Source organism: Rutilus rutilus (genome assembly GCF_951802725.1).
Source record: "Rutilus rutilus genome assembly, chromosome: 20".
NCBI classification, from domain to species: domain Eukaryota; kingdom Metazoa; phylum Chordata; class Actinopteri; order Cypriniformes; family Leuciscidae; genus Rutilus; species Rutilus rutilus.
Genome location: NC_140225.1, coordinates 24,323,515 through 24,467,693, shown reverse-complemented (window position 1 = coordinate 24,467,693; position 144,179 = coordinate 24,323,515). Strand labels below are relative to the sequence as shown.

The following is a 144,179-nucleotide window of genomic DNA, read 5'->3' as shown; positions in this document are numbered from 1 at the left end:
CTTTGAATGTCATGAGCGACCTTCGCATATATGTAACATTGAAGTGCCCAGGGAGTTTCCAGCTCCAACACATCCCTGCAGAACTATCGCTCGCAGTCTCAAATGTTCTCACGAACAGCATATGACGCAAATGCTGTAGGTGCCAGCTCTTAATGGAAGCCTTTTATGTTTTCACTTTTTGTCAAGCCTTTCATTTGTACCTTAACCTGTAATTAATGTTTTTTACACACTCATGTCAGCTGCTGAAAGTGTTAGTGCACACCTACGGTAATTGAAAAGGGACGTTTTTTTTAAAAGCTGTAAAAGTAAGGCAGGTATCGCATGCCTTGTTTTAAGAAAAATAAACAACTCTCACAGTGCTTTTACACAAAAGCCTTTAGGTGTCAGTTCTGCAAGCAGCAATCCCAATAAACGGTTAATTACCCTGCTTCACATGTACACAGCCCTGTGTGCTTTTTAGCACTTTATGAATGCATACCCATTACTGACTGCATTAGTGACCAACAAAAACTCCCTTTTTTTACGTTTATTACCAAATTTATGCTCGGCCTCCAAAAAGGGAATTCCTTCACCTTCTGTCACTTGAGAAGGAAAAATAAAAACAGAGGTTGAAAGCATAGTCAAAAGCAAAATCTTCTTGTTTTTAAGCATGTTGTTTCCTAAATGTATCTTTTAGGTTAAAGATACCTTAAAAGCATTTTTGAAACTTTTAGAAACCCACTTTGCCTCTGTATTGTGAATATAAGCAAGTTATTTTCTTTGACTTATAGAGTCACTTCAGTTTCAATTCAGCTCCAAAATACATTTAACGCAGTTACCATGTAAGTTACATCCTTGTTGTTAAGAATTGACATTCCTTTAAAACATAGCTAAAGGTATTCAGTCTCATAAGAAGCCAATGTCATCACAACAGGTGCATGATCACTGTCCTCTTTACTGTGTGCTACAGATATATAACCGCACTGACCGACTCTGAGGAAGAGGAAAGTGACGATGAACGAAAACCACTGCAGGAACCAGTGGATGAACTCATGGCTCTGTTGCAGAAAGCAGACCGACTGCACAGCTGTAACGGGGCAGAGAAAGCACAAGGCCTGAATGCTCTGCTGGAGAGGAAAGAAGAGGTATGTAAACTAACTTTTGAAAGTTGGTTGTCAGGGTTTATGTTTTTTGGAGAAAAAAAAAAAGAAGCTTTTATTCAGCAAAGGTGTATTGAATTGATCACAAGTATCAGTAAAGACATTTTTAACGTTACAAAAGATTTCCATTTAAAAAAAAAAAAAGTTTCTTGAAAAACCATAGGCCTATATCACGGTTTCCACCAAATATTAAGCAGCATAAGTGTTTTCAACATTGAACATAATAGGAAATGTTTCTTGAGCACCAGATCATCATATTAGAATGATTTCTGAAGGATCATGTGACACTGAAGACTGGAGTTAATGATGCTGAAAATTCAGCTTTGCATAAAATGTTGTCACAATAAGTCCAAGACATGGCTGATGTACAGCTGTGAAATGATTCTTGATATCTTGAATATTGATGTCATGGCAACACATCAGACTTTTAATATTATTTTTGGTTGTTTTTGAGACTCTTAGCATGGTTTAAATTGCATGAATCTCAACACACACACCAGAGTTGTCAGCCAGTAGACACGGGCAAAGCCTTAAGAAATAGGCATGTAGGAAGAGCTTGAGTGGGGGGTTAGTTTTACCTACATTCATCAAACTCGGTACATATATTGTTCTCATCAAGCCAGACAACTTTCTAATTTACAGTCAGTAGCTCCGACCATCAGAAAGTTAGTTATTTTAGTTTGAATGTGGATTTCTTGAATCCAGCCATGAATTTGTAACTACTGCTCCAAAGGGCTTCATATGATTCACACCAAACTTTCTCAACATGATGTCAACATTTCAATATAGTGAAGATGCTTAATTGCAAACGGGTATTAGATATCTTGAACGCTGTTGACATGGGGAGGGATTAAAGTAATGACAAAAAGGGAAACTGGAAGAGTCATATCTTCTAAATGATACATTTTACACCATTTATTTCTATATAATATAATATAAATAAAAAGTGAATTCATGCCATCTGGTTGAAAGAAAGAAAGAAAATCAAAGAAATGCATACTATAAGAAATGGATGGCAGCATAGGTCTATTTTTACACAGGGTTGAGAACAGTAGCTTCGTTTACATGGACACCTTCTGTTTCGATAGGAATGAATTCATTCCGATTTATGAATCCGAACATAGAATTCGGTTTACATGAACATGAACGAATAAAGTGATCGGATTGTTGTGGCCGTTTATATGTCACAAGCTTCAAATCGGAATTGATTTTTATGAAATGCGCACATTGCATGAACATACAGTTTCCCCACTGTTTGCACATACTATTCTCCTAAATTACTAATTTTCTTTGATTTCGGGACGGAGATGACGAATAGAAGGAGAATTTTAGAATGACACAACATTCATTTATAACACTTCATTCAACAACAACAGCTCGTTCCTTGCTTCATACATCATTACGCCATTTCTACGTCATTGCACATGCACACTACTTTCCCAGTTTCAGATCCAATCCTATCAAGTGTTTACATAATCTTGATCGGATTACTAAAGGTTTAAACCACCGCTTACAATCCGAATAAAATGTTAAAAGTATTTGGCCAATTCATTCTGATTGACGTGACTTTTTTTTTTATTCTGACTAGTCTGTCATTCTAGTAGTCTGATTACATTCGGATTATTAGGGTTCATGTAAACGCAGCTATTGTTTTCAGACATAATTAATTACTTTTATTTTAATAGGCTACTATACAGTATATACTATAATATATATATATATATATATATATATATATATATATATTATATATTGGTTGAGTCTATTTTACACTCTTGGTGGTTTATAGTTTAACCCTTTTATTGCTGTGTGGTTTTGCCTGCATTACAAGATAAGAAATCTCTCAGGACTTAGGATCTGTTTCTATGTTTTAATGGCAAAATGCCTTTATTTTATTTAAGAGATTTCTTAGAACCAGATATAACCAGTTTATTTGAAGTGCACTGACAACATAGTTTTATATAATTAGTTTAATAATAAAGTAAAAAAAAAAATATATATATATATATAAATACCTATGGACTTACGAAATTTTGAGCTGTAACTTCACATTCATTTGAAAGTGACCTTTAACATCCTATAACATAAAAATGCATCTACATTTAAAAGATCTCATGGATGTGGCTGTTATGGTTCATGGTAGTGGTACCAGCTGCTGCAGTAACACGCAAGTTCACACTTTAAATGCACATTGCCCACCATGCACAGTTGTCCTAAAGCCAAGAGGTGGCGCCGGGGCTTAGACCCGTCATCGCTGCTTGCGGTTATATTTTTTATTTGAAATAATATTTCCACAATATTACTGTTTTTACTGTATTTTTTAACAAATAAATACAGTCTTGGAAAGCATAAGAGACTTCTTTCAAAAACATTAAAAAGTCTTACTGACACAAAACTTTTTAATATAGTGGTCTGGTTTAGTAATAAAAGTTACACGTCATGTATGTGCTTACAGTTTGATCAGAAGTGGCAGTACCTTTGGCGGTTGTCCAGAGCCTATGCAGATGCACATGATTTTGCCATGGACCTTGCAGAGAAGAAGAGCTACGCTGAAAACGGTAATCACCGCTTGATTACGGGTTGATATGTATATGTACACTGTAGACATTTGAATTGAGAATTGAGAACTGAATCATATGACATAACGTTGACTTAAAATTAAAATTAAAATGAAACATTTGGTGGCTTTTCTCAGCAAATATTGATTCATTAAGTAAATTAATTATTTGGCATATCATTTGATTGAAGTAGATTCAAATAGTTAAATAATTAACTAATTAATTTATAACCCATCTTGACTTATTCATGAAAACGCTCTTGGGTGCACTCTCCATCTCTGCCTTCGCTTTCTGTTCCTGTTTGTCCTTCTCTCCTTGCTAATTAAATGTAACACAATATCAACTCAGTCCATGTGTGTATGGAGGGACAGGGTGAACTAGTTCAGTTTCTGATCCTTCTTTTCTATTATGTCTTTAATTGCTGTTCTCCAGTCACTTCTCTGTATGAAAGCTTCATTAGCTATGTTTCCATCCGAAGTTGCGAATTTAACTTGTGCACACATTTGGAATACCGCATAAAACATACTAAAATCTGAAAAATATCTGTACTAAAAATGGAAGTTGCTGCAATCGGAGAAAGCCACTGTGACTTATTTATCCTACATCATAAATTACTTGCATTGATGACGAAACGCAATAAACGCTGTCATGTTATCTTGCATTCGGATGCCTGTCCTCAGTTGCATAACGCAGTGGTTCTCCACTGGTTTGACCATTGTGACAAACACACAAGTACCTTCCCACTTTACTTAACATAAACATAAATTGTTAGTCTGGCTATCACCAGACCAAGCTCAATCTTTTAAGATTGAACATTGGTCTGGGGAGTCTGCTCTGTATTTTCTACTGCACAAGAGGCGTGATCAACGGGCATAGTTCAAATGACTCTGTACGCAATTGGATAGTCCTTCAACCAATCAGACCAACGATCCAGGTGACGTACTTTGCAGCGAAAACTCCAGGCAGGAAATGTGTAACCAAAAGTGTTGGTTTGGAGCATTGATCAGCGGTTTGCAGAAGCAGCAATGGCATCGAGCGATTTTTGTAGGTTGTGCAAAAAAACAAAAACATGAAAGTGAGTGGTATTTACACCCACTCGAGCGATTTGTTTGCTAAACTAAAGAAGCCATTGAGCATCGTCGAGAGGTTAAAAGAAATTGGATTGGATTAAACTTGCCAATAGGTGGATAAGCCAGTTTGTGATTGGTCTCCGCAGATTTGTAACGGAAGCAGGATAGAAGAATGTACAGGTTTCCAGCCAGAGCTGCAGGGCGAAATCAAATCGCCGGCAGACCGCTGGGTTTACACAGTCTAATAAATTGTTAGAATATCACTAAGAATGATGAAAAACAGTATAAGGTAAGGCTATTTTTAGCAGCCCCAAACAAGCTAATTCAAAAAAGTTAATAAGTTGGTATGATGACCACAGTCATCAAAAATATAGAAAATAACAAAATAAATGAAAACAAAGTGTTATTGTGGAAACTGCTAAAACTACATTTACCATGATGGTAAAAACACAACACTAACATGAACTGTAAATAAACATATGGACACTGATCCTGATGAATAGAATGAACATCATACCTACATATAAATCCTTCTCAGCACGACTTACCAGTTACGTAATTTATTGGTACTTTTTGGTAATTTCATAACTTACTAAACGTAACTACAATGTTACAATGCTTGTGAATTATTTTTTTTTTTTTATAGTGAAGTGATAAAGTTTGTTTTTCTAAGGTGAGACTATTTATTATGTTATAATGAAACTGACATATGCGTCTACGATAATATCTTGTTTGTTGTTTTAATGATGTGCAATCTGATAGTAGTATTGAGTATGTCCCTCACTTTACAAAGACACACCTGGAGAGTGCACACATACTAGTAGGTTAGACGGTGCGCTTGCACATTTAGTGCACGCTTTCACTGCATGATTTAGTCTACTAAAATGCTTTTAGCATTCTATTATATTATATTATTATTATATTCAAGATAAGGGGGCAAAAATAACTCTGGATGTCTTTTACAGTCATAATATAGTTTATCAATATCACACGAAGAGTGCCGTTTTTCTCCAAATATCAGCATGATTACAAATGTTATATTGATTTTATACAACAGTTCAATAAACAAGTTAATATTAAGTGACTTATGTTTAGACACAGTATTGCCAGTTTTTGCTCTATTTCGCTGACAAAAATAATTCATCATCATTCTGATGACAGACTTTGGCTCAGGTATTTCAGAATGATCAAACAAAAAAATGTTATGCTGTGCAGTGTGCAATGAAATTAGTCTGTTGGTTAGTCTAGTTATCCAATCACATCCATGTGAGTTTTTTGTTGCCCATAGAGGGATTTATTTGGTAGATGTGTTTCAATTGTAGTTTATGCGCATGTCTTCTTATCATCGGATAAAAAAATGTATCCGCCTCAACTGAGCTCATGTTTTTTTACACGCATTTTTTGAATTTATGAGCATCTTGGTGTTTCTCTCCAGCATTGTTTTTTATACGATATTCTAAACTGCTCATAAAAATAGGTGGATGTAAACATAGCTAATGTCAAAGAGTTTGGAAGCAGATTAATTATTACTGCTATTTAAACCTCTAGAGGAAGTACTGTATGTACGTCTTGTTAGTCCATCTATGAGCAGGTGTGTGATCATCTTCTGCAAAAGGAACCTTTGAATTTAGTTTTATTTAGGCTATAGGAGTGATAACAGATCGGATGCTGCTGGAGTGTTTATTTTGTTTGATTTTTCATTTCAGGAAAAAAAATTGGTGAAGAGGCAATATCCATCAATCCACTGTGTGCAGAAGGTCATCAGTGGTGAGTTCATGTATTGAATTAATTTGTTGTCCAATTAGGCAGTTTTTTTCATACTAATTTTACAACTGGGTGATTTGAAGAAGTTTTGTTGCAGTATGAGTCTTCAATTTGCGGTATGAGTTATCAATTTATGAATTCTCAAACGAACATTTTGAAAAAAAAAATGAGAGGGGTGAATAATATGTAGCTGTATGTATGAAAAACAATTAATGGTAATCTGTATTGTCATTAGGCATTTCATGCCAAGGTTGACATAATTGCTCAGTGGCACTGTTTTTTAAGTGGTGCTTACCACAAAGCCAAATGACGTCCATCTCCCCCTCTCTGGACATAATGGGCGTCTGCTGTGACTCTAGTGCCTGTGGTTTGATATGTTTTATTTTATTTTTGGCTTTCACCCACCTATTTAAAATAATTCATTCCCAGCACTTCCCGTACCCCTTACTGACAACTTTTTGCGTAGTGTAGACTTTACTGTGCCATTCTATGGCCCTTTTTTCCCCTCAACAATTTCAGTGTCCTCAAGTTGGATTCAAGAGGTTTGCAAATCTGTCCCTCATAAGTGAAACATATTTACATACTTGTTTGTAGCACCTGGGCTCCTGTGTGTGTTTGTGGGTATCTGAATATATATGTGGGTGTCCTGCACCGGAGGTGATTTTCAGGCCTGTCCCTCTGGATATACTCCTCTTACAAAACTCTCTCGATAGCATCACCACACCCCAGGAATGTAAACATGTGCAAAGACAGCCCCAAGCTGACATGACACACACACACCTACTTAATTGCAGTTGCTTGAAATTCCTGTGCTTTTATTCCATAATTAGTATGTATACACTACTGTTTAAAAGTATGGGGTTGTTTTTTAATATAAAAAATGTGTCTTGCGCACCAAATAAAAATAAAACAATGATTTGTGAAGGATTATGTGATCCTGAAGACTGCAGTAAAGGCCCCGATATACTTCAAGTGTAATCGAAGAACGAACTGGTGTGATGTCATTTCATACAAAATCAAGCCAAAACGAAGTTCGTTTGGAATTTGTTTAGGGAGTTCGAAACAGCTTCTGGACAAGTTTTCTCCGGTTGGCAAACGCCTTCATACCACCATTGGTCCGTGGCGATTATGTAATAGGTTTGTTTTAACCCTAAGGCTCCGCCTTCTTTGATGTGGAAATCTTCTCCGGTTCATTTCCTCTGATGAGTCTGTCAAGGTCAGACATCCACGAGTGAAAACAAACACTGGAGAGCTGCTTTATAGTAAAAATTAAAGTGTAATTCTAATTGAAAACAACACCGACACTGTGGTTTAAAGCAGGGGTGCCCGAGTCTTTTCACGTATTGTTTAAGCGTAGCGCGTCTGTGTTGCACGTCACCACGTATCACACACATGACCAGCTTCGCCCAATAGTGAGCCTACGTGGTGACGTGCAACACAGACGTGCTACGCTTAAACACTACGTGAAAAGACTCGAGGCCCAGAGAGAAGGAAATAAAGTGGAATAAAGTCGTTATTTTTGTTTGTTTTTGCGCACAAAAAGTATTCTCGTCGCTTTATAAACTTAAGATCGAGCCACTACTTGGACTATATTAACGATGTCTTTAATACATTTTCTGGGCCAGCAAGTTATAGTGTCTTAGAAGCCTATGGAGGAGTGATCCAGCTCTCAGATTTAATAAAAAAAATCTTAATTTGTGTTCCGAAGATGAACGAAGGTCTTACGGGGTTGGAACAACATGAGGGTGAGTAATTACTGACAGAATTTTCATTTTTGGGTGAACTAACCCTTTAAGCTTTGCCATCACAGGAATAAATTACACTTAATACATTAAACTATATATGTAAAGTTTAATATATATATATATATATATATATATATATATATATATATATACAGTGAGGAAAATAAGTATTTGAACACCCTGCTATTTTGCAAGTTCTCCCACTTAGAAATCATGGAGGGGTCTGAAATTGTCATCGTAGGTGCATGTCCACTGTGAGAGACATAATCTAAAAAAAAAATCCAGAAATCACAATGTATGATTTTTTAACTATTTATTTGTATGATACAGCTGCAAATAAGTATTTGAACACCTGAGAAAATCAATGTTAATATTTGGTACAGTAGCCTTTGTTTGCAATTACAGAGGTCAAACGTTTCCTGTAGTTTTTCACCAGGTTTGCACACACTGCAGGAGGGATTTTGGCCCACTCCTCCACACAGATCTTCTCTAGATCAGTCAGGTTTCTGGGCTGTCGCTGAGAAACACGGAGTTTGAGCTCCCTCCAAAGATTCTCTGTTGGGTTTAGGTCTGGAGACTGGCTAGGCCACGCCAGAACCTTGATATGCTTCTTACAGAGCCACTCCTTGGTTATCCTGGCTGTGTGCTTCGGGTCATTGTCATGTTGGAAGACCCAGCCTCGACCCATCTTCAATGCTCTAACTGAGGGAAGGAGGTTGTTCCCCAAAATCTCGCAATACATGGCCCCGGTCATCCTCTCATTAATACAGTGCAGTCACCCTGTCCCATGTGCAGAAACACCCCCGTAGGCAATTTCCCCGTAGCCCTCTCCAGCCTTGTGGAGGTGTACAATTTTGTCTCTAGTGTCTTTGGACAGCTCTTTGGTCTTGGCCATGTTAGTAGTTGGATTCTTACTGATTGTATGGGGTGGACAGGTGTCTTTATTCAGCTAACGACCTCAAACAGGTGCATCTAATTTAGGATAATAAATGGAGTGGAGGTGGACTTTTTAAAGCCAGACTAACAGGTCTTTGAGGGTCAGAATTCTAGCTGATAGACAGGTGTTCAAATACTTATTTGCAGCTGTATCATACAAATAAATAGTTAAAAAATCATCCGATTATGTCTCTCACAGTGGACATGCACCTACGATGACAATTTCAGACCCCTCCATGATTTCCAAGTGGGAGAATTTGCAAAATAGCAGGGTGTTCAAATACTTATTTTCCTCACTGTATATATATATGAATATTTCCTCACATTGAAAATCCAGTGATGACAATTTCATCTGATGACAAGCTGCCTGTTCATTTTCTCTCATTTGAAAGCAGTTGACTGCAAGACAGCTTTCTTTAGATCAGATAAGTTTTGCTCCCTTTATTTTAATTCTTTGTGAGCTTTAATGGTTTGACTGTTTATAGTGGCCAATCAATCAAATACTGTAATATTCAGTGTTGCTGTGGTCAGAATCTTTGTGATTCGTTGTGTGTTTGCATTTGTTTGGTTGCAGGGTGTCTTAATGAAGTATGTTTACTGTTCTCGGTATTTTGCCAGTGTAAATCCCTTCGCAATGCTTTCCGTTCCCTCACAGATGCCAGGATTATCAAATAGAGCCCAGTGGAGAGTCATTGCGGCATACGCACATGCATCTCCATTACAGCTGCTTTTATCTGTCCTTGGCATTACAGTTGCTTTTCATTGAGGATCTAGCCTTCAGCTCATTTGAATTCTGTCCTTAGCACACTGCCATGACTCTGCTTGTTGTTGTATTATACGATTTTTTTGTGTGGCCATATTCATGTATTCATGAGCAGAACCAATTTCAGTGTAAATCAGAAGTAAAACATTTTACATGTAGTTATTTAAATTCAAATAGATGTACACTACTCTTCAAAAGTTTGGAGTCGGTAAGATTTTTTTTCAGTGCTTTTGAAGATTCTTATTCTCACCAAGAAACATTTATTATTAGTATCAATGTTGAAAACTGCTTAATATTCTTGTTGAAATTGTGACAGGTGATTTTTTAGTATTCTTTGATAAATAGAAAGTTTATTATAAATGGCTTTACTGTCATTTTTTGACCAAGTTACTGTATTCTTGCTGAATAAAACCTTATCGACCCTAATCTTTTGAACAGAATGATTTATACTGGTAATCAATTGTATATTAGACATTTAAACAAACAACTAACCCCAAGTACTAAATCTTCATACATTGTCCAGCGAAAATAAATTCCTCAAAAGGTGAAACTTATTATTTTTCTTTTTTACATATTTATTTATTTTGATTTCAGCATGATAAAAAGGGGGAACATTTTAAATTAATAGTAGCTAGACATAGCTTAAGTCCCTTTTTCATAGTTTTTATTAAGTACTAGTCGAAAATCATAAATATGAGTCCTTAGAAAAGTAATAGCACACTATGTATGGCTTAATAAGACTTAGCAGCCGCATAGCAACACCCTGGCAACCACACACAACTTTCTAGCAAAATGGTGATGCACTAGCCAGAAAATGTAAAGCTGTAAAGCTTTTTTTTTTTAACCTGTGTCCGAAAGTCCTGATGCAATGCAGAGTTTTTGTCCGTCTTGCTCTTCTTTTTATGTGCAATTAGTTCAGTTTATGGGGTTTGACATTTATTTAGTCAGATTCCCTGAGCTGAAGGTTTCTGTCAGTATCTCATGGTTTAAAAGCGAAATGTATCCTCTGCAGTGATGTTTTCCTCGCACACAGAGCGGCAGTTTGACCTTGAATGGCAATGGCAGCTCTTGTCATTGAAACTTCACTGAATGCTCAGCCCAAGGTGACGAGAGAGAACATTCTGTTCTGAGCCAAGAGGTGAAAGGAATCAGTTTAACTTTTAGACCTCTTTGTTTGTGGCCAGTTGCTCAGGGGATTTCTCTGCCCTTTTGGAAAATGCTGGGTAAACTTACATAAGCTTCTGGCTGCCACAAGTCTTACTGTTCTGCGGAATTTTTTTTTCTTTTTCTTTCTGTGTGGTGCATTTTTGTGTATGCATGAGTGTGTATGAGTCTATATAACATTTCAACTCACCGAAAGTTCTCAAAGCAACTGTCAGAAACAGCCTATGGCCAAACCACACATTTATTTGTAGTGTCATTTTTGTTTTGATTAGTTTTTTTCTCTCTGTCCACCCCCCACCCCCTTTTTTTTTACGGGGGCCGAGAGAGCTCAACGCGCTGCAACTGAAGAAAACGCATGCAAATAGAAAAACACCCGCAAATGTAGAAAACATCTTCATCAGTTTCACGACATGTGTGCTCCAAATACTCACAACACAACCAAATACAGAAACACGAATAGCACAGACCACAACTGAAATGTTTCGAGGGGACCCCAATAAGAGACGAACCCGGCTGAGACATGCTTATTGCCCGTTAGCATCCCTATGCCCTACTCCCTTCGAAGGGCAGACGGCAGAGCCCTTGAGGTGGGACTTTGGAGTGAGCAGGGCACTTGTGTGCCATTATTTAGCCGTTTGGATCGCACTTGGCAAAGGGAGCAACAAAAGACAACATAATTCCCTCATTATTTTCATCTGGCATGTTCATATGACAACGCAGCACGGTGTCCATAAGCTGAATACCTGTTATTACTAGAAATATCTTATTATTGCTATTAACATAACTGTTGCAAATAAATTTACATTTTATTAAAAATATATATATATATATATATATATACATTATATATCTGTGTGTGAGTGTTTCAACTTTAAAACTTGCCATCTCATCTTTGGACCCTGCATTACCTAACATTTATTATATGAAACTTATTTAAACATAACATGACAAAATGTGTACAATGTAACTGATGTATAGATTAATATCTTTCCCTCATGTTCTTTTTCTCTATCTTTTTTATTTATTTACCTCATTTTTCTTTTCTCATTAGTATTCTGATGACATTGAACATATTGTTAATACATTTTGTATATTGTATACAAAGTTGTATGTCATAACCATGTCATATCTGTATGTTTTGCAAAAGATAAAATAAAACATAAAGTAGACTTTGAGCTATAAGCATGTCTCAGCCGGGTTCGTCACTTATTGGGGTCCCCTGGAAACATTTCAGTTGTGGTCTGTGCTGTTTGCAGCACATTTCTGTATTTGGTTGTGTTGTGAGTATTTGGAGCACACGTGTTGTGAAACTGATGAAGATACTTTCTAAATTTGCAGGTGTGTTTTCTTCAGTTGCAGCGTGCTGAGCTCTCTCGGCCACCGTACACATTTCAAGATAGAATAAACTTTACAGAAGTTTCACTAGAACACTGGAAACTGCCTGAAGCTCACAAAACCTCCCCGACCTGTTCTAAGCATGAAGAACTACATTAATAGAGTAACAAACATCTGCTTGTTTTCGGCTTTAAATTGTCTTTTTAATAATGAAACTAGATTTGCATTTCCTGAAGGAAATATCAGTGCTTGCGATACAGCATAATAATAAAGTTGTAGGTACCGGGATTTAGACTTTGGTTCACAGTGACACCATCTTTGAACTTTAAAGGAAGTTATCAAGGGTTAAATAGATGCATGAATGCACCACTCACATGTTAGTATGCAAATAAATGCTACAAATAATGCGTTCGAAAATGCAAATGCTAGGAGTGTAATGAGATCTTGCAATATTAAAACGTGGCAATATTTCTTTTCAAGGTTAAAAACTGGCTTGCGATATCAGCATGAGAGTGTGCAGAAGTCTTTTACTGCGCATGATCGTTCATTCTCAGAAAGTAAAACGTGGAATTCATTACAAGATGATTAGTGGTTAAAACGTTTAAAAATGCACCTGCATTGGTTTGCATTTTTGTGACTTTCTTTCGAATAAAATACATATACCGGTCATATATTTCGTAAATTAAGATTTCTTAAAAATAATGTAACAATATTTACTCGTTCTCGTGACCCCAATATCGTGTATCGTCTTGTCTCGTGAGCTAAATGTATTGTCGCACCCCCAGAATATGTATATCCAAAGCGACTTAAAAATGAGGAACATCACAATTTATGATGCATAATTAAATATACACTGCCATTCAAAAGTTTGAGGTTGGTAAGATTCATAAGTCTCTTATGCTCACCAAGGCTGCATTTATTAGATCAAATATAGAGTAAAAAAAAAAAAAGTAATCTTGCAAAATAACATTACAAGGATTCTTTAATGAATGGAAATTTTCTAAATAAACATTTGTTTGAAAATAGAGATTTTTCTGTAACTTTATAAATGTATTTACTGTCAAATTATACATTTATTGCATCATTGCTGAATAGAAGTATTGATTTCTTTTAAAAACAAAAATCTTACTGACCCATTAACCTTTAAACAGTATTGTATATTACTGCAGTAGTTTACAATGACTGCATTTACAGATATAAAGATAGAATCAAAATTTGTTTATATTTGTGTCTGTATTACCCAGCGGCATTCTGAGTATTATTAGATGCCGTGCAGACTGCTGTGAAAATGAATGCAAATGAATACGTTGATTTAATATTCCAATAGCTGTAGGGCATGTCATTTATTTTATATAGAGATTCCATTTATTAAAAAAGTATCAAGTTTATTAAACAAAAAAAAAAAAAATGTACTGAATTTGTTGCAGGGCAATTCTGGAGAAGATTAAATAATAAGAATTTCAATACATCGCTGCCTTGCAAGCACATCTGTTGCTGGTTTATTTCTACTGGTATTAATTTCATACAGTATTTTGTTTTATACTTTCTTGTTCACAAAGTATCATGGTAAATTATTGGGGATGTTTATTCTTAATGCCTCTGTGGAGGGAAATCCCAGATTCCTAGATTGGGGCAATGTGTCAGGTGTGTGACAGCAGACATTCTGCCACTGGCTTCTATTGCATAGCTGTGGTTAAATGTTCAGGCCTCTAGACATTGCCATAACATGACAGCAATTAATATAAACACTTCACAAACCAATCTGTGAAAGGAGGGGGAAGGAATTAGCCCCGGGAACATTGAGCAATCTTCTCCCCACCAGTACTCTCTCTGCCAGCAGTTGTTATTAGTAATCACTTCTGGTATGTCTTTATGTTGTTTCAGTTCAAATTTATTTGCAATTCAACATGCTTTAGACACATTAAAAGTTATTTGTGGTGATCTCTAACTTCATGTCCACGTTAGCTCTGTTCCACAACCTACTGTGTACTGTCTACATAGGAGACATCCTAACTACAAAGAGTTCGATGTTGGCATTTTGTTATGCAAATAGCATGATACTATTTGTAACACTTTTACAGTGCCCTGCTATATGTTACACGTAGTTACTATAGTAACCCCCCCCCCCCCCCCCTGTTTACTTAAACAGTCCTTCTTTGCACCATTGTGTCACAGTAGCCAATAGCCAGACAGAGAAATTGCTAAGACTTGCCCAAGTTTTAGTTTACTTTGGGAGGAAGTTTGTGAAATATGTTCTTTAACTGTCTGGCTTGCAGCGATGCCAAGTTCAGAGAACTAGCTCCTCAACAAGGTGATGCAATATTCATTCTTAGTCATCCTCTTTCCTAAACAGATAAACTGACGGTACATAGTCAGAATTTGAAAGAATTTGAAAAATTTGAACAAAACATTTCAGCTTTTTCAGTCCAAGAACTGCCCACTTTCACTGTTTGAGCAACGTATAGAGTGAGTTCGTTAAATTTTTTACATGCCGTTTAGCAGAAACTGTGTATAGACTTTCTATAATAATGTATACTTCTTACATTTGAATGACATACACATAACTTGGAGAACAAAGCAGAATTTGCCATTTTGTTTGTGCATATCTAGTTTACTTGCAGTTAAGTACACAAATAGCCTGAAAACTTTAAATTTCTCTTCTCATTGATTCAGCCTTAGTAAATCTGATTTGGTTTCTAGTTATACATAAAAAAAATAAACTGTATGGCCTTTCTCTTGAAAGTTGCACAAAGTCAGCCAATCAGATTAAATCTTGCTAGATTGAGATGTTCAGATGGTCAGTGAACAGACTGTGTGTGGTCCATGGCCTGTGGCTGAGACTATTCAGTACGGCACAATCTTGACTTCATCAGTGATTTAAAATGCTTGAGAGGGAATTTATATTGAAATGAATGCTCTTGCAGTCTTTTTGTTACTTGGATCCCTTCCTGCATGCATTTAATTTTCCTTTATTTTGTCATGGAATTGCAGTCTAAACAGCCAGTAAAACAGATTAGTTCCCACAGAGCGCGCACACACACACACACACACACACCAGTGTAACTGAGTACAGTAAGTCTATCTATCATGTTACATCTGTGCTAGTATTGAGTTTCTCTCTGGTGAGCTCAAGGTCAAAGCCTTTTGGATACAGGCTCTGTCCCCGATTCAAACCCTCTCACCTTCTGTGACAGTAATTCGACCTCTTCACCCCTTGATCGAGCACATAAAAGGTGTTTGTGCCTGGCTCCATTGTCTGACTGTGAGTACCAGCAGGATTTACATGGCTATGGTGGAAAAGCTTTGATCATCTCTCAACCGGCCCCTCAAAACACTTTAACTACAGCACACGTACACACGCACATCAGCCCTTTCACCTACTTTCTTTCTTTTTCTTTCTACGTGATAAAAGACACCAATCTTTATCAAATAGCCTTGTTAAAAATATTCACATTAATCAGAAAAATGATTCTGCAGTTTATTACATTAGTGTAACTGCATGTGGTTTACCAAGAAACTTGGCTTGGGTGTACAATTTGCATTTTACATTGGCTTTGAATGTAGTTCATTGGATGTCTTTGACAATTTTGTTGCTTTTTTGCCATTTCCGGGTTTAAAAACATAATAATGTTGTCTCTTTATCTCTCCCCAGAATTAAATGCTACTGTAAAGCGTAGTCAGCGTCGTAATCAATGCACATTATGTGTTAATATTTACCAGAAATCGGTGCATATATACAGAAACCATCCTGGCTCTGATTCAGTTAATCATTATCCTGTTAACCATTATCCTATATGCCCTCAATTTGTTCTGCTCTGTCTTCGGTTTTGTCTTTAGGTTCTTGTAAAGTTGTTGCGTTGTTTAATCTGTATTTTTGATTACAGTTTTTCATTATACTTTCTTGCGATTAACTGAAGACACAGGTGCACAAATCAATTGCTAACCATAGAAACAAACAAGAGAGTAATGAGTAACCAAGGGAACTAAACAGAGCGGGAAAACAGGATATAATACATGTTTTATAATAATTAATTAATTAATTAATGAAATTAAGCATAAATGATATTCATGTATTAGTAATTGTTCTCTTTTTTGTGTCTGGTTTTCTCTTTGTAGGTATGCTATTCTTTGTGGACTCCTGACTGAATATGAATCTATTCAGAATAAAATTAAAAATGGCTACCTTTTTAAGGTGAGTGTAAGAGTCTGTGGTTTGTGAATATGTGTTTTTAGGCAGTGTTCTAGATGTCTTTATGTTTTAATTGGATTGCAAACATGTAGACATGTAGAGAAGGCTTTAAAAGCAGTGAATGCATCTCAGCATAAGGTCATTTTGGCTGATTTCAGTGGTTGTATGTGTTGATAGGAGCATAACATTAGCTTCTGTGAGAGTTAGTGTTCATAATCTTATCTGAGACAAGAGGAAAGGGAATGAGGGTACCACACACACACACACACACACACACACATATTTCATAAGAGCAGATCAGTCTCTGATACACGTAGCATTTTATCTTAGCTGTCAGCTAGATTTCCAAACAGTACACACCTGCAGAGCACTGGCAGGTGAGCTAGCAGTGAGAGAGAGAGGAGCTGAATGACAGATGCGTGTGGTAGGTTTTTCTATGTTCGTGCGAGACAGTTCAGGAGAAAAATGTGTGGTATCTCAGCTGTAGAGATCAGCAAAAAAGACAAGTCGTGTCACAATGAAGAAACTCTCTCTCTCTCTCTCTCTCTCTCTCTCTCTCTCTCTCTCTCTCTCTCTCTCTCTCTCTCTCTCTCTCTCTCTCTCTCTCTCTCTCTCTCTCTCTCTCTCTCTCTCTCTCTCTCTCTCTCCCTTTCCCTCTCCCTCTCTGGCTCAAGGATCATCTGCATAAAGCGATAGAGTTGAAACCTGAAGATCCTCTGTCATATTACCTGCTGGGCCGCTGGTGTTATGCTGTGAGTGACAAAACATTTGGCATATTTGTGACATTGTCATAGTTAAAGTCTATATCAGGGTTCCCACAGTCCAAAAAATCCTGGAACATACATAACCAAATGTTCCTTTCATTTATATGTGTGTATATATATATATATATATATATATATATATATATATATATATATATATATATATACAGTGCTATGCATAAGTTTAGACACCCATGCTAAAGTTGACTAAAAAGAGGAATAAAAAATCATCTTTGGAAACTGAACTTAATGCCTTAATTTAAAAAATTAGGAAAAATCCAACCTTTAAGGACACCAATTTTCTTTGTGAATGAATAATGTATCATAAATAAATGAATGTTATTAAAATAGCCCCACATCATCACATAGCCTTCACCATACCTAGAGATTGGCATGGGGTACTTTCCATAAGATCATCTCTCAATGCAAATCAAACTAGCTATTAGGCTAACTGAAATAAAACCATGCCAATCTCTAGGTATGGTGAAGGCTATGTGATGATGTGCGGCTATTTTAATTCCAAAGGCCAAGGGAACTTTATCAGGATGCATAGTATCCCAAAAAAAAAAAAAAAAAATACTTAAAAATAAAAATCTGCCTGCCTCTATGGGAATTTAACATAGGGGTGTCCAAACTTATGCACCCTGTATTTTAAGGAAGAACATTTATTTATTTACGATACATTATTCATTCACAAAGAAAATTGGTGTCCTTAAAGGTTGGATTTTTCTTAATTTTTTAAATTAAGGCATTAAGTTCAGTTTCCAAAAGATGATTTTTTATTCCTCTTTTTAGTCAACTTTAGTATGGGTGTCTAAACTTATGCATAGCACTGTGTATATATATATATATATATATATATATATATATATATATATATATATATATATTTAATATTACTATTTAATTAAGGAACATTTCTGTAGTGAATACACACTACCGTTCAAAAGTTTGGGATTGGTAAGACATTTGTTTACATTTTGTTAAGAGTTCTCTATATTGTGAAATATTATTACAATTTAAAATAACTTTTTGTATATATTTTAAAATGTCATTTTCAGCATCATTACTCCAGTCGTCAGTGTCACATGATCCTTCAGAAATCATTCTAATATGATGATTTGGTGCTCAAGAAACATTTCTTATTATCATCAATGTTGAAAACAGTTGTGCTGCTTTGCATTTTTGTTAAATTATAAATGTGTTTGCTAATTTTTTGATCAATTCAATGCTTCCTTGCTGAATAAAAGTGTCATGCTGACCTCAAACTTTTGAGCGATTTTTATAGTGAGTATAATCTGTAAAAAAAATAAAAAAATAAATGAAAGTATGTAGAGAGAAAAATCTTGGAAGTTGATGATCAAAAATGTGTGAACCTGCTTTATTCTGACTAAATGAGTGCTGCAAAAAATATTTTTAATTCAGCATATATATATTTTTTTTGAAGCTTCCTTAAAATAAGATAATTAATTGCCTTATGCAATTAGCTTTTCAAATAAATCAAATTTCTTGAATTAGGTGTATCTTAATATATCTATTTTTTTTTTTTGCTGTTGTTGCAGTAAATAGGCCTTATTTTCCATCTGAATAAGTTGGTATTGATAAGCTGAATTCTTATTTATGATTCTCTTATTAACATGTTGTGTGTGCAGGTGTCCCAATGTACGTGGATTGAGAGGAAAATCGCTGCTACTCTGTTTGGAGAGCCACCCAGTGCCACCGTCCAGGACGCCCTGCAGAACTTCCTCAAGGTAAGACGTGCCTCTGATCACCTGCCCACACCGGTGATTGTGACTGTGTAACAAGCCTCTCTATTCAACACCCAAACATTCCATTAAAAGTATGAAGAGTATGTCATTAATATTTAGATGGCTGGTATGACTGTCCTCAAAAAAAAAAAAAAAAAAAACATATGTTTTTCTTAAATTGTCATCATTTTCTGGATGCCAGAAAAAAAATTAAGCAATTGTAGCCATTTTTTCTTGTACTTATTTCATTCATTTGTTACATTTTTACCAATTTGTCATTAAGTTTTTTAGGTAGACAGATTTTCACTTCTTGCTTCTGTAGCTCCAGCAACCTCTGCAATGAAATCAACCAGTCCAATTTCCAGATTTTCCCACCATAGACTTTCACACTGCAAGCCTTAGTGCTCAATTCTGATTTGTTGCTCAGATCTTATTTTTTGTTTTGTTTCGCTGTTCACATTATTTTTTTTTAAATGTGGTCAGTATCAGATTTGAGTGTGAACTGACAAGCATACACAAAATAACAATAACAAGATAAAAGGTAAACACAGAGGTATCTGAAGTCAGCATTTATGCTTTTATTTATGAGCTAGTGTGCTGTTGAAGTCCGCAACTTTATGCGCAAGCGATAAGGAAGACAAAGACGAGGATGATGAAAAAGAGAGTGGATTTTTTTCTAATTTTCATAGTTTTCCCTCAAGTTTTGTTTGTATAGAGCTGTCACTCACCGTGATACTTAAAGGTGCCATGTGTAAAAATTGAGGTAAAAATATCCAAAAAATGAGCTACACGCATCAAAAGAATGAGAAGAAATAAGGGCGATGATGTCATTAAAAAAATGACAAGTTATAGTGCTGCAGAGATATCAACCTGAATTAGCATGCTAAATTACTAGCCACAGCCTGACAGGTGTCGTAATACCAGTTTCGGCCATGTGAGGCGGTATGCGGGCAACATAACCACCAGCCCAACTGCAATACACGAATAACTCGCACGGCTTGTGGGCGTACTTGAACCTGATGTCAATCGTGTGGAAAATACAGCCCACTACTACATTTCAGTTCAGGGAAGAGAGCGGAAGAATGTCTGAAGCCCTTGGCAAGAGACCCTTACCACCACCACACCCACCCGCTGCAGGGATAAAACGCGCTCGGAATCGCAAATAAAATCTGATAAAAAAAGGAACAGAACCAGAGTAAACATTGGCACTGCTTTCCATCGCTGGAGACAACTAATGGACATGAAAGAAATGAGGTTCGACTCCGAACTTGCAACATTTCTATATACTGTTTATTATAACAACCTATATTATGTTTATTAAATGGCTTTCCTGAGGTAAATCTGACATAATTGTTCTCCAGCTATGTTATTGACCTTCACGCTGATAAAAAACACTGATTGGTCGATATTATGAATGAGGAATACATTTCGGTAAGTTGTAGCCTACTGTAGGCTATCTTTCAACAGTGTTCGTGTTTTTTACTATTAGCTAGTAGAGATGATCGGTTCACGTGTGCTAGGGATCTGTCGTGTAACATTTACAAGCGCCAAAACGGTATTTATTGTTTGAATTGCGTAATAAAATTGATAGAATCTGAGAGCTGAGATTTTTTTTATATCATAACTAACCTGCTCTGTCTAGTCTGTCGGTCTCCGTGTCCTCTTTGCTGTGCGATTTTTCTGTGCGCGTGAAAATTGATGTGTGGCGTGAGAGCATGTGAAAAGTGTCAATTGCGTGTGTCTCACGGTGAATGCGTGATAGTTGGCAGCTCTGGTTACGTTGGTGCTAGCTTGGTCAACATCAGCGAATGCTGTCTGTCAAATTAATGTAATTCAAACTAACGATAAAAATGTAATATGAACAAAACGAATATGAACATATTCACTGGTAAAGGTGAAGGGGAGTAGCTTGAAGATGTCATATATTCATACTCTAGAGTAGACACACTTTCTGGAGGTATACTGCCCCCATCTGGTATGGAATGTGGAGTATGAATTGATTTTTTTTTTACACAAGGCACCTTTAAAGTCCCACTGTAGTCAATAATTTTATCCCTTAAAGCTACACTGTGTGATATTTTCCCCCATCTAGCGGTGAAATTGTATATGACTACCCAGTGAATATTAGTTTCTGTTCCTTTCAATTTCGAGGGCGTTTTAACTCCTACGGTGGCCGTATTATTCCAAGATTAACATGGCTTCCAGTTCGACTTCTTCCAATTGCGCCTTTAAAACTATCACCTGTGATCCGTCGCAGCACAGATTTATGTTACAAGGTAAACAATACTTTTTCACCATTGACGTGAGGAAAAGTAACGCAAGTTATACTAGAGGTCATTGTGGCGTTATGCACAACCATGCTATGGTTAGACAAGCAACTATAAAACTTTGAATTTACACAAATAGGCTGAACCTGTCGAGAAGAAAGCAGGCAACTTCGGCGTCCATTTTAAAATCTTTGCTCCTCATGAGCTCTTTCCATCTGGGAAAAGTTACTCCAGTATTGACTTTGGTCTTGCTGATTTGCCTGTCGCGTTGACGTTTTAATTCTCTCTTTCGCTTCCTTGGCGACTCTGCTACATGTCCTCGAAAATAGGCGTGATCCTCCATCAGCAATCTTTCAAATCTGCCGGCAGTCGCGAGTAATCTCCCCCTCGCATTCGTCTCTGTGTCACTGAGTGTAAAGCGCGAAAGGCGAAGCTTGAATTTACAGGTATGTCCCTCTTTGGCTAATGTAGTTTCAAGATGGAGGGGCAACATGGCGACCGCCATTCGAACCCCTCACCCGTATGTACTTTCAATGGCAGATTATAAACTTACGAGAATACTTTATTACTTGAAAGAAGTAAATATACATTGAGCACTTATATTTGTGAAAGAACTAAGTGTTTTTTGCTAAGAATCAACTAAAAAAATTACACAGTGTAGCTTTAAAACTCATCTTTGATCACCAAAATGACATATTTAAACATTTGTTCCTTTCTGGAAAAAATGTTTCTCCATGCCTTAAAATAGCTTGAATGTAACTCTACACTCTTGCATCATTTAGTATACGCGGTTCTATGAATATGCAAATGAGCCCCGCCTCCACTCACTCAGAGATTCATATGGAAGTAAAATAATGACAAAGTTTTTGAAACAAAAAAGCTTGTTGAATTGCACTACTTGAAAAAATATGCATTGCAATAACCCTGCTTTTTAATGCGTTGTATTTTTAGGGCTTGCATTTTTATGGGCTGAAATTCAACATGGTTGTATGTTTAAGCTGTGAATATTTCAATTCAAAACATTTCACACACATTTTCATTATTAAAAATTCGATAATCCATATTCACCTTTCAGTGAATATTTCACATTTCACTTCCAAAATATTCATTATGTTTAAAAAAACAACCTATAATATTCGACAGGCAATTTTCGGTCCATTTTATTTCGCTTTACAAATTCGCTTCCACAAATTCAGTGGTTCAAATCCGACAGAAAATTCAACACATCTGAGAACGGCAGGAATATCATTAGATTGCTGATTTATAATCTCCATAGCAGTTAGTCGGCCTCACCACACACAGAAAGCGGCTGTTGGCGAAGAAAACTACAGAGCAACGGGTGAGAGAGTCATTCATTCATAAAAATGGATTTACAGAAATGGAGCAAGCGTAAGTATTTGTGATGATTATCACGGCCAGTATATATATGGAAAAGCTGATAAAGACACAAAAACTGTGTTTACATTTAAGTCAAAGTTATAGTTTTGCACATGTAAGCAGCTTTCTCTACCGTGAACGAGATTATAATGTTATTCCCTGATGCTGATGTACAGATAAAACGTTAAATCTGAGGCAGTAGACATACATTTCTCTCGGTTGCTTAGTTTTCTTAACTATTTAAGAATTTGACATTTAGCCTATTATAATGGGTTTATGTGAACATTGTTTTTTAATTCACTTACATTATTTTTTTTTGCATTTTTGCTGTAATTGTTAATAAATGATAAATAATAACAATCTGATCATTTATAATTTGCAGTTTATGCCGACAAAATGTTAAAAAAGTATGGCTTTCAATAAGGTTAAATGGCTATAAATACTTATTTTATGAAAAAAATAATTAAATAAGGGCATCAGTATAGGCTAACGTTTATACTGGCCTTCATTATAGGGTACTGTTGTTTCCTTAACATGTCTGAATAGTGTTCCCATAAAACTAGTTTTAAAGCCCTGGGAGTTGAGCCTAATTGTATATATTTTTTTTACTTTACAATTTTTTTATGGACCAGTGAATTTCCCGAATGGGTCAATGCAGTTGCATCAGTCATGGGTGACACTCAATGAAACTCAAGGGTGCGTTGAAGATTCAAGGGTCCGTTAAAGATGACACCGGGGCTTAAAGTGTAATACTCTTATTTTAAAAAAATTTCACTGTACCCATCCTTTCTTATGGATCTTTAAACTTTGCATATGGACAGGCAGATGAATGTCCCAAGTCATGTATGGGAGTTTTTCTCGGTCACAAAAAAGTTTTTTGGTTTTTCATTCACTGAAAGTTGACAACTTGACTGAGACTATTGCATATGCTATATTAATTTTCTTTTTATATTAAAATTGATTTCCATTAAATACCATCACGCTGTCAGCATGGCTTATGTTTTTAATTGCTATGTGCTAGCTTCCTTTATAGTCGATATTTCTACTATTGTCGTGTCTTTCTATTAACACACCTCCATGATGAACCACTTAGAGTTTTCCGCCTGTTCGGCATAAGTCCCTCCCACTTAGAGGTGTCGAGCTGCAGTGGTACATACTTGACCGCCACGGCTGTCTGCCATATTAACCGAGTGACCAAAAAACTACTGTTATGTAAATTCTTTGGACTGACTCCTGTCATTCGACCTATATCTGATTTAGCACCACATATGGAAGTGGCCCAAATCAGAATCTAAAAAACAAAAAAACAGATTCCATGTGGTTTGTGCTGTTTACATGTTGTGCCTCTTTTGTCTGCAGTCTGAACGTAGCCTTAGTATGTTCTGCAAAGGGGTCACAGTTTAAGTAACAAACCATGTTAATTTATGAAAGAGTGCTTGTGTTCCTACATTCACCGGTTTTACATAACGTTGCTCTCTCCTCTGATGTTTTCCTGTCCTTTGTATCTCACCCATCACTACTTATTTAAGGGGTCTGTGCTTAGACTTGTTGCACCCTGCCAAGACAACACAACATTCTGGAGAGTTATACAACAGCATGACTGATTTAAAGGAGAGAAATATATCGTTCTTCATCATTAATCATTAATAATCCAATAATTATAGAGAAAAAAAATGGAGCAGCTGTGTATGTCCAAATAACATGATATCTCTTTATCCACACACTGAATGATCTATCAGAATACAGCATTATATGCTACATGGCCAAAAGTATGTGGAAATCCCCTTCACAGTTATGGGTTTCAGCTACACTAGTTACTAGTGCAGGGTGTGCATACAATCAAGTATCGATACAGCCGTGCATCTCCTTAGACCAATATATTTAGTTGAAATTAAGATACCTGGTAACGCATGATAATTCACAAAGCAAGTTCCAAACAGAAATGTCTTCTAGAGGAAAGCCTGAATATTCTATTGGTTCAGCAAGAACATGCAAAAGTTGTGGTCGGTCAGATACGTTTTTTCCCTGAATGAAATTAATACATTTATTCAGCGAGGATGCATTAAATTGATCAAAAGTGACATTTAAATTGTTACAAAAGATTTCTATTTTAAATAAATGCTGTTCTTTTGAACTTTCTGTTCATCAAATAATCCTGAAAATGTATCACAGTATGTACCACTGGAATAAATGACATTTTAAAATATATTGAAATAGAAAACAATTATTTTGAATTGTAAAAAATATTTCATAATATTACTGTTTTTAACTGTATTTTTGATCAAATAAATGCTGCCTTAGTGGGCTTCTAAGAAACATTTAAAATATATGTCAACATTTTTAACAGTAATTTGAATAATGTTTGTCTGTCCACGCACTTTTGGCCATGCTGTTTATAGCCATGTTTGTGATTTTGAGAAAATGTTTTCCAACCCTAGAAGCAATGTAAAATATTAGATGTCCATGTTAAAATGGAAGTCTTTGTTTGTGTGTTTGATTTTTTTTTTCTTTTAATTTCCAGCGCTGGGAATCATGAAAATTAACAGTCCTAAAATTTTGAAAATGTTGGAAAAGTATATATATATAATCATGAACAACTAAAATGTAATCTAAAATCTAAACTATTTCTCAAAAGGTGTATGAACCCTGGAGTTTACTTTTGTAGAAAACATAAGCTCATATATGCGACTAGTGCAGTGTTTATATTTTGTGTGACTGTATAAGTCTCTTACATTTTGACTGTTATTTATTGCTCTGATTATAGAGTGTTGGTTTACACCCTTCAATTGTAATTGTTTAAGATCTCATTTAACATGCACAATGTTGGAGAATTCGCCCTAGACGTTTGCCTGGCAGCATTGCAAGCCTTCTTTAAAGAGATTGTGTTTTTCATGATCACATTTGAGTGTGTTTGCTTACTTTGTCCTGTGTTTGATTCTACAGGCAGAGGAGATCAATCCCAAGTACTCGAAATTCAACTATGTGTTTTTAGCCAAGGTAATGACTCTCTTGTTTGAGGTTTTGACTATTTATGATCAATATTAAGTTAATGACATTAGGTATTTTGTTGGCTCTGTTCCAAACCTAGTGATCTGTCTTGCTGTTTACCACCTATATAGATAACGACTTCAGATTTTTTAAAGCCGGCATTTATGTGATGAAATTCGAGTCGACTAGTCGCTGATGACGTCATTGATGAACAAATTAAGCCTGGACTGAACGCGGGTTGTGCACAGCTATGGCATATGATACAGCGCTCCTACATAACAGCTTATTTTTATCAGTTCTTTTGACTTTGGGTGATATTTCTGCTCATGCTAAATCAGATATAGATAAAGTAGCACAGTAAAGATTACATTTATATGAATGCATTAGTGTGAAGGGCCGTACACACCGGGACGAATATCGGCGCGCGTTATTTTTCAACGCGTTCACACCCAAGCGATTTTCGCTGACGATGAGCCGAGTGAACATGCAAATTCATTTCCTGACATTAGATGGCGCTTGATGTAAAACAGAAATACCCTGCTGTCGCGTTTGTCATATAGTTCTTTATGTTCTGACACCAACAAGACCAGCAGCTCTACATTCATCTTGCCTTGCATCTTCCTCGTCTTATTTCTTCCCGGCAGTGTAGACGCTACTTGGCGTATATCTTCTTCGCCGTTACGTATGTGTGCTCGGCAAGACCGTTTTGTGTTTGAGCGCCCCCCAAGTTGTGTTTTACTGTAACTTCAGAAGCTCCAGACACGTGAGCAAAAGCGCCAATCTCATTGGTCGGATAGTTTTTGACGCGGCGCGTCAAACCAAAAAAACGATCCCGAGGCGTTTTTTTTAAAAATGACGCTTTTATGCGTGCCGTTTTTCGCGTGGGTGTGCACACTCACATTGGCGCCCTTTGTTTAGTCACGAGGCGTTAAACGTCGGCGAATATCGTGAGCGAAATTCGTCCCGGTGTGAATAGGCCTTGAGAGTGAGCGATTGCGTTTTACTTGCACCTGGCAGCGTACTCTCTACTAATAGTGAAGCTGTGGGTTTTAGTCACTATGAAATATATGCTAGAACTTTCCGTTTATAAGCTATTTAATTGATAAATCATAGAACAGAGTTTACAATCCATTTCTGCGCTACTGAATGATTCTGTGCGCTCAATCTTCACGTGATATGCGCGCTACTGTCTGTGTGTTGTGTACGTAATGCAGCAGCAGTTTCGAACGCAATTAACTTACCTGTACAATAAGCTGTGTGTGCATTTTGGCAGTTCATTTACACAACAATGGCATTTTGGGGGCCTGAAAACGCAAACTTTTGAAAGCGGGTTTCAAAGTGCATAGATAAGAGACCGTTATCGTCTCCATGTAAACTACAAAAACTCGAATTTGTGAAAACGGTGACGTCATGCGCATGCATATTACGTGTTCAGTCTAAAGGCGTGTAGTTTTTCTTTACAAAGTGACATCGCCAACTACTGGTATGGCAACATCATAGAGCGCTTTTAGTCGTTTTCGCAGATCCGTGTGAACGGAGATGGTTTTGAGAACATTTTCGTCTGTACGTGAAAAACTCAAAGGAAAAAAAAATCAGTTTTTAGAACATAATTGTCGTGTAAACGCACCCTAAGACGAGAACAGACCAAGGACAACTCAAACTGTGGGCTATATATACACAGAGTAACAAAATGATGAACAAGGAACAGGTGGAACAAGTCAATCAATCAATGAGTAGCTATGTCAACAAATGAGAACTTTTTAGAAACCAAGGAAACAGTAAACATACAGTTACAAACTAAAAGTCCACATAAATGAAACTGAACATTACAATATCTTACTTGGGCAGAAACTCTTGTCATACAAATATGATGGCCATAAACTTAAAAAGAGGAAGAGAAAGACTGAAATCTCCTGAACTATCTGTAATGATTCAATTTTAATAGCATATGTCAAATCCACATTTAAATCTGACTGAAGTGGGATCATAAATTTTGCTTTTTCAGCTCCAGTTGCTCTAAAATAATGTATTTTTAGGCATGTTCAGCTAATCTGTGCTAATTACTATTTTTATTACACTGATTTCAGGTTTTGGTAATGAATGAAGTACAACTAGATTTGCACTACCATTCAATAGTTTTTAATACTTTTGCCATCACATGAATACGTAAAAAAAAAAAAAAAGAAATAGAAAACAGTTATTTAAATGGTTATAATTTACATTAGTGTTGTTTTTACTGTATTTTTGATAAGTGCTGCAATGGTGAACATTTTAAAAAACATTTTAAAAATAATACTGGCTCCAAACTTTTGAACATTATAGTAGATAATTGACATTTCTCCAATATCTTCCATCTTAGATGATTTTTTTTCTTTTCTTCTTTTGGAACAGCCTTTACATAGGCAACACACACATGTCGTCTACATAGGCAGCTCACTAGGTTTTTTAACTGAGCCAGTAAAGCCTTAAAAGAAAATGAAGAACATTGAAATGGTTGACTGTAACTGCGCCTACTGTATATCACTTTTCTCCTGTCAGTGTTACAAAGACTTGGGTCAGAGGAGTCGTGCCCGACAGATGTGTGACGCTGCCTCTGGGATGAGCATTGTGACTAAAGAGGTGTTTTTCTATCTGTAATGATAGAATTATTTGGATTAATCAGATTTATAGTTTGAGTCTCTTGTCATTGTAATTCTATGTCAGTAACTGAATTATTTTTGCACTTTCTCAAAAGGACGAGGAGGCACAGAAGGAATTGGACTCTCTTGTTGCATCACTTTAATGTACGTCTCCAACAGAAGGGAAAAAGGCTCTCTGTCTTTGTGTTCCATCTCTTTAGACTCGACTGTGACTGGACTGTAGCCGTTTACCCACAAACCAACATATGAACTATTAATGCTGGCCAGGACGCGTAATTTATTGTGCATCCATTAAAATGCACAATATACTGTATTTGTTTTAAGGACAATTTTTTAATTTTTCCCCCCAGGAACATTTTAGACATTAACACTAATAGTTGCAATGCACAACAACGCCATGACTATCAGTGGCTACCGTTAGAATGAATTTCACATTAATGATGTCTTCAAAACCCACAAAATCTTTTAGATTTTCTAAAAAGGATTAAAAAAAATTATAATTACAGAGATTATTTGGGTGAAATGACACTTGCAGCTTGCAACATATTCTGACCAAAAACCACGGGAAATTACTTTTGTTTTAATGTGCCTTTTAGGGGCATGTTTTTGTGTGTACTTTGTAATCAGGATTTCATCCAAAATTATTAATGTACCTAAAGATTATTTCATAAAACAGCATGGCTATAAAGTTATATTTGTGGAATCTAGTTTACCTCCTAATAAGTGTCTGATACAAACCTTTGAATATCTTTCGAAGAACTTCAATAATTAGTTTGTCCGAAAAGCCGCTGAAATTACACTGTGCATGAAAGCTGAAATTATTTCATATATATATATTATACTTTTTATAGCATGTATATCCCTCCTGTCTTTTACAGGTGTTTTTTTTTTCTTTTCTGATATATAAGCAGATGGCTTGTGTACATTTTAATTCATATAAAAAATTTTGACCAAAGATAATCGCTAAACCTCTACATTTAAGAAATTATGGGGACCATGTAAGTGGAAGAAAAGTTTTCCTCTTATGTAATTGCTAATATTGTTTTAATGTCATTTGTAGTGTTTGTACGATCCAGCATTAAGAATGTAATAATTGTTTGTATGTTTACATGATTTTACTTGCTGTAAATGGTACATTTTAGATTGTTGGTGATCTGTACAGAACATTGATACTGTAACCATGCATATGAAGATATTCACTTCGTTGCTGCTGCTCATTACAATATACAATAAGGTGAATTCAGACTGTGTTGTACGTTGGTCATATTTTTTTATGTTTTACTGTATGTTATTGGTGTGGCATGAATTGGTCATTTCAGCAGCATTAGCAACAGAAAACTATAATTGCAGTCTACTTGAGCCTAACTTAGAAATTAACCAGTGATGTGAGATTTTTTAATGTTTTCATTAATATTTTGAATAAGTTTTTTTGTTTTACATTTTCTGTTTTCATTAGAATTTTAAAGTCCCATTATTTTGCTTTCTTGAATATTACCTTTCATGCAGTGTGTAATATAGCTGTTTGTGAATGTAAAAAGATCTGCAAAGTTTTAAAGATCAAAGTGCACAACAAAGTTATTGGGCCCTATCTTGCTCCCAGCGCAATTGACTTTGTCCACTGACGCATGTATCATTCCTAGTTTGCACCCGCGCAAAGCGCGCTTTTCCCTCCACAGAAGCACGTCGCTAAACTAGGGAATGAACTTGCGCTCCCTGGGCGGTTCAGCGCAAAGAGGAGGCGTGTTCCGGCGCAAATGTTCCTTCATGCTATTTTGCAGGTTTAGAAAACAATTGCGCCACTAACCAGGAAAAAATAGTTTAAAGTCAGTGGCGCGTTGCGCATGTTATTCATATGCTATTTTAAGGGCGCATGCTTGGCCATAATCAATGTAGCGCACGTGCACAACATACACTTTGATTCTCTCATCTACACAGAAGCAGCAGTTTTCATTTTTGCAATTCATACATTATTACGATAGATAGATAGATAGATAGATAGATAGATAGATAGATAGATAGATAGATAGATAGATAGATAGATAGATAGATAGATAGATAGATAGATAGATAATTTATTATAAAAGCATACATCTAGCTTACACATTTACCCAAATTATCATACGCCTTTTTAACTGAAGTTAATTTGGGTGGGTTTCTCCATCCCCAACGTCCCTGACGAGAGCGTTGCTCTCCTTGGCTGTAAACCGCTCCTGGCGCGCGCCTGGCAAATCCGCCGTTATAATAGGAATCCGCTTTAGAACAAGAGCGCCTGCTCTTAAAGGGAATGTGAGATGTCGCTCTGATTGGTTTATTTCACGTTACGCCCAAACCACACCTATGAATAATGAAGCTACTTCAGACCAACCCATTTTAGATTTGCGCCAGGCGCAAGAGTCATTTACCCCGCCGGGAAAATAGCAACAGCGCCAAGACCCGCCCACAAAGTTACTTGCGCTGTGCGCTTTGACACTTGCGTTTCAGATCGTTAAAATAGGGCCCATTGTCTTCTAAATGAAAGAATTGATTCTGAACTTGCCGAAACGAGTCATCAGCAATTCCAGTCTCACTTCCTGTTACATAGGTATGTAACAACAAATTTGCATAATCGCCCGCAAACAATGTCTTCTTTTTTTTTCCCCGCCCTCAAACACTGTAGTTGTATTCTGAGGCCTGGAAGAGTGTTATTCATGTCGAGAAGACGCTGTTTTCAACTCAGCAAATCCACTTTGATATGGTATAATAGGCATTTCGTTTCTGATGTGCGCTGTAAGCGACAGACCAATCACAACAGACTGGGCCTTCTGACCAATCAGAGCAGAGTAGTCTCTCAGAAAGGAGGGGTTTAGAGAGAATGAATCTTTGAACAAACCGTTTTCAGGCTTTCAGTGTATATTATGAGAAAAGTGTTTTTGACCTTGGATGCATGTAAACCTGATGTAGGAGACTTCCAAAACAAAATTAGAAACCTTCAAAATAGCAAAATAGGGGCACTTTAAAGTTTTAGTAATTTTGTTGTTTTTGTCATTTTTATTCGTTTTCTTTTTTTAAATATGTATGTATTGGTTTTATTTATTTTTATTTTAGTTTTAGGTTTAGTTGTTTTAGTACATCAAGTTAAACTACGTTCAAATGAGAAATGTTGCCTTTGTCAACTAGATGAAATTAAAAAAATATATATATATATATTTTTAATTGTTGTAGTTTCTGTTTTTAGTTTTAGTCAACTATAATAACCTTAGTGCTGATATTACATGTAATATTATTCTTTTACTGGCCTATAAGTGCCTGGACATCATAAAATGTAAAGCATAGAGACACCAAACTTGATATGATGATGCACAAATTTTACCCACTACTCAGGCAAGTGTAATGACATTAACATTTTTTCTTGGGAATCAAATCGAATGTCTAGAATCAAGTTGAATTGGACTATTGATCATGTGCTCTTCATTTTCCATCTATAAAAAAATGCAGACATTTTCAAATTTCTTTGTTCAAAACTTCTGATGACTTTCTGTTTCACGTTGTGCTCAATGTGCTTGGACCTTAATAATTGCCATTATTTTTATTTGTACAATTCTGTTTAGTGGAACAGAAGTTACACTTCACTTTCAACTTCATGAATGTAGGTCGGGTAGTTTTCAGTCAGTATCATGCCTGTACACTCTTGTCCAGAGAGCAGCCAACCATAGGCGATGCCAGGAAGACAGGGCTGATTTTCAGGTGTCACAGGTGATATTACAGGGCACTCATACTGACTCACCCATCAGTTGTAAACAGAAATAACCTTTTCATGTCTGGACACCTGAACCAAGCACTGGATTAATAATGTCTTCAGCTGCAAACAGCTTCTGATTAGAGACTCTTCTGTACTGACATGTTTTATGTGAATTGACATCATGTAATGAAAGGTAACGTTACTAATGTATCCCCCGTTCCCTGAAGGAGGGAACGGAGATGTTACTTCAATGACTGACCAATTGGGATCTCGCCTGAGAGCCCAATCACCTTCGAGTGGAAACAAAACAAGCCAACGGACATTGGCGAGTGAGATTTGCATCGCGAACCACTCCCCGTGATACAGGGATAAAAGGAAGTGTGCTGCACTCACTGATTAAGTTTTCGTTGAGGAGCCGAGACAGTGTCCTGACCGCTCAGCTGTGGATACAGGGATTGTGGCGACAGGACGTAACATCTCCATTCCCTCCTTCAGGGAATGGGGGTTACATTAGTAACCTAGATTAGTAACCTCACGTTTGACGTTACGTCAGTGACTGACGAATTAGGATCCCTAAGAAACACAATTGAAGTGCCTTCCCAACGCCCCGTGTAAGCTGCCTAATCTCTCCGCACTTGCTGGGGCGGAAAAATGGACAGGGCTGTATGTGTGGAATGTCGATCACTGCTGTTCCTTCTTACCCTAGACTAATTGGATAACACTATTACCAATGGAAAGGAATGCTACAGACACTACATCCTGCCTGTATGGAAGTAATATGTGGAGTTACACATATGGACTGGCCATTAGGGAAGTGCTACATATGGAAGGTCTCTGTGGTAGATTCTGCCTTGTCAGGGATGAAGTCAGAACCATTATAGAGATGGCAGAGTGGACCTTGCCAAGGGAGAGACACTGGCTGTGTGCTATTGCATCCGTGCAGAGGGTCCCCAAGGTCAGGGAATAAAATAACTGTCAGTGGCACATGTCCGGAGAGGCAAACAGGTCTACCATTGCGTCTCCAAAGAATCTCCAAATCAGCTGGAACACCTGGGGGTGGAGTCTTCACTCTCCCGGGAGCGTGAGCTGTTGTGAGAGCGTGTCGGCTGCATGATTGAGCTCGCCCGAAATGTGAATGGCATCCCATGCGATGGTACGGGACACCCGCTGGGGGACGGCTCAACGCTCCTCCGCCTTCTGGCGGACGTCGATGGCTCCTCCGGTCGAGGGCAGTCGGCAGTGAGTCCCCCGTTCCCTGCTCCGCCCCCATCATGATGGACGGTAGCAGGCTCCGGCCCACGGCGAACGGGAGCGACGACTCCGCTCCCTTTCGGACGGCAGCCACACCTCCTCGACCCAGAAGCATGGCAGCAAGCTCTCCATCCTACCTGCTGTTCAATTGCTCCAGCACCACCGCCTCGGGCAGCCATCGGATTCACCGCTCCTTTGCTGCCTGACCTCCTCAGCACTGCGATTCCCCTCAGCAGCGAGGGCTCTCCGACAGCGTGTCCCTCCTTCCTCCTGGGTTTCGGAAACAATGTAGCAAAGTTTATTTTTATTTATTTTTATTTATAAGTTTATTTGTATAGGGACAGTACAAAAAAACATGATCCCAGTCAAAACTGGAAAATATGTATTGCACATAGAGAGTATAGCAAAAGCTAATTTGCATCTCAGGTCCCTAGAAAGGCTTTTCTAAACAAAACAAAAAATCAAAACAAAAAAACAAAACTACTACTCATAGAATAAAACTACCACAATATGTTACTTATAGACATTCAAATACCTACCTAAATTATACATATTAAAACGGAGCTATCGACTCTAACATTAAAAAAGAACGTTTACATTACAGTATACTATTACATACAAAAAAAAACTACATTTAAATATGCGCGCAGTTCTGGTTTATTTTAAACCACCGCTTTACCTTTAATGTAAAGGACTTCATTTCACGTATTGCCTTAAACTCATTCGGCAACAGGTTCCAGAGTTTGGAGCCCTCAACAGAAAAGGCTCTTTGCCCTTGTGTAGTTCTACGAAAATTAATCCTACAATTCCCACCTGCCGAACTCCTAGTGATTCTATTTATATCATCCTGTCTCTTTATCAAATTACATAGAACAGATGGTGCCTTATTGTGTAAACATTTAAAAATCAATTTTATATATAACAAATTTTTTAAATTTGTAAAACTTAACATATTCAATTTTTTTAAAACGTTGCAGTGATGCCATCGATTTGGCTTTTTATCAATTATTTTCAGAGCTCGATTATATAACATTTCAATTTTTTTAATTAAGGAATCACTTGTTTGAGTCCAAACTGTAATACAATATGAAATGCGGGACAAAATCATTGCATGCAAAAAAAGATGTGCTGCCTCAATTGAGATATATTTTCTAATAAGTCTGAAACAATTTAGGTTAATCCTTACCATTTTTGAGAGCTTTTTTATATGTTTATCAAATTTAAGTTGTGAGTCTAAAACAACACCTAAAAAATTAAACTCATCTACCTCCTCTATTTCTTTATTATTTACTCGAATTATTACTTTATCTTTTTGCTTTCTATTAGAAAAGCACATAAAGACAGTTTTCTTAACATTCAGAGTAAGATGATTTTCCTGGAGCCATATAGATATCCTTTCCATTTGTTCATTTAAAACTGCAGCAACCTTGGCAGATGACTTAGCCGATGTATAAATGACTGTGTCATCAGCATAAAGCTGACATTCAACATCTGGACAACAACATGGTAGATCATTTATAAACAAACTGAAAAGCAAGGGGCCTAAGATTGAGCCTTGTGGTAAGCCCATTTTGTTTCTCATAAGCATTGATTTTGTATCCTCAATTTTAACACACTGATCTCTTAGATTTAAATAAGAGGTAAACCACTCAATTGAACGTTTACTTAAATTAAATGCACTCAATTTAGATAAAAGAATAGTGTGATTAACTGTATCGAAAGCCTTTTTTAGGTCAATGAATACTGCTCCCATCACATGTCCCTGATCCAAAGAATGTCTAGCTTTTTCCAAGAAATAACATATAGCTGTTTCTGTGGAATGCAGAGCTCTAAAACCAAATTGATGTTTATGTAGGAAGTTATTACTCTCTAGATAGTGTATTAATTGTTCAGCTACAACCTTCTCCAAAACCTTTGACATAACTGGCAAGATAGATATTGGTCGATAATTTGAAATCAGGCTTGGATCCCCAGATTTAAAGAGCGGTGTAACTACAGCCTTTTTGCAAGTGTTAGGGAAAACACAATCTCTAATTGATACATTTGTCAAATGAGTTAACGGAGCTATCATCACGGAGCTATATTTTTTTATCAAATTAATATCTAAATTGTAAACATCTTTTGCTGTTGAATTTGGTAGAAGCTTTACAATTTCAGTTATTCTATGTTCTTCAATCTCCTTAATAAAAAATGAATTTGGTAGCTCATCCTCCACCTTATTATTTAATGATATTGGTTTAAAATTTTGAGCCAATTCATCTACTGAACTTATAAAATATGTATTAAACTCATATGCTAATGAACCTTTATCATCAATTACTTTTCCATCTATTTGTAGCTCTTTGATTGGTTGCTGCTTTTGAGTTTTATTTGTTAAGTTATTTAATTGTTTCCATAGTGTTGTACTTTGACCTTTGGCACTCTCTATTATTTGAGTATAATGTGATATTTTTGACTTCCGTAATTCTTGTACTACTTTGTTTCGGAGACCTTTATAGATTAAATTATCTGTATTTAATTTAGAAGATAATGCCGTTTTTAAAGCTTGGTCTCTTTTTTTTCATAAGATTACGAATATCACTGTTTAACCATGGTAATGATACAATTTTCCTTGAGCATTTCATAGGGATATAATATTTGTTTACCAAATTAGTTACAATTTCAGTTAAGGAAGTGCAACACAAGTTTCCCTCATTCCCTCATTTGTTGTTGTAATGGGGAGGAGGACGTGGGAACCGGTGAACAGTTAAAGACTTTTAATAACAAAATAAAACAAATACAAAACGAAATTAAAGATGGCAGCCCCTCACGGATGACTGCTGCCACATATAAACAAAACATAAAACAAAACAGCCCAGGCCTGGTCTTCTCTCGTCCTTCACTGTCGCCGCTCCTCCTTTTATACTTCTGCTCCTCCGTGAGAGCCACGAGACCGGTGCGTCATCCAGGTGTCGCTCATCATCAATCACGCCACCGGCCTCGTGCCATTCTCTCACAGCCCTAAGCCTCGTCCTGCACGCCACACTTCTGACTCCAAAGGAGATGATGGCAGGCGAGTTGTGACATGGGTCGAGAGTGTAGACTACCTTAACGGTTGATGTACGCAACACTCAACGTGTTGTCCGTTCGGACCAGTACTGCTAGCAGTTCAAGGCAATTGATATGCCACTGCAGTCGAGGTCCTGTCCAAGAGCCAGAGGATGCATGCCGTTGCAGACAGCACTCCAGCCGGTGGTGAAGTCTGTTAAGACAACAACATGCCTGGACACTTGTTCTAGGGGTACTCCTGGCCATAGAAAAGTAATGTCTGACCTCGGGCTGAAAGCTCGGCGACAGGCCGGTGTGATTGCCACCCAGTGTGTGCTTCGTTACCATGCCCATCTCGGGACTTGGCCGTGTAACCAGTGCTGAAGCGGTCTCATATGAAGCAATCTGAGTGGCATGACCATGGATGCCATATGCCCCAGAAGCCTCTGAAATACTTTCAGTGGAACCGCCGTCCTGCCCTTGAAATAAATTCAAGCAGTAATGTACTGCCTGAGCGAACTCTCTCATGCGACGCGCCGTCACGTTGAACAAGTCCAACTCCATACCGAGAAAAAGAGATCCTCAGCACGGGGACGGTTTTCTCTTTTTCCAGTTGACCCGAAGCCCAAGATGGCTGAGGTGCCTGAGCACCAGGTCCCTGTGTTCGCACAACTGTTCTCGTGAGTGGGACAGGATGAGCCAGTCGTCGAGATAGTTGAGAATGCGAACACCCACTTCCCTTAGCGGGGCAAAGGCAGTCTTTGCAACCTTCGTGGGACAGTCTGAAAGGGAGGAACTTGTACTGATATGCCCGCCCCTCAGATGCAAAGCATATGAATGGTCTGTGTCGAGACTGTCTCCTAGACGCCATGTAAGTAGGACCTGTGGGACTACAGACGTACCCTCAATTGTGCAGCGAGATGAAGCACAGAGGCTGGATCCAGAAGGCACAGCGTCCCAGAGTGGGGACTGAGTGTGCGGTGCAACACTAAGCTGGCTCCATGGCGCAGCTTCATGGGTACCCCCGGCCTGCGATGGGGGTACGTGGCAAGCAGGACAACGCAGAGGGCCGTGGAAACGAGCTAGGCAGGGCAGCGCGATTGTTAATGAGCGTCACCTGTGTGCCCCGCTCCAGGCCTTGAGTCTCATGGAAGGAGATCCAGATAAATAAAAGGAGGAGTGATGACAGTGCAAGAATAGAGAGGACCAGCCAGACCTGGGACTTTACCTGATGTTTTGTTTATGTGTTTACTTGGTTTTATGTTTGTTTATTTTATGATTAACGTGTTTAAAAGTTCACTGGTTCCCGCCTCCTTCCCTGAACAACTAACCTTGTTACAGTCAGTCATTGATGTAATGTCGCACGTGAGGCAGTCTTCATTTATTGATGCTTTGCTTTTGATTACCGTATTAGCCATTTTATTGTTTCTTACTTTTTGGGTGGGTTGATGATATTTTTGAAAGAAGGCTCATTAAATAAGGAGATGATTGTGGACTACATTAACCAGCCAATGAAATCCTTTGTCATTCTTTCAAGTGAATGAGAGGCATTGTTTGTCGCCACATCACAGATGAAGAGGGCAAAGTCTCCATATAGGATCCTTTAACTTCATTGTGATTTCTCTGTACATTTTACCATTTCCGTGTGTGGAAGTATCATATAACAGGACAACTGTTCATCCTCAGGAACTGAAAACCATCTCATAGTCGGTTCTCTCACATACAGCACATAAATAATACTTGAAGGCCATTACCTGGAATCCTGGAGGTCTCTTCTAGATCTGAAGACTTAGAACTGGCAGCAGAGCAAGCAATGAGACTGTCAAAAAGTCTGTAATTTCTGAGCTTTATGCAAATTGGAGAACCATGTGTTCTACCATAAGTATTTCAAAATTGAACTGTTGCTGATGCAGCACTTTTTAGGAATCAGTGCATCCATTACATTGCTATACTTGCTGTATTTCAAATGCAGTTTGGATGCTTTCGTTATAGTTAGATTTTGTTTGGGTTAACAAAATGCATTCAATTTACATCATATTTTAAAACTTAGGTATTTTAAAAATCCTAGAAGACAATCACATTAACTTAAAAACTTTTTTGTTAATTGAATATATATAGAAAATACCATAATACTAAAAGCAAAACAAGAAACCAGAAAATATCAAAAACTAATTTGAAATATCAAAAACAACTATGATATAGTATATGATAAATATAAGTCATTGGTGGTTGTAGTAGTACCGGTAGTAGTTTCCTTGGCGAAAGCACTTCTGCCACAGTCCTACTGTTGATCCTACAACAGTGAAGTGTGCTTTCTCTTCTTTACCAGGGATGGGATCTTGGATAAGAGCAGGCGGCTGTTGGTGTATCAGTAATCAGCTGGCTTTATCTGGACTTGTCACGCACTCAAACCGCTAATCAGAACAGGATGTGCTGGGAAAGCAAGATAAAGCACTTCATAGGGAAGGGTATATCCTACTCACTTTCCTTCTATTTTAATTTCCCAATTGAGTGGCTGCGCTCAGATATGTGTGTAATAAAGTTAGAATGGTTATTTTTTACTGGTCACTATTTCCCTAGGGTAGTAGGGAGCCACTTGTTTTTATACAAAATTAAATCAGCCAGTTTTGTTTTACAGTCTCAGATTTTTTTACTTTTTTTTTTTTTTACAGCATTTATAAAGCATTTACTATCATACAAGACTGAGTAATGATATTTTGATTTACACATTTATTTACACATTCATATATGATATATATATGCACTACATTTAATCACAAAACTGTAAACTGTATGCAGTTTAGAATTTCAAATGACAGAGCTTAAATGAAGTAGAAAAATATAATATTTCATGTTGGCATCACATGGCCTGGGAACTAAATATTAGCAGTTCAGTAATTAACTAACATATTAATGTTTTGCACAAAAATATGTAGTAGACATAACACAGTTCACCAGCCTATTAACATCAAATGTTATTACAGTACAAAAAGATATTACCGCAAATCAAACATCGCTATTACAATTCAAAATTACATTGCAGCACTGCAGTTAGAAGCGAGAAAATTTTTGTCACAACACACATACAGTTTAGTTAACAAACCCTGAAATTCCCCTTCTGGATTCCCCTAACTAGAAGGGACCCAAGGGATACAAAATGTAGAGGAAGGAGGAGGCTGTGGTGAACACAATGGAAGTGGACTGCGTTAAACTCACCTATGTTTATTTGGTAATTATAGATTAATGGTAAGAAGTCAGTAATAACAAGGCATCGACTTCAACAATGCTGTAATGCACAGGGATTAAGAGGAACAATAAGGTGCTGTAAAAGTATACTGTACAAATTTATCATTTTATGAACATTATATAGTGACGTCTACAATGCAGCACAGGGCTAGTTTGAGCTAAAGGACCCTATACGCAACATCTAAACAAGGAAAAAGTACTTTAAGCTCAATGCAGTCATGTAAAATATTAACAGAACATTGTTAAAGTCAACATAAATAGATAAAAGCAATTGTATGTCTGCATGCTATATACAGACTAGGAGAACTAGAATTAGTAACATACAAATCTCTCGACTAAATAATGCTATGCATGTAAATGTCTCAAAACTCTCAGAAATCAAACATGGAAGCTTTCATTTGAATGAATAAAGCAAGCCACCATGTAATGTCCTGTTATGTAGCTTTTGCTTTGCTGCTCTTGCAGAATATACCATAAATCAGTGCATTGTGCAGTTACAGTAATGCATGAGTGTGTTTTTATTCCTGTAGCTCGTTCTGAGCAGGAAAATGTTTTGCCTGAGTATATGACGTCTTTAAATATATTTATATTTATATTTCACACATGCAGATGTGAGATATTCTTCAGTGTTTGCTTTCTTATCCAACCTTCATTTGCCAGAGTATTTAAGTTGTGTGCTTTGATTTCACTTCAAACTTGAGGTCTTTGTCTCTGTTCTGTAGGAGTCTGAGACATTTCTACCAAGCTGTCCAGGAGTTCTGCACTGTCACGGAGTGTGACAGACACTTTAAAGGCTTTGGGTTTAATTGTGAGCCCATACTCATAGTCCATGCTGGGGATACTTTCTGCTGTAAAGCTACACTGATGTAGCAGCAATGAAGTGAAGAGGAAGAGCTGTATCTTGGACAGGTCTTCTCCAATGCATCTGCGCTTCCCCGCAGAGAAGATCAGCACGTTGGTGGTTAAGTCTTTGTTGAGGGCTCCATCCTCTTCCAGGAATCGCTGTGGGTTGAATACCTCAGGTTGATCCCATTTGGTCGGGTCATGGTTCAAAGACCATTGGTTGATGAAAATGATGGTATCTTTGGGGATGCCATAACCATTGATGGACGTATCCGTGGTTGTGCTGTGGGGGATCGTTACGGGGATGAACGAGGTGAATCGCATGACTTCGTAGATGAAGGCTGTGAAGTATGGAAGATGAGGCTGGTCTGCAATGGTTGGAAGGCGACTGCGATCCACCACTCTGTCTACATCCTCCTGAAGACGTTTCTGGACTTCTGGATACCTGTAATATAAGTGAAGACCTCTTTCAGCATTTTCAACTTTCTACTGCTTGAGTTCACCCAGTCACCAAGAATTTATTATGGATATTGAATGTCGAAATTGAAAACACTTCTATTGCGAAGCAAAATAGCTGTTTCATCGAGGATTTAAATGATGTTTTATTAACAAAGTTCGGGAGGAGCACGTTCAGATAATTAACACGAGTGGAGAGCACTCAGCAATCAACAATAAGAGGTGTATATATATATATATATATATATATATATATTCAGCAGTCTCACCTCAATTCATTGACAGTTTAGCAGCATCCCTCCACCACCCCTTATCCACACTTCTAGTCCTAACCATTTAAATACGGGGGGAGTACTCTGGGTTCGGGCCGAAGTCCGAGCTCCGAGCCCTCCCCCCGGACAGCACGCCAAATACGCATTAAACTTTACACCCTCTAATTGTATGTAAGTGTGAACTTGTGAAATGTAATTTGTGTCCCATATCTGTTTATAAAATATGCCTAAAGTCTCATCTGTACTAGAATCCTGCATGAAGCAGTCATTGTGCTGAGTTTCACAGAGTGGCCTACATGTTTAAAAGTGTTAGTGGGTCAGATTTCATGTTGTGTTTCTGTAACCTGCCCTCATTATTTGCTGCCAGTACCTGCACGGAAGAGTTACATAACACACAAAAGCTGTTGGGTGTTATTGAGATCCGCCTGTCTCTTGTGGACTCTTGTAAATCTGTAAGTTGTCATACTGCAAAGCTAGAGTTCGCCCAATAATAAAAATGTTGTCGTCACTTAATGAAGTTTTATTAACTAAGTTCGGGAAGAGCACGTTCAGATAATTAACACGAGTGGATAGCACTCAGCAATCAATGATAAGAGGGTATATATAGACTCAGCAGTCTTACCTCGATCCATTGACAGTTTGCAGCATCCCCCCACCACCCCTTCTCCACACTTCTAGTTCTAAACACTTACATGCAGAGGGAGTACTCTGGGTTCGGGCTGAATTCCGAGCTCGGAGCATTAAATCTTACTCCCTCAAAATTATATGTAAGTGTGAACTCGTGAACAAACCTTCATGTTGTTCTGAACCTGTATGAGTTTCTTTCTTCTGTTGAACACAAAAGAAGATATTTTAAAGAATGTTGGTAACCAAAGAGTTAATGGTAGCCATTGACTTCCATAGTAGGAAAACAATTATAATATGGAAGTCAATGGCTACTTTCGTCAGCTGTCTGGTTACCAACATTCTTCAAAATATCTTCATTTGTTTTCAACAGAAGAAAGAAACTAATACAGGTTTGGAACAACATGAGGGTGAGTAAATGATTACAAATTTATACATTTTGGTGAACTATCCTTTTAAAGCTAAATAAATAAATAACAATGCTGTTATAATGTACTAATGTTAGTTTCAAACGGTTTTTTTTTTCCCTCTTTTTTTCTTTTTTTTTTTTCTGGGCAACATAAGGAGATTCATAGCAGCGGCTCTTTTTCATGCAATGAATGTGATTGTTGATTGATAGTGTCAAGCAGAGTATATTGAATAAATCATGTTGCTTTTTTCCTTTTTGGAGCTCCACAGTATAAATCATTGTCCACTGAGCAGACTGAACGTCCAGCAATATTTCTTCTTTTGTATTCCCACAAAAGCAGTTTTATGTGATGTAAAAAATAATGTATTTAAAGCATTTACCTGACTAGTAACAGAATGATCCACTGTAGAGCTGTAGATAGAGTGTCTTGAGCGGCTCCAAAAATATCTGTCATGGTCGATGGCACGAACTCCTCATCCAGAAAGACCCTCGGCCCCCCTGACATCCCTTTATCCAGAGCTACGATGAACGCGTCAGTCATGTCACGGACAAAGCTCAATGAAATAGTCTTGCGGTGCTCCACCACTTTGGAATGAATAAACTCGTAAAACTCCACGTTGAGTGCTTTAAATTGGTCAAAGAGAGTTTTGATTGGGTTTGGGAAGTACTGCAGCCAGGGCATCACATCCACGATGCTTCCAGCTCCGACTGTCTTGGTAAACTGATCATTTCTGCCCACCACCTGCTGGAACTCCGCATCATCAAATGAGTACCGGTTCCCGAAGCACACGGCGCTCATGGTGTTCGCCACAGACACCACCAAATACCGATGCGGTTCGAAGAATTGCTGCTCGCGTGTTTTAGTCAGAAACAAACGGATGAGCTCTCCGATCTCGCACACTATGTGCTTCTCAAAAGTTTGTTTGGTGTGGATGTTGATTGTGGAGAAATTTCTCACGGTGCTTTGGGCGATCTTTCGATGCAGTTTCCACCATTGGCTGTAGTTACCGAACGCCAAACTTTTCCCATTGGACACGAACCGGAACGAAGCGAAGTCGGGTCTGCCGGCAAAATCGACAGCTTTTTTTATAAGCGCCACTTTAATCGCGTCTCCGTTCAGAACCACCACGTCTCGGCTGCCAAGTTTGATCTGAAACACGTCGCCGTATTTCTGGGCCATTCGGGTGAAGAAAACGTGAGGACAGTTACCGAGCTGAGCGGCGTTACCGATGACCGGCCATGGGAACGGACCCGGTAACTGACACCGACCGGGTCGCCGCCAGACCATGAGCGTTAAACACACCAGCAGAGATAGTAAAGCACTCCGCGACGAAAGCTGGATGAAATCATCCACAGCCGCTAGGAAATCCATTTTTGATATATTTGCAAGCCTCGAAATCAATGCAGAATCACTATGAAGTGGTCAAACACAATTTACCTGTTGAGCATCAATCACTGTTAAAGTTTCCAGCGCTTGCGGCGTGTCTGAGTGATTCATATGAAATTATAGAGTGGGGATAAAGTTAGTAGCCTAGTGTTGTGATGGTTGGTCTAAAATGAAATGAGTTTATCCACGAATTGATCCACGACTAAATCACATCACTGAGAGTCTCCTCCTTTACACACACACACACACATACACATGCACGCTCGCACTCTCTCTCTCTCTCTCTCTTTCTCTCTCTCTCTCTCTGAATGCGTGACTTCAACTGCTATGCATTTTGAACTCTATCTATCTATCTATCTATCTATCTATCTATCTATCTATCTATCTATCTCGCGTAAAAAAAAAAAAGTCATCATGCTGTTAAAAAAAAAAAAAAAAAGTAACAAAACCTGGTAATCGTAATTTTAATTCACCAAAGAATTTCTCAAATTAGGGAATATTGCAAAGAAAAAAACGTGAGTCTAGCCTATATAATGGGCTAAATTTGAGGTGAAACTGTTTAACAAGGCAAACCATGTAGCCTTCCAGGGTAAAATAAATGATATGTTATCGTTTAAATCTAGTTATCCACTGAAATGGGTTAATATTTTTGCTTAATTCAAAGCTGTTACGTTTTGAACATTGTAATGAGGATGCTTTAGTTTTCTCGTGTTTGCAACTTCAGTACCGTGCAAGTCAGAACAGATCGTATAAAGAATGATGATGTGTGCTGAAACTGTGCTTCAAAACTAATGTTTGACAGGACAATATACAGTAGTGTACTTCCTTCATTACTGTGGAAAATACAATAGAAAAGATAACAAGTGATGGAAAATGATGCAATGCTGGAGATTTTTGATAGCATTTTCCTCTTTCTCTGTTTCCACCTGTTGCCACTAGGAGGACCACATTCCCAACCAGCGCCAAATTATATGACACTTAAATTAAGTAATGAAGGGAAAATAAAGACCTGATTTTATTTGTTTGTAATTCTACAACTTTTGTCGTCCGTATTTTGTATTTAAAGTCTTACTTGGGATGCAACATTATAGGCCTACTTCAACAAATGTAAGGCTATACCTGTAACTTTATATCTTATTATAAATTGAATTAATTAATATTTACAATAAAAAAAAAATCGAAATATGTTAAAAAAAGGGAAAAAAAACATTTTTTTTTATTTTTCTTTAGGTCAAATAAATCACATACGTATTTTTCTTACAGGAGGACAAACTCCATTCCACAATGTTTGTTATGAAAATATGATGATCACGATCCACTCTGTTTTCACAAAGCAGATGCACAATTTCAAAGTGTGCTTAAACAGCTCGATTAATGTGTTCCGAGTGAATCATCTTTCAAAATCGAATCATAATTGTTGTTTTTTTTTTTTGTTGTTGTTTTTTTTAAACGTAGGCTATATAAAAATAAATATGCCTATTATTACAAAATATTATTATAATTATTATATACATTTTAACATTATTATAAAACAGACACATTTCATATAAAGAAATGTTCATTAAAACGAAATACTTATCTAAAAGTAAGCCGAATTAGTCCAGCGGCATCTCGAGAGTTCAGTACCACGGACAGCGCGCGTGTGGCGCGCACTGATCACGCAATGACACGTCAAATCACTTAACAGGTTTTAAAGAACCCTAGAAGAACACTGACTCTTTACAGCAATCAGGACTTGACAACTTCAAATGGGCTATTATAAATAATAAAATACGATAAAATAGTAGGCCTATAGGCCTACATGTGCATCAAAAAGTGGCTATAGGCTATGTGCACAACACACCTTATTACATTCCATTATTTTCCACATTTTGAAATGCTGTATATTGATACGCAAATATTGTAAGGCTGAATTATTATTCTATTTTGTTTTTATTTTGTATTATTCGAATTTTTTTATATATCTGTCAATGCGGCAGTGACATCGCTGACGTCTTGTACTTGGTTATTTTTATTTGACGTTTTAACAGATAATGATGTATGCCAGTGTTATGTCTTTAATTCTTCATTTTATAACATTAAAAAAACAAACAAACAATCGAAACCCATCCCTGACTGAAAGTAGCCTATCCATTATCCTTTTTATGTGTCAGAGCGGAGGCTTTCGGGACCGCGCGTAAACGTCACATATTTTTTATTTTCCCGGAGAAAACGACCCGAGTCCTTCACGATCAGTCAACCGGCTTTCATAGAAAAACCTAAGAAGTCGCGGAAGGTTATTTTTTAAGTTTCGTTAGAAGCTGTTCACACATTTGGCAATAAAAAAGCGATTAAGACATGAACATTCTTACATATAGGCTCTTTCCGATCTGTTAACATAACATAATGCACTGTAGCCTAAATTAGCATCGATATCAACAATGTTATTAACTATAAGAAAGGTTAACAAATGCTGTAAGAATTGCTCATGACACGGACACGGACACACACACGTCAAGTCAAGTCACCTTTATTTATATGGAGCTTTTTACAAGATTGTATCACAGCAGCTTCACAGTGAAAACATGAAAATAATACAACAAAGTTTGTTTCTAGAAGAAAATTGCATCATCGTCCATCTTAAGTAAGGCAGATCAATAATATTGTTGAATATTAAATGGCCCCAACTAAGCAAGCCAAAAGCCAAGGCAACAGTGGCAAGGAACCAAAACTCCCATCAGGTGACAGAATGGAGAAAAAAAACCTTGGGAGAACCCAGGCTCAGTCAGGGGCCAGTTCTCCTCTGACCAACGAATGAACAGTGTATGGTTATGATCTTTGTATGATTATGATTATGACACACACACACACACAATTGATTAATTCATCAAAATCATCATTCATTTAATTCATATTCATTCAAAATATACTTTTAACCTTTTTTTCTTTTATTACAAATAAATCTGGGGAACTATATTTTTGCTAAACATACACTTACAGTTTTTGATCGCTGTGATGTATCATAGGCTATCTGTTTGGAACAACCTAATTTCAGGTAGAGATTCATTTTTATTTTATCCATTAGATTCATTGCTTCTGTTTCGTTTAGTTATAGTCAGTTTACCTTTTTGAGGAAAATTGGAAAATTTTGACTTATGGTCCCCCTCCGAACAAACTCTGGACCCCCAGGCCTTTTTACTGTATCAAAGATACAATTGGGCAGGCCATGCTGAGACAGGCCTTGACAGACACAAGCAACACTTTGCTGCGGTCCAGGTGTTTCCAGGTAATTGTAAAGCTGTTTGTTGTCATTTTTATGTGCATGTTTTATATAGAGCTGGTGTCAGTTTGACAGACTGCATCCTGTGGAACTCTAAACATACAGGTTCTATATTTATCCTTAAAGGATTCTGTCAAGCGCTTCAGCTCTTACAAAGAGCTTGTAAAAATATATCACTAGAAAAGATTACATAAACAAACCATTAAACTTGAATGTATTATGCAATCATTTAAGACATTTCTCCTCATATTCAACCTTATTGGCATACAGGTTCTTTAAAACTCAGTCAAGAACCCTAGGGTTCTCTATAGACCCTTTAATAATAATAATAATAATAACAATAATAACAATAATAAATTATTTAAAATAATTAACAAGATGGCCAAAATATAATGATTTAAAACTAGTAAGATTAAAAAATCTTAGATGATCTAATAACTTGAAAAAATGATAGAGCATGCATCAATTATGATAAAAATATTTGTTAACACTTTACAATAATGTTTTGTTTGTAAATCTCAACATTTTCTAATCCATTTTTAAAGGGGCTATATGTATGTAGAATTCAGAAACCATTGTTATTAGTGACACCAGTGGCCGTTAAGTGAACTGCAGCCAGCAACTTACCTTTTGCTTAAAAGGTAAAAAGAAGTTGGAAATACCTTTGCAGGGATATACTGTTGACGAACATCCCGACATCATCCACGCTGCCAAGAGCGACGTTTAAGTAAATAAAATCCTTCTCAAAAACAAAATAAACACACAACAAAAATGACAGCGGTGAGAAAGCAGCAGTTAAGAAAGCATCTGGTCATAGCTATGTGGATATGTTTGCACAAGCTCTGCAATTCACCAGCAACATGTCTTGTCTGTGGACTCGGAGGTAATTGAAATTGCACGTAGCCTATGTTTGAATTTTACGAGGTGGCTAATTCTTACGAATTCGTACAATTTTTGCTAAATCGTACATATTTTACGAGTTGCCCAATTCGTATGAATTATTATGAATGACCTACACCTGACCCCGCCCCTAAACCTACCCATCACGTGGGTTTAGACAAATCATACAAATTCCTACGAATAAAGCCGAAGTAGTAGTTCGGGAGCTGCGTGGAGTTCCGATCAAATGCAGATCCGACGAAAATTTCAGATCCGAATTTGAGCTTTGGGTGCGTTGAAATATCTGTGATGTATTCTAATCAAAACTATGAGTGCAAAGCTAGAATTACCAATATTTTAACACTATTTCTGTAAAATGGTGGTTATTAATAATTATGGCAGAAATAACTATTTTATAATTATAAAATCAATGTTTATGTTGATTAGCTCTATAAAATCTACTATGTTTTTTTTTTTTTTTTTTAGATGTATTGAGGGTCATTTGTTTTTATGTGGATAGATTCATGCATGCATTCATTAAAATAATTCATTTTACCATGGTAAATAAGCCGGGGGGTAATCCCGTTTCACGACCAAAGTTAAAAGTTCCGAGCGACTGCCACTAGGGGGCGAAATGCCACAATCGTATGTGAATTTGGTCTTTCCCTCCTTTTACTCACTCATACGAATTTGGTCGTGAGATAGCGTTAATATAGCCTATTTAAGACTTTAGACTATGCAGATCTGGCTATGTGAGAATATAGTTTTAATTAGGCTGTTCCCTTTTCTTTATAGGCTATGACACATTGGTAAAGTAGGCCTACAGTACCGTATAGCTCTTTCGGTATTATTCTGAACATTGCACAATCATTCGTTTCATGTGTCATTGAACTGAAGAGAGACTTTCGGGAGCGCTCGTAAAAGTCACATCTTTTTGATTTTCCCGGCAAAAAACGACCCGAGTCCTTTACATAAAAGTCAGCCGCAGGCTTTCATAGATAGAAAACCTAGGAAGTCTGGGAAGGTCTCGTTTTTAAAGTTTCGTTCAGCTGTTCACACAATGGCAATAAAAAAATTAGCTTAATAGGCTACATGAAAAATCTTTAATATAGCCCCTTTCAGATCTGTTAATATTAGTTAATGCACTGTGAATTAACATATCAACAATTTTTTAACTAAAAGAAAACGCGCAACAATATTGATCATTGTTAGTTAATGCATCTAATAAAACAAACAAGGACTTTTTTTAAAGTTACTTTCATTTAAGGCATTTAAGCATGACAGTGTCGTGTCATTGAAGTCACTCAAAGTGAAATGTTTGAGTGAAGTAATGATGACCTAATCCCTTGAACAAACAGGAAAAACCTGACATCTCCTTTCTGATTGGACAAGAATAGTATGATATATGGAAAATGTATATAAATAACTGATGAGCAGTGTTACTAGGGCAGGCCAGTGACTAATATGAAGTAACAAATCAGGAAAATGTACAATATTTACATAATAATTGCAATGACTGCCGAAGTTGTCTCACGACTATGAGCACATTGATAAAAAAGTGCGTGCTTGAGACTGGCTTATCTTCTTTGCTCAGTCAGAACAGTCAACTTCTGGAGGAAACAGACTAACAGGAGAAATCGCCATGGGGCGTTGAGTTGAGTGCTGCAGTCACGCACAGGCACTTTATCATGAGAGGTGATATCAGACACAACTGGAGCTGCCCGTTTAAAGCTTACAACTGTTTTTTCTGTGTTGCTATGGCTTAGCTGATTAAGTAGATCCTAAAGACTGGATTGCCTGAGTTATTTACAGGGTAAATGAACAGGAAGGGCCTGAGAATGCTAACATGCCATATTCTGTTTTGTATTTTTTTGTACATTTTTCAAATAATTTTGGTGGATAAAATTTGAGTGGAAATTTGTGCCTTTGAGAATTTATTTTTTTAACAGTGTCAATATAAAATGATAACCGGTAATACGCTAAGATTAATCATTAAGAACAAAACAAATATTAAAATACTAATTCATTATTTTTACCTATACAAGCGAAAAGGTTTTTTCCTGTCACTGTCTGTGTAACTGTAAACAGTGTGAAATGTGATATTGTAATTGTGTTGTTGAATAGTAGGCCATAGGAGTTCATTTAGCAAATAATATTTTACTTCCTCCCTTATAACAATATACTTGCACCAGGAGAAAATGACAATTGGTGATCTTTTTTTTTTCTTTTTTCACATAGCTGATTTTAGAGCCAGAGACCATATGTGAAAATAATTAATACATCCTTAATTTTCATTGCATAGCATTGTGATATTTCATATATTTTCATCAATATTTCATAATGTCCATTTTGGCTTAATTGACTGATGATTTGAGAAAAAAATCCAAAGATCTTCAAGCTATGAAATCTGCTTTGCTTTCATTTGATTATTATCCTAAAAATAATGCAGAATCTTAAAGGTGCAGTAAGCGATTTTTGAGAAACACTGTTGATTTTTGAAATATACCTAAACAAACACATCCTTCCTTTCATTGCTCCGCCCCCAAATTGTACAAACATGCAATGCAAGAGTGGATGTCTATTTATCATAGCTGATATAATGCTTTGCAAAAAATAAAGCAAAGATGACAAATAAATGACAGTGAGTACATTAAATAGACATACAGTACACCAGAGTATATACAAGCAAGAGAACTCAAAACAACAACACCAATGTTACTCATGTATGGAAAGTGGACTGGAAAGCTTTTCTAATATTAACGCGGGTCCTAAAGCTCTTGCCTGATCATAACCCTTTTTTTCAGTGGTATTCCTCTGATATTTTCTCATTTGTAATGTCTCTCAGCCATCTCTCTTTCTACAGTCTTTCTTCAAATCTCCCTCTCTCCTCCCCCATCATGAGTGTATACGCCCTAGGGGCGTACGACATTGACAAAAAATGATATCTCAATATTTTCTGGGATTTCATTGATAACAATAATTTGACGATATTGTATATTATAAAATACGATATTATGGCGATATTATGTGTTTTTTATGTTGGTACCTTGGTAGGTTTAGGACTGCTGTGGACAGCTGACTCCTAAAGTTTTTGATATTCTTTATATTCTGTGTGGTGGTCAATCAGTCGCAACAGTGACAGAAATTATAATTTCCAATAAGTTTAAATCGTTTTTTTTACCTTTATGGGCATTTTACCTTTATAAAGCCATTTTAACCTAAATAAATGTATGCATCATATATCAATAAATCGAATTAGAATAATAAATCTGTATACAATGCTATAATGTTACAATCATCTGAAATCAGTATCAACAAAATTCATTTTTGCAACGCAGAGGAAACACAGAAGCTGCATTTGAAGTGAGATTTAAATGTATTTATACAGACTGTTTAATGCAGCTCAGAGGGGACATAAGTGCATTTAACCGGCAGTTACAAATGCATAAATGTCTTGATGTTTTAAACATCAAATGTTTTTTTTTTTTTTTTTTATAACCGCCAGTAGGTGGCAGCAAGTCACTGTTAATGAGTGAGTCTACAGCTGTCTCATCCCGAAAGCTGCGTCCTCCGGAGGTTGCATTTGTCGGGCTGCATACGTCATTGAGGCTGCTTCGTTTCAGTATACTGACCACTACATTCCATAGTCATTTAGAGATTACAATTTATGCTTCACTAGGAATAACGGTCAATTTTATAATGGTTACGACATCATTTATTACGTATGTGGTCGACAAATGCGACCTCCGGAGGACACAGCCTTCGAAATGAGACACACATTGAGTTTCAACCGATTCATTAAAATGGCCGATTCATTCAGGAACAAAGCATTTGACTGTCTAAATGAGTGAGTCATTGAATTATTCATTCAACCGATTCATTCACGAAACATCCCAGACAGCAACATATAGCGTCTGCCCAGATCCGGGCCACATCTGGTACATGTGGATTCAACGTGTGCCAGATGTGGGCCGGATCTGGGCCGACACTATGTTGCTGTCTGGGATGTTTCGTGAATGAATCGGTTGAATGAATAGTTTGTTTAGAACTATTTTTGTCTGCATAATAGAGCAAAAACAGGCAATTTTGTTTCTTAATATTAGTCACTTAATATCAACTGCTTGTTTATTGAACTGTTGTATGAAATCAATATGACATTTGTAATCATGCTGATATTTGGAGGAAGAAAACGGCACTCTTCGTGTGATATTGATTAACAGTATTAAATTATATAAATATAAAAGACATCCAGAGGTATTTTTGGCCCCTTATCTTGAATATTGTGGGCATTCTAAATGCATTTTAATAGACTAAATCATGCAGTGAAAGCGTGCACTCTCTAGGTGTGTCTTTGTAAAGTGAGGGACAATGCTGATACTGTTCAACATCAGTCGGCGCGTTTGTCGACCCTAGAGGGTTAAGCAGTAATGTACATAAAGTATTGAATGAAAATGTCTCAGCTGTGGTAAAGTATGCAAACAACAGCAAGCGTCACTATTGGAAGCAGAAAGTGTCCGACTTCACGTCTCCGTTTTCAGCTCCTCTCGCCGATCGGTTACATCCAGCCGATGTCGAACACACCTGATATATATCGCACACCTCTAATACAACACCCTACTGCTGATCGGCTACGACCCTATCCACTTACTCCACTTATCGCCTTCTGCACCTTTAAATGTTTTTAAACTACTTGTTTGTTTGGTTGAAATCCATTTCAAATTATAACGGAAAGAAAATATTCCGATTTGAGAGTGTTCTTTTGGGGCCCCACTGTGTGTGACCGTAACTTTTTATAATAATATTTGCTGAATTTACGCATTCTGCATCCTGTGATACAGTTGTGTTGCCAGACCGTCTGATTTCCCCTCTTTGTTTGAACTCACACTCATACAGACACATCTGCAAACGCATGCAAGCAGGATATTTGTATTTATCAGCTTCACTCTGTGTGATGGTGTCAGAGAGTTTAATCCAGAGCATCACCCTGCCGCTGTGTTACGGCCCTGTTTCCCACATTACAGCACAATGACCCTCGTGACGCCACGCTCTCTTCAACCTTTAGTTTCCCAGGAAAATGATAAAACCCTTTCTTTCCTCCCCCTACAAAAGCTCAAAAACATACTAAAACGATTGAAAAGGCAAACAATGCTAATGAGTCTACGAAGTATCCTAACGAACCCACAAATTAACAACCAATTGAGGTACAGCTTCCATCAGGCTGCGCGGCTTTTTTTGTCTAGCCAACTGTTGCGGAGGCCCTTGCCAAAGCGAGTCACTAGTCCGTGAAGGCGTCTCCCTCTTCCTGACACTAGGAGGGCATTTTTACCCCAGAATTTTGAACTGTCACCCATGTCAGATTTACATTCTTTTTGTTTCTTTTCTCTCCTTTCTCTTTTTGTGGAGGAAACGTTTGCAGCCGACATCTAAAAATGGGCAGGAAGCGACATGGTGGTACGTGATCAGCCGCATGACTGCACTTTAATGTCAGCCCACACTATTTTCAGTGGGCGTGATTGCCCAATGCTGTTTTTTTATTTGACAACACATATACAGTAAGCAATGAATGCTTTGAAAAATCGTTACAGTAAATTGTGAGCATAAAATAATCCAGACTTGCGGCGACTTTAGGTTATTGCTAATTGATAAGTGAATATGTACTTTTTGAGTAAGCGTATTGCATAGACAATATCTTTTATGTTAAACAGTGATTTAGTGGGTCTGAATCTATACTACAAAAACAACACTTATCATGTGAATCTGGTGAGTCTGTGATGTTGAGGTTGACTAATATTTTCCAGTACTTTATATACAGGGCTGTAACCACTATAGAATTATTTATAGTACTTAGATTAGTGGTTAATCTTTATTGAGTTTTCAATTGTAGATTACTAAAATATTAACTTTTGTCTCCCTCAATATTGATTATTTGATGGTAGTCTTGTGTACATGTAAAAATTGTTTTAAATTTTTCATAATAGTTTTGAAAAGTATTTTTATTGTTCTGTTTATATGTTGTCTACATAAGTTCCCCAAACCAAATATGAGAACTAGAGCCTTGTGACTGTGTTGGTGTCTGTATAAAAATAATTCAGCATGAGACTGAGTTTTTTATTTTATTTATTATTATTATTATTATTTTTATTTTTTATTTTTTTTATTGGGAATCTACAGCCCAAAGTACTATGTTCCCAGCATCCACTGTGGCATGAATACATTAACCAGTTGATTTTTTTTATTTTATTATTATTATTTGCAGGTTTATTTTTCTGTTGTTGCAGGTTTGTTTAGTGTTTAATTTAATTTAAATTTTTTTTTTTTTTTGTGCTCCAAACCTATGACTTTCTTTCCATGGAACACAACAGATATTTGCAGAATGTTGCAGAGACAGGCTACCTAAGGGTACATTTACATGTCAACAATGTACTAAAGAGGGAAATTTTTTTCTTTTTACACTGTCCAAAATTTTCCAAATGATCTCCGTTCACACGGATCCGCGAACACGATTAAAAACACTGTATTATGCTGCCAGGCCAGTAGTTGGCTATGTCGCTTTGGAACACTACACACCTATAGACAGAACATGTAATACGCACAAATTCACGTTTTTATGGTTTACATGGAGATGATAATGGAATCGTTTTCACAAACTGCACTTTGCAACCCGTTTTCAATTTCAGGCCCCCAAAACGCTGTTGTCGTGTAAATACAGCCAAAACGCATAAAAAGTTTTCCGTTATCGTGTAAACGGCCCCTCAATCTCAATTAACTTTCTTTGCATCTTTTTCCATACAGTGTACATTACTACTCATTTTGTGTTTAGTTGTCATTTTGTTCTACGGAAATTTTGGAACGACATGAGGGTAAATAATGTTTGGGTGCAAAATCCCATTAATGCTGTTGCCTAACAAACAGTTCCTTACACCTGTTTTGCCATTCATATCAAGCTGTGTTGAGTTGCCAAATGCTAATCCTATTGTGATCCAGCCTGAACAAACTGAGTTTTCACGTGTCAGTGGACTTCAACTCTTTACCTCCTCTATTTTATCCAGCCCCCTTGGAAGAGATCAAAGGTCACCCAGTGCTCAAAGAGATGTTCTGTCTCCCCACTGCAAGCCATGACGGCAGTGTTTTCATTAGCAGTTAATGATGACAGACGGTCATGCATGAGTGACACCAGCCTTCAGAGTCACGCAAGGCCTCTAAGATGGAAGACACACCATGAAAGTGTTTTTTTTATTTTTGTCACGAAGAGCTTCTAAAAACATAATCCTAGGAAATCCAGTCACCATGAAATGAGGAAGTGACCAAATGTATCCTCCACATATTCTTGGAATACTTTTTTTTATTAAAATTTTTTGGATAGTTGCCATACAAAGTTTTTACAGTACTATTTTTTTTTTTTTTTTTTAGTTTATTAATATTAATTGAAAAATCACAGATCAGACAGCCCATGGTACTATGCTGGCACTTATTCCTACCATGCATTGTGACAATAATAAATTAAGCGATGCATTTTTTACAAATTATTTGCAGGTTTATTTTTCTTTTGTAGCTGTTTTATGTTGTCATTTATAGTTTGGTTATAATCAGTTTATTTTATTTTATTAATTATGTTTTAATACTTATTTATTTAATTATTATTTTATGTTCCATGTTTTAGTTTTTAATTTAATTTAATAATTTAATTTAATAATTTAATTTAATCATTTTATTTTATTTTATTTTATTTTATTTTATTTTATTTTATTTTATTTTATTTTATTTTATTTTATTTTATTTTATTTTATTTTATTTTATTTTAATTTTTCAGTGTGTTCCAAACCTATGACTTTCTTTCCATGGAAAACAAAAGATGTGATTACTGAATGATTATTGAATTTAATTTAATTTTATTTTATTTTATTGAAGTATATATATATATATATATATATATATATATAACACGTACATACACAAGCTGTTCCTCGGAAAATACTTCAACGGCTCAATCTTCTAAAAGTACCAGGGCATTACGTAGACAAGACTGTCCGTCGCGTGCAGAGAGGGCAGAGATGTCACTATTCAACATTGTTATTATTTCTGCACTGGCATGAATTCTGTTTTTCTAGCGTTTCTTCTCTCGTTATTTCTGTCTAGCTTTTGTTTCAAGGAACTTGCGTGACATTGTACAGAGTGGGGAGGAGGAAGAAAAATCCCCTCTTGGCAAGACACGGCTACATGCTGAATTTTCCCTGCAGCTAGTAATATCTGAGGCTCTGCCTGCCCTCACAGTATTGTTTCAGGGAGGAATTTGTATCATTTCCTCTGGACTTTTTTGTTGTAATTAATACATCACTCTTTTTTTCATCAGAATAAGTGGTAAGATATAGAGGTTTCATCACCTTTGTTACGCATACTAAGAATTACACAGACCTTTGTGTGTAAAACAGTTGCTAAACGTTGTTGTTGACGCTCTTGTCTGTTTTATTGTGTTTGTATTTCCAGGTTTACGGTACAGTCGTGCGCGTGGTACCCCTCCAACAGCCCGTAAGAACAATGCAAGGTGAGTGCTGAAATCGCACGTACACATGCTACAACCAGTTGGCACGAGTCCACGCCATCCCAAACAAACAAGCCACTTCCTCTCCACCCATACAATCTGGCTCCAAGATAAAGAATGTACAGTTTTACAGGAGGACATCAGAATAGACAAAACCATGTACAGGTACCAACAAATTGTTGATATTTCCAGATTCAGCTTAACCATCACAGGAATAAATAACATTTTAAAATACATTCAAATAGTAAAATATTACATTTTAAACTGTAATAATATTTAACAATATTACTCTTTTTACTGTACTTTTGATCAAATAAATGCAGCCCTGGTGAGCATAAGAGACTTTTGGAAGCATTTTACTTTTGGCAGCATAAATATTTGTATAAGTTTTATACGTTTTTGGAGACTTGATCTGATGGCGCACATCATGGCAGAATCATTTTTTTACTAATTGCATTAAATAAGTAGGCTTAGTTATTTTATTTTACATTATTTTATTTATCCATGATATATTTTTTGAAGGATATTGGTTTACTTATGGCCATTTCGAGCACTTCAGGTTAACTGAGACGAGTATTTGTAGACATTTAAGAGGAGGTGTTTAGTTTTATTCGGTCTTCACAAATCAACTGTTTCTTGTTTTTCACTGGCATGTCTCTTAGGCGCTGAGGACTAGTGCATCTTTGAGCCTACATTCAGTAAGAGTAAAATACTTAAGTACTGTTAAAATCTAACCCCCGGTTTCACAGACAATGCTCAAGCCTTGTCCTATACTAAAATGCAAGTTTGAGCTGTTTTAACTGAAAGCAACTAAAGTAATGTTTTTTTTTGTTTTTTTTTAAGGCACGTTTATAAAAGCTATGTCCTAATCGAACTAAGCCCTAATCCTGGCTTAATCGAAACCCTGTCTGTGAAACCAGGTCTATAAGATTTTACTCAAGTCGTATTAGAATTTGTGACTTATAACTTGTAATGCAGTCTTTTTCACTGTATCTCTAGTTTTACTTAAGTATGGTTTTCAGGTAAAGGCCTACTCTTTAGTCAAGTCAAGTCAAGTCACATTCATTTATATAGCGCTTTTAACAATATAGATTGTTTCAAAGCAGATTTACAGTGATAAAAGGAAATTAAAGTAACAGAGATTGCTTTGGTTGAAAAAATCACGGCTGAAAATATGAAACAATTGCATTGATTCTATCTGGACCTGTGTTTGTGTTGATGAGATTCACCGCAGCTGAACGGATATACCTGCACACACAGGCACTAATGAGCGTTCGGCTTCACTGGCTATAAAATCTTTCTCATGTCCAACTGAGCTGTTAAGGAAACATGAATCTCCTCTAACAGCAGGAGCCAGACTGCTCAACCAAGACCATCTCGCACTGTTGCCATAACATGGCAGGAATGTCGGTGAATATGAATATTACAGTAGATGCCAAATATGATTTTGCAGAAATGCACAGAAGGACAGTGACCTTCATCTAAACCCGTTGCAGACGTGCAGGATTTCAGAGCATGTGATAAACAGCCAGATGTCTTATTGGGATAAAGGTAAAATACTCGTATGGTGTTGGATGGCAACTGGTGGATTTGCAGGCTAGTAGATCAAAGATTTCATACATATCCTGTGTATGTGTGTGTAATCACACTGAGCATCTACAATGGCTCAAGCACCTGTAATCATGGAACGCGGAAATTTCTATTTGCAATCAGATAATTTTAAACCGCTAAACTCCTGGCAAGTTCAATGATCACGTAAGAGGACACACTTAACGACTAGCTGAAACATTCTAAGTCTGAACTGAACACACGTACAGACTTTTCCCAACAACTGGAGCAGATTTTAAACACGGACTGAACGCGACTCGGCGCGTTTGGTCATGATCAGTCGTAAGTAATCGGCCTTACAGTCGTTAAGTGTGTCCCCGACTTAAGTGATTTTATTCAAACAATCAGTCCAAAACAGCGCCAATATAAAGAAAACCAGGCTGATTACATCAGAGATTGCAGACTCAGGCAGAGAGTAGACTCACGTTGCGTTTTCAGTGAATTATTCATTCCAGTGTATCATGTTTCGAGCTCTGTCATAGGCTGTGATTGTTTCTGAAGAGCGCGAGCAGCGTTGGAATGGAACGTCAAAACATCCCTCCGCTGTATGGCCAGATGATAGTAGCCTACGCAAATTGCCCCAGCAAACATTGGGCCGACGTCAACGTAGACCGTATTCCTGTTTAAACATATTTTAAATGTCCGTAGGACGGCATAAATCGGTAAAAAAAAAAAAGAAAAAAAGAAAGAAAAGGACTCGTAAAGTAAGCACGAGTGAGTGCGTTATTGATGCGAAAACGAACCGTGAATGTGTGCTCTTGATGCACTGCTCGCACATTGTATTTGTACACAAACTCATTTCAGTAGCTACACGTCGCAGTTTTCACGTTGTTTTTAGTTTTTTGGCATCTCCATGTTGTATAAAATGTAAACAAGCTTTGCTGATGCACACATAGCCTACTATACACGGTAAATTCTGGAGAAAAACAAATATCTGTAATGGTTTTTTGTTTTCATGGGTGCTTAAGTGCATACATTTATGAATTATATGAACCCTTATATAATTTGGTTATTAAAGTGTCCTTTTTTGGAAAGACACCTACATTTACCTTGAAAAAAGCTTGCAGAAAATAGTTTTGTGAGACTCATCCTTAAATCCAATCTCTACATATGCTTAATTTATCGACAAGTGTGTGATTCATTAAAAAAAAATCAAAAATGTAAAAAAATCTATTAACACACTGTGTGTGAAGAAGAAGTCCAATAGAACAGCATTTATTTGAAATAGTGTTTATGTATGATATTATAATAAACACTATTGGCTTTTTTTTATGTTCTATTCATCAAGGAATTCGGAAAAAAAAATATGTGTCCAATATCAAGCAGCACAACGGATTTCAGCATTGATAATAATACGAAATGTTTCTTGAAATCAGCATATTAGAATGATTTCTGAAGGATATTGTAACAAATTACATTATCATTTATATCAAAATAATTTTAGTGAGCTTAATAAGAAGCTTTTTTCAAAGACATAAAAAAATCATATCGACCCCAAACTATATGATTTTATATCAAATTATTATTATTTCTTTTTTTAATTCGTATGTTTTATTTGTTATTTATTATATCACTTGTATAGGGACAAATGGCAGGTTTCATGTGAATGATCCAAGAATATTTAATACTTTTATGGTTAGATAATGCATTGCCCCATGTTTTTAAAACAGAAGAGAGGAACTAATTACTGGACCATGACCCTTTTGTTTGGGTTTTTGCATTCCCGAGTCCTCCAAAAGTAATATGCTCTATTAATTCTGATATTTCTCTAATTAGATCGGCCATTTGTTTTGTCACTGTGGACTGCAGTCCAGTCCTTCTGTTGTGAAATGAAAAGGTCTCGGTGGAACAGAAGCTGCCCCACAGCGGCCCCAAAAAGCAGAAACCCGAATTCACCTCATCACAAATCCTCTGCACACAAACACATGGACGTGATTTGGGAGTTTTATCCTTTTACAAGGCCTCCCTCGTTCCATTATGTTTTCTATAAAACAGAACCGATTTGATGTCAAGCTTTAAAGGCATTGTATCATAAGGAATCAAATGTATGTTCATTTATCAACATTTAAAAATTCTTCCTCAGTAAAAAAAAAAAAAAAAAAGTTACCTATAGTCAGTAGAATATCTTTTGGTGGACCATCAAAATAAAGTGTTATCAGATATTAAGCACACAGTCTACTAATACTCTATTGGCAGTTAGTTGACATGTAGTTGCAAAGTTACTTATAAGTAGAATGTCTAAAGTGGACCTTCGAAATACCTACTTTTAAAAACTGTTTTCTATTTTAATATATTTTAAAATGTACTTTTTTGCTCTGATGACAAAGATGAATTTTCAGCATCATTACTTCAGTCTTCAGTGTCACATGATCCTTCAGAAATCATTCTGATTTAGTACTCAAGAAACATTTCTTACTATTATCAATGTTATAAAAGCAGCTGTGCTGCTTAATATTTTGGTTGAAAAGGTTTGTTAAAGATTTTGCAAGCAAAATGTGATTTGTCAATTGTTTTATTTTTGATAATGCAATATAACATGTCAAAAAATGTGAGGACATACAAGCAAACAGGAACACATGCCAAAACAAAAAAAGCTGTATTATTTATTAATTATGTTGTAGTCAATGCATGCTTTTTCCTGTGAGCTTTTTGTTTTTCTATGCTTTTTTTTTTTGCATAGTAAAATAAAATATGTAACTGTAGTTTGCCCTTTTTGCCATATATTTATTTTGCCCTATATATTTCAGTGCAGTACATCCTTGAATTCTGACAGCTCGCATGTTTAAGGTTGGTCACCACCGTAACGGTTGCTATAGGAGTTGTATTTGGTTGCTTTGTTGCTTCAATGAGCACGAAAGGAGAGGTGTTGCCACAGGTAATCTGAAAAGAAGAATGGCTGGCCTGTCAATCTGGATTATATGTGTCTCGCTGCACTTTGATGTGCCATGACCGTCTGAAGCACTGCACACACACTGCTTCCTTCCAATGCTGGCCTGTGTGAGAGTGTGTTTATACAAACTTTCTTAAACTAGAAAAGATTAGACAGCTATGAACTATTTGCATGCTAATTATCATGCAGAAAGCTCTTCCAAACCTGTATGTCTGATTCATTTAGCTGAGACATTCAGCAGAAAGTTCACCCTGATATTTCTGTCCTTTCAAAGAATTTGAATGGTGGCAAGGTGCTGTCAAGGTTAAAAATGACAAAACACCATGAATTTAATTTAATTTAATTTAATTTAATTTAATTTAATTTAATTTAATTTAATTTAATTTAATTTAATTTAATTTAATTTAATTTAATTTAATCATTTAATTTAGTTGAATTAGTAATCATTTTAATAATAATTCATGTATTTTGTTGTATTTTTTATTATTATTATTTTTTATATATTTAATAAATATTTGAATATTAAATACATTTTAATAAATATTTAAATCAAATCAAATAATCTACTTTTGTTAATTTAATAATCGTTCTCTTGTAATATTTTAACAATACATTTTTAAATGTAATAAACTTTTGAATATTAGATAAAATGCTAATAAATATTTAAATGAAATAATTACATTTTTAGTGCAGTCAAAATGATTACCGTACATATACGTACATGCGTACATACAGTATATACATACACACACACGCGCGATTAATCAATGCGATAGCACTACAGTTTTTTTCAAATTGCTTACACACTAAAAGTGATACTTACGGCTCACTCAATTAAACCATTCACTCATGTACCGAATCTTCAGACCAAGTCTGCAAAACTGCAAGCACATTATCTGCTTTACACTCAGTTTGCAATTGAAAAACAACCTTTTTGCAAACCTCTAAACACAGTTCTGTACATTATTCAAAACTACCCGCTCTTTTGTTTCATTTGGGAAACATTGATGACTTACACCCAATGATCATGTGTGAAAACACTTATACATAAATTGATCACTTAGATATCAAAAGTCAGTGTTTTGAGATGTTTACCCCCTTAAATTTATATTTATAGTGTAAATATATATGTAAATATAAATATATAGGTAAATATATATATACATATACACATACACATCGCTTTAGAAATAAAGTTGACTTTCAGACTTGGCTTGTATGCATATTCAATGTGTGTGTGTGTGTGTGTGTGTGTGTGTGTATGTGTGTGTGTGTGTGTGTGTGTGTGTATATTATGTTTATATATATACTGAATATGCATTCAAGCTACAACATATTGTTCTGCTGTAAATTCTGCTGTAAAGTATGTGTTCAATAACTGTGTAAAGTTCATCAATTGTGCATACATACTGTATATACAGTGTATTTGTGCACATACATACGTGTGAGAAACTCTTGTAACTCCACTGCACACTGAACAAGCAAAAGACACGAGATAGTAGTGTTTTACATTTTTCACATTCGTGTGTAGTTTGGTGTATATGTGTCTAATCATTTTATGTTTGTGTGTAGAGTTACTATGCCAACATACCATTTTTGGAAGAGTTAAAATAGTTTTGAACGAAGTGTTTGCTTTTGCAAGAGATGTCTGATGTTTTGCATGTTTTGTGTGTGTTTTGTGGTTTTGTGTGTAGAGTTTCGAGAAATGGAACCATAGTTTCAGAAATTGTGTGTAAGCAATTGTAATTTTGTTAATTTCAGAATAATTTAATATTTTAATTTTAATGTAACCATTTTCTTTAATTAATGCATTTATTTACAGTTTTTTTTTATTCGCTTTGGTACTATTTTCACAAGTAAGGTGTACATTTTCAAAACTCTTAGTACAAAAATCCAAACTTATCACACTTGTAACACAGCTAGTCATTCTTTCAAAACCTGATCTCATGCTTTCATTACAGTTATACACTTTTCAGTCCACATAATCAGTTTCAAACACAATATTATTGTAATGTAATGAGAACATTTGGTTTAATCACAGAAACACAACAGTATGATCTTCTTTCAATTTAGTACTTTTAACAATCAGTTCATTCAACAGCAAACAATGCAAGATACATGTTTCAAATCACCGCTGTTGCTGAAATAATTACAGTAATACAGGCTACAGTTGCCACATTAGAAGTAATTGAATCCATAATGTTTGTAATAGTATCTATCCAGTGTGTTATCAAAAGGTGTGATGAAGTACAGCCATGAGGTTCTGTGCTAACAGAGTTTGCTGGCAATACAGTAAATTATCTCACTCTATATAGGCTACCATTTGACTGAATCTATACTGTAGTGGACCTTTACAGATGAAGGTTGAGTTACAGTAATTCGGCAGTCTCTACTATGGTAATCTGTTTACAGTATTGCATACATACTGTAATGTAAAATGCTGTATTTGATGCCATCTGTCTCCCTTCTACTGATGCATCTCTGATCAATCTGATGTTTTACAGTCATTGACTGTTTCCTCTCCCTTATACTCTATTCTGCTTTACAGTATTTGCACAAATGGCAAATTTCTCTCTCTCTCTCTCTCTCTCTCTCTCTCTCTCTCTCTCTCTCTCTCTCTCTCTCTCTCTCTCTCTCTCTCTCTCTCTCTCTCTCTCTCTCTCTCTCTCTCTCTCTCTCTCTCTCTCTCTCTCTCTCTCTCTCTCTCTCTCTCACACACACACACACACACACACACATGCATGTGCACACACTTTGAACATCATGGTGGTTATTATCTATAAATCACTTAAAAGAATTCATTACGTAAGGGTTAATGCCCGACGAGGTGTCCATTGTCAGGTATTAATGGACGACGGCGAGGCGTGAACCTGGCAACCGTGAACCGTGAATCCATTAATACCTGACAATGGACACCTCGAAGGGCATTAACCCGCTTATACCATGGTCACTTGCCAAATAACACATTTTTAAAACATTAGTTTATATTTTAATTAGTTTTACAATCGAAATCTAAAGTTTTTACAAACAATAACTTGGTTTCCCTGGTTTGGTTGTATTTTATTACTATGGTCCTAGGGATAGTTCACCCAAAAATGAAAATTAGCCCATGATTCACTCACCCTCAAGCCATCCTTGGGGTATATGACTTTCTTCTTTCAGAAGAATACAATCAGAGTTATATTAAAAAATGTCCTGGCTCTTCCAAGCTTTATAATGGCAGTGAATGGCTGTATATTTTGTCCATCATCAAGTCCATCAAAGTGCATCTGTCCATCATAAAAGTGCATCTATCCATCATAAAGTGCTCCACAGGCTCTGGGGGGTTAATAAAGGTCTTCTGAAGTGAAGCGGTGCGTTCGTGTAAGAAAAATATCTATATTTAAAACTTTGCTGACTAAAATAACTAGCTTCCAGCAGACGGCCGTACACAAGTCGACTTGCGCCACAAGAGTAACACTTGACGATGTATGGCATAGGATGTAGGAGTAGCGTAAGCTTCGACGCCTCTCGCGGCAACAAACTCAAGCTCCTTCCACATTTCTCTTTAAATATTGTTGTTTTAGGCTTCTAATTCGTGACTGGTGTTTAGTTTTGCTCTATCCTCTGCGCTTCTGCGTTCGTCATTACGTCGTGCATCAGGTCAAGTGTTACCCTTTCGCCGTAAATCGATGCGTACGGCCGTCTGCTGTATTTTAGTCGATAAAGTTTTAAATATGGATATTTTTCTTACACGAACGCATCGCTTCAGAAGGCCTTTATTAACCCCGGCAGAGCCGCGTGGAGCACTTTAATGATGGATAGATGCACTTTTATGATGGATACATGAGCTTTGATGGACTTCAAAACTTAAACGGCCATTCACTGCTATTATAAAGCTTGGAAGAGCCAGTATATTTTTAATTATAACTCTGATTGTATACGTCTTAAAGCAGCACTATGCAGATTCGCTGATTTCTTCGCTGTTTTCTCGCTTTTTGCTCGCGGGTTTCTCTATAGAGCTCCCCCTACAGCTTCGGAATAGATATTTGACAACACTGTCGTCAAAACTCGTTGGCGACTCTCCCCCCTCCCATCTTCTCCCGCTGGTTATGTGCATTTGTTTTCAAAGAACCCAGTGAACGCACGGAGCCATGTCCACTGAGGTATGTATGATACACAGAAGGCTAGCAAATAAATGTTTAGATAGTGTATAGTGTAGGGCGGCCCGCCGGCCCAAAGTTGCAAGTGTGGTTTTTCGGCTCACAGGCGCTCGGGGGATGCGAGACGACCACCATTCAACCCGAAAAATGTCATATAACCATTCCAGTGACTACGAAGCTGTTCAAATTAAGCTAAAAAAACTGCATAGTGCTGCTTTAAGGAAGAATGTCATAATCACCTAGGATGGCTTCAGGGTGAGTAAATCATTGGGTGATTTTCCTTTTTGGGTGAACTCTCCCTTTAACCCTGGTGATGAAAGTTAATATATGCAAAATAAAATTATATATTTAAAAAAGTATTTTAGTATTTTAAATACAAATTACAGTCTCTCTAAGTATTTAATTACAAATTACATTTAATTTATTTTTGTTAAGGAAAATACAAATTACAAAATACTCAAAAGTAATTAAATACGTATTTCAAATACATGTAATTAAAATACTGCCCATCTCTGCCTGTTGCTATGGTTACTCACAGCTGATGTAGCCAGCGCATTTATTTATTAATTTCGAACGGTAATCAGTTTCACCAGAACTCCTTTACTAGGTGTCCTCTATCACTTTTTAATGGACACCCTGCAGCCAATCAGAATCGATTATTCACCCAGACCATGGTATAAATTTGGTTATCCATATCAGAAATTGCAAACAAGTTCTATAGAAACTGTGTATTGAATCAATATATATAGAAATCTATAGGTGTACCAAATGATTCATTGATTAACCATTAAGATCAGTTGGATTAAATAATAGACAAATATATTAAACTGACCAAGAAGAGATGCAAATCAAAAGTTTGATAGTAAGAGCTTTATGAAAGGCAGTTACTGTGAATGAAACATTTATGTAGATGAAACACTTATTTTGTGTTGTGAAAAGGATACTTTGTGATTTTGAGTATTGTTCTAACACAATTGAAAACATGAAATGTTTGAAAAAAGTGCACTTTTGATGATCTGTTGTGATATTAGCGCTAAGAGTTTTGAAAATGTACACCTAACTTGTGAAAATAGTACCAAAGCGAATAAAAAAAAAACTGTAAATGTAGTACATACATTCAAATGTATATAAGATTAAAGAAAGATTAAAGAAAGAGCTTTGAATCAATATAAGTTGGGTATTTCATCATAATTAAATGAAATCATATTTGCACTGCAGCCACAGTCTGACTAACAGCATTCAGGTGAATTTATGAATGGCACATGAAGTACCTTCCTCTTGTTTCCATTGATGAAAGGTTTTTCTGATGTGTGAGAAAACAGCTGTATATGTGGGTGTGTGTGGGTGTGTGTGTGTCTGTGTGTGTCAGTCAGTAAGCTCTGTGGATGTTTTTACAAGGCAGCACATTTAGTTCATTGTAGTTTACACTAACTTATGCAATCATGTAATAGAATCGGTGTCAGTGTGAATGGAACACACCAAACTGGATCGGCCAGATGAGGGGGAAGAGGCAGTTTGCTCACACGCACACATACACCTGTGTTACCGCTCTCTGCAATTCTCTCTCATTTTTTTCTGCGCTGGCCACTGTGACCGTGCAAACAAAGCAATGCAATGAGCAAGAAATAGCTGAGAGCTTGCACAGTAGCTGCAGGCAGCGTTCTATTTAGGTCAAGTATGTGAAAGTACATGTCGTGAGTCAGACAGACAAAACTGTATTGTTATTGTTCTTTGTCAGTGGACATGGAAGTTGATTTAGAGTTTCTGTTGTGTTCTTATTGTCTCTGTACTGCCATCGCTTGTGTTTGGTCCACCCTAGCAACTCCCTAACAACCATATTCTCACGGAAGGTCCAGAGAGGGAGCGAGAGGAAAGGAAACATTATCTTTACAGTGTCATGGCTTTTGTGGATTTAAGAATTTCAAAATCATTTTAAAGTTTTGTCTTTCCGATCCTCTTTTATTGTGGCATGTTTTATTGACATGACATCTGTTACTTAAATGGCTTGACTAATTATGAATATATATTTCTGTATGCTCAGTCTAATTTATTTAATTTATTCATTTTACTATATATATATATATATATATACACTCACCTAAAGGAGTATTAGGAACACCTGTTCAATTTCTCAATGCATTGAGATGCAATTTCTCAAATGCTTCAATGCATTTAGGGGTGTGGTCCTGGTCAAGACAATCTCCTGAACTCCAAACTGAACCTGGCAGAAAGGTGATTTAAGCAATTTTGAGCGTGGCATGGTTGTTGGTGCCAGACGGGCCGGTCTGAGTATTTCACAATCTGCTCAGTTACTGGGATTTTCACGCACAACCATTTCTAGGGTTTAAGAAGAATGGTGTGAAAAGGGAAAAACATCCAGTATGCGGCAGTCCTGTGGGCGAAAATGCCTTGTTGATGCTAGAAGTCAGAGGAGAATGGGCCGACTGATTCAAGCTGATAGAAGAGCAACTTTGACTGATATAACCACTCGTTACAACCGAGGTATGCATCAAAGCATTTGTGAAGCCACAACACGCACAACCTTGAGGCGGATGGGCTACAACAGCAGAAGTACCACTCATCTCCACTACAAATAGGAAAAAGGGGCTACAATTTGCACAAGCTCACCAAAATTGGACAGTTGAAGACTGGAAAAATGTTGCCTGGTCTGATGAGTCTCGATTTCTGTTGAGACATTCAGATGGTAGAGTCAGAATTTGGCGTAAACAGAATGAGAACATGGATCCATCATGCCTTGTTACCACTGTCACCAGATCTCAACCCAATAGAGCATCTTTGGGATGTGGTGGAACGGGAGCTTTGTGCCCTGGATGTGCATCCCACAAATCTCCATCAACTGCAAGATGCTATCCTATCAATATGGGCCAACATTTCTAAAGAATGCTTTCAGCACCTTGTTGAATCAATGCCACGTAGAATTAGGGCAGTTCTGAAGGCGAAAGGGGGTCAAACACAGTATTAGTATGGTGTTCCTAATAATCCTTTAGGTGAGTGTATATATATATATATATATATATATATATTAGTTGCTTTTCAAAAACAGAATTATAATATAATTATATTTATATAATATAAATATAACATATAGAAATATGGCACTAATAATTATTCATATTTAGCATTTTTGCAAGTAGTCTCTAACTTTTTTACTCCATTGTATCTAGCAAATTGTCATTTTCTTTTGGTTACAACTGAAGTGTATTGATGATTTGAGGAAGTACACTATTCTTTTTTATATACTTTTATGACCTCGGCCTCCTATTCAACAATACATCTACAATATCACATTTCACAATGTTAGCACTCAGTTACACAGACAGTGACAGGGGAAAATAAAAATCACTTGCGTAATAAACGTGGCATTGTCAAAATTCTCTGTTATTAATGAGTAATGTTACCTTGAAGTTATAATGTGCTTAATCTCCAATAGAATTAGATTGTCTTATGTGTTAAAGTCCCCCTGGTGAAAATCAAACTTTTAAAGTTGTTTATATGTCTATGTGGTGTTTTTAAAATGCTTAATAAACACTGCTCTTGACATTCAGAAGAGATAACGGAAGCAAAAGATACATCTGAGATTTATTCTACAGCCCCCTTACTCATTATTATTTGAGAGCATCGTTTGTATGATATTTATAGATGAAGTGTGTAATTTCTATGCCAATAGAGTCACCAATGGGATTTGCATAAATACAGTTATAATCAAAATTATTCAACCCCCATTGCAAATCAGGTTTATTGGCAAAATGTACAGACTTTCAGCTGTTTACAATGAACAAATCAAACAAAAGTAATTGAAATAGCTCAACACAACAAATGTTTCAAGTGGTTTCCCCAAATTCAACTGAAAATGCAACTTTTAATGACTTCTGCGTTCTCAAAATTATTCAACCTCTTCATGGCAAGTTTCTTTAGTGATTAGTAGAACACCCTTTTGCTGTTATGACCTGCTGCAAACAAGATGTATAACCAGGCACCAGCTTCTGGCAGCGTTTCTGAGGAATCTTAGCCCATTCCTCACGAGCAATGACTATAGACTATTCCTGGGTTTGCATGCTGCAGCCGCCTTCTTCAAATCCCACCATAGATTTTCTATGGGGTTCAAGTCAGGTGACTGTGATGGCCTCTTTAGTATCTTCCAGGACTTCTTCTGCAACCAAGCCTTGGTGGAATTTGAGGTATGCTTGGGATCATTGTCCTGTTGGAAGGTCCAATGACAGCCAAGCTTCAGCTTCCTCACTGACGGCATGATGTTTTCTTCTAGGATTTCCTGATACTTCAATGAATCCATCTTGCCCTCCACACGCTGCAGGTTTCCAGTGCCAGAGGATATAAAGCAGCCGCAGAGCATCACCGAGTACCACCATGCTTAACTGTAGACAGAGTGTTCTTTTCCGGCATATGCTTCATTCTTCTTCCTCCAGATATACCGCTGATCCATAGGGCCGAAAAGTTCCATTTTTGTTTCATCGCTCCACAGTACAGAATCCCAAAACTTCTGAGGCTTATTTATATGATTTTGAGAAAATTTGAGCCGACTTTACTTGTGCTTTTGGGTCAGTAGTGGTGTATGTCTTGGAGTACTGGCATGTATTTAGTATGCGCCTTACTGTTTAAGCTGAAACCTCAGTGCCTGTTGCCACCAAGTCTTGCTGCAGGTCTTTTGCAGTCACTCAAGGGTTTTCTGAACCTACCTTCTCGGAAATCTCTTTTCTGCCCCGTCCAGGTAGTGTAACCACTGTTCCTTTAACTTTGAACTTGCAAACTATGCTTCCAACGGTGTCTCTAGGAACATTTAGTGCCTTCGCTATCTTTTTGTATCCTGTTCCTTGTTTGTGAAGGGCGATGATATCTTCTCTTAACCTTTTGGACCATTCTTTTGACAAAAGTGACACTCAAAAAACCTAGCCAGTTCAGATATTTCATGTGTTCTAGCTCAAGCACACCTGGTGCAACTAATGAAGCCCTTATTAGTTGCATCATGTGTGCTTGAGACAACCAACACCTGCTTTGCAGATTTGTGCTGTTGTGAGGGATTCTATTCAGGGGACTGAATAATTTTGAGATGGCAAAAGTCATTAAAAGGTGCATTTTCAGTTGAATTTGGGGAAACCATTTGTTGTGTTGAGATATGTCAATTCATTTTGTTTGATTTATTCATTGCAAACCGCTGGAAGTCAGTAAATGTTGCCTATAAACCTGATTTGAAATGGGGGTTGAATAATTTTGATTACAACTGTAGCTGTCATATTTGCACAGTAACGGTTTTCAAACAGGTTGCTTCCATTCTTATTTTATTTCAGTATGTTAACTTAAATACTATATGTATATGTTAACTTATAAACTAAATGTATAATTCAGAAACCCTTGTTATTAGCGACACCAGTGGCCGTTAAGTGAACTGCAGCCTGTAAATTATTGCTCAGGCTCGCACTTGTGCACACGTCATGTACAAGAGCCTGAATGGGATTCAATGTCCAAATATACTCACGGCCAAGTACTTTTTTGTTAAGTTAGAAGTGTTAGTTGCAGCGATATACTGTTAACCAGACACTTTCCACGCTAAGAGTGACATTTAGATGAATATGTAAATATGTTCTGCGCGCTTTCCTCTCAATGACAAAATAAACACACAACAAAAAATGACAGCGGTGAGAAAGCAGCAGTTGTGGATATGGGTTTGTTTGCACAACCTCGGCAATTCATCGGCATCATGTTGACAAATGAGGTAGGCCTAATTAAAATGACACTATTATGATAGTTTGATTGTAAAGTATATGTGAGACCATAGACTGTATACTTGATCTGGCTAGCCTTTTATTTTCTTTGCATTACACAGTACATAGTAGCTCTTTCAGCATTATCTTGAACATTGTATAAGCATTCATTTCATGTGTCATAGAAAGGATGAGAGGCTCTCGGGAGCGTGCGTAAACATCACATCTTTTTGATTTTCCTGGTATTCTGTCAAATGCAGTTCCTGTGAAAAATTGTTCCAGTGGTTTTAGTATACCTGAATATTTATGATATTTCCCCTATTGTGGCAGTGTCCTTGATACACCACGGAAACGAATGGAGCTGAAAATATTAGTGCACACTCCTCAAATCGTAACTTGTTTAATAGCTTATTTCCAAAAGGTAATGAAATTTCAATGGTATACATTAACATTCACACTTTCAAACCAATGAACAGTTTGTGTACTATGATAAATCGTCTGAGCTGTTTTGTTTTTTTGCATCTTTTTGCAAACTTTGCATCACATTTGCAGGCTTATTTTGTAAACATGTTTCCTATTATCCTCTGACTGTATAATACTGCCCTGCCTCTAGTATTAAAACGTTTTCTTTTCTTGCCAGCCAGTTGCTGTAATGACAGTGGTAAATCTCTCTTTTAATTTACAGCAGGCTGATAAATTCAACACTTGTATTTGAGCCTGGTGACGGATTGTTGTGTTTGTGTGTTGCTATTTGATGTCAGCTGGATGGTTTTCAGCATCCATCAGTATATGTATTTGTCATTAAAGGAACGGTTCACTAAAAAAAAAAAAAAATTTTTAGTCATGATTTTTTTTAAACCCATATGGTTTTGATTCTTTCATGTAACTCAAAAGCAGTAAAAGCTGCCCTTTTTTACACAATTAAAACTTTCAAGGAAATATGTTTAGTGACTCAAATATATAGGCCTATGTGTTTGTTTATAAGAGATGTTTGTGTACATTCTCTTTTGATTATGGCTGCATGTAAAATGTCGACCAAATGATCATGTGCTGTTAACCCAATTTGCATAATTCCTCTCACTGAATTGGCTACTAAAACAACACGGACCGAGCATGCATGCAAATTTTATAGTACCCCCCCATAATAATATGCTCTTCATACTTCAGTTTCCTTGCAACTAAGGACAAAAATAGATGGCTTTTAAAGAGCAAGCTCTTATATATAGACTCAAAGGCCATCAGATCATCAGATAATGGACTTGTTGAACTTTCATTTAATTCATGGGAAACCTTTGCAGACTTGCATCATTCACTTATCTGGTGTCTATCATTTATCCTCTCTTAAGTTTCAGTGACATGTCCTATTATTCACCCAACACAGCAGATATGTTGTTTGTTTTGGGCAGATATTCTCATTCATCTTGGGGTGAAGATTGCATTGACAAGTTTCTGGCAGATGGTGTGAATTTGCTTTGGATGTAAGAAAATGCCACCTATTCTAATGGTTGCTAGAGATCACTGTGGTGCCATTTTGTCTGTGTCTATTATCAAGCGATTTACAACTTCCTGGTATTTGGAAGATATCCACCCAAAAGCAAAGAAAAAAGCTGTTTATGAAAAAAAAGAGGTAAATAAACAGTATGCTGAAGATCTAGTGTCTTTTTGATATCCATTTACACACAAGATCATGAAAGATGTTGGAATTCCATTTTTGTAGACCCTCTCTTTGGGGGTGTTTCATTGCACACAGAGTTGTATTTTTGTAACTTTTTTTTTTTTTTTGCATGATCAATTAAACGGTTCTGAGAAATTTCTAGCAAATGTGGAAAAAAAAATGGGCCGTTAAAATCTCTCTCTCTCCCACACACACATATGTATCATGGTTTCCACAAAAATATTAAGCAACACAACTGTTTATAACATTCATAATAGTAATAAATGTTTCTTGAGCAACAAATCATCACGTTAGAATGATGATACAGAGTAAAGATAATCATCTGTAGTTTATGCCTCAGGGGAATATGATTTGTATTGACATCACTGTATTAAGGGAAATAACATTCACATAAAATTTTCCACAAGAGTAACTCCGACGTCATTATTTGACATATACAGTAAAACCTTTTGACAAAACAAAATATTTTTCGTTTTAATTTAAGCACACATATTACTATGTGGTTTCTTCTGAAATGCGCTGGTGATGTGATGCAAGAGCTCATTGTTCAGCAGGAGTTCCCCTCTTATCAGGATCATGTTTCTATCACTCAGAAAGACATCTGTCATTAGATACCTCATTAATGACCATCTAACACTCAGTGTGAACCAGAGACACCATGAGAACTCTTAACAACATGTTCCTGGTGCATTTTCCATTACCTCAATGACCTTATTGACATGCGCATTTAGGTCAAGCAAGAATAAAACAAAAACAAAAAAAAGCATGTTGTGTGTGCATAAAGTTTATAATTTTGCTAAATGTAAAATTAATTGTTACACTCAAAAAAATGCTGGGTTGTTTCTGTAAACAAATTGTTGGGTTGATTGTGCTGGGTCAAAAAGTTGGGTTGTTTGGGGTACTGTAAACACATTATTGGGTTGCTCATGCTGGGTCAAATGAGTTTTAAGGGGGTCATTCACAAATAAACCGCTGGTTGGGTTATTTTGACCCAGCAGTTTTTAGAGTGTAAATGTTGAATGTTCATCTATGACTGTTCTTTAAAAAATAAATAAATACGGTAACACTAATTTAGGGTGCAATTCTCGCTATTAACTTGCTTATGTATATTAATAGGAAATGGGCTGTTTATTAGTACTTATAAAGCACATATTAATGCATTATTCTGCATGACCATATTCTACATGCCTAATCCTACCTAATACCTAAACTTAACAACTACCTTAATAACTATTAATAAGCAGTAATTAGGAGTTTATTGAGGCAAATTTGTAGTTCATAGTTAGTTTAATAGTGAGTATTGAACCCTAAATTAAAAAGTGCCTGAAATTACTACTTTTATTCAGCAAGGATGCATTAAATTTATAAAAAGTGACAGTATAGACTGCTAAATTGTTACAAAAAACGATTTCAAATAAAACCTGCTTTTTCTATTGATCAAAGAATCCTAAAAAAAATTAAATGTATGTCTCCACAAAATATAAATATTATGTATATTACATTGTTAACAACAACAATAATATTATAATAAAATGTTTCTTGAGCACCAAATCAGCATTTCAGAATGATTTCTGAAGGATCATTTGCATTGACCCCGATCCGCACAATAATATGAGAAGTACAATCAAAACTTACATATTTAAGCTGCATGTCTTCATTATAGCAATTATGCAGTCTTTTAATATGCCATTTTAACAGCTTTTAACCCCTGTGTCCTCAGACCAAAGCCTTAGGACCACAACTGCAATATTATAACTTTTTGATTAGTCTTTTATATATTATTTTCAGTACTGAATAACTATATTAATAACTGACCATGGTGTTGCTTGAAGGATATATGTGGTGTGCATGGAAATTCTTGCTGGTCGTTTTATCAGGATCAGTGTTGATGTTAATTGTATGTATTGTTGTTGGGTGTGGAATGTGTAGTTAATGTCCATAAACCCATCTGGTTTTATATGTGTTCGTATCCCTCTTACTCTATGACTCTAAGGGAAACTTTGAGATCGGCAATCAACAGCCTATGAGGAGGGAGAAAACAGCCAGTGTTCAGCTGGAATGACTTCAGTGTTGAGTGATATACAATCATTAATCATGCAGGAACTTCCTGTCTACATTCTCAATCTCTGAGTGAGGGCCTCGATCACTTCTGCCTGCCCAATTTTGAAGGTAACCAGTGCTGCCACAGTTCAATGGATTTGTATCTAGTGGCTAAATGCTTGGCACGTTGCTATGATCTTGCTATGGTGGCTCAAGTCTTTTTGATGTTCCTAACCCTATAAATCCTGTATAATATTTGATTCATGACTTTTAAATTATCAATGGATCAACTTTGCTGGAAAACCTGTTGCACATCTATTTATTCGTTAATCATGCATTGCTGCTGAAAGTGTGTGTAACGATGCTGAGGAAGACGAGGATCTAAACGCAGGGTTTTTTAATAAAGTAACAAGAAACATGGAACACAGAACTCAAAGGAACAAAACCAGGGGAATCAGAGGCAACCATTACACGTACAACAACTGACAAGGTAACCAGTGAAACACAAGGGCTATAAATACACAGAGACAAACAAGCTTAACTAAGTAACAAGGGGGCGTGGTTAATAAGAAACACCTGGGGAGACTAATAAACAAGAAAGACTACAAAGGACTACAAAACATGGCACAGAACAGGAAATAACAAAAGTGCACACTAGACAAGGGAAACACAGGATAGAAATCATGACATAGCCCCCCACTTAAGGAGCGGATTCCAGACGCTCCTCAGGAAATAGTTCAGGAGGGTGGTGGAGCGGAGGCGGACCCGGGGGGCGGGATGGAGGGCCAGGCCCGTGGAGTGGAAGAGGGCCTGGAGACTGCATTAGTACGGGAGGCCAGGGCGGAGCAGGCAGTGCAGGCGACCAGGGTGGAGCAGGGCGAAGACGACCCTTCGGGCGGCCAGGGCGGAGACGACCCTTCGGGCGGCCAGGGCGGAGACGACCCTTCGGGCGGCCATGACGGCGCGGCCTCCATGGTCCAATGGCGGGACCTACTGCCCCCCCCCCAAATTTTCTTGGGGACAGCTACGGACTCATAGGCTGGAGCAGGCACCGGCTCAGGAACAGACACCGGCTCAAGAATAGGCACGTCGGCGGCCATCTCTGGTGAGGGCTGAGGTTCTGGGATGGAGACAGGCTCAGGACTGGGTAGAACCAGCGGCGGAAAAGTCTCTGTGCTGGACGGGACCAGCGGCGAAGGAAGCTCTGGACTGGACGAGACCAACGGCGAAGGAAGCTCTGGACTGGACGGAACCAGCGGCGAAGGAGACTCTGGGCTGGAGGGGACCAGCGGCAAAGGCGGCTCTGGGCTGGACGGGACCAGCGGCGAAGAGGGCTTTGAGCTGAGCAGAACCAGCGGCGAAGAGGGCTTTGAGCTGGGCAGGACCATCACAGACTCTGGCTCGGTAGCGGCGGCCATCTTGTCCGGAGACACTGGCTCGGCAGAAGCGACGTGAACAGTCTCTGGATCGGCAGAAGCGACGTGACCCTTCTCCACCTCCCCTACAGTGAAGGGGGAACCACAAAACTGCAGGACAAAGTCAATGTACTGTACCAGGGTCCAGCTGGGGTCTTCCTCTGGTAAATATAGGCTAATGTCCTGTTTTAGTCCACTCCAAAAACAGTCCTTTAGCATAGCATCGTTACCAGGAACGAGGTGACTATAAAAAAAGAACTCCTCCACATAATTTGATGCTGCGATCATCTTGATAAATTGAACAAATTTTGCTCAAAGGGTTCCAGATAATACCTGCTAGATCCATAGCTTGGTCAGTTGTTCTGTAACGATGCTGAGGAAGACAGGTGAAGACGAGGATCTAAACGCAGGGTATTTTAATAAAGTAACAAGAAACATGGAACACAGAACTCAAAGGAACAAAACCAGGGGAATCACAAAGGCAACCATTACACGTACAACAACTGACAAGGTAACCAGTGAAACACAAGGGCTATAAATACACAGAGACAAACAAGCTTAACTAAGTAACAAGGGGGCGTGGTTAATAAGAAACACCTGGGGAGACTAATAAACAAGAAAGACTACAAAGGACTACAAAACATGGCACAGAACAGGAAATAACAAAAGTGCACACTAGACAAGGGAAACACAGGACAGGAATCATGACAGTGTGTGATTATGCATTGGTTACAGTTGTAGTTCATAGTTAGTTTAATAGTGAGTATTGGACCCTAAATTAAAATGTAACTGATAGTACATTTTGACATGACATTTGACATTTTGATATGATCATACCATGATCATTAGTAATAAGGAGCAAGTATCCTTTCAAATAAGTCTATTATTTCAGTGAAGTTTTCATATCATGTGAGTGTACATCATTTTGACGATTTCGCAAAAGTATAGCTACAATTGATTTCTTTAGGTGCAACATATACTGTATATATATATATATATATATATATATATATATATATATATATATATATATATATGAAGAGTTCAGATGCAAAAGCCTCTAAGTGCCATCTGAAATTTTCTTCTAGAATTATCATTTTTATCAAGCTTGTATATTTAAGTTCAATAATTTCACTTAAAATGCAAATTACCTATTAATTCTCATTTAAATTAAATTACTTAACTTAAATATACAAGCTTTATAAAAGAAAATTTCTTTCATTCTAGAAGAAAATTTCAGGTGGCACTTCAACTCTTCATATATATATATATATATATATATATATATATATATATATATATATATATATATATATGTATATATATATATTTATATATATATCATTATTATTATTATATATATTTTTTAAACTTTTTAACAAATGTTGCACCTAAAGAAATCAATTGTAGCTACTTTTGAGAAATGGTCAAAATGATATACATTATATATATATATATATATATATATATATATATATACAGTGAGGAAAATAAGTATTTGAACACCCTGCTATTTTGCAAGTTCTCCCACTTGGAAATCATGGAGGGGTCTGAAATCGTCATCGTAGGTGCATGTCCACTGTGAGAGACATAATCAAAACAAAATTATCCAGAAATCACAATATATGATTTTTTAACTATTTATTTGTATGATACAAATAAATAAAAGGGCTACGGGGAAATTGCCAAGCAGCTTGGTGAAAAAAGGTCCACTGTTGGAGCAATCATTAGAAAATGGAAGAAGCTAAACATGACTGTCAATCTCCCTCGGACTGGGGCTCCATGCAAGATCTCACCTCGTGGGGTCTCAATGATCCTAAGAAAGGTGAGAAATCAGCCCAGAACTACACGGGAGGAGCTGGTCAATGACCTGAAAAGAGCTGGGACCACCGTTTCCAAGGTTACTGTTGGTAATACACTAAGATGTCATGGCTTGAAATCATGCATGGCACGGAAGGTTCCCCTGCTTAAACCAGCACATGTCAAGGCCCGTCTTAAGTTTGCCAATGACCATTTGGATGATCCAGAGGAGTCATGGGAGAAAGTCATGTGGTCAGATGAGACCAAAATAGAACTTTTTGGTCATAATTCCACTAAACGTGTTTGGAGGAAGAAGAATGATGAGTACCATCCCAAGAACACCATCCCTACTGTGAAGCATGGGGGTGGTAGCATCATGCTTTGGGGGTGTTTTTCTGCACACGGGACAGGGCGACTGCACTGTATTAAGGAGAGGATGTATTGCGAGATTTTGGGGAACAACCTCCTTCCCTCAGTTAGAGCATTGAAGATGGGTCGAGGCTGGGTCTTCCAACATGACAATGACCCGAAGCACACAGCCAGGATAACCAAGGAGTGGCTCTGTAAGAAGCATATCAAGGTTCTGGCGTGGCCTAGCCAGTCTCCAGACCTAAACCCAATAGAGAATCTTTGGAGGGAGCTCAAACTCCGTGTTTCTCAGCGACAGCCCAGAAACCTGACTGATCTAGAGAAGATCTGTGTGGAGAAGTGGGCCAAAATCCCTCCTACAGTGTGTGCAAACCTGGTGAAAAACTACAGGAAACGTTTGACCTCTGTAATTGCAAACAAAGGCTACTGTACCAAATATTAACATTGATTTTCTCAGGTGTTCAAATACTTATTTGCAGCTGTATCACACAAATAAATAGTTAAAAAATCATACAATGTGATTTCTGGATTTTTTTTTTTGTTGGATTATGTCTCTCACAGTGGACATGCACCTACGATGACAATTTCAGACCCCTCCATGATTTCTAAGTGGGAGAACTTGCAAAATAGCAGGGTGTTCAAATACTTATTTTCCTCACTGTATATATATATATATATATATATATATATATATTGCAATTAAACCACTGAAATGCATTGATAAAAATGCTGTGTTTGTGTCAAAATGAAACATGTTCATGTCATAACAACATGATCATATTACTGACAGTGTTTGGCATATTATGCTACTTTAATTTATAAAATGAAACCAAATCTATAAATGCCACTTTCAGTATAGAACTGAGTGGAGGTGAGTAATAAAATAAACAATTTTTTCTCTTGTGTGATGACTCTGTTTGATTTCATTCTTAATGCTATCATATGGCTTTTACTGATAACAGTAGTGCAAGATTTCAGCAATGCAATTTAATGATTTAATTGCAATGGCAATTCAATTAAATGGCAATACAAGTTTTGACTTGCTGTTAACAAACATACAGTGGTGTGAGCTGAGGCAACATTTGCTCAATAATTATTTTTATTTTTTTCATGGTTGAGAACAGGTTGTGTTAAAGATTTCTTCCAAACCACATGTTGTGTTTGTGCGAAAGGTGCTGACAATTATGCAGTATCAGTAGATCTTGTGTTGCATAAATGACACATTGACCCAGAATGCCACGCTACTGTTGACAGGTTGCTGCTGTCAGTGCCCTTTTTTTTTAATTACTGTAAAAAACTGAGAGTTCAAACACTCCCTGTAAAATTAGGAACATCTGAACATAACATTCGCTTTTCTCATTCAGTGTATTTTTATGAGCGTTGCATGATGTTCTGATATAGAAGAGAAAAGACTTCATACTGCAAGAATAAAGGAGCCGTGCCCTCATGCACTTGCTCGATCTCTTGTTTCGCAGGTGTTATCTGAGACATTTAAACATAAGGTGACCCAAACGCCGTGCTGTCTGTGGGGGAGGCTTGTACTGAACACAGAGATCGCGTGAGACTGCAGACATGACCACCCACTGAGATGAAAAGCAAAACAGAGCGCTGTGTGTCTGTGGAGAAGAGTGGCTAAAAGGTTTCCATTGTCATTTCTCATGCCTTTTAACACATGCATTCAATGTTTGAGTTTTTGAAATCTTTAATGCAAATTTTCAAGTCTTCATATCTAGATTCAGTATTGAATAGTAAAAATGGAATTCTTACTTGTAAAAAATGCAGTAATGATCTCTAATAATAACATCTCATGAAATAAACGTTGGCCAAATATCTCTTAAGGATATTCCCATTAATATTTACATTTTTTAGCACACCTGCCTAGGAACATGAAATTGTCTAGCTATGACTTCTTGTTTCACAGGAGTATACCCAGCTAACAATTTTTGGTTCCCATAACGTTAATTTTTGGTACCCAGAACATTCTCAGAATGTTAGTTTATGGTTCCCAGAACGTTATTTTTTATGGTAACCACCCAGCAACGTTCTGGGAACGTTATTTTATTGTTACATAAAAATAAAACCAAAAAAGAACGTTCCCCTAACGTAAGTATTTGGTTCCCAAAAAAATAACATTAGGGGAACGTTCTGTGTTAACTGGGTACTAGGAAACACAAATGCCAAATTCCCTTAATCATCCCTCACAATGAGTAAAACCAAAGAATATAATTCTGATGTGCAGCAAAAGATTGTTGAGCTTCACAAAATAGAAAGTGGCTGTAAGAAAATAAGTAAGTTACGAATCTGCTTGGAAGAGGACGTGTGTCTATGTTGTCTTAATGCACAGCAAGGAGGAGAGTTTGAGTGGCCAAAGACTCTCCAAGGATCCCAGATGGAGAATTTGCAGAGATTAGTTGAGTCTTGGGGGTCAGAAAGCCTGAAAAAATAATCAAACAACCCCTACATCACCACATGTTGTTTGGGAGGAAAAATCCTCCTTGCTCATCCAAAAACAAACTCCAGCATGTTAAGTTGTCAGACACGACTATAACTTCAAAAGGGATGAGGTTCTATGGTCAGATGAAACAAAAAGAAAAAATAGCTTTTTGGCAGCAAAACCACCAGATGTGTCTGGCGCTAACAGGGATACACCATGCACACAGTTAAATATACTGCTGGATCTTTAATGTTGTGGGCTGGAGATTTTTCTGCTGGAGGTCCTGGATCATGGATTCTAGCTTTTACCAACAGATAAAAAAATCAAAACATGATGTCCTCTGCTAGAAATCTTAATGGGTCATGGTTGGATCTCCCATCAGGACAACGATCCAAAACAAACATCAACATCAACACAAAAATGTGTCAATCAGCACAAAATGAAGGATACTCAGAGCTGTTATCTTGGCAAAAGGAGGTTGCAAATAGTATTAATAGGGTGCTAATTTATTAATTAGTAATAAAAGGGTGCAATAATTATGGCCAACTTATTTAGGGTTACCCCCTACTTTCAATTACTTTACTTCAATGAAATGTTAGAATGAAAGATCAAAAGGATAAACAATGCATATTTATTTTTACGGCCATATAATACAACTGTATAATTCAATTTTTTTATTGTTGATTATAAAGCATTTTTTGTTTGTTAAAATTGAATTATGAATTGAACATATGGAAATTAATTATAACTATTCAAAAATACTAATGAAATTGCAGATCTCACTTATTGGTATTCTTACTTGTTTAAATTTCATTTTAGTATTCAAAATTACCCCAAATAAAATGGCTTTCTGATATTTGTTTTGGAAATAACATATATCTGTCATGACAACTCTTGGTGTGTTTGGCATGTAAAAGGATAGGGCAATGTTAATATGTTTGGTCTTGGCGTAATAGATTTGCTACGCTGCTGCTGTTGGTTACTGTAACAGTACTTGCTACAGCCAATACATACTGCTGTGGGCAAGTAAGACATGATGCTGATGTACAACATAGCGTACATGACCCGTAGCAGATATATACAGGTGGAGCTGGGGGAGGTGGAAGGTTTCTGAAAGCGTGCTGCACTGCTACAGCAGACGCTGACCAAGTATTTGAAAGTCATTGGCTGCTGATACAGCAAGAACCAACAAGCTCTATTGAGAAAGATGTGATTGCAAGGCCAGGCTCGAGTTTCATGACAAAACTTTGTATTTAAATCCTAAATCAGGGTAGCTCAATCCTGTTCCTGGATATCTACTTACCGGCAGAGTTCAGATCTAACTGATACAACACACATGTAATTATTAAGTGATCCTGAAGATCTTAAAGGGGACCTATTGTGGCCCTTTTTTCAAGATGTAATATAAGTCTCAGGTGTCCGCAGAATGTGTCTGAGGGTGTCCGCCTTCGGACAATTTCAGCTCAAAATACCCCACAGATCATTTATTATAATTTGGAGACAGGGGTAGCTGCAGCTTGGAGTAGCCTAATGGGCGTGGCAAGAGGTTTCTCATTGGTCAAAGGAGTTTCCTCCTGGCAACTGCGTTGGCCAATCAGCAGTAACCATAGTTAAACGTCAAATGGCGTAAGTAATTCATGTCTGCGATATAATTTGTTGTTCTCTTTGCTTTACATCTTTTAGCTTTGGTAATTATTTAATTGTTGTTGACAGACACATGTTACAGTGAGACGAATTAATGACTGCATTTGCATCGAAGACATCAGAGTCGGCGATTTATATCCACAGATTTATATCGATGTCCGTTCTGTGCTCTCAGTGTTTTTAGACCTTGTGAATATCACAAGATACATAACATAGCCATTTGCAAAGCCACAGACTTCGCGCGGTTCGCCACGAACGTAAGTATGAGTTCAGCTGTGATATGCATGCCTGTTACCTTACAGATAACTTATAGATTATAACGTGAACGGTGATGTTACGTATCATAATTGGAAACTTATGACAAACATGTTTTGCTTTATATATGAATTTTCCTATTTTAAATTGTGTTTGTTTATGATTCTTAAAGATTTGATCATCTTTGACTGCCACATGAACAAGTTAAGCTAATATATTAAATTCATTTTTTTGCATTAAATTTTTTTTTTTTTTTTTTTTTTATCTTGACTGGAAGTCAGTCAATCCGGATGTGAGGGAGGAATATAGGTGGAGTTTAAGCTCACCAGATGTGATGCCTGTAGTTCCTCTACAAAAACACCACTGGATATTGCGGCAGTGGAAAGAAGGGGGTCTTCACTGCGTTCTATTCAGATAGAGAGTTTGATGGCTTCTGTTCATGGACTGCTACTATAGTATGGATCAGTGAAGGAATGAGTTTTGAATTAGAACACAAGCCTTTGATGACAAATTCAATTAACGTTTCAAAAAATGTATTGTAAAAATGACAACTGAATAAAGGTTTTTTGGATAAAATGGTGTTTGTTTTGCTTAATTGATTAATGTCACTTAAAAGAAGTTCATTAAACCGTTTTTACTTCATTTTATAATTATATGGTGAGTGTTTGATCAAACACGTATATATGTATGCCTTTATACAGCAAAAACATTTGCTGTACCATTATTATAAAAATGACATTACTTTTAGTTTGTATGTACTTTAAATGACAGTACAAAACTAGTATGACTTTAATAGTGTCAGGAGAAATTTTTATCTTTAAAATAACAATTAAAAATTTTTTTAATGATTTTTTTATTTTATTATTTAGTTCAAGTACAGACATTTCAAGTATAATGCAATAAAAAAACAAGATGAATACAAGGCATTGTAAATACAGCTCAAAATGTGTAAACCAGAGAATAACAATAACAACTGAAGTATAAAATGAACATAATACAAATAAATACAAAAATGAAGGTTTATAATATCAAGGCAGTTATAGATATTTTCAAAAACGTTTTGTTTTGTGATCTCATGTTTGAAAGGGTTTCAAAGTATACTGTGAGATCAGTTATAAAAGGTAATATAGGAGGGTTTCTTTTGAGTTATTTGTGTCTTATGAATATAAAACTTTGCCCAAATAATTTAATTATATAATTTTGTTTTTCAGAAAAATATGGGTTTTGGAAACAAAGTAAAATGTCATGAGGTTCTAAATTAAGACAAATTTGTTTGTCATATCTATTTTAAAGTCAGTCCAAAAATAAATAGAAAAAGGGCAATACAAAAATAAATGTTCAATATCTTCAAGTGATGTGTTACAAAAAGTGCATTTATCACAAACAGTATGAATGTTTTTTAATGATTGATCCTAAAAAAAGTTGCGGTGGTGATGACGTCATGTAACCCGCGCCATACAGAAGGTTTCGAAGGTACGTACTTTTGAATGTATTCTCAATATCATTATTGCTATTTTTACAGTGAAAGAAATGTATTTGGTCTTGTATAATTATTTGTCGGCCAATAGTGATTAAGTTCATGGCTCGCTTTTATGCGGATCAGGAAGCTTTCGCGTCCAATTGTAAAGACCTTACGGCACGCCCCATTCCTCATGGCATGCCCCATTCCTTTCCGACCTTATGGCACGCCCATTGCTCCAGCCTGCAGTTACCTCTACTTGATAATTTGTCCAATTTGCCCCTATTTGGGTGTGAGCAAAATACGCAGTTTTCATGTGTGTCTCTTTAAATTCAAATGAGCTGTTGCTCCCCAGCCCTTTTCCAGAAGAGGGCGTGGCCTTTGCAGCTTGTGCAGCTTTGCAGCCTTCAATGCTGTGACCTCGTGCTACTGATATGTGTAGCTGTGCTGGTCGTTGCAAAAAACATTTCACTTTTAATCTCTTGTCTATACAGAAAACGTACACAGTATTTCAAAAGTCAGTCGTCTTACTTTAAAATGGAAATGATGACATAACTCTTGTCTCTGTGAATATAATCACAGACATCAGTGGGAACTTCAGCCGCATTAGCCACGGAACTTAGTAACAAGCACATTTGGAAAGGCGATTTTTTATCATTTACAGAATATGAAGTGTGATACTTACATCTTCAGGATGTGAGGATCACGAACAGTTAGTTGGTACTGCTCCATCCTTGAGTTACAACTTTTTAGCAAGACCTGCTTTGTATTGACCCTCCTTCACAAAGCAGTCTGGTGTAAAAAAATAAGCGCAGACATAAATGAAGAGTCGTATGCTCTCTCTTACATCCAATAACAAAACACCTGGCTTGTTATTACAAAACTGAGACATTTTTCTTATCACTGTACAACCACTCCTTGTCAAAGATCTGTAATGTTACATATATGTGACATTGGGCGTTTATGATACATTTTTAATGTTACATATATGTCACATTGGGCTTTTATTTCTCATTTGAAAAAATAAAAAAAATAAAAAAATACATTTTGTCCATTTTCTTGCTAAATAACAGTTTTTTTCTGTTTATTTTCTTTTCCACAACATTTTCAAAATTATAACTTTTCTGGGAAGATTAAAAAAAAAAAACTTTTCAGAAGTAATACAGTTTTTGCATTTTATTTGCTTTGCCACATATTTCAAAACCACATAACTGTGACCATTCAATTTTACGACAACTCTTTTGTAACATATCAACATTCGACCTTTTCAGGTATATGGTTTAACCAGAAATATTTTTTTTTATTATTTTTTCACAACTCGAAAATGTGCAAACTGAATAAAAATAAAAAACTATCTCACACTGGAGGTCAACATGTTGAACATGCATGTAGTGCAATAACATTGCAAAAATGTGTATATTATGCAATAAAAGTAAAACTGTAAACAAACAAACAATACAATGCTCAGTGAAAATAAAAACTTACGTTGTTTTACTTAAAAGATAAAATAACCTTAAAATAGTACTAACAAATGATATCAACAGATGTTATACCTGTTTTATACCATATGTTGCATACCTGTTTTAATTACAGGTATGCAAAATATTTTCAAAATACATTTCATTAACAATGTTATTAATTTGACATTTTTTTGTTTACATATGTTAAAATATGCTTTGAATTGAGCAGCAGAATATATATAACACTAAAATAATTGAATCAGCCAAATTATTTGAGCAGCTCATTACCATTTTTCTTAATGTGATACATACGTCACATCAAAATTCCACCTACTGTTTTAAGGTTAACAGCCCGTTGTGACACATGTGTCACCACAACATTTTCATAACCTGTTTTATATCAATTTGTACAAGACATGTATTAAAATCAGGTCAAGTGTAATCTAGGATATGTTATTAAAACATTCGAATTGTTGTATGGGTTGAAATATACCTTTAGTAACAAAAACAAGCATTTTTAAAAATTGCTGACACTGCAACGTGCAGACCAGACAGGCCACCATTTTGGAAATGTTACCATGGCAACAAAAATGCTGGGGCGGGGGTTGCCACCATGGTGACGATTGGAGCATAAACTTAGTTTGAGAATAGGTAAGTTAAAAGTAGAGTAGGTAATTTTCCTAGAAGCTAGCAATACTGAGTTAGCTTTGAAAGCATAAGATCCCTTCAGTCTACAAAGCCACGCCTCCTCTAAAACCCATGAAGGTGTACAGCAAAGGAGCAAACAAATGCCTAATTTTAACTTATTCAGGTTTACAGTGTGCAGTAAGGTAGATCTCCAGGGATAGGATTGGGCACCCCTGTCCTAAATAATCAAAATACAAATTGCAATTCAAATAATTAAAAATATAAATATGACTAGTCAAAATTATATTTCATATGTCTAATATGTTGAAGTAGCTGAAATTGCATTTACTTTTTTTTAAATTCCTAAACAAATCAATAATATTGCTGCTAATGCTAATGATATGAACCATCAGAAGGACTGAAATGGAGGCTAAATCAGTGAACTGAGATTTGTAGCTGTAATTGCTGCAGTGTTTGTTTTGGTAGCCATAACTCTCTCACATTCCCCTCCCTGAAACTTCTGTTTACAAAACGTGTTTTGAAAAGAACTTTACATGAACAGGAATTGTTGAAACAGAGACTGGCATCCGTGCTATGAGCAGAATCTGCATGCGTGAGAAATGCTTCAATTTCTGATCATGCCCGAAACGAGAACAGAATGCAGTGACACATTTTTGCGTGTCAACGTTTGGCGCTCGGCCAGGTGTGAGCACGCAAGGTTACATAATGAGAGATACACGAGAGAGGGAGTGAGAAGTGTCATTTTAAGTGTCATTTTAATGCTTGAAATAACAATACATGACACTTCCTCTGGATACACTAACTGCTCTCAACGTCTTCCTCTACATTCAAGCTGCACAGTAATCATCAACTGATAACAGATCTTCTTGTACGGCTCTTTTTTTTATCATAATACATGCAGGTGTTTTAAGAACCATGCAAGACATAACTACTTATTAAACATTTTCAGGGCCACTTCCACACTAAAAATGGAAAACTTTTTATGCATTTCGGCCGTTCATTTACGCGACAACAGCATTTTGGGGGCCTGAAAATGCAAAAATTTGAAATTGGGTTTCAAAGTGCACGTTTTTGTAAACAATACCGTTATTGTCTTCGTGTAAACTACAAAAACACACATTTCTAAAAACAGCGACATTTCATGCGTATTATGTGTTCAGTCTACAGGCGCTTAGTGTTTCTTTACAAAGTGACATTGCCAACTACTGGCCTGGCAGAATAATACACCGTTTTTAATTGTTTTCGCCGATCTGTGTGAACGGAGATCGTTTTCTGTAGGCGAAAAACGCAATTTAAGTTTTCAGTACATAGTTGGGTTACTCTTTAGAATACTGTTCCATCATTAATGAATAATGTCGTAGATTTTTCCCTATCTTACTACGTCCTATAATATTTATACTCTAGCGCGTCTACAGTCGACGTCGGCCAAGTCTAACCCTATACCCTAGCGCGTCTACACATCGATGTCGGCTGGGTGCTAATCAATCCTATACTCTAGCGCGTCTACACATCGACGGCGGCTGGGTGCTAATCAATCCTATACTCTAGCGCGTCTACACATCGACGGCGGCTGGGTGCTAATCAATCCTATACCCTAGCGCGTCTACACATCGACGGCGGCTGGGTGCTAATCAATCCTATACTCTAGCGCGTCTACACATCGACGGCGGCTGGGTGCTAATCAATCCTATTCTCTAGCGCGTCTACACATCGACGGCGGCTGAGTCTAATCCTATACTCTAGCGCGTCTACACATCGACGTCGGCTGGGTGCTAATACCTGTTCCCCTAACTAGCTTACTTCCTGCGCAGGAATAATCGACAAACAGCCTTCAGCAAATGTCCTCTAAATGCTTTAATCACGGCCGGAGGATCTCTCGAGCAGTTCTCCGAGAATCTCCCCCAAGAAGAAGCAAGGCCGGAGGATCTCAGACAAATTCCATTGAGAATCCCACCAGCTAAAAGAATACAACAGTTTTTATAGAACAAGGAGGTATGGCAAAAATGTCATGCTGCATTACATAATTTCCCCACAATTTGATTGGTTTTCATAGACAAACCCTTCTGTTATTAAATCAAACTTTGTTTTAATGATTACTTCATTGTTAATCACAGGTTCAAATAAAGGTTCAAACTTCTAGTTTCATTTCCCAAATTTGTTATTTTTACACTCACACAACCAAAGTAAAAGGGGTATGGCAACACAACAACATTCAAAAACACAGGACAGAACGTTTTAGTACATTGTGTTTCAAAGTGTTAGTTTTGTTAGGCCTAAAAAGGGAGTTAAGGTTAGATGTTAGAGACATGGTTAGTTTAATATACAGTTTACTATTTTATCTATTAAAAATCCACCACAATAACTACACACAGGAACAAATGAGAAACGAAGTAGGGGTGAGCGGGGCACAAATAACGTGGGGCTAGTTGGTTTAAAACTTCCCACACATGCCAGCATGATGAAACTTAGTGTATTTACTAATTGCCATTATATCAACACCATAAAGAGAAAAGAGTGTGCCAAAAAAAAAAAAAAAAAATCTTTGGAAGATATCACTGAACATTTATTCAGAAATTATTTATTATTATTATGTATTATTGTGTACTAAGCTGTATGGCTGTGTTTTGCTGTGTATTTGTTGTCAAACTCAAATTTTTGTTTATTTGTAATTATTAAAAAATGCCATTATTTTGTATGAAAATGTTAATAATTGTATTTTATTGACAACATATTTTAGTTTGTCTTGTATATTTTTTTGATTAGATCAGATTACATTTTAAGCTTTCATATGGCAATGTCATGCCCCTCATATGTCACAACATGCCCCATGGGGCACACCTGTGGGTCACATTTCACTTCCATTCTTTCGGGGTATATTAAGAAAAAAGTATACACTGTATCCATGAAACAAAACCACATAATTGTACTAGAGATGAAAAATTAATGTGGGGAGGAAAATGATCTGAACCCCAAGTGGATTTACACAAACCGAGAGAGTCAAAAAGTGTTAGGTTGTGCCCCGCTCTCTAAATTAACATTCTAATAACTGCTATTAACTAAAAAGAAACCCTGATTAGCGAATTAGTGAGTAATAGTGCTCAGTTATGAGGTAGTTCACTTAACTAATCAATAACTTTTGTCATATCTCACAGCGGACTACTAAGAACTACTGTATACAGGTTCATAATTATTAATAATGCATAATTAATAATTAGTGAAGATCATGGTAACCCTCTAGTAATGACGCAAGTGTTGCTACATCTTTCTAAAGGAATTACTTATTATTTGAATCAGTATTCTAAAACATGATAACTACCTAATATTGACTGTAGTCATTGTAAGCTTTTCAGATTTTTGTAAGATTTTGGATAGTAATTGCTTCTGACGGATTTGCTAACACTTGAGTCATTAGTGGGTTACCATGAACTTCTTTTTAGAATGAATTATACATTAGGCATTATTCACATTCATTTTAACCTGTTTATAGTAGTTATTAATAGTTAATAATGAAAGTTCTGTCATTAATTATTCGCTCTCATGTCGTTCCAAATCCATAAGACCTTCTTTCATCTTTGGAACATGAATTAAGATATTTTTGATGAAATCGGAGAGGTTTCTGAACCATAGGCAGCAACGTCATTGCAACGCCGCCTCAGCATTGGCCGACTCTGTTCAGGTGTGCACCACGACACATGCGTGTGATGCTGACGCAGGAGCTGGCCAATGGTGAGCCGGCGTTCTGGCGTAGAACCCGGAAGCGCTGCACTGTCTTTACTACGTCAACAGCGTAAGAGACTGACACAGACGAGAAGAAATAGTTGAATTGAATAGTTTTTTTGCGCACAAAAATAATTATTGTTGCTTCATAACATTAAGGTTGAACCTCTAGTCACATGGACTATTTTTATTATGTCTTTACTGACCTTTCTGGGCATTGAAAGTTGCAATGACTTTGCTGTCTATGGATGGTTCAGAAACATCTTGGATTTCATCAAAAATATCTTAATTCGTGTTCCGAAGATGAACAAAGGGTTTAAGGGTTTGGAACGACATGAGGGTGAGTAATTAATGACAGGATTTAGATTTTTGGGTGAACTTACCATTTAAAATAAATGCCATTTTGTTTTGATATTCTACTGCAATGAAATTTTAAATTTGTGGGTTAAGTTTCTAAATACTCTATGGGCCACTGTTTATGAAGTAAGGCTGATCATGCAATTCAGCCTTTTAAAAAAATAAAGAACAAACCACAAATACTCACTGTGAAAACTGTAAATGTTCCTCATGGTGAGTGAAGAGCCCTGAAGGTGTGCACGCTGAGCAGAGGGGATAAAAAAGGGAAACTGCAGCGAGGCCATATGAGGTGAGATGAGTTTGCACTGAGAAAATGCTGATGAATAGAATGATGGGTAAATCCTGCGCTGCATCTTGCTGCAACTTGCTTATCTCAGTGAACATTCCGTGGCTTTGAACATATAATTATGCGACAATGTATAATTAACACAGCTAATGTGATAGATAAACATTCCTAATTTCTTTGTGATTGTAAATTATATGATGTATCATGCTGTCCTCAAAGATGAAAAATATGTTTACATATATCAATTTGTAAATATATATTTTTTTCATGATTCCTCATGTTCCCATTTTGTGTTTCACAAAAACAATATCAGCATATGACTTTGGAAGAACTTGAGGACGAGTAAATAATGAAACAATTCTCATGCATTTCTAGGTGCTGTTTCAGAGTTTCTGAATGATTTCCCAAAGTTTCTGCTTTCATTCTCTACGATACGGTCGCAGCATACCATACAGATGTTGTGATAGGAAGGCATTCAGTTTTGTTTTACGGTAGAGAATATCCTTCAATCCAATAACTAAAAGAGCCACAAGTTTCAGTCTTAGCCATGATGGACAGAGTTGTAGTGATGTAGTTGAATTTTAGTGTTCACTCCGCTATGATGCCCTCAAGTGGCCATGGTTGTGATTGCATCTCAATTGCTCTAAAATTATAAGTTTTTATTATTTCCTTTTTGTATTTTGGGTGAAAAGAAGTATTATAGTGATATATATATATATATATATATTAGGGATGTAACGATACCCTCATGTCACGATTCGATACATATCACAATACTGAACTCACAATACGATATTATTGCGATACTCCAAAACATATGATAAAAGGTTAACAAAAAATTTACTGTTTATTAAACTGATAAATTTGATATTACATTGTGTGTATAAATGAATATTCTTGGACTTGGTGCTGGAAACCCAAAGCACAGGACAATAGAGACACCAGAATAAAAATATTCATGATTCTGAAGCTGAAAATACAGAGTTATTTTAGACGAATATGTTTCTCTGTCATTGACTAGATACATTTAAAATAATGTAGGCCACTTTTTTACACAGATATTCCCCTATTGCATTATTATACATTATATGCAACATTATATATAATATTTTAATGTAGTACTGACACTAAAACTATTCACGATACATATTGTTGCATTTTTGTATTGCGATATATTGTGACACGATATATTGTTACACCCCTAATATATGTTAGTAGTGAACAGTAGGCTACACATTGGCAAATTTAATTTAATTTAATTATATGTATTATTTTTTAGATTTTTGTAGAAAAATTGCATTTGTGCAACGTTTTTAGACTTTAATTATTAGTATATATCTGCCCTGGCTAAGTGTAAATGGTAAAAAAACAGTAACTTGTCACATGGTTAAGATCGTTCAGACACAGGCATGTTTTTTTTCTTCTTCAAATGCCAGCACATGTAATCTGATAAGAACCTGAAAAAGAGCATGTTTATTGAGAACAAACCAAAGTTTTCACGTAACCTTATTCATAGCTGCCAACTCGCACGTCTTCCTACATTCAGCTGCCGCTCAGATTTTCCACCTGATTACTGTTAGCTTACTGCTAGAAATGTGACTTTTTCTCAAAGATAAATATAAATATTAACTTACATTGCAGAATGCAGCTTTTACAATAAAATGTTACTAGCCTAGCCTACATTTTTCATTTTAACATCAATGATTTTTATAAAACGAGCAAATAAATCTCAATAACACGAAATAGGCTACCATGAATTGAAAGAACTAGTAAATGTAAAAATAAATAAATAAATCAAGAAGAAAAAACACCACCACCTATAGGCTAGCCTACACATGATAATTATATGCATTTTCCAGTGAAATGTTGTAGGCTACTTGGAAAAAAATGAAGAAGAAAAAAAGTCCAGCCTGATCTAACGACCCAGTATCAGCTAAAGCCTGTAATAGCCTACACACGCTGGTCCACTAGCAGATGCGTGTCAATGTCAGGCTTTGCCTCCTCTAGTTGCATAAAAATAGTAGGCCTAGTTATAGTGGTTGCTAATAAGTCTTATTTTTCGCTACCAAATTAGCCCAATCTACATTTTTATGTAGCCTAACTGACTTACATAAGTTATGAACAGTCTTAAAAAATATGAACTTGTAAGACTAGGCTAGTCTTAGCAGTTTATGCAACTGGTGTGGTAAAGTGTAGAGTCCCAGTGAAGGTGGGACTATATACTTTAACTATAGCCTAGATAGCCTAAATAATCAGGATAAAATTATTTAGATTATTATGTGAATAAAAGTTTGATTGATTGCAATAAGAATCGCGAGAAAAGCTTTAGATCAGGCATAATACTGGGGTCCTAAGCTGGGACTCATCACTTCAGTGGGACTCAACCTATTTTTTACAGTCTATGGACTCACTCAACCTATGGACTCAACACTTCACCACACCGGCATTTTATTTCCTCGGGAACTGCATCTCCCATGATGCAAAGTTAGTGCAGCGTCACTATACATGTCTGACGTCAGTAGCCGGAGTTCCGCGTGTTCGGAACTGTAGTCAATATCGGACGTTTATGTGTAATATGATGGAAAGTCGAGGAATTGTATCGATTATATTCGACTTGGATAACACGCTGGTCGATACAGCTGGAGCAGGACGAATTGCCATTCAGAAGGTAAATGCATGAATATGAATAATGCCCAAACGGAAAAGCTGACAATACTTCTGGTAGGCTACTGTCTGTCTATCTATGTTTTTGTCACATTGCCTATTATGCTTTGACGTACTCTGAAGTATACAGTGGTTGAATTAACATGGGGTTCCCCACAAGATTTTTGTTTTGGTGCAATTCTATACAAAATATAGGCTACAATATATTTATTTGACCGTATGCAACAAACTGTTTATTAAAAAGGCTTAAAGTCCCCCTGTTATTTTATCCCTTAAAACTCATCTTTGATCACCAAAATGACATAATTAAGCGTTTTTTTCCTTGAATAAATAAATTATGTATATATATATATTCACGCCTTGAATGTAAATCTACACCCTTGCCTCATTTACCCATTTTATGAATATGCTAATTAGCCCCGCCTCCACTCACTCACACCAGCTCCTTGACGATCACACATAGTTTGTGACGTCAGAAACACCAGCGATTTCAACTGTCTTTGATTCACTGCAGTTTTAAGGAGAAAATACAATAGCAATGGTGTTGACTAGCCTATACATTTCCACATGGTTTGTATTAAATCATATTAAAAACTCCACATAGACATATTAAAAACAACATTAAAACCTTGATTTTCACCACGGAGGGACTTTAAAGAACAGCCTTTTTTATTGATCAAGAAGAATAAAAAATATAGGATACATTTTCAGTCCAGGAAATTCAGTCCAATGTTATAAGAGAGAGCCCCCCAGCCTCCCTCAATTTGATCACTGATATACCGATATATAGCCTACTATACATAGTATATCAATCGAAGTAGTACCATTACCATGTTTTTTGGACACTTTGAGGGTGATGATAAAAAATAATAACTTTATTTTCTATAGTGCCTCCAAACAAAGGAGCTTACAAGGTAGAAATACAAGGAACAATACAAAATAAATCAACAATACTTCATAGGTGTACTAAAACAACAAGAAATCAACAATGTTTATAACAATCAACAATCTGCCAACTTAATATTTTTTCAAATATGTTTTAAAAAGACTGTTCTTCCTGAATTTCAACTGGAAGCTAAATCAAAACCTAGGAGCAAATACTGAAAAAGCTCTGTCACCCGTGGAACATTACCGTGTTTGATGGACAACCAAAAGACAATGCTGAGAAGAGCGAAGATTTCGGTTTGGGATATATGGTGTTAAAAGCTAAGATAAATTCACCGGAGCCAGACCGTGAAGTGCTTTATGTGAGCATAAGAACTTTAAAATCACCTCTAAATTTACCCGGTGGCAAGTGCAATGATTTAAAAATGGGAGTAATATGATCTCTAGTCTCCATAGGCTCTAACATGATTAACTAGGATTTGGTCCTAGTTAAAATTCTCACTGCACAGCCTCACTTTGACCATGTTTACAATGAACATAAATCTGTGTGTCATCGGCATAAGAATGATACTTAATACCTAGAGTTTGTAAAAGTTGGCCAAGCGGGAATAAATTGAGTAAAAAGTATTGTAGCCAGAGCATTATTTAGTTGTGAAATTTCATCATCCAAGCATTTTTAGCCCAATTCAGTGAAAGATGAAGCAACAGCAGTTGCATATACGGTCTAATCAATTGATTAAAAAAAATAATAAACCCAGGTTGAAAAATACAGCAAAATGTGAACTGAATTTTTGTGTACTGAATCTGAATGATGTTCTAGCTGAACTGATGTTGAAATGATGTCTACATATGTGGACCTAATGGACTTTCTTTTTCTATGATATTGTTCTCAAAAATTATTTGGACACTTACTCAACAATTAAGACTATATGAATGTCTTTTAATTAAAAAACTAAATAAAAATCCAAATTGCACTGAAGGGGCTGGATTGGAATCCACCGCTGCGTCAATGTGTAATGAGTGATTATAATCAAGGTATTAATCAATATTTTTCCTTCTAAATATCAAATGAGACTTCTCTGGGGATTTTACTTTGTTATACAAGTTACCAGTGTGATTACTGAAATGTTCTTTTCATGTATTCTTTAATATCTGTATTTGATATCTGAATGCAGTAACAGCGCTTGCTTATTTAGCCTGGCTTCCAGAAATGAAATAGGGACTTGTTTTGTGTTTGAGAAAGGTCTTCAACGTGTTATAGGGGTCATTGAAGCCAATAGTTTAAGGGACCATTTCTTTATTAAAGCCTTACTTTCCAGTTAGACTAAAGTGTAGCTCTCCTTGAGAGAAGTAAGCAGGGGTGGCCTTCGAACTCCCGTGTGAGTCTTGAAGCCGACTTCTGCTGATGAAACTGCAAACTATGTTCAGTAAAACTTTTATTCAATTTATTATAATTCTGACTCGGTCTTCTTTCAAACATCTGGTCCTTGGGTCCTAAACTGTTACCCCCTAACAGTACTTATTTTGTTAAGTAAAAAGATGTCGATTTTATGATTCACGCTGTGTTCTTTATTTAGGTGTGTGAGCTGCTGAAGTCGACACTTGTGCAGGAAAGCCACATCAGAGACATCTGTGAGTGCTATCTACGAAAGCTTCATCATGAATCGTTCGACCCATCAGAAGGAAAAACAATAGATAGTGTGAGGATCCGTCACTGGTATGAAGCCCTACAGGAGACACAGGGCACAGATCCTGATCCGGATCTGGCCTCCAGCTGCTACTACACATGGAAGAACACACGTTTACAGGCGCTGACCCTGTCTCCTGAGGTTCGATCTCTCCTGGAAGAACTGCGGAAAAATTACAAACTGCTTCTGCTCACCAACGGCGATACTCAGACGCAGTGGGAGAAGATCGAAGCCGTGAGCTGTGAGGGTCTCTTCAGTGTGGTGGTAGTCGGAGGAGATCATCCTGAGCAGAAACCGGCGCACTCCATCTTCACTCACTGCTTCAAGTCTGCGGGAGTTCTGCCACAGGACTGCATCATGGTGGGAGATTCTCTCAGTACTGACATCCAGGGAGGCGTTAATGCAGGAGTGCGAGCAACCGTATGGATAAACAGTGACTGTAAATCTCTCCCGCAGGGCTCTGTGACTCCAGACTACACTATACCTAGTGTACTGAATCTGAATGATGTTCTAGCTGTACTGATGTTGAAATGATGTCTACAAACGTAGATCTAAAGATGTACTTGAAAAATGTGATGACTCGTGTCAGGTAAAACGTTTTTAAGGGATAGTTCACTCCAAAATTAAAATCCTGTCATCAATTACTCACTCTCATAAAATTCCAATCCCATAAGACTTTCATTCATCTTTGGAACACAAATTAAGATATTTTTAATGAAGTCTGAGAGATTTCTGTCCTTCCATTGAAAGTCTATTCACCTAAAACTCTTGACGTTTCAAAATGTTAAATAAGCAATTCATAAAAGAAAGCGGTTTTATCCAAGTCTTCTGAAGAGACACGATCGTTTTATATGATAAACAAATTTCATTTAGGCTTTTATTCACATACAAATATTGATCAGCGAACATAACCAGAAGCTTAACTGTACTTGCTTGATGTCAGAATTTAGTATTGTATATATATTATGGTAAGTCCAACATGGCACACCTTTCTCTCTGTAACCTCACTGGACAATTTAAGTTGTGGAATAAATGAATCATGGGTGATGTATCGTCTTTAGGTATGCGTTCAGTAATCATGCATGATGGAGAAAACACTGGTGATAAATCCGCCACTAGAATGCGCAGTTTGTGCATTAGCACGGGCTAAACCTCATGATTGTTGCATGGAGCGGGTTTTTTTTTTTTGGCAAGTAAAGATTATATACACTATAAACACCATGATTGTATGTTAAAATTTGACATGACAACAAGCATGCCGTTTTTACAGTGATGTTGTTCTGCCTCTCTATTTCTAATTAGGGTTGGGTATTGTTTGAATTTTAGTGATTTCCCTTTCCGATTCTGCTGATTGATTCCGATTCTTATCGATTCCTAATTTCGATTCCAATAAGGTAAAAAAAAAGAAAAAAAGAATGATTCACATTTATTTATAGTCTTATTGCAAAACATTTAATTGTAGCGGAAAGCAACTAGCCTAACTAATATAATTTTTACAAATTAGTTTAAAAAGTACACACTCAGTAATTAAAAAAAACACACAAATAAATACAACTGAACAGATTGAAATAAAGTGTTTTAAGATTTTCAGGTATTCAGGTACAGAAACTGTAATCAAATGTAAAATTACACTGCACTTTATAAATAAAATATACATTTTCTCTTTATCTTTTGTTGTTTGATTAACTTTATTATAGAGATGGCAGAAATAATTGTAGGCTGCTATCACTTTAAGTCCTGCACGGACTCAATTAATATACTGTTATGCGTTTTCTTTGTGAACCGTTTAGTTATCTTAAGACGTAACCGCATGTGTTTACGAGAATATTTGGACATTTTTGTGTGTATTTGTCCGTTTAAGTGCCAAAAAGACGCAGAAGAGAACTCAGTTCAGTATTGCGCACTATTCAGTATGAGAGGCGGCTTTCTGTGTGCGCGCAGCACAGAAAACAGAGTGCTAGTCTTCTTGCACTTGAATGGTTTAAAATCACATTAAAATAACTTTTTTTTGTGCGCACACGCTTTAGATGTATGTGCAGCACAGAAAACAGTGTGTGGATCTTCTTGCACTTGAATGGTTTAAAGTCATATTAAAATGCACACAAATGAATCAATAAGAGGAATCTTAATTCTAATTTTACGAGTATCGGATTCCTGACCTTAAAGGGATAGTTTACCCTAAAATTAAAATTATCCCCTCAAGACATCCTAGGTGTATATGACTATCCTAATGAATACAACAGTGCGTTCTATCAACTGCTTGTTCGTATGATACTAAGTATTTAATGACAATATCTTGTGATAGGCGTTGACTTCAATGCTGTGCATCACACATAGTTGATAGGTCTCAAATATCTCACTGATTTAGCCTCTTCGAAGTTGTTTAATGATTTTATAAAACAGGTCAACGTGTGTGATATATGGCGATTGAGGAATGACAGTGCCAAAGACCACATTCTTTTCAGCTCGCCACAAATCCTATTCACGCATTCATTATCTGCACATATCACCTGCTGTATCCCTTGTATCCCATTTATTGATAATGCTGATATATTACCTCTTCTTCTTTCAGACCACTCCCAAGTAACTATCTTTTCTCCCATTTTCTGTTCCCTCTGGGCATAAACATTGGAGATATAACACATCCTTACTTCATGATGAAGAATTTCTATCACAACTGCGTACCTCAGCTGCTACAGAGCAACCATGTAGTTTAGTCTGCTTTACTAACAAATTACTCTGTTGTGATTTTTACGAATTGGTCAAAAAGAGAGAATCAGTGTCAAACCCATAAGGTAATTAAAGCTTGCAAGACTTAAATCAGTGTAATTATTCAGAGACATTCATTGTAATAAATGGTACTTTAATGAAATAATTAAAATGTTACTAAATAGAATTATTAGTAATTACGAACAATCAATGGGGGTGGGTGGGTTGGTGCTTCCTCAAAAGTACAACAAATTGAGTAGAACCAAATGAACTCCAATTCATATGCATGACCTTGAAAAATGAATATAGTCCACATAAGTGCTAATTGGTATTGATATGAAAACAGTCCACATTGGTGCTAATTGCTATTATTGATACAGAAACGTTGTTGATGACCACTGATAGACGTATTTCATTATACAAATGAGACAAACACTCAAGCGAATAAAGCATGTTACCCTTTTTCTTCACATTATACTGTCAGGCACTTTATTTTCCACGTATGCAAAGAAACTGAATACAGTCCAACAATTTTACTTGACTTCTAATTTGACTTTAATGTTCATTGCTGCAAGCTCTGCTAAGAAATATCTGAACACATAAGGAACAGATACAGTCTCAATAGAGTCGCTCTTATTGCACAACAAGCAGAATGTTTTCCGATGCCGTGTAGTTGACCAATGAGGAGGTGGTTTTTCCAGAAGCGGCGACAGCAGGCTGCCGCAATCTATGCAAACTTGCGCCACGGAGCGATCTGAGCAGTTAAACAGCCGGTCGTGAAGCAGAAACGACGTCCCGTGAGCCAGCAAAGCATCCCGTTCCATCTCTCCGAACCGGATTCCTCCCTGCACGTTCCTCCCTCCCAGTGGCTGATTGGTCACTTTATCTCTCGCTCCCGTAGTTCTCACCTGGAACTTGTCAGAGACCATGTGACGCAAGCGCTGGTAGTAAACCACCCCGATGAAGATGTCTGCCTCGAGCTCCAAGCCGCTGATGCCGGAGTAGAGCCGCTCTGTTCCGTAGAAGTTGTATCCCGCGGCTTTCAGCATCTCGCCGAAGTGCTCCAACGCAGAGCTTTCCTCTGAGAACTTGAAGGGTGTGGCGTCGTGAGACAGGCCGTGGAGGGACGCAGATTTCCCAGCCATGCTCTCGATAAGCATCCCGATGGTCATTCTGGAGGGGAAGCCATGGGGGTTGAACAGGATGTCCGGGCTCATGCCGCTCTCTGTGAAGGGCATGTCCTCCGCGGGCCACAGGCGGCTCAGGATTCCTTTCTGACCGTGTCTGCTGGCGAACTTGTCACCAATGGTGGGGTTCCTGGGAATGCGGTTTGTGATGCAAATGTACTTAAAACGGCCAGTGCCAGTGTCATTGCTGCACACCTTGATATTGTCCACTATGCTGCTCTCCTGGTACCTGAGGAGAAACAGGTGTTCAGAAATCAATAATCAATGCTGCAGGGATGACGTATAGGCCAAAACCCAGAAATGAGGTTAATATTTGAGTACTTCAGGTTCATTTGTCCTGAAGTCAGTGGGTTAGCCTCTGGGCAAAAAAGCCTCCAATGATGCAAAATGACGATTTTTACGTCATCAGAGGTTTCCAATCTCTTGTCTCGTCTCGGACATGAGGGAGGGAAGCACGGTCATTCGAAAATACTACCGGGTTTCTACTGATCCAAAGCTTAATGCTAATCGGTGAAGTATCCCTTTAAGCATAAACAATTGCAAATATAAAAATGTTTAAACAATTGAAATTGTTTTGCACTTTGTCGACTAATAGTATTTCTGTCACAGAAGTGTTATTGTTAAACCTTGTTTTTGTTTTTTTTGCTGAAATAAAAATAAATAAAAACTTGATTGCTTTAACTAACTGATATAAAATCATTTTAATTTGAAGTACTAAATTACTATAACTGAAATATAAATTATAGCAAAAAAAAAAAATAATAATAATTTTATATATATATATATATATATATATATATATATATATATATATATATATATATATATATATATATATAGAAATAAATATAAATTTATATAAATAAATAAATAAATATCAGTGGCGGCTGCTGGTCTTTCAAAGTGGGCCAAAGTGGGGCTTTGTCTTTCAAAGTGGGGTTTTTTTGAACAAAAAAAACTGTTCAAAGCAGCCCCATTGAAGTCAATGGACGCTGGGCTTCAATAGGGAAATGTACTGTGACGCTACGGGAATGTATGAGAAGGAAATCGAGTCAGCCGACCTGCTATATGTAACTGATTCGTAACGAACTCGTCTTTGAGATGAACATTTTTAGTCAATAAAATGGTAACACAATAGTACATATTTGACCATACATTTTTTGACATTATAGGGGAAGCCGAGCTTCTCTTGCAGTCTTAAAGAAATCCCCACTGATATATGTAGTATATATAAAAATTACAAAAGCACATAATAAAATGACTAAAACCAAAAATTAAAAATTAAAAGTATAAATATATTATTACTTACTGTAAATATAAGTATAAATTCTATATTCAAAATATTAATAAATACTATAATAGTATCAAAACAATATTAAAATGACACTGAAATAGAGTAAAATTAATGACTATGATGACTCCATTAAAAGGCAATTTTTAGACTAAAGCAAGTAACAAAAGTGATGTCTTACTTGAAAAAGACCACACGACTCTGGCCGGTATTGAGATTGATGTAGCTGTAGTAAGGGTCTCCATACTTCAGCACGGAGCCAATAAACGGCAATCCATCTGCATCCAGTTTGCCCAGTACTTCGGTGTCACCTGGCTTTACCCCAAACACAATGCTGTCTTCACCTTTGACCTTTTTGTTCAGATCTATGACATCGGTCTTATAAACAAAACCATGAGCGAAGCCACGCTCCCATGAGGACTTATTGACGATCTGGAGAAAGTTAAAAAGGATGAACAATATTAACAAATGCAAAAGAACGTTTCGGAATGTACTAATGGGAAACTATGTTTACCATAGCATCTTCCATATCGTAGCCAGAGTAAGAAATGACAGCCACTATTGCGTTTGTGCCAATAGGGTAATTGTCCATGTTGTAGTGGTCGTACATCGCGGGTCTGACCAGAGGACTCTGGGGGGTCTGCAGACGGTACAGTTTATTGTCAGATCGTTCCTGGTACGCATGCAGTGGGAAGCCCATGGTCTGTTTACCTAAGACAGGATGATGTCAAGTAAGTTGCGGCTCATAGTTCATTTGTTTTATGATATTTGTAGACGTTATGACAGAAAGTAGTTATTTAGATATAATCCATCAAAAACACATAAAGGAAGTGAGGAAGTCTTACTCATCTGGCACTGGTACATGTTTCTGGGGCTCTGGTTGTGATCAGAGTACGGGATGAATTCTGCAACCACACTCAACATGCTGTGAGGAAACAGCTCTTGATGTGTGGTCACTCCCTCCTCTAACTCTTCCTCAAAGATGCCCACATTCAGGTACGCCTGAAAACAGTAATGAGTGATGAACACTGCCAGACCACTTTTTTTTCTCAGTGGCTTTGGTTCCAGAAGTATTTTTCCCATGGGGATTTTAAAAGAGTCTTTGTGTGAGTTACCAGCGAAAAAACAAACCAACCAGCTACGAGGTAAATCACAACATTACAAACGACCCTTTACATGCATAGGCGACCAAATTTCATGCTAAATGTCTTTAATTAGTCAATGGCTAGTCAATTGCATGATTTCAGTCATCTGTGTTTGAGTTAGAGGCAAAAAATAAGTTTAGCGCAGATATAATTTCATTGCCTGCTGAGCTTTACTTTGCTTGGTTGAGAGCGCCCTCTGGCTTTCTCTCACACTCACTGTGAGAAAAAGAAAGAGGCTTACATTTGAACAACTGACACGCTAGATCTAAATGCAGGTCTCGATAATAAGGACTGCCCGATGGCCAAGAGTTGACAGAACTGTCACTGTCCTGATTGGGCAAGTGCTGCATTATCATGAAAGTTTAACATTTGCACGTTTTTAAGCCTTGTCAATTTAAACATTTAAGCACAATTTTTAATTTAATTGGGGACATGCTAAATCAGAACAGGCTGAAGGTATGTGCAAAGTAAAAAAAAAAAAAAAAAAAAATCAATCAGAAATGTTCAAAGGAAGTATATACAGTGAGGAAAATAAGTATTTGAACACCCTGCTATTTTGCAAGTTCTCCTACTTAGAAATCATGGAGGGGTCTGAAATTGTCATCGTAGGTGCATGTCCACTGTGAGAGACATAATCAAAAAAAAAAATCCAGAAATCACAATGTATGATTTTTTAACTATTTATTTGTATGATACAGCTGCAAATAAGTATTTGAACACCTGAGAAAATCAATGTTAAAGGAGACCTCCGGTCAATTTTAAAATTGAGCTAATTTTTTTGTACATTTGGAGTGCTGTCAGTACAGAGAACAACGACAAAAATCGGTGTTGCCTACACCGAGTTATCCTCTTTTTAAAATTTGCACCCTGTTGACTTCAATGGGGCAAGTTTTAAACCTGCTTTTAGGCTCTTAACATCCTTGATGTGTCATTACAAGTGCACAGGTCATGTGAGTGATTCCTTCGGAGTGAATGCGGGTGAATCTGACTGCAGTAGATGTGAAAGATATTAATTAGCGCACATACCTGTATTTACATCCTGTTTTCGGTCGAAGTCCACAGTAATCGATTGTCGAGTTCACGCGCATAGGTTTAGTACCTATGATCACGCGCGTGAACTCGACAATCGACTACTGTGGACTTCGACCGAAAACAGGATGTAAATACAGGTATGTGCGCTGGCTGAATAAACATCATTTTTATTAATATCTTTCACATCTACTGCAGTCAAATTCACCCGCGTTCACTCCGAAGGAATCACTCACATGACCTGTGCACTTGTAATGACACATCAAGGATGTTAAGAGCCTAAAAGCAGGTTTAAAACTTGCCCCATTGAAGTCAACAGGGTGCAAATTTTAAAAAGAGGATAACTCGGTGTAGGCAACACCGATTTTTGTCGTTGTTCTCTGTACTGACAGCACTCCAAATGTACAAAAAAATGAGCTCAATGTTAAAATTGACCGAAGTTCTCCTTTAACATTTGGTACAGTAGCCTTTGTTTGCAATTACAGAGGTCAAACGTTTCCTGTAGTTTTTCACCAGGTTTGCACACACTGCAGGAGGGATTTTGGCCCACTCCTCCACACAGATCTTCTCTAGATCAGTCAGGTTTCTGGGCTGTCGCTGAGAAACACGGAGTTTGAGCTCCCTCCAAAGATTCTCTATTGGGTTTAGGTCTGGAGACTGGCTAGGCCACGCCAGAACCTTGATATGCTTCTTACAGAGCCACTCCTTTGGTTATCCTGGCTGTGTGCTTCGGGTCATTGTCATGTTGGAAGACCCAGCCTCGACCCATCTTCAATGCTCTAACTGAGGGAAGGAGGTTGTTCCCCAAAATCTCGCAATACATGGCCCCGGTCATCCTCTCCTTAATACAGTGCAGTCGCCCTGTCCCATGTGCAGAAAAACACCCCCAAAGCATGATGCTACCACCCCCATGCTTCACAGTAGGGATGGTGTTCTTGGGATGGTACTCATCATTCTTCTTCCTCCAAACACGTTTAGTGGAATTATGACCAAAAAGTTCTATTTTGGTCTCATCTGACCACATGACTTTCTCCCATGACTCCTCTGGATCATCCAAATGGTCATTGGCAAACTTAAGACGGGCCTTGACATGAGCTGGTTTAAGCAGGGGAACCTTCCGTGCCATGCATGATTTCAAACCATGATGTCTTAGTGTATTACCAACAGTAACCTTGGAAATGGTGGTCCCAGCTCTTTTCAGGTCATTGACCAGCTCCTCCCGTGTAGTTCTGGGCTGATTTCTCACCTTTCTTAGGATCATTGAGACCCCACGAGGTGAGATCTTGCATGGAGCCCCAGTCCAAGGGAGATTGACAGTCATGTTTAGCTTCTTCCATTTTCTAATGATTGCTCCAACAGTGGACCTTTTTTCACCAAGCTGCTTGGCAATTTCCCCGTAGCCCTTTCCAGCCTTGTGGAGGTGTACAATTTTGTCTCTAGTGTCTTTGGACAGCTCTTTTGGCCATGTTAGTAGTTGGATTCTTACTGATGTATGGGGTGGACAGGTGTCTTTATGCAGCTAACGACCTCAAACAGGTGCATCTAATTTAGGATAATAAATGGAGTGGAGGTGGACATTTTAAAGGCAGACTAGCAGGTCTTTGAGGGTCAGAATTCTAGCTGATAGACAGGTGTTCAAATACTTATTTGCAGCTGTATCATACAAATAAATAGTTAAAAAATCATATATTGTGATTTCTGGATTTTTTTTTTTAGATTATGTCTCTCACAGTGGACTTGCACCTACGATGACAATTTCAGACCCCTCCATGATTTCCAAGTGGGAGAACTTGCAAAATAGCAGGGTGTTCAAATACTTATTTTCCTCACTGCAGGATTTCTGCAAGGTTGTCAAGCCAACCAAATAGGTTTCCACTGATTATCAGTGGTACTTGAGTTTCAACAACTTTTCTACAACAACTTTCTCACCTGTTCAAAGGTGCCAATAAGCTCCTGTTTGCCCAGGCCAAGGTTTCGGACAGGCCGAACCATGCGACAGGGTGTGGTGAACAGATGGAGGCCTGGGTACAAACTGGCTTTACCCGTCTGAGGAACCAGAATAATCTCAGTCCAGGGTGGCACTTTTTTCTCTCTCAGCACCTGCAGATGACACAAATGTTCAAATTTATATGATAAAACCCTCAACATAACTTGATCAAGGATAAGAAAACTACATAAAGAAACTAAATCATTTCCCACCTTAAATCTGCGGAGAGATTCGACGACTGAGGGCGCCACTTCTTTTTCCACCCAGCCAATCATGGCCCCGTCCAGTATGACAGGATAACAGTCTGAATAAGGCTGACTGGGGCTACCGTCTACAGCAGTCACACCTGGTGATAGATAAAATAGTTTTAAGTGAATAGACAATTAATATCCTATTGAATTGGATATTCAATTCAATTCACATTTATTTGTATAGCGCTTTTCACAATACACATCGTTTCAAAGCAGCTTTACAGAAAATGCATTAGTCCACATTACAATTTAGAATGATCTGTTATCAGAGGTAACTGTCTAAGTTATGTATTTCAGAAATGTACATACACACACATACATATATATAACATACATATACATACATACATATATATTTTTTTTACAATGATTCTTATCTATCTTACTAAATAAAAATAAGCAAAATAAGAAATAATCATAAAATAAGAATCATTTTATTTTGTAGTCCTGTATAGTAACTAAAATTAGTTACAATAACTAATCTTAATTTATTTATGTTCAGACTTTAAACCATAGAGCTTTTTTTTTTTTTTTAAGTGCAGGGAGACCCTAAAGCTTCTCTTTTGTTGACAAAGTTTAGAAGTTCTTTGTGAAGATGGTTGGTACATGTTGTGTTCCATGCAGCGCATTTATTTATTTAATTAAATCAGTCTTTGCAAATTGATAATTTTATTTCAACTAACCATGCAGCCCTTCAGCCCTAATTATAGGCATTTTGCTAGAGCCAACTGATGATCTTGTTTAACAATGACAAGATGTTATTTACCCAGAGAGCAGAGCAGGGCAGGCAGGGTGGTTGTGGGATGCACCTGTGCCACAATCTCACATTGGGCTGTAAGGTGGTTCATGAGGCCACATGGTTCTCCGTCAGGAGTGTGTACCGGACACAGGAAACCCCAAGACTCTGGCAGCAGCTTCCGCACACTTGTGGTCCTCATCTTAGCGAAGGCGGCTCCTCTGTGCACGCAGCGAAAATGAGACAAGTAACGGATGTAGTTCAGCTTATCCGCCACGACACACAGTCCGGTGTTCTGCAGCATGCCCAGACCTGGGGTTAAAAAGACAAATGTTATCTATTGATGCACATGGAAAGCCTGTGACCGCACATCAGTTCTGTGACTTCATTCTGTATTAATGTGGCAAGTTACAATACCAGTTCCATACCTGTCTTGGACTGGAGGTTTCCTGTGGCTAACATATACTCAAAGGCACTGGTGAGATCTGTAGCCATGTTGAAGATTTTGGTTAAACCAGTTGTGGTCAGCTCTCCCAGTCTTTCACTCTTCTTTTCCAAGACCCTTTTAAACGACACCAGCCAGCCTGCCATTTTCTCCTAAGGAACATTCAGAACAGCTTTGGGAATTTTTTTTATTTTTTTGTAATGTGCTGCATTTTGCACTTGCAGCTATGCTGTTTAAAAGTTTGGGGTTGGTAGTTTTTTTTGGGAGGGGGTGAAGGCTTTTATTCAGTAAAGGCCAATTTCACACCACATGACAGACGGCAATAGACACTCTGTCTGGTTTTGTCGGATCAGTTTGCTGGCATCTGTCGGAGTTTGTTTTCGCCGACTGAACATGCAGAGTCAGCGTTAGAATGTCACATTTATAAGGACATTAATAATGTTACAAAAGGTTTCTATGCTGTTCTTTCAAACTTTCTATTCAACAAAGAATCCTGGAATGCATCAGTTACGCAAAAATATTACGCATCACAACTGTTTTTAACATTGATGATAAACAAATCAGTGTATTAGACTGATTTCAGAAGGATCATGTGACACTGAAGACTGGCGTAATGGTGCTGAAAATTCAGCTTTGCCATTACATGAATAAATGACATTTTCAAAATAGTTATTTTAAATTGTAACAATATTTCTTGATCAAATAAATGCAGCCTTAAGCAAAAGCATTTTAAAAATCTCACCAACCCCAAGCATTTGAATGGTAGTGTGTATGAAAGGAGCATTGACATGAGTGTGCAAGAAAGACATGTTAATAGATGATAAAGGTGATCTTACTTTCAAGAACATGAGGTAGAGCTGGCCTGGTGTGAGAACTTCCTGGAACATCAGACTGTCAGGGTTCTCCTCCATACACTCCTGTTTGGCAAAGCTGAAGAGCTTCCGTGTCATCATGCACAACACGTAGAACTTCTCCACATTTGACTTTAGGTGAATACACAGACATTCACTGCAAACAGAAGAATAACACAATGGAATTTATTGATGTGTATAAATATTGAAATGCAATTATTTTTATTTTTTTTGCCATATCATTCAGCTCTACTTCCAACAGATCTCACATAAAAAACACTGAAGAAAATTGGTTAAATCTAAATTAACTGATATTATTAAAGTCAAAAATATTATTTAACAATCACCCAACCCATATACATCAACAAAACGGCAAAAAACAACAAAAAAACAGTGTAGGTTCTGTAACACCTAGGACTTACTCTAACAGGAACTGAGCACACTGCTCGTGAGTGAACCACTCTGGGAGGTCGAGTTTGACCCGGAAACGCTCGCCCAGGTAACTGAGCACCTTGGCTTTAGTTGTGCAGCCCTGGTCCATGACCATTCGCAGAATTTCTGAGATACAGCTCTTAAAGAAAGAGTTCTCCTCTCGACCTTTAATCAGCTCCTGGTAGATCTGGTAATCTGAGAAATCCACTAGAGCCTTTTGGGGTGAAAGGAAAGGCATTTGAAACATTAAATTCAAAAGTGATTATGCACCAGTCCCTAAATATTACACCTCTCTCTGGAAAATCTGATTCTGATTGGTCAGTCGAGTCGGTCAAATATGTTTGTATAATGACTTCTAAACCTTGTAAAGCAGCAGAACCACTATACTTTTTGTTCCAACTTTGTAGATCTGTGGAATAGATAATTTTTTGTTATTTTGCATTTTTGGAATTATTATCATTTAAATATGCTGCATAGTGTGACGTCATGACTTCTGCAGTGTCTGAAGAAATTGTGCAAAGTGTAACCATCCATTGTCCCAGGCCACCGACAACCTCTCACATAGTAAAATAACTTAAACTCAATCAATATATCCTGCAAACTAATATTTATTTATTTGTTGTTATGTAATAAGCGGTGTTGTTGTTAAACTATTACAAATAATTTTTGGTTATTGAAATTAAGCTGAAATATAATTTTTGATAAAAAAATAAATAAACATGAATTAAAAATGTTGCAACTAACTGAAATAATTTTAAGGTCAAGTACTAAATTAATAAATCTAAATATATATACACTACCGTTCAAAAGTTTGGGGTCAGTAAGATTTTTTAATGTTTTTAAAAGAAGCATCTTCTGCTCACCAAGGCTGCATTTGTACATGGTTTGTTGTAAACCATATTAAAAACACCACATATAAACAAGATAAAGATAAACTTGATTTTCACCAAAGCGGGACTTCAAACTAAAATTTAAATAAAAACTTAAAATATAAAAATAAAAATAAAGAAGTTAATACAAAAAAATTATAAATACTAAAATAGAATATAAATGCTCATTTTCACAGAGAAGGCTTAAAGGGATAGTTCACCCAAAAATGAAAATGGTCATCATTTATGGTAGCCATTGACTTCCATAGTAGGAAAAAAAAATCTGGATATGGAAGTCAATGGCTACTAGGGCTGTCACTTTATGTTCGAAAATCGATTGCACAATCGATCGGACCAACCAACACAAGTTTCGAAAATGAAAATAGGGAATCGATTTTAACGGCTTTCTCTGGGAGCGCGTCCAGGACGCTCGTCACGATACACCTGCAGCGAGCGCGCGTCACACAGCAACTGCAGGCTCTGACAAACACATAACAGCAAATTATACTTCTGCATAATGTGTCTTTTTTTACTACAAAAATGTGAATTCTGCCGGTATTCAGACAGTCTTATGCATACAGATACAGATTCGGGCTACGGTCTATAATCGCCTACGTAGGCGAAATTTGTTTGACATATCTAATCGTAAACACAGCTATGTTGAAGCCTGCAGTAATGTTTTTCATTGATGTTATGGCAGTCCACTCTGCTTATTGTTTTAAGAGAATGTTGCACTCCTGTTTGTCATTGTGCACGAAACTTCACGCCAATAAATCATCAGAAATATTGCTGACTTGTGCGCGTCTCAAGTGAACTCTTTACGTTCGTCCTAATGCCTGTTAGTTGTCCGTGGATTTGCCTATATTTGGCGTTTAAAATGGAAACGTCTTTAGACATGGAAAATCAATTTTACAATCGATTCAATGAACACTTATGTCTCAAAAATCAAACAGGATTTTTTCACAAAAGTGACAGCCCTAATGGCTACCAACATTCTTTAAAATATATGATTTTTTGTTCAACAGAAGAAACCTACAGGTTTGGAACAACGTGAGGCTGAGTAAATGATGACAACAATTTTCATTTTTGGGTGAACTATCTCTTTAAGCCTAGTCCCAGACTAAAATGCATGTTTGAGTCTATTTAACTGAAAGCATCTTGCATTGATGCAGGGCCTGATTTTCATTTTGGAAAGGTCATTTGAGGGGGTAGTTACATTTATCTATGCTCACTATGTATTTGTGTTTTTACAATGGGATAATTTTGATGTGTATGGGTTTATACACAGCACAAGGAAGCTTGATTTCAACCTTGAATATAATTTACAAAAAAGACAAGTAAACAAGAACAGAACGCGAAAAATTACTAAATTAATCTAAAAATCTGTGTGGGTTAATTTGCGTATTCAACCAACAAGCTAATTGATTAATTTTTGTGAGAATTTTTCACCTTATAAGTACGAAACCTGCGGGAATTAGTAAAATTATGCTCAATACCCACAATCCTGCGCCAAAATTGAAGCTCTCATTGACGCATCTTAAAATATCAGGGCCATTTTTTTTGTCTCAAGAGACACACCAGTCATGTTTTTTGTTGTTGTTTAAAAAGCACATTTATAAAAGCTACTTAAATGCCCTAAGTCTTAATTCCAAGCCCTGTCTGTGAAATCGGGTCATATAATACTAAAATAAACATGGTAATAAGTAGGGCAATGTCAACTAGTCATTATCACAAAAGAAACACCTTTAGGATGATTTGAACAGTTTATTAAAAAATAATAATAATAATTTTACCTTCAGCGCAAAGCCCAAGGGAAGAAAGAACAGCTCTTTCTGGTAAATGAAATTCACCATCACTGTTCCATTTTCCAGGTAGTGTAGATTCATATTAATGGCTGTGTGTTCGTCCTTTACACAGTGCATTGAAATACCTGCACACAGTTAATACCGAAGTCAATCTGTGTATTTAAAAAATCCTATTTCAATTATTCATTCTGGACAAGATGCAGCACTCACCGTACTGAGTGTAGCCCTGTCCTCTGCTCTTAAACTTTGGTCTTGATATAGCGATGGGATAGTTCCTCCTCGGCATGATCAGAAGACGAATCACCTTCTCAATGCCATTCACCACAAAATAACCACCCATTTCCTACCGGTAAAACAAGACTAAGTGTTATTTTATCCGAAAGACAACAGTATGATGGTGGCGTTACATGCAGTTCTGTGACGTGTGATCTATACCTCAGCTTCTTCGTGATGCTCGATGAGTTCTTTGGGTGAGAGACCATGAAGGTTGCAGAGTTTCGATTTGACCATGATCGGCACCTGTCCCATAGACTGTTTGATGATTCCTTTGGGAACGCCATCAATAGACCAGCTCACGTCAGCCTGTGAAAACACAAAACACTGACATCAGTGGTCGTCAGCTGGCTTGGCTCCAGGACCCAGACTGGATATCAAGCAGTGACCTAACTAGTCTCAGCCTTAGAAATAACTGTTAGCTGAACGTCTGATGTGTAAGGCACACAAAATGGGAAACGCTTCAGGAGTTTCAAAGTCTTCATCTGATTGGTTGAATTCTACAGGATTTAACGGTCCACCTGGAAGCAAAGCCGTCGTGATGCCAAACCCCATCGTGAGTTCGTGACATGGATCTAGTGATTACCACATAGAAGTGAAGCACTACATGTTAATTATATTCTCTGCTGTATTTTCCTATAAACATTTTTTTTTTTTCAATTTCGTTCGGAATTATTCAGCCTTTAAGAACAAGCAGAATCCACTGGCGGTTTCTCTTGTAGTGGGCTGAACTAATGCGCAAACGTCCATCTCATTGGCTAGCGCTTGCCTATTACTGTCCCTGTTTAGATTTCAGTAAATGAGGGTGAATGCAGATAATGTGATTAACATTCATTAACTCAGCAGCTCATCAATCCTTATGCATTTTATACTGTTATTAGTAGCAGTAGTATTATCTTATCTTATTTGATTGACTAATGTAACTAAGTACTTTCAGAACATATTAGGGGTGTAACGATACCCTCATGTCACGATTCGATACTGAACTCACGATACGATATTATTGCGATACTCCAAGACATATGGTAAAAGGATAACCAAAAATGTGCTGTTGATTAAAATGCTAAATTTGATATTACATTGTGTGTGTAAATGAATAGGCTTGGACTTGTAACCCAATGCACAGGACAAGAGAGACACCAGAATAAAAATATTCATGATTCTGAAGCTGAAAATACTGAATTATTTTAGACGAATTTGCTTACACTCTTTCACTGACTAGATATATTTAAAATAATGTAGGCCACTTTTTACTGGTAACATAAGACATTTGGCATTATCAGGACCCACAAATATTCCCCCATTGCATTATTATACATCATATTCAACCTTCTATAGTAGTTTAATGTAGTACTGACACTAAAACTTTGAAAACTATTTTTTTCTATACTATATATGGTTGCATTGCGATGTATTGTGGTTGTGACACGATATATTGTTACACACATACACATATATTCAATCCTCAGGCTTACCACTAGCTTCCCCCTGTATGTACAGCGCCTGCCTCTGCACTCGGCAGGGAACATCCGCAGATCTCGGCTGATTCCTCCTTTAGGAACCGCTGGCGTGTGAATGATGGCCTCCACAAAAGACAGGCTGACTCTGTTTCCCTTGTACAAGAACTCCAAAGGAGGAATGGCCTAAACACAAACATATTTTACCTGTATAGCCAGCACTTGCATGTTAGTGTCTATAGAGAACATGCATGAGTATAAGCATGCATGTGTCTGCACCTCACCTCCACAACCCGACATAATCCATCAGTAACTGCCTGATCAAATGACTCAATGTGCGCCTTCACCAGCTCCTGCACGGGAACGTGCTGTTTGTCTTTCGGGACACCGAACCCTGCCTCTGTCAAATTCTTTAAACTCGGTTCGGACTTTAGATTACACCACTTGGAGAGATCCATATTGCTGCGCACACACGTGTGTGTTTGTCAACGTGATTTCGGCAGTAGAGCGCATAACTTCCTGCTACACAACTTCAAAATAAGAGTATTCTCCCTATATGCTATTTTAATCCTCGGATCCTAATAAATCTCACGATTGTATTCATTTGTTTTCCCGCATTTGGACCATGATTTAGGATATTACTTATTGTGAATTAGATATCCTACATGATGCAATTCTTCCTTAAAATGAATTAATTCTCTTTCAAATGCAGTACACACCATCAAACATCATACCTGTGTTTTGTTTCCTTATGATGTGTAATGTGTAATTATTTTATAATAAATGGTTTAACCATAAATATGATATTATAAATAGTGTATGTATACGTTCAGAGCTTTTAAAACTATAAATGTTCAGCATATGAAAATACTGGCATAGAAAACGAAAGAAATTTAGTTTAAATAATTTCGTTTAATTAAATCACTAAGTAATAAATATTGTATTACACTTATTATTACACATTAAAATCACAGATACTTTTCTTTTGGACTGAGGGCACGTTTTGGCGTGTAATGATCACTCTTATTTCACCCTTCACCGCACACATGCTCGAACTGAAGGGGATGTCAAAGTAAAAGTCCTACTTATGCGCAGTAACTCGCATTTTGCGTAAATACAGCGCTGGGTTAAGCATATTGAACTCTTCACTTGGCCTTGAGGACGCTTGAAGATCTTTAAATTATGAGCAAACAATAATAATAAATAATACAAACAGTAATAATTAAACATGAGCGCGTCAATCTCCTCCCATAAAGGTAAAGATCTTATTGAAGATGTTATATAAAGGTGTTTTGTTGAAGTGTTGTAGAAATGTGCTATTTTGCTCATGCTGTGTGTGTTTGTTTATGGTCGGAATTTAGCTGTAAAGAAACTAATGGAATAAACGTACATTTTCAAGATGTGATTCACAAACACATTTCATGAGTGTCTCGGATGTATCATGTGTTTGCTTTTGCTCGCTGTGTAACGTAGTTGGGAATCTAATAAACTATCTCTGTTCGTATCAGGTTTCTATAAATGAAATATTGTTTCAATTTGACTAACATGGATATGGTTACTACTTATTTAATACAGATTCAACGTTTAATGTTTCAAACAATAGATTTGTCATTGTGATGTTATTGGAGTCACAGAACAACGTACAATCTTTAGTAGCAATTTTATGTAAGTTTAAGTAACAATATTAATATTGTTATTGGACTAAAAGGCTTGTAGAATCTGTGGGAAAAAAATGTTATAGCCTACATTTTATATGATTAATGTAAGTAGCAATATTAATGTATTAATTACATTATTTTCAAGTATTTGGACATATTTGTAACGTTATTATTATTATTATTCTTTCATCTTATGCAAGCATATATAATCGCTGTAGAATGTCTGTATGGTAAGATCTCTTAATTCTGTCCTCCTCTAGCTGAGATCATCACTGCAGTTTCCGTGACGTTTGGAGCTGCAGCAGTGGGAATCCTCATCTACCAAACATTTTTCAACAAAACCAAATGTGTGAAACCTAAAGTGAACCTTGATCTGCAAAAAGACAACCCCAAAGTGGTGCATGCGTTTGACATTGAGGACCTGGGTGACAAGGCCGTGTACTGTCGGTGCTGGAGATCCAAAAAGGTGAGAAAGAACTTAAGTAAAACTTAAGACAAACTGACAAACTTTGAACCACTGACTGTCAAAATAGGGAAACAGTAGAATTAGAAATGTGAGTGTTGCGGTTCTGCCCATTTTCCAAAGCAAGTTCCTCCTGAAGAAACTGAAATTAAATGTCTCTTGCAGATGCCAAATCAGGAGAAATGTTTATTATGTACATACGTATAAACATACATCTGGATGGGATTGATTCACGGACGTGTTTATCTTGAACCTGTCTGTTAGCATTCCTATTTCGATCATGCGGGGGTGGGTCCAACTGCCTTTAACCTGCACCTGCAACAGGTCACTTGCAAACTGTCATTGTCTTTATTTATGAGTACTACGTTCCTGAATTCTGTTTTTGTCAATCACCTGAATCTTAAAGGTCCCATGACATGGATTATTTTATTATATTATAATGTTTCCTTGGGTGCCCTTATAATGTTAGTATGTTTTTAAGATCACAAATTTTAATAATTTAGAAATAAAAGGCATTTTTCCTAGCCTGATTTTAGCCTCTGATTTGAACACTCTGTTTAAAAGGGTGTGTCTGCTGTGAGACTTCAGTGTAAACGCCCACTGCTGTGATTGGCTGACATGCTTGCATATGAAATAGCTAGCATTACATGTGGAACTCTCTCGGATACTTTTACTATTACAGCTATTATACGTTTTTACTATTACAGCTATCGAGATTAACGAATCGTGAGAAGTTTTTTAAGTATTTAGATCTATTCCCATCACATAAAAGGTTGCAGTGATGAGCATTGAGCAGATGACAGCCTGTTGATCGCGTGAATGAAGATCTTATCATTGCAACGCAGTTTCTGCACTCTCACTAATGCTTTCACCAATGCTTTCTGTATATATTTTAATCACAGTTTAAATAAGATTATTTTCAGCTTACCAAGAGAAACGATGTGAAGTTGATATTTTAGTCACTGGCTTGAGTTACTGATGCATAAACAGTATTGAACGATTTTGAGAGAAAGATTATCTGTCTGAACTTGAACAATTACACATCAGAAATTCACATAACCCACTGGTTCTTCAGAGGCTCGGAAGAAGGAACTAAAAAAATACTTTTGTGTTCATTTGTACATCCAAACACTGAGCAACTGCTATGCTTCGCTCGTTTACAAGCCATGATGTCTCTCGAGGAAAAAACAATATTGCGCTCGCGCAGCTCATTTGTCATGTCATGACGACATAAAGGGAAGATTCTAGATTCGCCCGTCTGAGCTTTCATTTTCTCAAAAATACCCAGGGCTTGGTTTACACCTATCAAAATGTCTAGCCACTGTGGGACCATAGGCAGGCTTGGGGAACTCATATTAATGTTAAAAAACCTCATGGGACCTTTAAATTCTGAAATTCCACGAGGCTAATTGTTCAGGGGCAACAGGAACATCAACGGCAGCAGGAGGGGAAATTAAAAAAAAAAAAAAAAAAACCTGTTAAAAACTATGTTCTATATACAAATGTACTGTTGATTAAAATGCTAAATTTAATATTACGTTGTGGGTGTAAATGAATAGGCTTGGACTTAGTGCTGGTAACCCAATGCACAGGACAATGGTGACACCAGAATAAAAATATTCATAATTCTGAAGCCGAAAATACAGAATTATTTTAGACGAATATGCTTGCACTCTGTCACTGACTAAATATATTTAAAATAGTGTAGTCCACTTTTTACTGGTAACAAAATACATTTGCCAGTTTCAGGACCCACATATTCCCCTATTGCATTATTATACATTATATTCAACATTATATATAGTAGTTTAATGTAGTACTGACACTAAAACTCTGTAAACGTGAATTTTCTTCTCACACAGTAATTTTTATTTTGGGTGAACTATACACAATAAATATTGTCACTATCCACGATACATATTGTTGCATTTTTGTATTGCGATATATTGTGACACACCCCTAGTCGCTTCACCTCCATTCACAAATCCTCTCAAATGGGATAGTAAAGTGTCCAGAATCAGTAAAGTGACTTCAGAATCTCGCCAGAAGTAGTAGGTCATCCTGGGATATTTGCCTACTGTTTATCCAATACTATGTATTCGGACATACTACTTTTTGGCGTACTATATACTATTTCGGATGCAGCATCAGTGTTATGAGACGCCCACTTATGACTGCACATGCGCATTGGAACAATAACCTTTTTTTTTTTTTATGAGCATAAGAAACAACATTAACGAGACAGTTGTTGCCAGATGAAAGCTTTGGAGAATTTGATGTTTCCCCATTTAAAGAGACAGGAGCTGCACTTGTATGACTGAAATAACTGGCGTTTCAAAAATGGCTGCTGAGTGATATGACTTACCTGAAAGGGACTTTGATGGGGAACAGTGGTTCTGATTGCACATTTTACAAGATTTTGTCAATGATGCTCAGGTACTGTTGCGCACCAAATCCTCCACCATCGTGTTATCGGTTATATCACTTGTAGTTTATAATTGTAGCGTCCGTTGTCCAACTGAACTTAATGTTTTTTATTTCTATAAGAAAGGCAAAATGACAGTGGGGATGGTGCCACAGTGGCCAAGTAATGTAATCGGTGTAGCCTACGGCCGAACACCGCGTAACACCAGTAACAGACTAATGCAACAAGCCTAGTGGTGATGGTCACATTTTGGTTACATGAGCCGTGAGATTCAGTGACATCAAACTTGTTGTAACACATCTGTAATGAAATTGTTTTCTCTGGTCTCTTTCTTACAGTTTCCATACTGTGATGGCGCACATGCGAAACACAATCAGGAAACGGGAGACAACGTTGGTCCTCTGATCATAAAACGCAAGGAGGCCTGAGCGATTCCACTGTTCATGAAAGTCCATTCTCTGCGATAGAGATTATGTGTCTTGGCTTTAAATGTGTGGTCGGGGCTGCTGGGATTAAATGTGTGACTATATTATCCCGTGTTTGTGTGTTTAATCATATAGTGTATGCTTGACAGGTTCCAATGATCTGCTTTCTGGGGTCGTTGTTAAGCAATACATAGTATTTTCATATCTATTTTCTCTATGTATCTGCTTAGACTTTATTGGATGATTGATGTACAGATTTCTGGCTTAGCCAAAATCTCCTAAACATGTTTATGTGTTTGCCTTGAACACTGGTCACATTACTGTAGATGCACTACAGATTAAAACTTGAATAAAAACACATTAGTCTGAGTTTGAACTGAATCTTTGTTCATATATGATAAATATGAATGTGAAATGGGTATGGAAACCAAATGGCCACCTTCTCATTTGCTCTGTGTGTGTGTGCCTGTTAAACTTCACATGATGTGACTGATCACTGACATTTAATGTATTTAAAGTGACACTCTCCTTTAATCTCTCTATTTTTGAATCATGAGTCACTGAATCTGATAGGTACAGCTTTATGTCATTTAAAATCTAATTCGGTAGGCTACATTTTGCCTCTGCTTGTGGAAAGACGTGATATATTTCTGTAGCAGAAGAGAAAATGTTACATGAAGCAAAATCATGCTAGTCTTTTTCTGTGAAATTGTAGCCTATTCTCTCTCTCTCTCTCTCTCTCTCTCTCTCTCTCTCTCTCTCTCTCTCTCTCAGAAAAGTACACTGCATAAGTTTGATGTTTAATAAATCATGTCAAACTGACTTTCTGAGACTGATTTTGCGAGTTTTTTTTTTTTTATGAAACATTTCTAATTTTCACAATTTATCGCTTGAATAAACTTCAATGTTTGCTGATCAACGACTTAAAGCAATTGAAAGTCATTGCATTATTTTAAATCCCCTCTTTAGATTGCGGATTTGATATTTGAATAAAGATATGGTTTTAAGTGTGACTATAGTTAAAACCATAAGCGGAGTCAAATATATAAACTTCTACAATTAAAAATAGCGCGGACGGGACGCTAGAACGCAACCTGTGAGAACGCCGACTTTGATTGGTGGACTGCGTGCTGACGTCACGTCCCATTCAGGAACCAGAGCGCAACCTGTGAGTACGCCAACTTTGATTGGCGGAATGCGTGCTCACGTCACGACTCTTTCAACAACCCGAACGACGCGTCGCGCTCCGGCAGTGTAGAAAAACTAAAGACGAGTGAATGAACGAAAACATTCGGGGCTCCAGACGCCTATCTGATCAGATGAAAGAGACGTTTTGAGTTTTAATTAATAGAATAATTGTCAGATATGGAAAATCATTTACAGAAGTTTTTCCAGTTTCCGTTCAACTTGGATAAGTTCACGCTGAACGTGTCTGCAGATAGTCAAATAATGGACTCATCAGCTCGAACGCTGGGAAAACTGGAAAAAGACAATAAAAAGAAAGGGTCAGTAAAGCAGGTGTTCCTGGATGGATGCGTGCCCTTTTCTCATCAGGTGGCCGGGCATAAATGCGGGATCAATAACACTGGTCAGTTTATAACTTCTGTAAAGTTCTTAATCATCATGTTTCTTAGAAATGCTGCATTAGTGTTTTTTTTTTTTTAGGGATTGATGAAGAAATGTGAATATCAGAGCTAGTTAAATTGTTTGATATTTGGATTATTGGATTTCATCATACTGTTTGGATTGGATTATGAACACCCATTATCAAAAAGTTTTTACAGGACTTATTTATAATATATAAACCAATTTGATAGTTTTATAAACCAATCCTATAATAATCAAATGGCATCCTACTGGATCAATTGTAATTCCTACAGGAGTCTTTTGTGGAATAATGTTGGAATAGTAAAGGAAACCGCAGATTGATCTATAGGAATTTTCCAATCCTAAAAGATTTTCTTTAAATTACTTTCCTAATGGTATAGGACATTTTATCCTATTGGTAATTGTGCATTCTAAGGATCTTGTAGGACTGTTGCTATAAATTATGATATAAATTCCAATAGGAATCCTGCACACATTTCATTAAAGAACTTTTTTTTTTTTTTTTTGAGAGTAAATTTACTTGTGACCTGTGGAGGACTTTGCACAGGTTTTCCTAACAGGGTTGGTTGAGTAATATGTGTTAAAAGTATTAGATAACTAATTATAGTTTATAAAAGGGTCACATGATTTGTTGTCACATTCGTTTAACATGGGATATTGTCATGGTGATTTCTATAAAAAGAAACAATTACCTTCTCTCTGCCTACAGTCAGATGACATCATTTCCTCTGTTGTAGTAGCCTAACTCTTATGTGTCATTTGTGGCTCTGTCATGGGGATTTTCTGAGTGAATGAGATGTGAGCTGTTATCTGATGGATTGTCAGATTGCCAGTGGTCAGCACTTTGTCTTTTCTTGTGTTAAAGGATTTGTTCACCCCAAAATGACAATTCTGTATCACCTACCATCATGTTCCAAACTTATATTGTTTTAAAAGGAGAACTTAAATATATATATTACCAAATAATTTTATTCTAAATAAATGTGGTTCTTTTGAAAGTTCTATTTATCAAATGTATTACCTATTTATTAGGTTTCCACCAAAATTGTAATCAGCACAACTGTTTTCAACATGGATAATAATAAGATATGCTTCTTGAATCTTGAGCACCAAATCAACATAATTATTTCTGATCATGTGACACTGAAGACTGGAGTAATGATGCTGAAAAATTGGTCTTGCCATGACTGGAATAAAAATAAATTTTCGAATATATTAAAAGTTATTTTAAATTGTAATATTTCATAACATTACAGTTTTTATTGTATTTTAATCAAATGAATGCAGCATTGGTGAGATTATTCTTTCAGTCACTCCAAAACCATTTTGGCCCGAAATCGAAAATAGCTGTTTCCGCTGAAACCTTTTGGTAACTGTTACACGTGCGTTTTCTTTCTCAACTGTTTACGTTCAACTGTGTTAACAAGGATATTTCGACATAATTTTGTTGTATTTGTGCGTTCAAGTGCAAGAAGACGTGTACGAGAACTCAATTCGGTATCACACACTATGACAGGCAGCTCTATGCGCTTGCTTTGGATGTGCGTGCAAAGAAAACAGCGCGAGGAGCAAGTGCCGAATTGAGTTCTCTTCCTCACCTTCTTGCACTTGAAAATGGTTTGAAATCACTTTAAAATGTGCACACAGGAATCGATAAGCAGAATCGAAATTTCAATTTCATTTCAAGTATCCGATGCCTAACCTTAAGTATCTGATTTCAGAATTGGAATCGATTTTTTTATACCCAACCCTAATTCCATGCTTCAAAATAAAATAAAAATTCACTTATCAGCTGCAACTTCCTGTCACCCCTTTAGGTAGCCTATTTATTAAATCCTGAGTTTGTTGGCACTTAATATAGCTAATTCTTACAGTGTCATTTATGTGGCTTTATTCTCTCCTAAGTTTTCCTTGAGATGTTTTCCCGGCTGCCATAAAAGCATTCACACTCAAAATAGTCACAAGTTGTCATGATGATAAAGTGCCGACAGGTTTTCAGTGTTTGGTTCACTATAATTGCACAGGTGTTCTGCAGCATCCTGATGGAACAATTCTGAAGCAGCTACAACCTCCTCCGAGAGGCCCACGGGAGGTGCACTTCTACACACAGGTAATTTAAATCCACAGTACAATATCTATACAGCAGCGATAGTTGCATGCAAATAATGTCAGAGGGACAAACCTAAACCAAAATAACACCCTGAATACTAGAAAAAACTCCTGACAGCCAAGCACAAAACAGTAACTGACACGTTTCACTCCATTAAAATAAATACTGTTCCGAAGGTTGGGGTCAGTAAGATTTTTTTTAAAAGATATTAATACTATTAATTAGAGTTGTCACTAAGAAGGTAATCAAGTAATCGGTCGATTATTTTGACAATTGGATTCTTTTTTTTTTAAAAATAGACTTGATGAACAACAATTCGCATAGAAACATGGTGATGTGCTCTCCTGTGTTGGCACAGGTTTACGTTACAAATCTGGTGAAATGGTGCCAGATGAATGTTATGCTGGAGTTTGTTAGCCAAGGTGCTGAGACGCGCCCCACACATGTAGCCTAAATGACAACAGTGCAACACTTCAATATGAAACTCAAAGCACACCAGTCTTTATATGCGTTCCCAAATGCACATTACTGGAAACCCAAACAAACAGCACATGCAGAGACTGGTTCTCTTACGAGAGGTTCTCTCGTATTGCGTAAGTTGCTTAAGCTACGGGTAAAGTCATCTTTTCTCGAGATATGAAGCCAAAAAATTATCCTTAATTTTGTATTTATTGTCAACGCAGTGCAGCAGCAGACAGACCCGTGCGGCAACTGCAGCAGCCTACCACCGAGCCTTGCGTGACGTCACGCCCAATGAGGGCGCCTTGCGCCCTCACGCGTCATAGCCCGCCAGAATGGGGGTGGCTTAGCGTATACAAGGAAGGGCCCGGGGGCTGCTTACCTGATTTTTCATCTCTTCAGCGAAGCTCTACGCATCGCTGGACTCTGAGAGAAGCCGCCGCCGTTGAAACAAGCGACCAGCAAGCTTAGGACAGCGTCTGAGGAAGCCGGTCGTCTTCGCCGCCTTCAGCCTGCCGTGCCTGCTACGCTATCCGGCAACATCAGCGAAAGTATCCTTTTGCACTACTTCTCTGTGTGTTCGCTGCTGCGACGCACGTGTCTAAAAGAGCTCGAGGCGTTTGTTGCAAAATGCCTCGCACTTCCTGTGGCTCTTGCAGAGCCCCGCTCAGCGACGGAGACCGCCATGTGATCTGCGCTCTCTGCCTGGGACGAGACCACGCAGCCCTCGCTCTGTCTTCGGGAGGCTGCGCCCACTGCAATGAACTGACCATGTCGACCCTGCGGGTTCGACTTGCCGTGTTCGACGCCGAAGCTGTCACTCCGCCTGTCTCTGGCGGGCCGCGCAAGAAGAAGCGGAGCTCCCGCTCCCAGAGACCACCGGAGTCCGATGTGGCCTTCGAGTGTTCGCCAGAACCCTTCCCTCGAGCCTCGCTCTCCCCCTCACCGCCTCCCCTTCCCGACGCGCAGCTGCCGGCTTCGGCCCTCACTGCCCTCCCCCCCGGGGACCTCGGCCTAAGATCGCGTTGAAACCTGAGCCCGCGAAGTCCTCCTCGCAGCCGCAAGGAGGAGAAGATGGTCGAGTCCCGCCGCGGCCGGACCGCCATCAAAGCAACCCGCTCTGTCAGTCCCCTTAGAAAAGGCTACTGCAGTAGTGTATACCGCAGCCAACGAGTCAGTTCTCGCTCGCCTGCACACAAACGCCGTTTTTACGGCGACCCAGATAAATCTCAAAAAGAGTATAATGTCTGGTTATCCGGCTCATGCCGACGGTGTTCTGAGTGTAGAAAACGTGCCCACGTCCCAGTGCTCACCCCTACACACAAGCACGATCCCCCCTGTGTCTCTCACTCTCACAGAGCCCACTCACATAAAGCTGGCACGTCCCGCTCGAGTGTTAAATGTAGGAAATGTGCCCACGATTCAGTGCCCAGACCTACTCGCTGCCCGCTCTGTTACACGGTTATCCCAGGGGACGGAACCTTTAAAGCATACCGGCCGTGTTGTGAACGTAAGCCCTGTGCCCGCTCACGAGCGCTCACACTTACTGATAAACACTGTACCCCCAGCGCCGCTCACGCGTCCCGCTTTTCTCGCCACAGAATGTTCTCCGTCCAAAGTGATCGAGTCATTGAGTGTAAAGCGGCCAGCCATCGCTGTCAGCAAGCTGCCCTATTCAGGCATCGAGAGCGCGCGCGCCACGCCGATACCTCTGACACAGGTTCTCGAACCCACGCAGTGCGGCGATCGGAGCCATTCTACCCCTAGCTATGCATGCAAAAGCATGGGAAGTGATTCCGGGTGTGTCAGAATGGGTGCTGAATACTGTAAAGCAGGGCTATTCACTACAGTTCGCTCGCCGTCCCCCGCGCTTTCGAGCACGGACCGAGACGAGAGTGAATTTAGAAGTAGCGCACCTACTTCGAGCAGAAATAGCAAAGCTGCTGTGCAAGGGGGCGATAGAGCCGGTACATCCTTCTCTGAGCGAGTCGGGCTTTTACAGCCGTTACTTCCTCGTGCCCAAGAAGGACGGAGCTCTCAGACCTATCTTAGATCTGAGATATTTGAACAAAGCTCTCATGAGGCGGCCGTTCAAAATGCTCACAACCAGACAAATCCTCGCGCAAATTCGCCCGAGGGACTGGTTTATTTCTCTCGATCTGAAAGACGCATACTTTCAGATTCAGATTATACCCCGTCACAGGCCATTCTTGAGGTTCGCCTTCGACGGTCAGGTATATCAATACACCGTCCTGCCGTTCGGCCTGTCTTTAGCACCTGTCTTAGTGTCTTTCCAGAAGGGCAGCGTTGTTCCTCTGAAAACATTTCAGAGAATGCTGGGCTATATGGCGTCAGCTGCAGCAGTGCTCCAGCTTCTACTCTCCACGCTCAAAGTATATGTTGCGGCTATTGCAGCGTTCGCAGAGTCGACGCTTGGCCCGGCAATAGGAAGGAACGAGCTCATCATCCGCTTCCTTAAGGGAGCCAGGAGGATGAATCCCCCGCGGCCCCCATCGGTTCCTATTTGGGATCTTTCTTTGGTCTTGGAGGCCCTGAAAGCTCATCCCTTTGAACCCGTGGAAACTGTGGATCTGAAATACCTCACGCTCAAAACCGTTTTTCTGATAGCCCTGTCATCAGTCAAACGCGTGGGTGACTTACACGCGTTATCTGTTAACGCCGCGTGTCTCGAGTTCGGACCCAATGACTCTAAAGTCATCCTCAAACCGAGACATGGTTATGTCCCCAAGGTGATCGGGCACCCCTTTCAGAGCGCAGATCATTTCGCTATATGAAGAGTTCAGATGCAAAAGCCTCTAAGTGCCATCTGAAATTTTCTTCTAGAATGACCATTTTTATCAAGCTCGTATATATATATATATATATATATATATATATATATATATATTCAAATACAAAACAGTTATTTTAAATTTTAATATTTCACAATATTACTGTTTTTACTGTATTTTTAATCAAATGAATGGTGGGCAAAATAAATTTCTTTTTTAAAAACTTAACCAACTAATCTTACCAATTTACCAATAATCTTACCAATTTACTAATAGTTACACTACTGGTTTCAGAGTAAAGGCACGTGTCACTTTTTTTTTTTTTTTTTTTGCAGGTATATGCCAAAGACTGCACAGACACAAGACTACTGGACCTGCAACAACATCTTCCCAGGTTCTACGGCACGTGGGCGCCACGGGAGTCGCCACATGGTGAGATAAGTTTTCATATCAAGATGTAGATGTCAACATGAAATAACATCTGCAACCCATTTTACTTCCATAATCGTATGTATTTAAGAACAAAATAGGACATTGAACAGGGGTGGAGCAAGTTGTTACGTTTTGATAAGATTATGAAGGCAAACATTTGTTTTATTTGGAATAATTTGCACAGATGAATCATGCACAATGAACATTGATCAAATGCAAGGTCATTATGCAATTTCATGTTGACTTTAAATTACTTATGAAGTGCTGTGTCACACGGTTGAACTCAGCAATCCTGTCCATTAAAATGGTTCCTTTAGCAGTCAAGCTTGAAGGTCAGCTCTAGTTAGTGTTATCTATGTTTGGCGAATTTAGAGCGTTGCCAATGAGTTAATAATTGATAGATGGTTTGGTATGTGGTATGGGGTGTCATCCAGCAGTGGTGTTTTTTTAGTCTTTTTTTGTAAGGTTATTAAAACGCTCTTATCATCATTATGCATGTTGCCATGTGTCCAAAGAACATGTGCTTTACAGTGTGTTTGTTTAGTCTGTATATAGTCTATGAACATTAAAGGAGTGTTCAGTTTATCATTGGACTTTACACTGCTGTTCTCTGTCTGCCTCCTTGTGTTTGTGAGTGGCCATCCCAGTGATGACACCATAAATACTGTGTCAGTTAACAGCACTGAAAAAGAACTTGTCAGAAATAATTGACTGATCATGGAGGCTTGGCCTCTGAAACATCACTTTCAAACATCACAAGGTACAGTGGTACAGTGTTCAGTGTGATTTGTTGAAATTAGTTGTGAGCCATTCGGGCACTGAATAAGATATATATAGTAAATGTTACTACTTGTTCTAAAACATTCAGAGAACATTCAAAAGCAATGTTCTCATAATGTTTGCAAAAATATAAAACAAAATGTTCCCTTTACATTCGTATAATGAATAATTTTTTTTTTTTTTTTTTTTTTTTTACATTAAAAAAAACCTGAACATTCAGGGAACATTTCGAAATAACGTTTTCATAACTTAATGGGAACATTAGCAGAACTTTCTTAGAATATATTTTTATTAGCTTCCTGGGTTCCTTCAAAAACATGAAATAATCTTATCGATCTTTGTGTATAACAGTAGGCCTAGTGTATGTATGTATTTATGTTGGTTTAACATTATAGTTTCAAGACTATCACAAGTCATTTTTCATTTTAAACCGTGTTAGCCATCTTGGTGACAAATCAGCAGTATTTACAACAACAATGTAGAATACTTAACAGAAAACTCGCCTGCCAGCCATAAGAATAGATGTGCTAAAACAACACTGGCTATCATTCTGTCATCAAATGCACAAAACCGTGTCTTCTTTATCTCTCATATCTCAGAGCTGTATCTGAAACTGGAGGATGTGACGAAGAGGTTCTTACGGCCCTGCATCATGGATGTGAAGATGGGGAAGAGAAGTTACGACCCGTTTGCGTCACTAGAAAAACGTGAAGAGCAGATTAGCAAGTATCCTCTGATGGAAGAGATCGGATTCCTGTTACTGGGAATGAGGGTGAGACAGCATGCGTGTGTGATTTGTTAACTTTCCTTATACTCATTATGCAGGATATCCTTTTCCCTTGTTGTTTTATCTCCGTATACTCCGACCTAGTATCTGATTTCCTTATTACAAACTGTGAGAGTTCATAAACACAATATTAAGCTTCAGATCACCTGAGGGCTCTAGGTTCACTTTCAATGCTGCAGAACAGAAATCCCCGTCTGCTGTCTTAAGGCATGATCGATATCCGGAGCTTATCCAGGCTCTCGGTTAATTACCTCTGAGGAATACTGATAAGACATTTGATGATAAGATTGTGATGAAACCAGTGGTCAGTTACACACACTCCTCTGCTTTTGCTCTCTGCACCTCATTGTGCTGCACTGTGAAGAAGGGTACATGAGAAGAGATAGAGAGATCAAATTAATTCCATCATTGAGTCTAAAGATCTTCTGGCCCTGATGCATTTATCATGATAAAAACAGTGACATTTTATGCTCATTGACTGCATGGGTTGTTAGTGACCGACCTTTTATTGGATTATTCTGTCAGGTTTATGTTCTGTTTTATGGACTATTAGGGAACGTTTACAAGACAACAAATCTTTTTCCTTTGCGATTTTACCATATCAATGCAAGCGCGAGTCCGATGATGAAACGCTGGAAGAACTAGTCATTCAACCCGAACCTCCATTGCAAGGACGTCTAGAGCAGGACTCAGTGTTTCTCAGTGATACACTACTCAGTTTGAGGTACATTATGAGATGTTGTAACTAATTCCTCACCATCAGCATTTACAAGTGCATGTCCATCAACAAACCGATTATTTTACTTGTACTGATTTATTTACAGAGTATTTTTGTAATATATTGCGGTGAACACGTGGAAACTGTATCAATAACAGTGCATGTATACAATGTATACATTAGCCGAGCTCTAGCGTGAATGACTGAACGTTAACATAAACGTTGGTAAAACAAATCTTGTTCCATGCTTAATCTTTCCTCAAAGTAGTGAGAATGACAGACAATCTGCATTAATAGACACAGTTATAGGTAATAGTGACCCACAGCTGATCAGCAGAAATATTTTAGTAAGACAGTGATAACGTGAGTTAGCCAGTTAGAAGGAGACCTACACAATATAAAACTCAAAACGAAGAATTTTGAACACCATCTTTCGGGTTGCGAATCCTGCATTGAAGTCGTCAGTGAAATAAAGGGAACACAGCAAAAGTTTAGGATTATACTGCTGTGATATCGTGGTAAAGATTAACTTTAACCACTGATTCTTCACATGCTCGTCCTTGGGCAGTGAAAAAAAAACTGAGTACATTGTAGAGCACAGTGTCTTCTCGACATGATGCTCTCCAGTATCCACAGGAATCAGCTGCAGGTTTGAGGTTCAAGTTTTCCCTGCTGTCTGCGAGCGCAATAAGTGGGCGGGCAATATGCTAATGCTTCGTCCTGATGTCACAACGAAACAGCTTATGACTCGTTTGAAAAACGATTCATTTAATTGACTCGGAGTCGACTCTTACTTTTGAAAGACAATAACTTTATATACGGTGCACTTTCAGATTTAAAACTTTGCAGGATGTTTTCATTCACTTAGAGCTATGTTACACACTACATGAAAGGTAATTTAAAAAAAATCCATAATAGGGGCCCTTTAAACTAGCAAAAGTGGATTCGGACACACCCTTGTGCACTTGCACACACAGTGAGGCTCCAGTGAGGCTCATCACAGTTTTAAGTCTGTATGCATGCGAGTTTCTCCAGTGCTGTTCTAAAACCTAGTGAGATGCCTATGTGACAGCATTTACATTTGTGGCGCATTGATGCTAAAGTCTAGACAGCAAGGCAGGTCACTATGTTTTGAAGCACATTTTCATATTTAAGTGCACTTGCAATGCACACACACACCTTTAGACCATGCACTTAGATCGTTAAAATAGGGCCCATAATCTCCAAAATAATGTAGAAACAACATAAGGATAGTGTATTTTAAATGTGTTTAATGGTATCTTTTTACTAAGCACTATGCATCATTGATACCAATACCCACTGATGTCTCTATTAAATGGATTTTTTTTTTTTTTTTTTGCCATTAAAAGCCATTCAACATTACAGTATAATTTTTAACATTTAATATGCTTAAAAAAATAACAACCTTTAATTTAAGTGAACTTAAAACAATCTTCACTTAAACCCATTGTAACAAATGTCACATTTAGCTGAGCTTTTAATATATCAGGGTTCAACACTAAGGCAGGCCGGTTAAGATTTTTACCTGCCCTGAAAAAATGCACAAAAAAGCTCTTGTTTTCATTGTTTTTGACCCATGTTTAAGACTTTAAGGTAGGTCTAACAGGTGAATATACAGAAATTGAATAATTCCTTTGTCTGTGCATTAACTGCACTTAATAAACACTGCACAGTCTTTGCTGCATAAATTATAAATTTAACATAGATTAATCCTTATTAAAGCTAAAAACGTTATTCAGTCTAGAGCAGTGAGTGATTTTCACTTTGTCTTTTGTTCTTTGATTATCATTAATGACACAGACATTGCAGCAAATGTGCTGTTGGTGTCTGTCATGTACAGACAGACAGTAGCCTAATAATCGTGGTCTTTCCAAGGATGCCATTTAAAGGAAATATCTTTCTTTGAAAAGTATTTTATACAAATTTGATGTAGCCTAATTATTCTAAAACAGTACAAGGATACTGAATGATTTTTAGCAATGTAGTGTGATGGAACAACTGGCATTTATAGTCCGTATCTCGTATTTTCCTAATGTCTTGTACTACCGTTAAACATGGTATCACTTGGATGGGAATATGCATATGGAGATGATATGCAGATGACGTCATGCAGAGTAAAACTAGATGTTGTAAGCCCAATATGTGGTTATTTCGGGGAGGAGACGTGGTGGAGATGCATACACACAATCTTTCCCTGACTGGGTTTTTTGCACAGGTTCTGGTGTGAACATAGTTTTATAAATCTGAAAACTTTTGTGCATATGCAATTTTTTGCATACGCACACTTTTAGGATGAAATCTATGGAAAGTTTTATACATGAGGCTCCATGTGTTTTGTCCACAGAGAGCTGCTTCACAAACGCACACCAGTATGGATTTGAGGTCTTTTTTCTTTCTTTCTTTTTTTTGCACTTGAATGGTTTAATAGCACTTGAATGAAGGATATCATCATCTTATAAGGTAGTGCTAGCAAAAGGATGCAAAAAAAAAAAAAACAACACATTCTGTGTTAATTGTGTTAAATATAATTTAAAACTAAAACAGTTTAGAAAATTTGAAATCTAACTGACATAAAATAAGTTGAATGTGAAAAAAAAAACCTAAACATTAATACAAATATAAAAATAGCTTATTAAAAACATGAAGAAAATTAATAGTACATAAATAATACTAAATAGTCAAGTCAAGTCAAGTCAAGTATATTTGTATAGCACTTTTCACAATACAGATCGCATCAAAGCAGCTTCACAGTATTAAATTAAAATAATACAACAAGGTTTGTTTCTAGTGGAATTTATTGATAAAATCAAATTAGATATCCCCAGAATATCCCCAACTGAGCAAGCCAAAGGCAACAGTGGCAAGGAACCGAAAAACTCCATCAAGTGACCTAATGGTGTCCTAAAACTCCATCAGGTGACCCAATGGAGAGAAAAAAAAAAACCTTGGGAGAACCCAGGCTCAGTCGGGGGCCAGTTCTCCTCTGGCGTTTATTAACTAGAGGCCGGATTGTAATTTGAACTGTAAGATTAAAAATATTATATGAATGCCTGGCTGAAGAGATGCGACTTTAATCTAGTTTTAAACTGGGAGAGCGAGTCTGAGCAACGAACAGTATCAGGAAGGCTATTCCAGAGTTTTGGAGCTAAATGTGAAAATGCTCTCCCTCCTTTGGTGGTTCTGGATATCCTAGGTATGACCAGAAGCCTTAAATTAAGTGATCTTAAAGAGCGCGATGGATTATAGGGCGATAGAAGATCCGTTAAATAGACTGGAGCTAAGCCGTTTAGGGCTTTAAAAGTCAGTAGCAATACCTTGTAATTAATACGGAACTTTATAGGTAACCAATGCAGTGATGATAAAATCGGTGTTATATGATCATATTTTCTTGATCTAGTAAGAACTCTGGCGGCGGCATTTTGGACTAACTGTAGCTTGTTAATTGAGGATGCTGGACAACCGGCTAATAAAGCATTACAGTAATCTAGTCTCGAGGTCATGAATGCATGAACTAACTTTTCTGCATCAGAAACTGATAGCATATTACGTAGCTTAGCAATATTTCTAAGGTGGAAAAAGGCGGTTTTTGTAACATACGAAATATGATTTTTGAAAGACAGGTTGCAATCGAGTATAACACCCAGGTCTTTTACTGTAGAGGATAAAGTAACAGGACATCCTACTATATTAAAGTTGTATTGCGAGAGGTTTTGCGGGTGGTTTTTTGAACCGATAAGTAGTAGCCTACCTCTGTTTTGTCTGGATTTAATAAAAGAAAATTACGCGTCATCCAATCTTTTATATCGTTAACACACTCTGTCAATTTGGATAATTTAGCGTTTTCATCTGGCCGTGATGAAATATATATTTGAGTGTCATCAGCATAACAATGGAAACTAATTCCATGTTTCCTTATAATATTTCCAAGTGGCATCATATATACTGAGAATAATAGAGGGCCTAACACAGATCCCTGCGGCACTCCATAGTTTACTGGAGTTATGATCGATTTTTCTCCATTTAAACAGACAAAATGGTAGCGGTCAGATAAGTATGATCTAAACCAGCTTAATGCTTGTCCTTGAACACCAGTATAATTTTGTAGTCGATCTAAGAGTATTGTGTGATCTATAGTATCGAACGCAGCACTAAGATCAAGTAAAACTAGTATTGAGATACAGCCTTGGTCAGAAGCTAAAAGTAAATCATTTGTGATTTTAACGAGCGCAGTTTCAGTGCTATGATGCGGTCTGAATCCAGACTGAAACTTTTCATAGATATAATTTTCTTGCAAGAAAGAACACAATTGAGCGGACACCACTTTTTCTAATATTTTAGACATAAATGGAAGATTTGAAATGGGTCTATAATTTGCTAGGTTATTATGATCTAATTGTGGTTTCTTAATGAGAGGTTTTATAACTGCCAGTTTAAATGTTCTTGGAACATGACCTAAAGATAAAGACGAGTTAATAATATTGAGGAGAGGCTCTTCCACTACAGGTAACACTTCTTTCAGTAGCTTAGTTGGTATAGGATCTAATAAACATGTTGTAGTTTTAGATGAAGTGATAAGTTTATTTAACTCTCTTTGTTCTATAGTTGTAAAGCACTGTAACTGTTCTTGCGGGGGTGATAATTGAGGCTGAATTATAAGGCGCAATTGAAGATTGAACGTTTACAATTGTGGTTCTGATGCTTTCTATTTTCTCAGTGAAGAACTTCATAAAATCATTACTACTAAACTGTAACGGGATATTTTGTTCGGGTGACGTCTGTTTATTTGTTAGTCTAGCCACGGTGTTAAATAAAAACCTTGGATTATTTTGGTTATTTTCTATTAGTTTGCGGAGATGCTCAGCCCTGGCCGCTTTTAGGGCCTTTTTATAACGTGACATACTGTCTTTCCACGCGATTCTAAAGACCTCTAAATTAGTTTGTTTCCATTTACGCTCTAAAATACGGGCGTAGTATTGTTGTACCACGGTGCTTTAATTTTCTCTCTCACCTTTTTTAATCTAATAGGTGCAACAACATCCAATGTTCTAGAGAGAATAGTGCTCATATAGTCGGGGAGCCAAAGTCTCAAAAGCTCAATAAAATGGGTTGAACCTGACATGGTCTGTTATACTTTTTATTTGTGTTTTTTCTGTTAACTTTGACCCTAAGAACCAATAATTGGAGGGTCTGCTCTGCCGGAAATATCGCGAAAAAAAATTGTGGCCATTTTAGTGTATGCACCCTTTATTTTTTATCAGAAAAATGTGAAAAATGATTTTTTCCCTCAAATCCTCAGTGGGTTTGGTAGGCTGTCAATAAATGCACTCCAGATACAAAGAACACATTTGCTGACAACATCCACTGAAAAAATAACTCTTAAAACACATTTCTACATGATTTTGCATCAATTTAATGCAAAAAATTAGGCGTTTTCTCACTTTTTTCCAATATTTTCATCTTTACTTCATTGGCAATCAACTATTCCCCCAAGTTATGACATCAGTCAATATGTCATTCTTTTCACCAAACAGTATACTCACTCCACAGAAAAAAATCATAAAAATCCAACCAAAATCAATGGATCTGTCATGATTTCACTAATAGTTGATCAGCAGGCTCAGAACCTCAACAGAATTGTAGGCTACTCTCAAAATTCCGAAAGACATGTAGTCCATGAGCCAGGGGGGTTGATCGGTATCATCGGGGGAAAAAATGCTATCATTGTTATTTGGCAAGGTATACACCCCTAGTATTAGAAAAATCACTATAGCAGTGCAGGGGTGGTAGCGAAATCACTTTTTTCAGCTCATGAAGTTACTAACCCCCTAAGATAAATTCCGTTTTTGAAATCTGGTGTATATCTGGTTTAGGCTCATGCTAGGGATATTGTCAATATTCTATAATATGGTGCTTGGTATCGTTGGAAAGGGGACCTTTTAGGCTTTCATTTAAGCCCAGTACTGAATCTGTCTGACAAACACAGAGGTCACATGACTTCTTTAAACCAGAAATAACACACATTTTTTCACAATTTCCGCCTAAACTAAAAATCCGCCTAAAATCACTGTGCCACGAAAGAACACCACGGACACAAAAGTCAACAACTTCAATACTCAAGGCACTCTGATGACTCAGAAAATGTATAATATACCCATACTATTTATTTGTGAGAGCCTTAAATTAGACTTGTGCAGCCAGCACAAGTCTTCAAAATAGAATAGAGCCAATAGAATGGACAAATAGAATACCCTAGTCCAGGGCCAAATGTTGTAATAAAAACACTTGTAATTGGTGTAACAAAATGTTTCTATCATGTATTTGCGACAGATTAGATAAGCAATTTGAGAAATTATCTATGGTGGATGGAAGGATTGTTCTGCCTGGTTGATAACGCTGCGCCGCATGACATATTACAGCAGTACGTAATATGCAAGTTACCATGTAATGGTCAGTGACTTCATCACTTTGCGGTATAATATCTATATCGGTTGGATCGGTTCCATGTGATATAATTAAATCGAGTGTATGATTAAGACGATGAGTTGGTCCGGTGACGTTTTGCTTGACCCCAAATGAATTTAATAAATCTGTAAACGCAGCCCCTAACGCATCATTTGGATTATCTACGTGTATGTTAAAATCTCCAACAATTAATGCTTTATCAACATTGACTAATATGTCTGAGAGAAAATCTGCAAACTCTTTTAGGAAATCAGCGTAAGGCCCAGGCGGTCTATATACGGTAGCCAAGGCTAGAGATAATAGGGATGTTTTTCTAACATCTAAGAGCGTAACATTTAGTACAAGTACTTCAAACGAAATAAACTTATAACCCGCTTTCTGAGTAACATTTAGAATATCTCTATAGATTGTTGCAACACCACCGCCACGACCAATCAGACGGGGCTCATGCTTATAGGAGTATCCAGGAGGAGCAGACTCATTTAGACCGAAATAATCATTTGGTTTAAGCCAGGTTTCAGTAAGGCAAAGTACATCGAAGCTATTATCTGTGACTAATTCATTTACAATAACTGCCTTAGGTGTGAGTGATCTAATGTTTAGAAGACCTAACTTTAGAAATTGTTTTTGTTTACTAATAGCAACATTTTCTGTTTTAATAACAATTAGATTTTTCCTAGATCCTGCAGTAGATATATTATTTGATCTCACTAAACGAGGAATAGACACGGTTTCTATGCAATATTCTACACTAGTATTTATATCAGTTAAATTGGTGCAGCAGAGACTATGATTTGGACTTTTGGTTACTAGTCAAAAGGTATTTAACATTTTGGAGATGTTATCCGACAGAAGATCTGCTCCGAATCTGCTTGGGTGTAAGCCATCAGCACGGAAAAGCCTAGGACGCTCCCAAAACAGATTCCAATTATTTACAAAGAACAGTTTCTGTTCATTGCACCATGACATTAACCATTCATTTAGCGCGAATAATCTGCTAAACTTTTCATGTCCTAGTCGGTACGTGGGAAGCGGTCCTGACACTATGATCGTTGTTTCAGGCGATGTGCTGCGTACCGTATCGATCAGATTCCTGAAGTCTTTCTTCAGAATCTCCGTCTGGCGCATCCTGATGTCGTTCACTCCCGCGTGCAGGACAACAGTTCCGACTCGCTCGTCACCGTTCAGAATCTCGGGAACGTGAGTAGCGATTTCAGAAACACGAGCACCAGGAAAGCAGTGACTGTGCACCTTACTTTTACCTAACGTTGCGCGTACGATGGAATCGCCGATGATCACAGCATCGCGTTCTGTTTCGCGAAGAGGGGAGAAGCGGTTTTGTGTGGATAACTCGAAAACCGGGAGGGTCGGAGAGAGTCTTTGTCTAGACCTGACTCGTGTCTTCCGCTGCGGAACCACCCAGGCTTCGTGGTGGCGTGTTGGAGCCGGAGTGAACGAGACCATGGCTGATCGCGACCTCGGCGCTCGGGACCGATGTTGAGAAACGCACGGAGTGGACGAAGTCGGAGTCAGCGGGTTAGTAACGTTAATCACTGATTTGTGTGCATCGGCGCGTGATCGTTTCAAGAGCTAACCACCAGTCCATCAGCTCGGCTTGTCTCAATAAAAGGTCGTGGATTTGTTTCTCAACAGCTTCCAGCTCAGACTGCACCGCGTGCAGCTCAAATGTGTCCTCACCTGCACCAAAAGGTAGACTACTTAATATTCGCCATTTTAACAGATGGACAGTAAGTTAGCAACGAAGCTACCAGTGATGTTATCAATATTAATACTAATGTATGACTGAAGTCTTAGATATAATCCGTCTTTTTAGTGGTACGGGTGTAGAGTAGACGCACGATAGGCGAAAAATGTTTGTAAGTGAGTGTTGAGAAGACGCGTTCAGCCGTGATCCACGGACGTAACCTATAGGAGTATCCAGCGTTGGATCACTAATAGGCTTGAGACGCGTCTACTCAACAGTCCGCGTTGTAACTATGAGGGTTGAGCAGTAGTGCTTCTCAGTGAGGTAAAGTAGAAAATGTTTGTTGTAAGTTTAAAGAGTAAAATCAAGATTTATAAATCAAATCGATGGAGCTCCAAAGACAACAACATTTTGTCAAATACTAGATAATACTAAATACTAGATAATACTAATACTAAATAATACTATAATACTAGTTCCTTGCAACAGCTGGCAATAATAGTACTAGTATAATAGTAGTGATAATACTAATAATAATATATGAAAATACTGAATAGTGCTATACAATTTAGTTTAATTGAAAAAAATGTAAAACATAACTTAATACAAATTAAATATTTTCCAAATAATATTTGTATCATTTATTGTGGTACTATGACAATATAAAAGCTGATCAATTAAATTGTAAAACATTGTCTTTATAATATAATATTTAAAGTCCGCGTGAACCGGAAGTTGCAAACGACTTTTCTCCAGTGCTGTGACGTATTTCCCAGTGAAAAGGAATATTGAACAGAGGGCAGGGTTTTACTCTAGCGCTCCTCCTCTCCATTTGAGGGGAGTGGTTAAGCGTTTCCCAAACCAAGCCGTCAAACCTACGTCATCAGAGAAGGTCCTCCAAGGCAGAGGGGAGGGGCATTTTCAGATTTTGATTAAAGATTACGAAGCCAAAAAAAATTTTTCTGTGTTTTAACTTGCACGGATTAATTGTTCACCACAAGACTAGTAATATGCGCTAACAAAGTAAATAGGGTCCATTTTGATTTCATGCCGACTTTAATATTTTCTCACATGGTATAAGTGGGTCTTTATGCATGAAAATATAGCTATATAATATAGCTGCCTTTATATTTTTGGATCATCATATTTGGGGGGTCCTTGGCATTAACAATTTAGAAAAACCCCTGCCCTGGGCAATCAGATTGTGTGGTATAATATACAGCCGGTAGGTGTTGCAAAGTTTAAACCAACCATGATAAATGAAAAGCAAAATGACATTTTGCCAATTATGTCACACACAGGGTAGCTCCATACAGTATGATTGACTGTGCCAAATTCTTCTTACTGCCAGGACCGAAAAATGACCCTGGAAAAGAGTCAGGTCAACAAGTCCATTGTAGAATTGATGCTGTTGTTGCAATGCATTTTAGATTGCAATGTATATTATTGACAGTTTTTGTGAGTTCCATTAAGTGTGAAGTCTCCATCTCGTTTCCTCTGTTCGGTGTCTCCTTCCTCCAGCCTCTCCTCAGTTTATCATCCTTTCTCTCTGGTTTCTGCGTACTTGTTTCTTTGCACCTAATTGGTTTCAGTGTCTCTGGGAAATATTTGCCAGCTGCTGTCACCCTCTCGCTCTCTCTCTTGTTCTTGCTTTCCATGTTATTTCAGTCTGTTTCATTTGTTTTGTAGTGTGGCGGGCTGTAAGGATCCATCCAGTGAGGCTCATCACAGTTTTAAGTCTGTATGCATGCGAGTTTCTCCAGTGCTGTACTAAAACCTAGTGAGATGCCTATGTAGACAGCATTTACATTTGTGGTGCATTGATGCTAAAGTCTAGACAGCAAGGCAGGTCACTATGTTTTGAAGCATATTTTCATATTTTTCTTTATTGTAATATCTCTGATGGATCTCCTCTGATCTTTTTATCTCTCATCTTCTCACCTCAGGTGTACCAGATCAATTCAGATGATTACATTACTCTTGACCAGTTCAATGGACGCAGTCTTGGAAAGGACACCATTAAAAATGGTCTGACTCCAATTTCATTATTTTTATTTTTTTACTTTATTTTATTTATGTTTTGTATGCAAGGCACATGGAAATGTCCAGGCCTGGAATCTATCTATCTATCTATCTATCTATCTATCTATCTATCTATCTATCTATCTATCTATCTATCTATCTATCTATCTATCTATCTATCTATCTATCTATCTATCTATCTATCTATCTATCTATCATGGTTGTTTTTTTCATGACTAAATATACAGTATATACTGTGTTTATATAGAGAGAGATTCAGAGAAAGTGTTTCTCTATCTTTTCCACTGGCCAAATAGTATTTTTCATTGCTTTATATTTTTAATGGAAACAGATAGGCCTTATTGTGCATTATCGACCATTATTTGCCAGAAAATATTTTCTCAGACAATGAGTTCTGCTATTATCATGCGCTAAGCAATCGTCGCTGTAGTTAAAACATTAAACTGCAGCATGTCACAGGAAAACTGTTCAAAAGCATCGCATCCACTACAAATGTATTATCTATTTATCTAAATGCTTATTTAATAAATCTAATACATCTATTTATTAGGAAATGAGGACTTAGGACTTCTCTGTAATGATTTCGTGTAATTTAAGTGCTTAACTCAATTAATGAGAATGGCATATGTAATATAAATGTGTATATCAGATGTAAAACATAGTTTAAATCATTCGGTACTATACGGTTATCCGGACCACACGTAAATGTACTATACGGTTAACCTAACCCTAACCCTAGTAACCCTACCCAAATAGGTGTGGTCCAGATAACCGTATAGTTCCAATCATTCTTTTATTTATTTAAACTGTTATTGTGAACATGCACTGTATTTATGATTAGGACTCATAATGAAGATATAAAGTGGTTTTCCTTCATCTGATCATGTAGTCTCAAAACTCAAAAATGAATCTATGAATTTTTCTTCCCTCAGGCCTGACTAGATTCTTCCATAATGGCGAAGACTTACAGAGGCATGCAGTTTCCCTGATCATCTCTAAAATCCGAAGCATTCTCCGCTGGTTTGAGGGTCAGACTCAGCTGCATTTCTACGCCAGCTCTCTGCTGCTGGTGTATGAAGGCTCTCCTCGCACAGTCAACGGATGGAAACACACGCGAGCTGAGACAGGAACAGGACATCAGCAGGGGGAGCCACAGAGCAACTGTAACAAACCCTATGAGGCTCTGAGCACTCAGGGCAGTTCAACACACAGTCATCCGTACTGCCGTGAGACCGGCGCTAACGGAATGTGTGCAGGAAGTGTAGAAGAGGAACATGAGGAAATTGGAATGGGGGAGAAGAAACAGTTTGGACAGGAGGAGGCAGTGGAGGTGAAGATGATCGATTTTGCTCATGTATTTCCGAGCAACAGTCCGGATGAGGGATACATGTACGGCCTGAGGAACCTTCTCTCTACTTTAGAACAAATACTAAAGACTGACATCTGACCTCCTGAGAGAGTCCGTCTCTCTCTCTCTCTCTCTGTCTCTCTCTCTCTCTCTGGTTTGATATTTCTATCTATTGTTTTAAATGAATTTGGAAAATTGGGATATATATTTGAAGGCATATTTTTCTATTTTGAGATAAGATTTAATTGTACAACTTTCAGAGCACAAAACTACTGGATAAAAAAGGCTGTCACGTTTGTCAACAACTAAATAATTTACTAAAATAATAGATATACCTCAGGGGGAAAAAAATCATTTTTCATTTTTGAAAACAATTATGATTATTTTATCAAAACACACAACGTGAGTTACTGATGACGCTATACTTCTGATGCAACTATTGATGCTTTTATTCCAAAGTAAATTCTAGTTAGATTTTATTGTATGTTTACCTTTTCTTACTGCCTAAAATATCCACGTTGGTGTACCTTTTAAAAATGTTAATTTATTTAATTTTTTACAAATATGTACAAATCATTTTGAATCTGTAAAAACAATGAATCTTTATATATATTGTTTTTTTTTTAAATAAGAAAGCTTCCCAAGAACATGTTAAATGCTTTTCATATAAAATTGAAATCATACAACCAAATGCAAAATGTGCGTGTGTTTTTAAATCACAGCTAAGGCTTGTTAACAGAGAAAATGGGTGTTCTGTATTCAGTATTGCTGAATAAAACAATAAGCAATGAGCAGTCATTAATATTTTAGCTGTAAGGTAGGTTATGCCTGCAATCATGCAGCTTCTGCTCTTTTATAAGTGACATTAAAAGTGCAGAACTCAAAATGATGTGAACCGTAAAGAAATATCAGACACGTACTGATTTTATGCTGCTGGCATTCTTTGTTGATAAGATCCAATTGGGTTTCTTTTTAATAGCATTTTAAAGCTACTTTTCATTTGACTTTTTTTATCTTTTACCCCAAATGTCCAAAATCTCAGAACTCTTTGTAAATTGTTCAAATAGATGGAATAAATTTGTCTGTAGCCCAAAGTGTTCTACCGACACTTGATTGTTCTCTTATGCTTTAAAAATGATGGTGCATTTATATTTTAGCTTTGCAGAAAGCTTCAGATTCTTCACTGCATAGTTTTCCCTAATGGTTGCTCTGGGTTTTCATCTCTCCCGTAAAAGTTTGTTATTATCCATAAGCCGTCTCTCACATGAGCAACACTTCTCCCAAACTGCTCTGTGATTGGACAAACCCTGAGTGTTATTTCTTGAGATGCTTTGCAGTTTTAATGTAGATGAAGCAACAATGAGAAACCTATTGCTTATGTGCAAGTAAACAGGACCAAAAAAACTATTATTTTAATTATCTTCTGAACTCATTATTTGTACTGATGTGCAAAAACACCACATTGCTTTTCAATACTTACAGTTGATGAAGCAAGTCAAGACAAAGACGTCAGCGGCGTAATCATTATAATGCTGTTTAAAAATAGATTAAAACAGACAAATAAATGAGTATCTGAAGTGAAGTGCATCATGTCATGTGGATAAGCACACAATTATTGAGCTGCTGTCCTGCTGCGGTTCTTCATTTACAGTTTTCTCAGTGTCATTCTGTCCTCCTGCTCTTCTTTAAACAGGAGGGATTTTTCATTTTTCCTAATTTGAGTGCAATTTGAAACATAATTGGAACCTCAGAAGCAATTTCAGTAGAAACGCAATTTCCCAGCAAATGCCTCCAGAAACGCTCAGCTCTGAGGCATCCATTAAATAGGTTTAAAACAAACAAACAAAAATATATTTAATACCATAAGATCTCACTTTCTAGCAGCTGACAATATATTTTTTTATTTTTACCTTTTGATCTCACAGCATGTTCAAAGTGTTTGAAACGCATTTGTGTACATGGAACACATTTCATGTTTTTTTTTTTTTTTTTCACACAGCTCTGAATTAATAAATCATACACGTCATACATAAATTTGATATTTATATTTTCTACCTGTGTTATAGTGTGTGTGTAATTCCCCACATTTTCATTTGGTGGCGCTGTGACTCCTGTGTGGCCGCACAGATTGACAGACTGGAAATGGAGAAAACTCAAAACTCCATCCATTGGCATCAGATATGGGTAAAGAAATCCAGTGGAAAACTAAAGCATTCCATGACATAGCGGTGTACATGTTGTGGTTATTTCTTTCTATGTGTGGATCTGAAAGAGCTCTTGCTTTGGGATCTATGTATATGATACTTGTGGGAGTTTAGTTGAGATGAACATGAGATGGGGTGGGCTTGAGAAAACTTGCACATATTCTGTACAGGCTTTATTATTTCAGTATTGTGTATTGGTATGTCTATTGATCATGCTGGGAGCGTTTGTGTGATTTGTGATGAAGTTAATCAATATGTGGCCGGATCGAGATGGAGGACAGGAGGAAAAGAGTGAAACTAATTAAAACTGGAATTGATTCTTTATTAAAATGACAAGCTTTATCTCATAGTGCTCAAACATGCGCATCCAAATCATTTATTCGATTAATCAAAGCAATGCCATAATCATAATTCATTTTGATATTTCACCCATCTGATTAGAGTTCTCCAAGTTCTTCAAAATGTTTGTAAACAATTATATGTATGACGTATTTTACTGAAACACTCGACATTCCCAGTAAATGTGCTCTTAAAGTGGTCAATACTGAATGGATATTATTTCTTCATGGGCTGGAATGAAGAGTGACATTACTAAGCATTTATCTATCATTTAGAGTTTTCTCTTAAGAAATTGTTTACTGACATGATTTGATTTGGAGTCTCCACACTTTAATCGAGGCTAATAAATATTTCCCAATCCATCCTATAATAGGCTATAGCCTATTAAATAATCTATTACTGGAGGTAAGTAGGCTACTTGATATTGATTGAATAACGATATTGATTGATTAAATAACCTCTCTGATAAATTCAGTAAATGAAGGATTCAGATGGAATCAACTGACTCTTCAAGACTTTTCTTGTCACCTGTTGGTTTGGAAATGTCACAGTGGGACAAAAGAGTTTACTCAGGAAAGTTCTGAGTATTGCGAGTATTTGCACTATTTGGTGTCCCTCTGATAGGGCTAGAACAAATTTACCAAACCAGATGCCTTAGCAAAGCCATAAAAATCATATCAGACCATAGGCATCCTTTGTTGATTTGTCATTTGATTTTGTGATTTTGAAGAGTTCCTAACAAATGATCCCTCTATGCAGACTGGCAATCAGATCCTCCTGTGGTCCCAGGGGAGAATGTTGTCTTTCAGAGCAACATGCATCCCAGGGGACCAGAATCAGGGAAGAAAGGTAGGGGCTGAGGCCCGGGGAAAGGAGACTCCCACCCCGAGGTGGTGGAGTCAATATGTCAGAGGTTCGGCCCAGTGGAAGTGGATCTGTTCGCGTCTCGAGAGACGACACACTGTCCACTGTTTCTCCCTCAAGCATCCAGCCCCGCTCTCTAAATCTCATGGGTGCTTGGAGTTTGCTCCAGGCGATATTAAGGCTATCTTGCATCCCAGGCCAGTCTATGTGCCATCTAATGTGGCACGGCCTACGGTTGTACAGGTTTCACCTCACGTGACGGCGGATAAAGAAAGACTTCATTTGCTCTGCCCTGTCAGAGCTCTCAAAATTTATGTTCAGAGGTCTTCTTCATGGCGGAAGTCAGACCAGACCATCAGCAACTGGATCGTTCAGGCTATATTTATGTACTATCAGGTGCGCAATTTGCCTTCACCTTTGGACGTGAGGGCTCATTCAACCAGAGGCATGGCTAGAGCCCTCCTTTCAGGTGCCCCGATCCCAGATGTGTGTGATTCAGCTGGATGGGCCACCCCTGACCCTCATACTTTTATCAGATTTTACAGTCTGGACATCCCATCTACGCCAGGCACTCTAGTGCTCTCGTCCTAAGTGTGCCTGTGCGCAGCTTCACACTGGGACAGGCAGGGCTCGTTGTGGCACAGTGGGTACTCGTTCCCCAAAGTGTCGTCATCGACGCAGTTCGGGTTCCCTCGAAAGGGAACTTCTCAGGTTATGACTGTAACCCCTGTTCCCTGAGAAGGGAACAAGACACTGCGTCCCTTCGCCACACCTTCCCCTGCCTGGGAGCGACTTGCTTCATCACAGAAGCTAATGCTGTTGTGTGCCGGCGTCCCTTTGTAGCTTCTATGTATGCCGTCATGACGCAGCACCAATCACGATTGACTTAGTTTCATTCATGCTTCAGAGGCGCTGTGCTAGGAGACATTCCCCAAAGTGTCATCATCGACGCAGTATCTCGTTCCCTTCTCAGGGAACAGGAGTTACAGTTGTAACCCAAGACGTTCTCCTCTAACCAACAAACGAACACGGTGTTATTATAATTCAGGCTGCATCACAAGTCAGATTTCAGATATTCATCCAGTTCCTTTTTGTTTTCCTCTCAATAACAAAATAAACACACAACAAAACTGAGAAAACAGCAAGCATTTTTAAATAAAGCATAAGAAAAGCATCTAATCAATGTGGATATGTTTGCACAAGCTCTGCAATTAGGCTTTCTAATAAAAAGTAATGTTTATTTATATAGCACTTTATACAATAGATGGCTTGAAATCAAGTAGCTTTACCGTTTTAAAAATGAAAAATAGTGTCAGTGTCTCATTTCATCAGAAGTACAACTTCATTTTCAGCTCTCCATAAAGCAGCTCTCCAGTGTGTTCATGTTTTTACTCACGGACGTCTGACCTCGACCGACTGAACAGGTGAAATGAACCAGAAAAGATTTCTTGTGAAAGAAGGAGGAGCCTCCACCCACACCTACCTATTACGTTATCACCACAGACAAATTGTAGTACAAAGGTGTGTAATGTATTTGTGATTCTGACAGGTCAATTTAGCTCAAAAGGAAATATTAATTAATTTATAGGGAATTCGAAAGAATCACTTATTACGAACGAGCAAATGACTCGTCCAGGGTTCATTTGAACCGGCCGCAAATATCAGCTCTGCAGCGGATATAAATATCCAAACTATAGTGAAACACTATGTATTAGCAAGGTAACTTAGATCAGCAGTTTAAGACATTAAATTCGTAAGCACATAACACAAGTAACACTTCTCTTTAAAATACAAACAAGACTTTATTGATTATTCTAACACATAAAACTAATATCTAACACAAACACAAGCACACACATTCATACGAGTTGCAGAAAGAAAGAGAGAGTGAGGAAAGAATGAGTTTTAAGAGTGAGATGATGAAATCCCAAGTTTCTATATGCACTTGTAAGACCTGACCTGAACGAACCATCAATCATTAATTTAACCCTTCTATCGTTTCTTAGGCGGGTTATTAAATATATATCAATGCACCAGGTCAGCTTAAAAGTCTGGAGGCTACTTGCTTGTTTTTGCGTTCCCTTTGGGGATTCCCTTTTGTCCTGGTTAAAAGGGGTTTCCCAGGTCCGTCCTCCTGCCTGAGATAGATGTCTGGGGCGGCCAATCACGTGGTGTGCTGGCGGATGAATGGAAAGTCTTTGAAGCTGGAAAGCAGGCTTTGCAGTCGAATCGTGGACCAAAACTTTGCCGCAAAACTTAACTTAGAACCGAGACTCACAACGGAAAAGAAAGGAAAACTAAGAAAAGAAAGAAAATTGAGAGGAGAGTAGATGATGGCTTGAATGAAGCTGTTTAACCCATGTTCTTCTGATCTTGATTTGGGTTCTTTTGTCTGCTCGTCTACATGGTTACTAGTCTATTACTCCATCATGGCTTCTCCATGATGGTTTTCGAATCTACTTTTTCTTCATCTGCTTCTGCCCAAAACTTTGTTTGGGTCCTAAGATTTTAAACTCAAATGTTTGTCCAGCCTCCTGGA

The 144,179-nt window shown here is 37.3% G+C and overlaps 6 protein-coding genes and 1 long non-coding RNA gene across 10 annotated transcripts in view; 5 read left to right on the top strand and 2 right to left on the bottom strand.

Moving 5' to 3' along the window:
• rmdn2 (regulator of microtubule dynamics 2) overlaps positions 1–29,690 on the top strand; it is a 45,795-nt gene extending 16,105 nt beyond the window's left edge. For both annotated transcript variants that reach the window (XM_084391643.1, XM_084391642.1), the window contains exons 4-12: positions 950–1,124; positions 3,595–3,697; positions 6,474–6,534; positions 16,591–16,666; positions 17,338–17,415; positions 19,080–19,178; positions 25,763–25,816; positions 28,346–28,426; positions 28,542–29,690. In XM_084391643.1, coding sequence (XP_084247769.1) covers positions 950–1,124; positions 3,595–3,697; positions 6,474–6,534; positions 16,591–16,666; positions 17,338–17,415; positions 19,080–19,178; positions 25,763–25,816; positions 28,346–28,426; positions 28,542–28,589 — 775 coding nt within the window. In that variant the 3' untranslated portion in view covers positions 28,590–29,690. The remainder of the gene's footprint in view (positions 1–949; positions 1,125–3,594; positions 3,698–6,473; positions 6,535–16,590; positions 16,667–17,337; positions 17,416–19,079; positions 19,179–25,762; positions 25,817–28,345; positions 28,427–28,541) is intronic.
• Positions 29,691–38,703: 9,013 nt separating this feature from the next.
• Positions 38,704–43,852, bottom strand: cyp1b1 (cytochrome P450, family 1, subfamily B, polypeptide 1). The gene is made up of 2 exons (XM_084391155.1): positions 42,673–43,852; positions 38,704–40,976 (listed from the first exon to the last, which is right to left on the bottom strand). The coding sequence occupies exons 1-2, from the start codon at positions 43,662–43,664 to the stop codon at positions 40,379–40,381; spliced, it is 1,590 nt and encodes a 529-aa protein (XP_084247281.1). The 5' UTR covers positions 43,665–43,852; the 3' UTR covers positions 38,704–40,378.
• A 12,217-nt stretch (positions 43,853–56,069) lies between these two features.
• LOC311279879 lies at positions 56,070–81,084 on the top strand. Its single transcript, XR_014625595.1, has 4 exons — positions 56,070–56,175; positions 56,302–56,359; positions 74,403–74,578; positions 79,509–81,084. It is a non-coding gene; the product is annotated as an uncharacterized lncRNA (long non-coding RNA).
• An 11,691-nt stretch (positions 81,085–92,775) lies between these two features.
• nanp (N-acetylneuraminic acid phosphatase) lies at positions 92,776–97,059 on the top strand. Of its 2 annotated transcripts, none has more exons than XM_084391751.1 (2): positions 92,776–92,961; positions 95,420–97,059. In XM_084391751.1, the coding sequence occupies exons 1-2, from the start codon at positions 92,860–92,862 to the stop codon at positions 96,062–96,064; spliced, it is 747 nt and encodes a 248-aa protein (XP_084247877.1). In that variant the 5' UTR covers positions 92,776–92,859; the 3' UTR covers positions 96,065–97,059. The 2 variants fall into 2 exon arrangements, with proteins under 2 accessions (XP_084247877.1, XP_084247878.1); XM_084391752.1 differs by having other exon boundaries at positions 92,789–93,014; positions 95,420–97,049.
• A 1,317-nt stretch (positions 97,060–98,376) lies between these two features.
• Positions 98,377–112,525, bottom strand: polr1b (RNA polymerase I subunit B). 2 transcript variants are annotated; one of them, XM_084391750.1, is made up of 15 exons: positions 112,282–112,525; positions 112,016–112,183; positions 110,703–110,849; positions 110,478–110,610; positions 110,256–110,392; positions 107,584–107,807; positions 107,147–107,318; positions 106,294–106,462; positions 105,896–106,177; positions 105,091–105,224; positions 104,821–104,991; positions 101,563–101,719; positions 101,232–101,428; positions 100,899–101,149; positions 98,377–99,655 (listed from the first exon to the last, which is right to left on the bottom strand). In XM_084391750.1, the coding sequence occupies exons 1-15, from the start codon at positions 112,453–112,455 to the stop codon at positions 98,773–98,775; spliced, it is 3,399 nt and encodes a 1,132-aa protein (XP_084247876.1). In that variant the 5' UTR covers positions 112,456–112,525; the 3' UTR covers positions 98,377–98,772. The 2 variants fall into 2 exon arrangements, with proteins under 2 accessions (XP_084247876.1, XP_084247875.1); XM_084391749.1 differs by having other exon boundaries at positions 104,821–105,224; positions 112,282–112,519.
• Positions 112,526–113,047: 522 nt separating this feature from the next.
• On the top strand, positions 113,048–117,710 carry cisd1 (CDGSH iron sulfur domain 1). The gene is made up of 3 exons (XM_084391641.1): positions 113,048–113,253; positions 113,916–114,121; positions 116,882–117,710. The coding sequence occupies exons 1-3, from the start codon at positions 113,226–113,228 to the stop codon at positions 116,969–116,971; spliced, it is 324 nt and encodes a 107-aa protein (XP_084247767.1). The 5' UTR covers positions 113,048–113,225; the 3' UTR covers positions 116,972–117,710.
• Positions 117,711–118,216: 506 nt separating this feature from the next.
• ipmka (inositol polyphosphate multikinase a) lies at positions 118,217–138,856 on the top strand. Its single transcript, XM_084391559.1, has 6 exons — positions 118,217–118,556; positions 120,601–120,686; positions 124,273–124,369; positions 125,749–125,921; positions 136,789–136,870; positions 137,818–138,856. The coding sequence occupies exons 1-6, from the start codon at positions 118,334–118,336 to the stop codon at positions 138,330–138,332; spliced, it is 1,176 nt and encodes a 391-aa protein (XP_084247685.1). The 5' UTR covers positions 118,217–118,333; the 3' UTR covers positions 138,333–138,856.
• The last annotated feature ends 5,323 nt before the right edge of the window (positions 138,857–144,179 follow it).

Bases quoted from the DNA above. Each gene is read 5' to 3' on its own strand.
- cyp1b1 (XM_084391155.1), bottom strand. From the start codon at position 43,664: ATGGATTTCCTAGCGGCTGTGGATGATTTCATCCAGCTTTCGTCGCGG. The intron at 40,977-42,672 runs GTAAATGCTTTA...CTTATATTACAG, and splicing joins ATCATTCTGTTACTAGTCAG to GTATCCAGAAGTCCAGAAAC.
- nanp (XM_084391751.1), top strand. From the start codon at position 92,860: ATGTGTAATATGATGGAAAGTCGAGGAATTGTATCGATTATATTCGAC. The intron at 92,962-95,419 runs GTAAATGCATGA...TTCTTTATTTAG, and splicing joins GACGAATTGCCATTCAGAAG to GTGTGTGAGCTGCTGAAGTC.
- polr1b (XM_084391749.1), bottom strand. From the start codon at position 112,455: ATGGATCTCTCCAAGTGGTGTAATCTAAAGTCCGAACCGAGTTTAAAG. The intron at 110,611-110,702 runs GTATAGATCACA...TTTTACCGGTAG, and splicing joins AGCATCACGAAGAAGCTGAG to GAAATGGGTGGTTATTTTGT. The intron at 106,463-107,146 runs GTAAGATCACCT...AATGTTCCTTAG, and splicing joins TCTACCTCATGTTCTTGAAA to GAGAAAATGGCAGGCTGGCT.
- cisd1 (XM_084391641.1), top strand. From the start codon at position 113,226: ATGAGCGCGTCAATCTCCTCCCATAAAG. The intron at 113,254-113,915 runs GTAAAGATCTTA...GTCCTCCTCTAG, and splicing joins GTCAATCTCCTCCCATAAAG to CTGAGATCATCACTGCAGTT. The intron at 114,122-116,881 runs GTGAGAAAGAAC...TCTTTCTTACAG, and splicing joins GGTGCTGGAGATCCAAAAAG to TTTCCATACTGTGATGGCGC.
- ipmka (XM_084391559.1), top strand. From the start codon at position 118,334: ATGGAAAATCATTTACAGAAGTTTTTCCAGTTTCCGTTCAACTTGGAT. The intron at 124,370-125,748 runs GTGAGATAAGTT...CTCATATCTCAG, and splicing joins GCCACGGGAGTCGCCACATG to AGCTGTATCTGAAACTGGAG. The intron at 136,871-137,817 runs GTCTGACTCCAA...TTCTTCCCTCAG, and splicing joins AAAGGACACCATTAAAAATG to GCCTGACTAGATTCTTCCAT.